Here is a 144,179-nt window from a genome sequence, read left to right on the forward strand (position 1 = left end):
CTCCAGTCTGTCATCTGGACTACTCACAGTGATAACAAGGTGAGCCTCTTTCATTTGGCTCATGTAGACCCTCCCAGGGTTGACCCTGCTTAGGTCTCAAGGATCTGGTGTCTTTAGTATCCTAAAGCATCAAAAGCCAATTGATGTGAAAATCCAGGAAGTTGGCCAACAATGTCCTGAGAAATATACTTATGGGGTCTGAAATATACTGATCAGCAAGGTCCCTTTCCCTCCTTCTTAAAAGGTCATCTGGGGACTGTTAGGAATCAATGGAGAGAGCAGAGAATCTTTTAGGAAAGTCTCCCAGAGGGAAACTGAGGCGTGGTACACACGGAGTTAAAGTCTTCATACAATGTCAGGGTTACAGGGCCACATACTGGCAGCACAATAATGGTGGCACCCCATCTACACGGGCACCACTATTATGATGTAACAGATGCATAGCATCCACATGTTGTGCCTCGCCAGTTACGTCACAAGTGCGCCATTGGCACACTCGTGACATAACTGGCATGGGGCAAAGAACCCTCTTTTCGCAGGTTCTTTTTCCTTCTCAGGGAAGCCACGCGGTTTGGTGGCTGCAGCTTCCCTGCGGAGGAAAAAAAGCCGACACCGCTCTGGACTTACCAAGAGGTATGTACCGGGCCTGAGAGTTCTTGAATAGAAACCTCAGGCAGGAATTGGCCTTAAGACAACAGATCCCAAGAATGGCCATGGCTCTATATAAGTGGCCACTCTAAATGGGAAAGGAGGAAGTAGTTATTCAGAATCATTTTCTGATCAGACACCAAACCTGAAAGCCATCAACATTTTCTAGGAGCCAGATAGATTTTATCTGCTTCTTGTTGCCTGCAGCGATCCAAACACCAGGTATTCAGGCCTTCTTTTTTTAAAAAAAGCAGTAGTAGTTCCTAACATCTAGAGTTTTGAACCCCCTTCTTGTTGCTGACTTGGTTTAGTCAGGGTGAAAGTGGATATCTAAATTGGTAAGTCTTTACATCTGCAAAAGCTCTCAGCACTCTGCATCCAGCTATATCACACAAAATCATCTATTCTCTCCTAGCTATTATAACCTGAGATAAAGAAAGAAGTGGCAAGATAGGTCTGAGACAGCATTTCATATTCATGTAATTTAGCTAGTGATGGTACGGAATACACTGAAATGATTTGAAATGCACTGTGTGTGTAAACCTTCTGAGGAGTGTGCACTAAGAAAATCCCCTGCTTCCCAATTCTGCAAGCAGATAAAAATGTTTAATGGGGTGTAGTTGTCTCATATTTATTTTTATTCCTCAAGAATGCATTCCCATCACTGATGTGGAGAAAATAGAAGATATAAATCACGCCTGGAGATAAATGTAGAAGACTAAGTAGCATTCTCATTTTGGGCTGCAAAGTTTTGCTCTGTATACACATAAGCAATACAAAAAGGCACAAAGCCATGTTGATTCAGTGCTCTGGGGTTTTTTAAAAGAAACTTTATTCAAGCAGATGCAATTTAAAATTATTGATATTCATCTTCTTTGGGTTTTATTTACATGTGAGCCACATGCTAGCCCTCCATTCATGATACATGTGCCTCTCCATTGGAAAAGCCCTTATTGGTCAAACACCAACTCAGTCCAAAATCTTATTTCCCACAGTAGCCAACCAGAAGACTCTTGTGGCATTGTTCAATTCATCAGGGGTGGCTCAAGACATTTTACCTCCTGAGACAAAGAGGAAGATGGTACCCTTCTATTATTCCATGTATGAAAGTTGTCTGGACTGGCAGTTCAATCTTTCTTCAGAGGGATAGACAAGGAGTGAGAGAGAGAGACACTATCCATTTTATGCACAGCCTGCATAATATATACTTCTGTTATATCCTCTCCCCACCCTCACCCTGCACACTTCTTTTTCATAATCTTAAATATCTTCTAACACTTTTCTTCATACAGGATTTCCTCTAACTCCATGATCATTTTAGTTGTCCTTTCCTTTATTTTATTTTGGCTCCACAGTATCCACTCTAACCAGGTCATACTCTCTCCTTGCCCTCCTCTTCTTCCAGTAGCATCAGGATGGATATTGTTGACTCTTCAAGGCAGAGACCTTTATTTGTTAAAATACCATGAGATAAATCAACATGTGTTTTGGTGGAGTGATACTCATAACAGAAGTCCCCAACCCTTTACTTCTCTTGAAGAAGTGGATTACTTGTCAGACAATTTTGGAAGGATGGTCGGGGAAACCTCCTGCTTTAGCAACTGTTCCCATTCCTTACATGCCACAGTCCCCCAGACAGTCTGGTGATACAAAGTGTCATGCTTCACCTGAATCTTTCTTATCAGCTGTACAGGAGGTAATGCCTAAGTATGAGAAATTATCGAGCTTTAAGGTAAATTTATCAAAATGGGAAATTATGCCTATTAGCCTTGCTGGACAGGTACATCATCATCTACGATCCTAATTTCCATACAAATGGGGAATAACATTTGGAAATATTTGGGAGCCCACCTCACATGTAATAGCGGTGAACTGCTCCAATGCAATTATGAAAGGTTTTTACAGTCTGTAAATCAAGATTAACAGGACTGGAGCAAATGAAACCTGCCATGTTTTGCTAAAACTGATGTCATTAGGATGATTATCTTTCAGACTCTGACCATGTGCATGCATATGTATATATGTATTCCTGATAGTTTGTTGTGTGGGTACTGGAAGATGGTTTCCATCTTCTTGGTGCAAAGAATAACAAATTACTGTTTAAAATTCTCAGCACCCTGCTAAGAACCAAGCGTGGCATAGGATCCTGATCTGTGGACAAATTACAAGGCTTTCCAATTTTCAGGGAGTATTTCATCATTATGAAATCCAACAGGTGATCAACTAAAGGAAATTTTTGTTAATATTTCATGTTAGAAGGAGAAGGATGCTGAGCGAGACATCTAGCCCCAGTCAAAACAGGCATAACCCCACGTGGTGTCCACTGTAATGGTTTGGTACCACAACAAGGCATTATTTCTTCCCAGCAGAGAAAGATTCTGAGTGTCAAAATCATGTCTTTAGGTTCTTTGGTCAAACTGAGACTAGGCCATTTGGAGAAGGCTCTTTCATAACCTTCCTCAAATTGCAGCTTGCAAGATTCTCAGCTTTGGATTTCTCACAATGGTCAAGATTTGCAGCCATCACAAGGGAGCCCTGGTGGCGCAGTGGTTAAATGTTGGTATTGCAGCCACAGTGTTGTACCTTTGATCCTAGAGGTGGGATTCAAGGTTCACTCAGCCTGCCATCCTTTTGTAGGTCAGTAAAATGAGTACCAAGTTTGTTGGGGGCAATTGGATTACACATTGTAAACTGCTTAAGGAGTCCTAGTTCACTGATAAGCAATAAATAAATGTACAGTCTGCCCTCCTTATCCACTGATTTTTTTATCCATGGATTCAAGCTCCCACAGCTTGAAAAAAAAGTATAAATTCCAAATAGCAAACTTTGATTTTCTTTTTATATAAGGGACACCATTTCAGTATGCCATTGTATTTAACGCGACTTGAGCATCCACAGATTTTGGTATCCAGTGGAACCAAACCCCAGCAGATACCAAGGACCCACTGGACTTGCTATTTCTATTGCTAAGGTTCTTTTGTTGTTTACTTCTGTGCTGGGGAATGGTCCAGCCTGGCATCCAAGAATGGCAGTATTGCAACTTTCCCTGTTCCACAGGATTGTGGTTGGAATGTCCTTTTCATAAGGTGGGATGTCTTTTCTGTAGAGAAAAATCCTGAGTCATTTGGAGAGGTAGAACTCATGCCATTAGATTCCATGGTATTGTAAACAAAACTGAGATGTTTAAACTAGAACTGGATTAAAAGCTCTTAGCTGTATAGAAGTTGGGCTATTCTTGAGGGAACAATTTGTCATGTCTAACTATGAGGAAGAGATTTACAGACTGATGCAGAACAGTGGTTCCCAATCTATGGTTCACCAGTCTTTTGGACTTCAACTCCCAAAGTCCTTAGCCATTTGTCAAGCTGGCTGGGTACAGTGATGAATTCAAGTCTTTTACTCCAAGTTTCAAGTCAAGTCTCAAGTCTTTACTTTCAAGTCTCAAATTGAGTCCTTGCAAAATACTTTCAGGCTGAGTGTCATCAAGTCTCAAGTCTGGGAGCCAATTTTAACAATTAAAAAAGGAGGCAGAGTGTGTTTCTTCCAGAGGAACAGCAAACACATTAAACACTGGGCTTGAGGTGGGGCTTGAAATCTGCTTGACAGCCTGCCCCCACTATACATCAGAGGAGCCTTGTAAAGCTTTTCAAACATTTTAGAAGGATATGTCCACCTCAAGCCCATTGCTTAATGAATTTGCTGTCTCCTCCAAAAAACATGCCCCATGCTCTGGGGTCAGGTCTTGCATGCTGCTTGTAATGAATGATACCAGCAAGTCAGTGACTAAAAATGTACAAGTCATGAGTCAAGTCGTGTCACTGAAGCAACCTGAGTCCAACTTGAGTATGAGTCAGTCAACTCAAGTCTACATCACTGGCTGGGCATTTTAGGAGCTGGAGGAATAAAGCTTGAGAATTGAAGATGCATGAGGTACAATATTGACTTCAGACCTACATCTTTGAGTATTGTTTGTAAAACAGATATCTAAACCACAAGAGAATTTCATTCATGAACATACAGGTCATGAATTCAAGACATAGCCATGTTAGCCTGGATGCAAGGGAATCTTGTGGCATCTTTGGGACTGACACTTCATTCCATTCATCTGATGAAGTCTACAAAAATTTACACAGTGCGCCCTCCCCTTACATGGGGATCCATTTTGGATCCCTCCATGTAAGGGGAATTCTGTGTGTGCTGGAGCCCCATTGGAAGTAATGGGGCTCGTGCCTATGGTGCATGACAGTGTGGTTGCGCACGCATGCCACAGGTGCATGCCCCATTACTTCTTCCAGAGTGCACAACGGGCTTTTCTGGTGCGGCTTTCAGCAGATTGACTAAGGGGAAAAAATGAGGGTAGTACAGCCCGTGTAAAACGTGTGCATGCTGTACTACCCTCATTTTTTCCCCTCAGTCAATCTCAAAGGTGTTGCAAGATCAACACTTCAGTTAGTCTCAAAGGTGCTGCAATTCAGGAGGCATTGTTTGAAAATATGTGGCAAAGTAAGTTCATATATTCACTTGTTGTGGTGATCATAAGATACAAATAAATTGACCAAAGATAGCTTCTACATAGTAAGCAACTCACAGGTTATATTACCCTTTAATTCTATAACACTTTTGTTGGGTGTTAATGGGCAGGGAAGCAATTTAGAAGGGAGTTGATTGCCCTTCTTTTCGTATTTAGAAGGGAGGTGATCACATTTAGAAGAAAATTGATTACATGAATTTAGAAGGGAGCTGATTGCCCTTTCTTTTAGCAGCAGCAAAATCCCAAATTGCAACACCAAATGGGGGAGAAAGCAAACGTTGTCCAAGTATCTAATAATGGGATATGGGAAATATTAAGTATGGATAAGATCTCTCTTCATTAAAAGCTACTACTAATCCCAAATTTAATGATGCTTTTACAGAAAAATGGTGTCTCGTTCAAAAAGTAATCGACTTTGCTAATTGGAAATAGAAAAGACTCACTCAGGTTCTTTTTAATAATACTTTGCTGATTATAAGAGATTTCCTATGGCCTTGAGTTCTTCTATTCGTGTAGCAATGTTTCTATTCCTGTTTATTCTGACTTCTTTACTTGATGGAGAGCTATTCATTCTGTTGTTCTAAATAGTTTTCTGCATGAGAGAGACTGTGTTTTTCAATTAAAGATTAAAACACAATCAGTTTTTCTTTAAGTCCTACCAAACATGCATGTGTCCTCTCTTTCTTGTTTCGTGCCATAATGGGAGTCATGAGGACAAAGTGTCTACTTGTTAGATAACTGATTGCTTTCCCAGAAAAGAAATATAAGTAAAAGCAAAACCTGGCAAGTTTTGAGACTCAGTCGAAAGAATTAGGTCCATTGAGTTGCAGTGAGTTATTGATTGATTGCACTTTTACTCTCTTTGATAACTACAGTTTTCTGTGCAGAATTCAATATGTTATAGATATAAAATACGAACAATAAAACAATGGCTAGAGACAGCCCGTAATAAAACCAAGATAAAATGAGCAGAAAAGCACAAAACACTACAGCATATAACTACAGCACACAGACACAATGTTTACATCTCACCTACCTTCCATCATGAAATTCAGAGGCATATGAATGTGTGTTGGAAGAGGAAGAGGCTGTAACTTAATTTTCTTTGCTTCCAGAACACCTCATATTAAATCCTTTGCATCTCTAGAAAGGTGTAGAAACGTTCTTGTCTAAACCCTAATCAGCTACTGCCAGCTGGCCTTCAGCTCTTGTGGCCCAGACAGACTACTTCAATATAAAACAGCTTCCTATGCTCATACGTATCAGGGCTCTATGTAGGCCCAGACTTAGAATATCTTATCAACAGCAAGATATGCAATCTTTACCTTCATACTGTAGGTTTATAATAATGCGGTCCAAAAAGTGAGACTAGAACAGGCTAAAGTGTTTGTTCATAGAGAGAAGGGCAATAGGAAACATTTGTGGAGCATATAAGACCTGCTCAGACTTTTTGCTGAGCACAGAACTAAGAAAATATAAGTTGATCTTCAAAACATCATCTTTTCAGGCTAAAACCCTAGTTTGGGGACACACAAAGACCTGATGGGGAGGAGGGAGGCTAACACACATTCCTCCATTGCTCTATCCACTCAAACCTATTGCTCAGAAACATTGCTTTTTGGGGGGCTGTGATTCTCCAAATTTCCCAGCCCAGCAAAATTTAAGAGTCATATTCTGAAAAAATAACTTTCTCAGGCTCTGGAAAAGCCAGAGCCTATACCTCTCATTTCCCAAGTTTCATATATTATGTAACAAGGGGCCCAAACAGACATGCCAAAATAAAGCTGCTTCAGGTCACTTTGGAGGTATGCTATTTAGAAGATGCATATGTCCTAAGAGGCCGGAAGCTGTGCCAAAGCTGTGCTCCAGTCCTTAGGACTGAAGCGTGGCTTTGGCATGGCTTCTGGCCTCTTAGGATGCATTTGTCATTTAAACAGCACTCTTCCAAAGTGTCTCAAAGCAGCTTTATTTTGGCCTGTCTGTTCGGGCTCACGGTCAGGAGACGTGCTCTACTCATGTTGAGGGTTCTCCATGCCAAGGATTCCACTAATATCCTGGTAAATGCTAATAGGCACCCCTGCTCAGTGGGGGAAAGGCAGGGACTGAGAAGACTGGTACAGAGGGCACGTGCCCATCCTTAACCTCATTTACAACCTTCATGAATTCTGGCCACCATCTTAACAGGGCTATAGTCTAATAGAAGGAATGAGGACAAGCTGGCCTTACAAAGGATTATGGACTTCCATTCCTATCAGCACAAGTCAACATGGATGATGGAACCAATTTATTTTCTATCTTCCAGAGACTGGTGGAAGTTGCCTACACTGTATAAATAATTCAGTTTAACATCACTTTAACTGCCATGGCTCCATCCTACAGAATCCTAGGACTATAGTTTTGTGAATCACCAGCACACTTTGGCAGAGAAGACTAACGGCCTTGTAAAACTACAAATCCCAGGATTCCACAGGATGGAGCTACAGCACTTAGACTGGTGTCAAAGTGCATTATTTCTACAATTTAGATGTAGCCTAGAACACAGACTCGTGGATTCAATCACAAGGGAAAAAAATCATCCTAAACAATAGGAAGCATTTTTTTATTGTACAAACTCTTTGACAGTCGAATAGACTGTCAAAGGGTGGTGGACTCTCCTGCTTTGGAAGTCTTTAAACAGATATTGGATGAGCATCTTTCATCAATGCTTTAGTTTGCTTTCCTGCATGAAAGAGCGTTGGATTAGACTTTGGACCCTTCCAGCCTTAGGATTCTATTATGAGAGCTGTTATCCATGACAGATGGAATACTGTTGGCTCCCCACTTCTGGACTAGTATGCTTGCAGAGCCCTGTCCCATAAAATTCATGGACCCAAGGAGGTTTATATAATCCTGATTTTTTAAAAAGCTATAATAAAATGTAACCAATTTAAGGGTTTTCCACCCTGCATAGTTACAAACTTGTTAGTAGTTATCCAGAAATGGTGGCTTCAGTTTCTAACACTTAACTTCAGTGTGGGTTGAATTTGTAATGAAAGAATGCTGAACATCAGTGTTTTCTCAATGTTTATAGGAACCAGAAAAACATAAAGCAGAGGGTGTTTTTTTAAAAGCATGTTACAAGTTCAGCTACATGTATTAATGAGGAAGGGCATTGATTTCCAAATGTAAGGGGCTCAGCAGGAAAACAATGAGAAATTCAAAAGCACTGTGAATTATTAAATGTCAGATTATTGGAATGCATTTTAAAAAGCATGTAGCTATTAAGGACTAGAGTCGGCATTTGTAGGAAGCTGTGTTGCCTTTATCATTGTTTTAAATCTCTCTGTGGACTCCTGTCACTCATTGTCACATTTCTGGTGTAAGATAATGAGACATATGTCAACCAAGTGTCCAAAACTGCTGATGGATTTTTGGTGAGGATTTCTTTGCTCTTTTTAAGGATGCACCTACATATTTCCATATTTTGAAGAGGCTTGTTGCCAGAGGGACAACTTGCTTAGTAGAATTCAATCGCAGAATATTTAGCTATGATGTGATGCATTATACTTTATCACAAAGTTCACAGGTTCAAAAAAGTGATCTAGTAAAGTCTGATTGGATCTTGACGGAGTCCAGAATTAAAATGCATATGAAGCTATCTCCTTCAGAATGCTGTCTTAGTCTACCCAGTTATGGCACTTTGACACTACTTTAACTGCTATGGCTCCATCCTACAGAATTCTGAGATTTGTAGTTTTGAGAGGAACTAGAATGCTTTGGTAGAGAATGCTAAACATCTCTGGAAACTACAAATCCATAAGACTGGGTTCCAAAAGACTGAGCTATGACATTTAAAGTGGTATCAAAGTGCTATAACTATGCAGTGCAAAAGAGATCTACATATGTTCACATCTATGCTGTGAAGCAAGAACTTGCTCCAGAGGTAAAGCACATATCTATTGTTACCACTGCAGTGGAGAGCAAAGTCCTTTGGAAACATGGGCCTGTTACAGACTGCCAGAATAAAGCTGCTTCAGGTCTCTTTGGAGTTATGCTATTTAAATGATGCATGGGTCCTAAGAGTCCGGAGGTCGCGCCAAAGCCACACTCCATTCCTAAGCACCGGAGTGCAGCTTTTGGTGCAGCTTCCGGATTCTTAGGATGCATGCATCATTTAAACAGCATGCCTCCAAAGAGACCCAAAGCAGCTTTATTTTGGCAGTCTGTAACAGGCCATTATTGCACCTTATTATACACTTAATGGGATGAAGTACTGTATTACTGGTGCAAAGTCCTGCTGCTCACAACACAGGTGTGAAGGGATACCAAAGCTGCAATTCTATCCTAAGCTACAGTCTAAACTCAAAGATACACAGATTGTTAGGATTTAGGGCCAGAGAAAAATTGCTTCTGCAAATTGAAATGCCCTCCAGTTGGCAGAGCTTTCTTTGACCTGCTGGTCCCAGAAATCTGCTATAAGAACAATCTGCTGACAGAACTGCTCTGCTGGCTAGAAGAAGATCCAAAAGCGGGGATCCAAAAATGGGGCAGAATGAGGAACGAGCTGAGATACACCATATCCCATTCACTTGCAGCCTACAGACATAGAGACAATGTCAATATAATGTTAAGACTCAGTCCAGGTTGGGATTGAGACAGAGGAAAATAACTTTTAAACTCCATTAGCACCAGTCAAGTCACTCCTCCTGGGATCCAGGATGTCTCTGTTTCTTGTGAAGCCACAGGCTTCTTACTTGGTCAGAAAACACTGTTTGTTGGTTTGTTTTCAAATGTAGAAGTACAGAAACTTCTTGAGAAATATTGTATTCTCTGCCCAAGTATTTCTATGTATGCTTGTGAAATCTGGACAGTAAAGAAAAGCTGATATGAAGAGAATCAACTCATTTGAAATTAGCTGGAGGAGAGTTCTGCAGACACCACCGACTGCCAAAATCAACCTTGACCTCTCTCTAAAAGCCAACAGACTATCATCCTTTGGACATAGCAAGTCAAGACCTGAATCATTAGAAAAGATAATAATTGCTTGTTAAGACAGACGTTAGCTGGAAAAGAGGAAGACAACATTACAGGTGGATAGACTCAATCAGAGCAGCACAGCCATGAGTTTGCAAGACCTGTGCAAGGCGGTTGACAACAGAGTGACTTGGGAAGTCTCTTCTCCGCAGGGGTGATGTAAGTTGAAGTCAACTTTACAACAGTTAGCAACAACAAGGTCACCATGGAGAGCACCAGTGTATTCTCTCTAGGATGGGAGTAAGGGAACAGCACTGGAAGTCCCTCTCCAGTGTTCCCACCAGAAGTACCTGTGAGCATAATAAGAAGGAGGAAAGGATATCTCCTGAAGATTTAAAGACACAGGCAGGATCATATGAGAGAATATGGCTTATATGAGAGAATTCAGACAATCTGGACCCAAGCTGCATATGGCTTTATATATCATAACCAGCACCTTGGGCTCATTTAGCATTTTTGATTTTGGTATTGTAGAAGTGTATGTTGGCATGTTTTCCTAAACCAAAATAGTCAAGTACTGCATCTGCAAAGCCATGCCAATACCTTTTAGCTAGTCATTTATTTTCAGGCAACTGCTTAGACTGGAAAATGTGGACCATTGACTCTTGATTGTTCATGATGTTGCATGCTAGCATTATTCATTTATTTATTTGCAGCTGTTAAGAGCCAGTCACAGAAAGAAAGAAAGAAAGAAACAGTTATTACAAGTTAAAGTAATCAGTTTTGTCTCCATGATTCTTTTTTATGTTGTTCAGGAACCAAAAGCAGTGTCATGGATGGAGATGGGGGTTGGAAAAATTGTATGTCACCTAAGGCACCAAAATATCTTGACTCATAACAGTTCAGAAAGAAGTTCCACTGAGTTTAATGGGTCTCATCCTTAATGGTTAAATGGGTGTAGGATTGCAATGTAAGTGGGATCCAATGGGCTTTTCATCCGCACTAATTTGACTCTATTCTTGAATCGAATTTTAAAATGTGAGTCAACATATAGGTAAGCTCCACTGATTCAGTGAGTATGGTCTAGTTGGAATTAATGGGATACAGTCTGTTATCGCAATAATCTTTACCACAAGCCAATAATGAAAACAACTATGACAATATTAATACTCTAGTTAGAAATAACAGACTGAGGTCTAATCTGAACTGCAAAAATGAATAAACTTTAACACTGTTTAAACTGCAATGGCTCAATGTTATGGAATTCTGGGATTTGTACTTTGCTGTGGCACCAGAGCTCTCTGTCTAAATGTCTCACAAAAGTGCAAATCCCAGGATTCCATAGCACTGAGCCATCATGCCCATTAAAGTAGTTTCAAACAGCATTATTTCTGCAGTGCAGATTAGACCTGAGTCAAGAACTTGGGGAAACTACTTTTTTCGGACAGCTAACATAATCCCTGTAGTACTATGGCCTTCATAGCTGGGGATTCTGGTGGCTGTAGTCCCCAAAAGTAATCTTTCAGACGCCAAGACTTAAAACCACAGGTGTACTTTATGGCTGAAGTAACATTAGAGCTGAAGATTGTACTGCTCACAGTGACAGCTCACATCATTACAGTGCGTCTGATGTGTACATTTTCCTCTCTCAGGAAAAAGTGAATAGTCTGTCATGATAACCCCACCATCACTTCTTATTTCTTGTTAAAACGCAAAGTTTGAAAACACCAACATGTTATAGTTTTCCCTTAGTCATAAGAGCAAATGTCATGTGGAGGTAAGTTAAATAAAGTCTAAGAGGTCCAATAAAACAGAAAGCAGCACCTGGAATATGCAGCCTAATCCTATCTGCAGCTGCAGAAGTAAGCCTTATCAGTGTTTTAATTGGATGGTTAAGGGTTTTTAAAAAATTGTACTATATTGTATATCCTTTTATCTCTTTTGTTTTAACTTATATTGTAACCTGTTTTGGATCCCATATTGAGGGAAAGTTTGGATATAAATTAAATTTTAAAAATAAGTACAAAGGGACTAGGCAGCATGTAGAATACTGCCGCCTCCATCTTATAACATGTCTGCTCACCTACAATTTCTTAAACCTGGTTTTCTTTCTTGGTATCACTGGGATCATAGGAAATTCTTTTCACCATAAGTAGTCCCTAATATCGCATCAGCACAAACTCCAGATCTAATACTTTTGCAAGAGAAGTGAAGAACTTGTGTCTTGGTGAAAGGAGTTAACCTGGCTTTCATTAAAACCCATTGTTTGAAGGAAATTTTGCTTGCTGAATCAAACAATCAGTGCGGTCTAGTGGTGTGGACATTGGACTGTGACTCCGGAAACCAGGGTTCAAATCCCACTCAGCCTTGTAAAGCCATTGGATGACCTTGGGCAAGTCATACTCTCTCAGCCTTCAAGAGAGACAAAGGCAACCCCCATAACAAATCTTGCTAAGAAAATCCTATGCCTTAGAGTGACCATAAATTGGAAACACTTGAAGGCACACAACAACAATCCTAACCTGGAATGCTTCAGGGTTCTTGGACTACAACTCCTGGTTCCCTTAATCTTTCTCTTGCATTCCATCTGCAGCTGCTAGTAGTCATGATGGCTATGTATTAGCTTCAATAACAGAAGCAACTTACTCACTGGTAGCAAATTCAAGCAGGCATAATTTATATTGAAGTAGCCAGCCTGGCATAGTGGTTTGACTGTTGGACTATGACCAGGGTTTGGTTTTTAGCTTAGCCATGAACCACTGGGTGACCTTGGGCAAGTCACATAGCCCCAGAAAACTCCATAACAGGTTTGCATTAGAGTCACCATGAGTCAGAAACAACTTGAAGACATACCATATATACACAATTGTGGGTAGGACTGTAGCCTTAACTGTGAAATGGCATGCACGCACAAATACACACACACATGCACACTTTCCCAACACCATTGTCCCAGAGAATCATTCCTCTTTCTATGCTGCTATATCTGACCCCTTTAAAATATTTTTTTGTGTTGACAGAGAGAGCAAGAGAGATAGAGAAAGGCTATCTACCTGTCATTCCTGACAGATACAGGAAAAGAAATTCCAACTAAACATCAGGAGGAACTTCCTGACAGTAAGGGCTGTTCAACTGTGGAACACACTCCCTTGGAGAGTGGTGGAGTCTCCTTCCTTAGAGGTCTTTAAGCAGAGGCTGGATGGCCATCTGTCGGGGATGCTGTGATTGAGAGTTCCTGCATGGCAGAATGGGGTTGGACTGGATGGTCCTTGTGGTCTCTTCCAACTCTACGATTCTGTGATTCCATGATTCCTTGTGTATGAAAACCAGTCATGGATCTTTCAGCTGGTATATGTTTAGGCCAGCCTTGGCAATCATACCACTCTCCCGATATTTTTGGGACTGCAGAACCCACGTTCCATACCCCTGGCTGATGGGACTTGCAGTCCAACACCATTTGGAGAGCCACTTGGGCAAGGCGCATGCTTTCAGCCTCAGGAAGAAGGTCATGGCAAACCTGCTCCGAACAAGGCTTGCCAAGAAACCCCATGATAGGGTTGCCTTAGAGTTGCCATAAATCAGAAACAACTTGAAGGCACACAACAACAACAACAACAACAACAACAACAACAACATGATTCCCTTTCCTCCTACATACATCTGTCCCTTTACTTTCCAGAGGTAAGGATGATTACTAAAGGGTCAAGCAAACGCAGCTTATGAATGAAATAAATAACATTGTCCTCCCTTCACAAGGACAGCGGCAGCAACAAGATGCACACGTTAAGCCTTTTGAAGCATATGGAAAATGCAAAGCACGGGCATTAAAACGTGTCCGCTAATCCGCGGCCTGACCAGCAGGGGGCGCCGTCGTTCTGCTGAATGGCGTTCCGTTTAAAGAAGGAACTGGCTGAAGGAAGAGAAGTTTTCTCCTTCCTAGAAGCCCCTGTCGTTGGTGGTGTGCCTTCAAGTCGTTTCCGACTCGTGGGGTTTTCCCGGCCAGATTTGTTCAGAGGAGGTTGGCTTTTGCCTTCCCCCAAGGCTGAGAGAGTGTGACTTGCCCCAGGTCAGAATCATGGCTGTGCAAAGTAGAAGGAATCTTCGCCTCTAAAGGGGGGGGGGGGGGGGGAGTTGGACTCAGGGAGGATTTGCTCGCCGTTGCTGTTGTTGTTGTTGTTGTTGTTGTTGTTTCCCTTCAAGTTTTTTCCTGCAATGGCAAAAACCTCCTCTGAACAAATCTTGCCAAGAAAACGCCATGATAGGTCCTATCATGATAGATTTGTTCAGGGGAGGTTGGCCTTTGCTTTCCCCTGAGGCTGAGAGAGTGTGACTTGCCCCTGGTTTCCAGAAGCCTATGAAGACAGTCCCTGGAGGAGGCCGGGGAGGCAGAGTCTTGCCTTCTGACAAGCTTTCCTTGCCCTGGAGAAGGCTACTCTTTGCTGGACAAGGAGATCAAGTCCCCTCGCCCCCCCCCCCCCCCCCGACAATCCTGGAGTCAATCCAAGTTCGTACAGGAGATTAATGCATAGCTCTTGGGGAATGTCAACTGGGGAAAGTTTTAGGACCCCCAGCCTGTCCAAGTAGAAAAGATCAATCTCTCTGAGCATGAGTGCCTCTGAGTCTTCTTCCTCAACCAGGAGACAGCTTAAGTGTGGGTTATTGTCATGGTTGGGTTCCCATCCCCCAAATAAACATGACAGACCTCAACGTGTTGCCCTGCAAACGTAGTCGACTACAGTGCCCATCTTGCCCAACCAACACGGCCTTACAACACATCAGGACCACCAAGTTGGAGAAGACCAGTGGCTGTTATACTGTAATCCCTGTAGGGGCTAAAGTAGTTCTTAAACTGTGGGGCAGGACCCCCAGAGATGTGTGTGAGAGTTACTCATGAGGGGAGGGGATTTGGAGGCCCTGATCCTTCTTCCCAAACTTTTTCTGTCCTGGAGGGGAAGAGAAAGGCAAGATGGAAGAGGAGGGCATAACCTTGATAATGGTCAATTGGAGGTAGCCCAGTCCACTGATATGGATTGCCTTCAGACTGCCCTAGATGTCTTTATTCATATTCGGTACAGTACTATTGAAGGGGGAATGAAGTCGGTAAAGGATTGAGAATCTACTCAGGGTGGCTAAATGTGAAGGGAGCTATCCAAGGTCCTGGATTTCTTGTGGAGAGTTCCATTCAATTCAACAGCAACCATGGAGCTGATTCTTTGCCTCGTTGATATGGAAGTTTGGGGATCTCAGGGACCTGGTCAGCAGTGCAGAACCACAACAAATGCACCTGGGCGAACTTTGGACCAGAGTGTGTTTCTTTCCTGGATGAAGCCCTAATGAAGGCAGAAGGCGTGGAAGAAGAGGCAGCCAGGGATATATCTGAGACACGTCTGTGGTCATGGCTCAGTTGTCAGCAAAAGCTTCTAAGAGAGGGGGGGGGGGGGGGACTGTCGCTTTGATGTCATGGACTCCACCTCTCAGTCCTGAAGGACCAGACGTGATGCATAGTGCCGAGTCGCCAAGATTTCTCATGAAGATGAATGAAAGATGGACTGCCAGGCAAAGGAGGCAGCCACTATGTATGAGTGTCCAGGGGTCGATTGAATATTCCCAGTCATCTCAAAAATGAATGTATGGTCTCTCTCATTGACCAGAACTCAAATGGTTCAATGCCTGTCCTGCAGCCACTCACTCACAAACCATAAGGTTGTGAGTTCAGTACCAGCGATGGGCTAAAGCTTGACTCAGGCTTGCATCCTTCTGAGGTCGCTAAAATGAGTACCCAGATTGTTGGGGGCAACTGGCTTACACTTACGGACTGCTTTGGTGGTATGGAGTGGTATATAAATGAAACTGCTATTGCTGTTACTATCAAATGTGAACTTCTCTCTCTCTCTCTCAATCTCTCTCTCTCTCTGGGTGTGTATGAAGCATGGCGTAGTGGTTTGAGTGCTAGGAATCTGGAGCGGAGGATTTGATGCCCAGCCACTGGGTGGCTTTGGGCAAGACCTATGCTCTCAGCCTCAGAGGAAGACAAAGGCAAACCTCCTCTGAACAACTTTGCCTCGAAAACCAATGCTAGGTTCGCCTTAGGGCAGCCATAAATCAGAAATGACTTGAAGGCACACAACAGCAACAGTTGGCGGTCTCTCTCTTTCATTCCCTTCACCCAGGATGTTTTTGGCCTTAACCTCCAGTCCCTCCCTCCAACCTATTCCTTTGAAAAATGGCTCTCTGGACCAAGTATTTACATGAAGGCTCTTGTGACAACCACTGGTAGTGATGGGGTGTTGGCCTGAAGAGAAGCCCCCCCCCCCGCTTGTTTCCCACTGTCCACAAGCAAAAGGAATAGAGCAAGGTCCTTGGATTTGAGCCCGACTACTGAGCAGGGTCCTGGTTGTTGTTGTTGTTATGTTTTCTTATATCTCACCTTTTCCCCAATATAGGGACTCAAGGCGGAATTGGAGTAGGTCCTGCAGGCTCTATTTCAGAGGAAGGAACTGGCAAAGCCACCTCTGAGTATCCCTTGCCTAAGAAAACCTTATGGGATTCATGGGGTGGCCATAAGGAATCGACAGCTGACTTGAATTCCCAGTGATTGGGTGGCATATAAATAAATCCTATTATTATTATTATTATTATTATTATTATTATTATTATTGAAAGCACATCATGCGCAGACATCAACCCAGAACAACAGGGACCGAGGCAGGCTGAGTATATGATCTTTCCAGCTAAAAACCAAATTCAAATGATTTGTCCCACTAAAGCAATGGGAACTTGATAGACCAACGCTCCTGCAAGTCGAATTCAAAGCTATAGCCGTGTCAGTCTATAGAATCAGTAAGTAAAAAGCTCTTGTACTAGCTTTGAGACTCACTGCAAGAAAGAAATTGGCAGCAGGAGCTTTCGTGGACTTCAGTCTACTTCCTCAGATGCATTTGGTAGTGGAAAGCTAGGCACAGATATCTGTATGCCATTGGTCTCGATGTCTACCCTTCCTGAGTCTAACAGCTGGGTCTTTTCCTACTCCTTAACAATTGAATAGGTTTGATCCTCCCTGTCCTCCAACCCCTTTTTGGTTTCATCCCCGGAGAAATGAAAGCAGATGGCTGTCCCTCGAATCATCCCAGGACTCTTTGAGGTTCCCAGGAAAGCCCCGTCCCTTGGGAAGGTCTGCTGCTGCATCTCTTTCCCTTCGCTGTGGCTGGCTTCCCAAAGAGCTTGGGAACATTTCCTAGGAGGGCATCCGGCATTTCTTTGGAAGGACAGGCCACCTGCTTTCTCTTGCTGTCCTCCCAAGGCTTTCAACAAAAATCCCTAGTGGTTCTCTCCAGCCAAGATCTAAATGGACTCAGATTTGCATTGCATGATATGTCACCCAACCAACCAACAACTCGGTAGATCCCTAGAACTTATTCCTTCCAAGAACAAAGAATCTCGTTTGTTGCAAATCTTTCACCCTGATTTTTTTTTCAAGGCTATGAGTAGGGGGCGAGTTAGGTCATGGAAGCATCAACTCCCACCCCAAACTCCTTGGTGGGAAGAGGCCCTGAAATAACACCTTAAAACCCGACACATAGACACAAACACACACTACACAACCTGTTACTTTGGGCTGGGCGAGTCACCCAGAGCAAAGTCAAGCGACGTCACTGGGTTGGGATTGTCTCTCTCTCATATATATATATATATATATATATATATATATATATGGCCACATGGTGATCGTCTTCCCCAGGGAGTGGTAAGGATCCTGGACCTCTTGGTTACCATAGGATAAAGGGACTGGCTCCTTTTCCCCACTGGCATCCCTTTCCCTCTGCCCTTTAAGGGAGCTTTGATTCCCAAGCTATTCACACAAAACATCAAGGCCAAAAACTAAAGAGGTGTGTGTGTGTGTGTGTGTGTGTGTGTGTGTGTGTTGAGGCTTCTTAGGAATACCCCTCTGGTTTTTTTTTCTCCCCCTGCAATGTTTTTTTTAAAAAAAAACAGGACAAATCAAACGCTCTTCAATTACCTTTAAGCGAGAGATTAATAATTAGTCTGCCTTGGTATCTCCTAATAGGGCGTTTTGCATATTATTGATTGACTCTTCGCCGGCGCTGTATGAAGTGCGGCCAACGATCACTGCGGGAATCATACCTGACAGAGAATCAAAAGTTGCCGTCCTCCCGACAGAACTATAAAACGATCTTGATCAAGAGGCAATTAACGTTGGGGGGGGGGGGGTTGGGCTTCTCCCTCGCCCCGCTCCTTTGGGCTGGCCCTCTTCTCAACGAACCCAATCTACAAACACACACACATATGTACACACACACACACACACACACACGTCAGCCCATAGTTGTTCCTGCGGAATAATTAATCCAGAATAATAGCCACCACTATCCCTTCCTCCCAGCCAGCAGGGAGAACCCCTACATACAATCCCGAACATCCATTATTATTCTACCCTTCAGCCATTTAGGTCTCATACACACACAGAGGGGGTGGGGGGAGGACATGCATTAAGAAGTGTGTAAGTATATGTACCCTAAGTATATAGTGCTGAACAATCTCTCCCAGGAAGCCTAGAGAATAAAAATCTAATTGCAATCCGTTTTCTGGCTGTTTCTTTTTTCCCCTCTCCTCCCTCGGACTGTCAGTGGACTCTTTTTATTTTGATGCAGCTGGTCCACTGAACGGCCTCCCCCCCCCCGCCTCTTGTACCTATGAAAAAATTCAGGCTAATTTTTGTTGTTGTTGCTCCTGAGGCTTCCAGCTTTGAGTCCAGAGGTTTGGGACTAAAGAGGACGCCTGGCTCAGTGTTAAAGGAGGGAGGGAGGGAGGGAGGGAGGGAAGGGCTGGGAGGAAAAAGTGGAGGACTAACGGTGCAGAACACGCGTGGCACGTAAATCCCCCACCACCCCCAAAAGAAACCTAAGGTGAACCCACAGAAATAAAAGAGCTTCAAACAGAAGGTGAGGCGGGGGAAGGATGATGTGCTTTGGTGCTCACATGCAACACACACACACAAGGGGTATACACACACACACACACACACACACACACACACTAAATACTGAGGACCAGCCAGGACTGCTGGCAAAGCCTCTCGCCTGCCTCTTAACCCTGCCACCAACGTCTCGCCTGCCGTACCTTTCGCAACAACAGCCTTGGCCAAGGAGGAGCACTGGAAGGAAAGCTGACCTGCAGAGGGCAATCGTTGGACACGAATGATCACAAAGGCAGCTGGGGAGAGAGTACTAGGCTCAGACACGTGGCTCTGACCCAGGACTGCTGCGTTCATGGAGACTGAAACAAAAGATGGGAGCTCGGGGGAAAGGATTGGGTTGGGCTGGGTTGGGCTGGGCTGGGGAACTGTGGGTCTAGACGCTTCCTTTACCAAGGCTCTTCTCATTCAGAACCCTCTAAAAAAAGAAGACGAAAGATGAACCCAAACTTTCAGGAGACACGTCTAGGTCTCTCTTAGAAGGATCCGACAGACTTTTCATTCTTTGCAGGAAGATTTAAAGCCTGGCTTTTTGAAACTCCTTCCCAGCCCCTTTAAAAAAAATCATCATCATCATCTGCTATTCAAATAGGGATGGGTAGAAAACTGACAAGAATCTTAATGGCTTCAGCCACTGACAAGAGAAATGGGTCCCCGATATAAAGGAGGGAGACCCCCTTCACCTCAAGGAGGGGGAGGATAATGAAACCACGAGCCACAGTTCTTAATACAAGATTTTCGGTTTATGGTGCTATTATGTGCGCCTTCAGACCAGTTCCTTTCCCTCCCTTTCAGCACCAAGGAGGTGGACAGCGACCAGTTTCTCTCCAACGCCTCCGTCTTCTAGGCTCCGAAGCAAGGGGTCCATACGAAAAACGTACATTTCTGCCATGTGTTTTATCAAAAGGCTCTCCGGATTAATTTGGGGTGTGGAGACGGAACCTGTTTCCCTATTTCATGGTGTGTTTGCTAGTGGAGAGGAAAGGAAGCAGCATTGGAGTGCACACACACCTTCTCATTTTTCTTGCATCTTTTATACTTTATACCAATTGTGTGTGTGTGTGGATTGTGGTGGCAGACAGAGTAAGGTCAGCCCTGAACAATCCTGTGCACAGAAACAGAAACAGAGAGAGAGAGAGAGAGAGAGAGAGAACCAACCCCTCCCTTTTCAAGAAGAGAGGGGTGGGGAAACCCACATTTAATCAGTCTGTGTCCAAATTTCACTGACAGGGAATGTCTTTCTGGACATTAATTCCTAGGTGGCATTATGCTGGTGTTGTGTCCATCTGGATGAAACGAGCAGCGGTTGAGATTTTCGAGGTCCCATCATCATCTGGACCTCCAGATGCTTTGCTCACAACAGAGATGGTGCAGATTAAAAAAACAAAACAAAACACCCATTAGAAGAGAAAGGAGGAAGATCCTGAAGCACGCCTGTGCCCGAGGCTTCTGGTTGCGAAGATGCATAGATAGAGTAGCGTGGGTGTGGGTGTGAAAGAGAGAAAGAGAGAGAGAGTACACACTGTTTTGTGGGGTGTAAAAGCAAGCTAGAGGGAATTGGTCCGTTGGTCAAGAGTGTCTCTCTCTTACACACACACACACACAGAGAGAGAGAGAGAGAGAGAGAGAGAGAGAGAGAGAGAGAGATATTGGTGGAGGACAAGGAGAGAAAGAGACACAATTTTGACAAACGGCTCTGCTCATGTGTTTGTAATCAGAGGGGAAGGCAGAGCTCTTTCTTGTCTTCACCCCCCCCCTTTCCTCAAGGTTTTATTTGGACTGCCTGTTTCCCATCCTGCCACCCATCCCCGACCCTCCTTTCCCATTGGGAAGGCAGGAATAAGAGCCTGTGGCAAAGCAGCCTGCCCAGCCTCAGATCTCCCTCAACGAATCCACCGTGAGCAGGATGCCTCCAGAGCAAGCCTCAGCCTGGGTCGCACTGTCTGCCTTGCTGGCCATCCCCAATTTAAGCTCTGCTCGCAACGAACCCGGCAATGCCACGCTTCTCCGGAGCTGTCAGTGACTCTCGTTTTTCCCCTTATTTTAACGTTTGTGTGTAGTGGCAGGCGACAGATGGTAGAGATCAGATCGATTTGATTGCATTAGGCGATTCCACCCCCCCCCCCTTTCTCTCCCTCTCTCTCTCACTCTCTCTGTCTTTCCGTCTCCCTCCTCTTTTCCCCTCTCTCCCTCTCCTTCCCTCCCTCCCACCCACCCCCACCAGCCCTTCTTTTCTGGAAGCCCGCAGCCTCTGAGAGGCGATCGCCGGGGACTTAGAGAGCATCACCAGCATCACCAGCATCACCAGCAGCATCCGAAGTGAGAAGCCAGCGGAGCACACAATGCCAGCCAGAGGCGCCCAGGTCCCTTTCCCAGGGCTTGTTAACACTCTAATCCGGCACCAAGGGGGAAAGAGGAGGAGGAGGAGAAAAGCCGCTTTCCGCTTCCCCGGAGCCTATTTCCCAAACTCCTCAGGCGCCTTCCTGGGTTTTTACACACAGTTGGAGTCCGGCTTGAGACCAGGATTTAAAGGGTAAGCGCCTCAATGGTCTCAATAGGCTTTCTGGGAAGGGGAGGGGGCGACCCTGGGAAAAGGAAGCAGCACTTTAATGGAGAGGCAAATATTTCTTGGGTGGACCCCCCCTACAACCCTCTCCCGCCTGGTCTCGAGTTCCTTTCAGCTTGTACTGGGGAGCCTTTTTCTTCTTCTTAGTGGCAACTGCCAAGATTTATTCTTCTTCCCTGGGAACGGTGGGCTTTCCCCCCTCCCTTTCCCACCCCTACCCCACCCCAATCTCCAATCAATCCAGATAAATATTTGACTTTTTTATTATTATTATTATCATTAAAGTGAAGCCTTCCTTGTCTGCTGTGGCAACGGGGAGGTTTGTGAGGGCTCCCTCCCTCCAGTTATTACGGTAGGCTGGGAGGAAGAGCCTCCTCAACATGGCTTTCCATGAACAAAGGTAGTTAATGCTGCTGCGGAGCGTCGCTTCGGGCACCGCAAGCTGTCAAAGGGGTCCAAGGAGCAACAAAGCACATGGGGTAGCACTGGGCTTGGTCCTTGGGGTGGGGTGGGGTCTGTGTGCATTGTGTTTGTGTGTGTGTGTGTGAGAGAGAGAGAGAGAGAGAGAGGGAAAGAGGGAGGGAGGGAGAGAGAGGAGAGAGGGAGAAAGCATTGAGGGGTGGGGTGGGGTGGGGTGGAGATAGAGTCCATGGTTGAAGGAGGTTTGGATTGACTCAGTGGCAAGCGGTTGGGTCGGATCTCTCCTCTGTTCTCCTAAGTCATCTTAGCCTGATGGATGGTATCCTGTCTCTGGGTTTGGCTTGGCCAGTCGTGTGTGTGTGTGTGTGTGTGTGTGTGTGTGTGATGTTGGATTGACTGCCTCAGCACAACCGGGTTGTCTCTGGTGCGGCAGAGAAGCGAGTCTCGCTGGAAGGAGCTGTCCAACCCTCTTGGTGCTGAACTGCCTCCGACCATTTTGGTAGGTGCTCTCTAGCAGTCGATCCCCCGCAGGGAGGCGGGATAAGTTTGGACAGGGGAGAGCCGGATGAGTCCAATGCAAAGGGATCTGGTGGACTGACTCAGGTTTTGTAGGTCTTTCAGACTCATTGAAAGGAAGGAAGGAAGGAAGGAAGGAAGGAAGGAAGGAAGGAAGGAGCAGGTAGCTTGAGCTTTCCTAGACTTGAGCCTACTTCCTCAGATGCATCGGGATGAGCAGAGGGGAGAGATGGGGCTCATTTTGTAGCCCAGCGTACAAGCTTGTAGGTGAGCTTCTCCTCCTTTCTCTCTCTCCTTTTTTTAAAGTCCTAAGAATAAGAAGAAACTCGAGAATAATGATACCATTGGAAAAGTTTGGAGGTGTCAACGCTCAGAGCCTAGGGACAGAAGGAGGTCTGACGTTGAGTTCAGGATTAAAGCTGGAGAGATCAGGCATGTCCTCCTTCACAAAACTGGCCGCGTGTTGACTTTACTCTAGCCACTTTTTGCAGGATAAGGGTTCAAAAGGAGGACAGACAACACCCGCTGTCGTCTTAACACACACACACACACTGCATACACCACCAGAGAGTGTGTCAGTCTTCAACTGTAGACCGGGGTAAAAAGAAAGGGAAAAGGCGAAGGAAGGAGAAAGCAAAGGAAAAGGGGTGCTGTGTGGATTGCATTTCTTTTATAGCTGTTACTCTCTTCTCTCTCTCTCTCTCTCTTTCTCCCTCTTTCCCCCTCTTTCTGCGTATGTGTCTGTATGGCCATACAATAAAGCCACAGTCCTATGAAGGGTGAGAAACGTGGCTGGAAACTGGGGGGGGGGGGGGGGGGGGACGAAGAAGTTGCATGCATTGTCGTTGCCATTATTGAATTGGTCAAATACTGTCCGTGCAGTGTGAGCGGTTTTGCATGTTTGTGTACGAGTCTCTTTAATTATTGTTCAGATAAGGAAAGGTGTCTGTGTACATTTGTAGGGGTTTTTCTTCTTCGCTTTTTTGGTATGGAGATGCCTTCCTTGTCATGATTTGCTGTTAGGACGGAAACAGGAATCTGGGAAAAATAGAAGCGAGTTTCTTGGGTGGATGTCACTCGTGATCTGATTGGCAAAGCTGGTCAGTTACAAAGCCGGCTACCCAGGCAGATGCGATGGGAGGAAGGGAGCCGTCCCCACTCCTTTTTGTATTTTTCATCCACGATGGAGTAGGATCAGCCCAAACTTAGCCTTCCCTGGGACGTACTCGTTTGTTTTTGACAGGGAAGGGGAAAGCAGAAGAGGGAACCAAAAGAAGGGCTCGGTCAACGGGCAAAGGTTCTGCAAACAAAGACCTCCAGGTTCTGGTTGTGGGGCGTATTCACATGTGTTTGACCATAGCTGCCTGGCAAGGAAATGACACTTTGAGTTGTTGTTTAATTTGAAATGTGGGGAAATGTGCCTAGTTTGCGGATGGTGGCAGGAAAATGGGTTGGGGAGTTGAAGGGTGGGATTCCTTTTTGGATGCACCCCTGAGCAGACAGTAAAGCAGAGTCGCCTTAGGATGTGATTTGGCACGTTTATCAGGCGATATGGAGAAAAAAAAAACGTAAACCTTTAAGCTGAAGCGTTGAGAGCTCCTGGCACCTCTTTGCGGGGCATGTGGGAAAGGCCAACGAGGGCTCCCTTTCCCTTTGCCCCCGCCTGCCCCTTTTGGAAACATTTTTTTCCTCCCTCCCTTGAGTGAGAGCATCCGAGGCAAAGACCTGGAGCAAGGACGCTCTTCCTCGACAGATCCTAGGAGAAGGTGGCAGGCGCGCCCTTGGAGGAGAGTGTTTCTTTTTCTAGGGAGCTGGCACTACCATCCTGGCATGGGCGCTTGGAATTGTTCCTCTTTCAAATCGCCTCCTCCTTCCGAAACCCTTCCCCACATTTTTCTTCCCTCAGTAAACCCCTGGGTACCATTGATGTGTCTTAAACTGTGCCTCTCCTCTCCAGAGACCACATTCCGGCTGCCGGGGACACAAACCCAGGGAGAAGGACTCGAGGACTAGGAGGGCGAGCAAATGAAGGAGCAGTCGGCAAGTGGCTCCAGGTACGAAGGAAAGGAGAGCTAGAAAGGGTGGAGTGGGGGGAGGGCAAGAAGTTCTCGTTTGCCAGCATGGGGTTTGCATGCAGACCTCCTGAGCTGAGGGGCACCCATGGTCCTTACAACAACAGCGCCTTCAGGGCCAGGTTGGAATGAATGGGTTCAGCGCTTCAGTTTAGAGGTAGAGGCGCTGTCCATGGTGCTGGATATAGGTTCATGGTGCTGGATATAGGTTTGCTCTCGCCTTCAGCACCATGGACAGTTCCCGTGGCATTCAGCACCTCAATCGCTTTTGGTGGGAGACTTCGCTGAGCCAGAAAACGCTGTGGGAAGGAAGCAGGGGGAGGACACGGTTGTGTGTGTGTTTGTGTTTGAATGTGTGTGTTTGTGCCTCTTCCAGGGGGAAACCTTATTGTGGACAACTCGTGTTTGTGTGGGTGTGTATGCATGCGTGCAAGGCATGGTGCCCCAAAGTGTTGGCTCTTGGGCTTTACTGGTTTTTTGTGGGGAGAGAGGTTGGGTGTGTGTGTTGCTTTGCCTTGCCCCATCTTCACACCAACCTGGGGAGAGGGTTAGCACCTAGAAGGGAAAGGCGAGGGAGCTGCCACCCTTGGTGCCCATTCCTTTCCTCTTTCCTGACGCCGGCTCTTCTCCTTTCCTTTTCAAGGGGTTCCTGGAGTCTCTCCGCAGCCTGGATTGGGAGACCAAGCGGAGACGTCGTCGGTGCCTCTCTCTTGGATGCCTCTCTCTTCTCCTTCCTCCTCGTCCTCCTCGTCCTCCTTTTCCTGCGGACCATACCGTTGTGGATTTATTCTCGCGGTGCGGGCAAGCGCCAGGCTCCTCTGTCAACACCAGCACCACCAGCACCAGCAGCATCGCCTCCGGCATCGGCTTCCCGACTCTCTTCGGTGACGGGTATTCTTGGGTGGATAATACGGATTACGTTGTTATTGCTTAAGAATACGCGTAGTCGAGGAGAGTACTCGCGGCAGGGCCAAGGGGGGGCGACGGCTGGACCCTCCTCGGCCCGATCCCCGGGGCTCCTCTCCACCGCTCCCGTTGCCAAGGTAGCGCAACCCGCTTCTCCTTCGCTCCCCCTTTTTGTCTTTCTCCCTTTCTAAACATTTTCATTTCTCCCTCTTGCTCTCCTTGGGTTGTGTGTTGCTGCACCTCGCAATCGCCGCCTCCGACAACCGGGGAAGGGGGCTGTCAAGGCAGCTGCCCTCGCTAGGACTGCGGAGGAGGGAGGAAATACACACACACACACACAATACACACACACGGAGGAACATGCAGACACACACACACACACACACAGATAAACATGCACACACACAACCATACACACACAACCATGCATAAATACACACGAACACACACACACACAAATATGCAGACACACACACTCGCACAAACACACAGACACACACACACTAACATACAGTGAGACAAACATGCAGACACACACACTCACACAAACATACACACAGATCGAAACACACACACACACACACAAACGTGAGGTCCTGTCCTGTGTCCGCGCTTGGCCTCCCAAGGCTGCCCTGCTTCTACCTTAATTCGGATTCCCCATCCCCTTCCTTTTCCTTACTCCTGATCACATCAGTCGGCTCACTTCTTGAGGATGGGGGGGGGGGGGGGAGTCCAAGGGGTGGCCGAGGTTGTTGGCAGCGGCCGTTGGTGAACAGCAAGGAGTATAGAATAGCAGCTTCATTTATTTCATTTACGTGCCGCTTCAAATCACCGAAGCAGTCTCTAGGCGGTTTACAACTGTAAAAGCTCAGAGGAAGGGAAGGGTGTGTTTTGGGGGATCTGTGGCCCAAAGGTGGAGACTGGAAGCGATGATGGCAGTGAGGACTAGTGGGATGGAGGTTGGAGGGGAAGGAGGAGACACCTCGTTGGCTTCCCGCGTTTGTCTGACTCCGCTTTGTTTGAATCTGGAAAAAAGACAGGGGCTGAAAAGGAGTGGGATGAGTACGGCTGCGTTCTCACTGGAGAGTTAACCCGGTTTAATACCGCTTTAGTAACTGTGGCTCAAGGCTATGGAATTCTGGGAGTTGGAGTTTGTTCTGGGCCCCACAACAAACTCCAACTCCCAGAATTCCATAGCCTTGAGCCACGGTTACTAAAGCGGTGCCAAACTGGGTTATTTCTCCAGTCTGGATGCAGCCTCCAGCGACTTCATAGGCTTTTCTTAAGCAAGGAAAACTCAAAGGGGTATTTTGACAGGTCTCTCTCTTCTGAAATATAACCGACAGCAATTGGTATTTATTGGCCGCCTGCCATCCAAGTCCTAACCAGGGCTGACCCTGCTTACCTGCCAGGATCAAAAGCGATCTGCTGCCTTTAGAGTTTACTGCCTGTCCAGTAAACCTGAATACAGTTGGGGGGGGGGGAGAATTTTCTGGTGGAGCACCAGCAGCTTTCTTCAAGTCGAGGGCTTGGAGTTGTTCCTAGGAGCAGCCAAGAACGAACCTGGAAGTACAATCTTTATTAATTTCAAGATTTGCCTTATTTTCAAGATTTGCCCCAGAGATGGAGCAATTTGGGCTGCTTCGGCACTGCATCCATAATCCGGTTCGACACCATTTGAAGGCTGTGGGATTCTGGCAGCGAGCTCTATTGCCGCCGCAGAGGACCATTTCCAGAATTCCGTTGCCTTGATCCGTGGCAGCCCAAAGTAGTGTCAAACCGGATTGTTCATGCCGTACGACAGAGGTTCCAAGAGAGGCTGGGCTATCCCTACCCCAGAGCAGAGGAGTCTGGGGTTTCTCCATCCCAGTCATTCCGAACAGGGGCTTCTTGAAGAGGGAGGTCCGAAACACACTGCAGAAATAATCCAGTTTGAGACCCGCTTTAACTGCCTTGGCTCAAGGCTAGGGAATCCTAGGAACTGTACTGAGACATTGAGCCTTCTCTGTCGGATATCTCTGGGGCCACAGTCAACTACAATCCCAGGAATGGATTGCCTAGTCCTGAGCCAGGGCAGTTCAAGCGGTCTCAAAGTGGAATATTTCGGTGTTAAGGACCTTAGGTCCCCAGGACCTTTTGCAGTCGCTCCCAGCAATGAAAGACGGCCCCGACCGCCTCCCGTCGAAGCAAAAGCCTTCATTTGTTTCCAGAGATTGGTTCAGAGGAGGTTTGTCCTGAGGCTGAGAGAGTGTGACCTGCAGGGAATGGAAGAGGACAGTCGAGAGATATCAGGAAATCTCCCCCAAGAAAGACTTTGCCAGCCCAACTCCTCAGTCAAAGGCATTCCCTTCCCGCATGATGTCTGTTTGTCTACCTACGAACTCTTCCTTTAGGGATGAAAGTCTGTCCCAAAGGGATCCTCCTTGCCACTCCATATACACCTAAGTATGTGTGTGTTGGGGGACATTATTATCCCTTTCCCTGAATGAGGATTTAGGGGAGCACAGAAAGCAGGAATCCGAGAGCGGAGGGAGAGATCCCGATCGGAGACAGAGAAAGGCGAGTCACACTTTCTCAGGAGAAGGCAATGGCAAGCGTCCTTTGAACCAGTCTGATTGTTTCCAGAGACTGGTTCAGAGCAGTTTTGCCATTGCCTTTCCTTGAGGCTGAGAGAGTGTCCCCCAGTGGGTTTCTCTGGCCCAGCAGGGGGAATCAGACCCTGGGGGCCAGAGTCAAACCACCTCATGCTCTCTCTGACCCTTGTCTGGCCTTCCTCGACCAGGCTTCATCGGACTACAGCTCCCATCATGCATGTCACACTCATCACAACTGGCTGGGAGTGATGGGAGCTGAAGTTCATTGCATCCAAGGGCCTACTGTTGCTCTAAAATCTTCTCGATGACATCTAGGGGTAGCCGTGTTGGCCATATAGCAAACCCAATAACATCCAAACAAGGATACCTTTATTGGACCAACCAAAATGCACAATTACATGTTGCAAGCTTTCGAAGTCACGCTGGCTTCCTTGTTTGGATGTTAATTGGATCTTCCCGACTCTTATTCATTTATTCATTCATTTAATTTTTAGGCCGCCTTTCTCCCCAAAAGGGAGTCAAGGCGGCTCACAAGATTTTTTTAAAAAACAAACCAATCCATCAATACAGATTCAGGGCACTGTATGGATGAGATATAGATGAGGTTCTCTGTCTGAGTCTTTCCTGAATGGTTCTGCAGAGACACACAAAGACACACAGCAAATCCGATTGGGATTTTCAGTCCCAAAGAGCTCCAGCGTCCCCTCCTCATCCGCTGAAACCATTGAGCTCTACTGCCTACCCACCCTAATGCGTTGCAGCAAACGCCACAGTCCCTGAATTTGAGTGGATTGGCATTACAGATGAAGGATGTAATCACACACACACACATATATATATATCGTCCTTTCCAAGGAGAAAGGCCTGTCTCAATAGCCAGGGATTTACTTCCGAGGAAACATGCACAGATTTGCTTCACATTCACATTACATTTATTGGGGGCTACCAAGTTTTCAGGCTGTTTCATAGATATAGTTCCCTGACTTGGGTGGATTGATTTTCCCCCCCAGCATAACAACAACAGCAACAACAACCAGAATAACCGTGGTGTTAGTTCTGGGCTTGAGTAGACCCCTTGAATCTGTGGGATTTACCTCTGTGTTGACTTTCCCCCTTCAGCAATGAATTGAATAGATCTCCTCTAGTTGGGCCTAACCAACACAGAGGCCAACCGTAGCCTTTGGCAACCTATGGCTAAAAGTTAAGTAGGGTAAGAGACAACAAGAGTTGATGCCTGGAGAGGGATACCTAAATCCAGACACAAGAGAGGCCATTATGACTATTATTCTTATGGCATTTTGGGGGAACAGGGCTGTCTTTCAGTTGTAGATGCTAAGGTTCCCTTTGCCTCCTTCCTTCCCTTTAATGCATAAAAGATACATCTGTTGAGTGTGGCTGCTTCGTTCATCCTTGTTTCCATCATTGATCTCCCAGACTGCTGTGGCTTTAAAATAGACATGCTTTAGAAAGCAAATCATAGAATCATAGAGTTGGAAGAGACCACAAGAGCCATGCAGGAACTTTGTAAATCCCCTTTGCAAAAAGAGAGCAAGATGGAGAAGTGATGGGTGGATTTTTTTTTTATTGGACTGGTGGCCAACGTGTTAAACTTCTTCAGCCTTTCTGATCGTCTCTAGGATTGCGTTGAGGTGAGGTGCCTTCTACTACTCTGTTGATTCACAGGGTTTTTCTTAGGCAAGGGATACTCAAGAGGAGGTTTTCCCAGTTCCTTTCTCTCAAATGTAGACTACAGCCCCTGGCTGACATTCTCCCCTCCTAGCATTAGCCTTAGGCTGAACCTGTTTAGCTTCCAGGATCATCTGCTACCTCTTCTATTCATCCCTATACCATGAATTTAGAGTAGGTCCTTGGTATCCACTGGGGTTTGGTTCCAGGATCCCAGTGGATGCCAAAAATCCGTGGATGGTCAAGTCCCATCAAGTACAAGAGATTGTGAAATGGTGTTCCTTGTAAAAAAAATGGCAAAACCAAGGTTTGCTTTTTGGGATGTATATATATAAATACACACACACACATATGCATATATATATATATATATATATAGAGAGAGAGAGAGAGAGAGAGAGATACACACACACACACATATATATATACACACACACACTGTAATATTGCTATGTAAATATTTTTATAATGAATATAAATATTTTATATTGAAAATTATAATATAATTATCATACAATATATAAATTATATAATTATAAAATTTAAATGTAAAATATTTTCAAGCCATTGATGCTTGAATGTGGAGGGCTTACTCTACTTGCTCCCTTGCAAGCATGAGCAAACATAATAGGCCTTTGCTCCATTTCCTCCAGCCAAAGTGTTGTAGAGATGCATAGGAAGGAGCTCCAATGGTAATTTGTATGCCTGGGCTTTGTAAGTGTTGTTGTTGTTGTTGTTGTTGTTGTGTGCCTTCAAGTCACCTCCTGGCAAACCATAACACCGGTTTTTATTGGCAAGTGTCTTCAAAGGGGGTGGGGGGGTTGCCATTGCCTTCCTCTGAGGCTGAGAGGGTGTGCCTTGCCCAAGGTCACCCAAGGTTTTTCCATGGCTGAGTCAGGATTTGATTTGAACCCTAGTCTCCAGAGTCATAGTCCAACGCTCAAGCCACTACACCACATAGTAAGTGAAGGAAAACAATTGACTCCAAAATGCTAGTGGCACTTTCAGGCGCTTCCAAATTTCCTTTTTTGGTAGAGTTTAAAAATATAGCCATGTTAGTCTGCAGAATCAGTATGCAGAGAGATCTTGTGGCACCTTTGAGACTCACTGAAAGAAAGAAGTTGTCAGCAGGAGCTTCCCTAGACTTCAGCCTGCTTCCTCAGATGCATTTGGTGGAGTGGAAGCCTGGCACAGACCTACATATGCCATTACTGTGAGAGATAATGTCAATTCAAATTGCAGCTTCACTTCCATACACAAAATATTTGCAATTTGAATTGACATCCTCACATACCAATGGCATATGTATATCTGTCCCTGGCTTCCCACTCCACCAAATGCATCTGATGAAGTAGACGAGTCTAGGAAAGCTCCTGCTGCCAGCCTCTTTCTTTTAGGGAGTCTCAAAGGTGCTACAAGATCTTTCTACATACAAATTTCCTTTTGGCATTATTAGTATTGGGTTTTCTTTTTACTATTTAAGGTTGCGTGATGCAGGGCCAGTGGTGGAAGGGCAGGAGAGGGTAGCAAGATCTGGAAGATCTGACACAGCCTTTTTTGCCATTAAAAAAAAAATGAATCTGAGCAAAATAAGATTCTTGAGTCAGAAGCGTTTCAGAAAGAATTGAGGGAGTAGTTTGATCAAATCCAGAGAACATTCAAACTGAAAGAAAAGGAAAAAAGTGGAGGAAAAAGCAGAAGACTGGGGAGTAGTTGTCTCTTCTCCAGTACCAGCATTACAGCATCTGCACTGCAGAATTAATGCAGTTTAGCCCCGCTTTAACTGCCATAGCTCAACGCTATAGAATTCTAGGATTTGTAGTTTTTGTGGGAATATTTTGCCTTCTCTGTCAGAGAGGTCTGGTGCCACAAGAAAGTGGAAATCCCAGGATTCAATTGAATCAAACTGCATTAGTTTTGCAGTGCGGCATCAGCCAAGAAGATTCATCCTTTGACACACACACATATATGGTCCAAGGGGATAAGGGGCAGTGTCTAAATATTGTGAGTGCTCATCCTCTCCTTCTTCCATATTGATTTTATATCTTGAGTGAATAATAACCTGCTCTTATACCCTCAGGTCCGTAACGTGGCAACCATATCCGCTAGACATTTTTTAAATCGAACACCAGTCAAACCCAGTGACATCAAAGAAACTGGACAGATTTCACTTAGAACTGAAAGGTGAAGATAGTTTTCCAAAAAGAGATCCATAGCCATTGATTACAAAAGCTCCCATAGTCATTCTTGTTTTTCCTTCCATTTACAAAATAACAACAACAACCAAGAAGCTTAAAGAGTTCTCCATATTAGAAGATGGAGGTGGTGTGGAAAAGAGCAGAAATGGAGTTCAGGGTCTCCAGGCTGCACTCCTGTGACTTTCAATTTCAGATTTCCTTTAGTAACTTTGTATTTTCATAATAGTCTCTCCGTAGTGGACATTGTCTGTGTGGCTGAAGAACAAATGTAGTGTGATGGAACTGCCCCTCATTCTTCACCAAGGGGTGTCTTTTGGGATGATCATTAGGCAGACAACCAATAAAATGTAGTGACCCTTTAATCTATCCTCCTCCTTGTTGTATCCCCAAAGATTTCATTACTTTCTCAAGCGTAGATTGCAATGCTCTCCACACTTACCAAGGAGTAAGCCCCTTTGATCTCAATGGGGCTTCTCAGGAGACACACCTAGAATTTCAGTGTTTGCAAGGATTGCTGGAAGTGACTCAATAAGCCATCAAATAAAGGTCACTTTACAGTGGTGTTATTCCTGAATAAATATATATGTAGCATGTGTATGGCAGGGAGGAACAAAGTATATGCTATGGCATGCACAGCATTGTGCTGGTTCTTATTTTATTGTTATGGCACAACTTGGGGAGTCAGGGTAATCATACGCAAACAGTACACTAAGGATGGAAGCTCCTAGATAACTGAGGGCCCAAACAAGCAGGCCAAAATAAAGCTGCTTCGGGTCACTTTGGAGGTATGCTGTTTAAATGCTGCATGCATCCTAAGAGGCTGGAAGCCATGCCAAAGCCACGCTCCAGTCCTAAGGACCAGAGCTCAGCTTCTGGCCTCTTAAGACATGTTTGTCATTTAAAAAGCATATCTCCAAAGTGACTGGAAGCAGCTTTATTTTGGCCTGTCTGTTCAGGCCCAGAGAGTCAGTGGTCCAGTTTGGTAATTTTACACTGTGGATTGAGGGAGGAATAGATGAGGACTGTTCAATGACAATGCATCTTTGTGTGCCCTCAGCAACATATCTTACTTCAAAATGTGTCATGATACCCCTCCTTCATTTGGATGCAAATCAAATCATTATTGACAAATCACATCCTTCCTCAGCCTGCTGTCATCTGGATATGTTGGACAGCCACTTCCAACATCCTCTGACAGAACACATTAATTAAATAATTAACCAATTGCCCACTTTTCTTTCATATGCAGCCACTGTGCATGAGAACAAAATAGCTAAAATAGTCTGCAATAAATTTTTCAAAAAAATATTAAACAACAATTCACTTGGAAACATGATTAAAACACACATTAAAAACTACAGTTGGCCCTTCTTATCCATGGATTTCTTATCCACAGATTCAAGCATCCATGATTTGAAAACATTCAGAAAAAAAGTATAAATTCCAAATAGCAAACCTTGATTTTCTATTTTATATAAGGAACATCATTTTGCTATGCCATTATATTTAATGGGACTTGAGCATCCACGGATTTTGTTATCCTGTGTATAACACAGACCCACTGTATTACATATTAAGAGCCAGCACCCCTTTTGCACTATCCCATCTGGTTCAAAACTGAAGGCAGGTTTAAATAAGCAGGCCTTTGCCTACTGGTGGAAAAAGAGCAGAGAGGGGGGCAATGAAGACTCCCTGGGATCAGCCACTGAGAAGACTCTCTCCCCAAATTCTCACTGGACATAGTTTATATATATATATATTAAAAAAACGTCTTTGTTAATATTTTATGTATTAAAAACAAATTTCAATAAAAAAAGAAAGAAAACAAAAACAACACACAAACAACACGCAACCACAAATACAAAACTAACATAAGGCACAATCATAACTATTAAAAGTGACTTCTCATTTCCTCCTACCCTTTGACCTAAGTATGAATTAAGTATTTTTTCATTTATCTTAGGCCCGGGACAGACTGCCCCAAAAGGGTGGGCTGGCAGCGGCCTGTTTCCCTCCAGAGGGATGCCACAGCCACCAAACCGCGTGGCATCCCTCTGGAATAAAAAGAACCCAGAAAAAACTGGTTCTTTTTCAGTTGCCGGGTGGACATCACGAATGCTCCAATGGCGCACTCATGACGTAATGGATGAGCAGCGATGTGCGGACTCTGCATGTCCCTTACTTCAAGATGGGGTGCCCATGTGGATGGGATGCCGCCATCAGGCCGCTGCCATTACATACTAGGGTTCCAGACCGTGAGGTTGCTGCATGGTTCAGAACCTGAGTATCACCGCCACCACACTCCTTTCTGCCCGTCTGTCTCAGGCCTTAAACAAATATTATGTACTTCTATTTGTGACTAAGGGCCTGAACAGACAGGCCAAAATAAAGCTGCTTCAGGTCACTTTGGAGGTATGCAGTTTAAATGATACACACATCTTAGGAGGCCAGAAGCTGCGTCAAAGCTGCGCTCCAGTCCTTAGGATTGGAGCATGGCTTTGGCATAGCTTCTGGCCTCTTAGGACACATGCATCATTTAAACAGCATACCTCCAAAGTGACCTGAAGCAGCTTTATTTTGGCCTGACTGTTCGGCCCCTAAATTAATTAATTAAACTCTCAAATCCAGACAAAGTCTCACCAGACATAGTCAAAATGGTGGAGGGACCAAAAGGAAACCCTCCTCCAAGATACTAAAATTTGGGCAGACCCCTATATTAGAAAGTTATCATCCAAGACATCTGGAAGGTACCAGGCTGCAAAAGGGTGATGCCGTAACACTAATAAAAGTTTTCTAAATCTAAATAGTAATAGTTTTCTAAATACTCTTAGCAACTTAAAAAAGGTAAGGCAGAGACAGAAAAAAACTAGGGACAGATGTGAGCAAGTGCAGATAGATGTAGTTAAGCTTGGTTATGGTTGGGATGTGCTTAAATCATTCAGTGGTACAGTAACACAATATATAATAATGCAGTAGGAGTCTCTGCTGTGTGGAATAGAAGCAGTGAACACCAAAGCAATCCAAAATAACATTTGATGTTCTAATTTGTTTGCCCCTCAGCTGGAGATCCAGAAATATGAGGCGAAGGCAAATTATATCTGGGAGGACATTCAGAGAGAGAATGGGCCACATAACACTGGGAGGAGGAGAGAGTGATAGCTGAAAGGTGGGAGGATTTCATGTTGCCAGACACATTAGCAATCTCTTATAGAGGAACCCGCCTTCCTCCTCTCCCTCCTGTCTCTGGCACACATAGCTCTCTTTTGTTACCTCCCTTGTAGTTACACACAAAAAATGGAACATCATTGTCCAACCCCACACCCTTTACAAAGTGGTTCTCCTTCTCTTTTGTGCTAGGAATCTGTCAGTGAGAAAAGGGAGGGAATTATTCACCATATAAAAATACATAGAGAAGGAAATGCCAATATTGGCATAAGGAACGTGGCCCAGAAGAGGCCCAGTTCATTCCCACTGTGGCAGCAATGGAAATCTCCACAGATGAGGATTACGTTAAATAATACATGCAGCAGTGGCAGCTGTGTTGGCCATAAAGAGAAATCCAAAATCTATATGAGGTCCAATACTCTTATTAGAAAAACTGCAAATTGTGAACTCCCTCCCCACCCCCCCTAAAAGGATGGCCCATTGCACCTTATAATTTCAATGAGATCCTTTATTCCAGCTGCCTTTCATTATTTCCCAGATTTATGTAGCCAGATCGAAGTCTTTTCTTTCCTAAAATGTATTGTTAAAAGCCTAATGATGCTTCTTCCCTCTCACCCATTAGAAAGGGTAAGCTTGGGAAAAAAATGGTGCTTAAAGACAAACCTTTCCATCCCTTATTACACCCTATAATGTCTACAGTATGCAATATATTTTGCCATTTCTCCTTCGTTTCTTTGAATATGCTTCTTGTAATGAACATTATTGCATTTATGTAAAATGATAATATTTTTAGATGATGTCTGGTAGTGTTAAACCCAAGTACAAACCTATGCATTGGTGCTCAGAAATAATATATATCTGGGTGTCGGCCATGCAGCAAAATATATATATTGGCAATACCTTTTTAGCACAACCGAAAGGCACAAAATTCAGTACACACGCTTTTGAAACTCACAGACTTCCTCATCAAGGATGGATGTTAAAAGTCATTTTAGGGTCCTTCATCACATTTTCCCTCCTAAAATGATTTGTTAATTATCATGCTTGATAAAGAAGCTTGTGAACATCACAAATTTGTATAATATATGTTGTGCCTTTTGGTGAGTTTGCTATATTTTACTCAGAAGTAAGTTTCATGATGTTTAGTGGGGCTCGCTCTCAGGTAAGTGTGTCTAGGATCGCTAGCTAAATCGGTTTGTCAATAATAGTAAAATAGGCATGCACATAATTTGAAAGTGAACCCAGATTCGAAAGGAATGGTTAGCATTGTATTAGTCAGAGCCTCCCTCTGGCCAAGACTGTAGCAGAGAATCTCTTGCACACCAGGGGCCTGATGCTGAGCTTCCATTTCCTCAAGAAGCCATAGCAAATGGATATGGCTTGTCTGATTTATTATGTGACTATCATAGATCCCATAGGGGCTAAAGAGTCTTTGGTTCTCAATATATGTAAGTTTAGGCAAATGCATCCTTTAAATTTGTGTTTCTTTCTGTGGTATCCTTGTTTAATTTGGTTAGCTGGTGGTTTTTTGTTCTTTGTTTTTTAATGGCTGAACAATACCGTAATGATAGAGGCTGACACATTTTAATGCCTATTCTCATTGTACTCTTCATCATTGTCCATATTAACATTTTGATGACCGTGGGTTTCTTTTCCACATCTTAGTGTTATTTGGGAGATTGCTGCATTGTGGGGCTAATAATAGCAGATATATATGGCCTTCTCAGAAATATATAATGTCAAGAAATGCTAGCTGGTGCAAAGGCAGCTAGAATTACACTCCCCATGGTCTTGTATAACATATACCCTGAGCAAATTACTTAGCCACTCCTGGGATCTACCAGCTAGGCACAATGCTAAGGAAGAGGGAACAGGCTTTGAGAACTGTAGCACTGCAAGGCACATAAATACTCCCTGGAATGATGATTTTTGTACTTTTCCCCTCAAGCACACAAGATACTTATGGACTTATATTTCATTTTCTCATCACAACGGCCCTGTGAGGCAGGTTAGAAAGTCACATAACAACTTACTCAAGGCCCTTTTGCTCTGTACTTGGAGCCCAATATTGCATTTATGATGCTCCCAACCCCACAATGTGATGTGTGTGTTTATGTGTGCTAATGGCAAGGATAATTGGAGCTTTCACATTGGGAAACATGTAACAACAAAAGCCTAAACTTGAATGGATTCCTAGTGGGTTCAATTAAAAAACATTATGTAAGTTTAATTTTTTTTAAAAAAAAAAACACAACTCTAGATGTTTAGCAAGCATTTTTTAAAATTTATTATTACTTTGGACAAGTCATAGTCTCTCAGCCTTGGTGAAGGCAAAGGCAAACCTCCTCTAAACAAATCTTGTCAAGAAAACCCTGTGACAAGGTCACCTTAGGGTCACCAATAATAATAATAATAATAATAATAATAATAACAACTCTTTTCCCAAAACGTGGACTCAGAGCAGCTTACAATATTAAAAAAAAAACCAGTACAGTTAAAAACATACAAAATTGTTACACTGAAATCAAATCAATTTATTACAATATTAAATGATTGCATGTTAAGAGAATAAAATACAGGTTAAAAAGATAAAAGTGTTTTAAACACATTAAGAGAATGCAACACCCAGCTCCTTCTTTAAAAACGTTATATTTTAAATGCCGGTCTGAACAGAAAGGTCTTAGCCTGCTGCAGAAGGACAACAAGGAAGGGAGTTCCACAGAGGGAAGCCACCAAGAAGGCCCTCTCTTACATCCCCACCCATCAGGCTTGTGATAGTGATAGGATTAAGAGAAGGGCCTCTCCTGATGATTTTAGAGCCCAGGACGGCTCACAGAAACATATAGTCCAGGATCTGAGCCACACAGGGCTTTGTAGGTCATAACCAGCACTTTGAATTGTGCCTGGAAACAAATTGCCAAATCGGAAATGACTTGAAGGCCCAGAATAACAACCAATTAGGCAGAACACTAAGAGCTGGGATGACATGAAACCAGGGTTGGACTATGAGCTGCTGAGTTCCTTAATGATAAATTTGAGATGCCCCAGATTATATGTGTATATTCTAAATTTGTATTTTTCTAACAGTTATGTAAGATTTGTAACATAATAATTTTGTTACATTTAGAGGTTGCTTCTTCCCCCACTCATTTTTGATCCTAAAATGTTCTTTCCTTGTCATATGTAGAAATTTGGCAAAACCCAACTGAAATATCTTTTCCTATGAATTCCATAAGTAAAACAGCTAGAGATTTATTTTATTGTCTTAATAAATGGAAACAAGACCTTCTAAGAAGGGATCTGATATTCCACCAGGAGACAAAGGCCTCTAAACTGCCCTGTCCCCCTCTTCCACTGGGTATCTACCACTGTATTCAAGCTTCTCCGTGTTCATAAACAGCATCTTCATTAGACTGAGACAGGATCTTCCATAGCTAAAGAGAAGCACACGTATTTATTATATATATGGGCGCATCTCTTGTCTGTCTCCTTATCCATCTCTAAAGATTAACCTGGATCTGAGAGTTATTTTAATCATATCAGATGCTTAAGATTTCCCCTCTAAATTGTTTTAAACCTGTTTTAATTTATTGCACCTCACCCTTTGAATGCAGAGTGGGATTGTTGTTAATTGCTGCCAAGTTGGTTTCAACCTATGGTCACCCTGTAAATGAGAGATTTCCATGACACCCTCTTATTATCATCCTTAGTAAATACTTGTAGACTCAGGGCCATGGCTTCCTTGATTTAGTCTATCCACTTGTAGCATGGTCTTTTCCTCCTTTCCCTTTCCTTCCATTTTACAAAGCATCATCATCTTTTCTAATATGTCTGTTGTCTCATGATGTGCCCAGTGTTAGGCTCAGTTGTCATTTTGGCTGCTAGGGAGAATAGGATACATGCATTTTAATAAACAGAAATAAATAACTCACCTGTTATTATCCAAGAAATGTTGGAGTGCAAAGCAAAGGTGACACAGAGTGAAACTTAGATGGCTTCAGTACTACCTGATAGACTGAACTATCCTATTGTCCCAAGACAAAAGTGTGATATGTATGGGGGCCATTTTCATTCCCGTGATTTTTACGGGAACTGCTTGGTCTACTAAAAGTTATGAACCATGTGGGTTCCCTTCTGGTTTTGAAAAAATAACTATTTGTTATGTTAACCATTGTCTGGAGGGGCAGGCTGAAAACTATTGAAAAGGTGAATTACCCGTCCTAGACATTTATAGGAACAAGAATTCACTTTCTTTTATGGTTAGAAGAAAAGGCAGTCAGGGGGTTGAGTGAGGTCAAGGGAAGAACATTAGGAAGAACTTCCTGACAGTAAGGGCTATTTGACAGTGGAACAAACTCCCCCGGAGTGTAGTGGAGTCTCCTTCCTTGGAGGTCTTTAAGCAGAGGCTAGATGGCCATCTGTTGGGGATGCTTTGATTTGGATTTCCTGCATGGCAGAATGGGGTTGGACTGGATGGACCTTGTGGTCTCTTCCAACTCTATGATTCTATGATTCTATGCAAAAACAGCCATAGGATCTGCAGTTTGTCTATCCCTGTACTAGGCATACTGGATACACTCAGCAGACACAAATTCTTTCCCATGCCCAACTAAAGCAAAATGTATAAATGTACGAAATATTTTTACCCTTTTTCATTTATATCCCCCTCCCTTCCAGCAGCTCAGAATGGTTTGTGTGGAATAATTTCCACATTTTATCTTCAAAGTAACCCTGCAAAGTAGATCTGGGCATGAGATAATGAGTATCCTAACCATTCCATGTCTTCAATGGGGATTGAAATCCATGTCTCACCAGCTAACTCTGTTCACTGTTTCTGGAGCTTTTGCCACTAAAGAAAATCCTCTGGATACACAATGAAAAGAAGCTGAAATTGAGTTTTACTGAGCTAATCCTGTAGAGGTCAATAAGATTACCCTAGAGTAAATAAGCTATGAATCCTCCCTTGAAACATGTGATTATTGAGAGCACCCTAATTTGGTAACTTCAGGTTAGTAAGAAAAGAAAGGGTTGGTTCCAAGTGCAGTATTTTGGGGGGAGATGTGTGTGTCTGTGTGTGCACACAGTATATGTACATGCACACATATATGTGCCATACAGAAAAGCAAAACTGGACCATTCCTACAGCCTTAGTCTGTATAGTCTGAAGATCACATATTAGTCTGTATAGGGTGAAGATCCTAATGAATGTATAATCCCGGTTGTTATACTAAAATATAACACAATTTTAATGAGCACCACCATTGTGTATAATAAAAAGAAGACAATGTCTTAAAGAGTTATTTAGAAAGACTGGTTTAAAAAAAAACACGTGCCCAACAAAACCCAACATTTCAGGGAAAGAATAGATATATATATCTGAAACTGAACAGTCATGTTTGTAACGTTTATCATGGCTTGTGCCTCCTGGTTTATTATTCTGTTATTTTGATGCTTTGGTAAGCATATCTATAGCTAATGCTGCATCCTGTGCATTTTGACCCAGACACAAGCCCCAGTTGAACACAATGGGGCTTAATTCTGAGTAACACAAATATGGCATGGCCTTACACATTCGAATATATATATTCTAATGTACCGGTTTAAAAGGTGACATGACTTATTTCTTGAAAGAGATCCCAAAAGGACCACATTATTTGAATGGAACTTTCTGGTGCCTTCCCCAAAATATATAGTTTCTACATACTTGAATAGCTTTATGCACAGAAATAATTTTAGTTATTATGTTCATTTGCATGATTACTCCTAACAGGTTCATATAGAATTATGGCCTTTATCATATGATACAGAGAAATAAGGTGTGGGCTGTACTACGTTGTTTAAGCATTAGATTCTGCCAGCACCATGCAACATTTTTAAAATGATTTTTCTATTTCTTAATAAGAAAAAGTCTTTGTATGTGCTCCCCCCACATTATTCTGCCTTCAAGAAAGCTAAAGATTTGTATTCCTATTCAGTTTCAAGTGTTTAAAATCTTGGTAGTGTTGATTAAATAGCAGATTCATAAAATTAAACCATCCTGTGCAAATAATTTCATCAAGAAATTATGGCTCAGTATGGAAAGTACTAGAAGTACCAGCACAGGCATAAAAGTACCAGTATAATCTAAAAGTAATTTCTGCATAGATGTCATGGTAGCAAGGGCTAATTCTTTTGCAAATGTTTCCAGAATTTGTCCAGGTTTTTGCGCAGTTCTTCAAAATATCTACACCTCAGTGCAACTTGCTTTTATGGTGAGCTGGTCCTATGAACCTCAGTGGGATTAAACTCTTCTAAGCCAAACTGATTGAACTGGGCAATTGCTTTATCCTCTCTCTCTCATTTCATAAGGGCATATTGCTCTCAGCTTTTGATACTGAAACTCTATTTTTTTCAATCTTGATTTAGTCACTATTCTCCCTGACCTCAGCAAAGGCTGCAAGATCTGACCATAATCACTAGTCAATAGCCTAAACGCGTTCCAAGTGCAAATTTGTCATAAGAACAGCTTGTATATGCAGCTCAGCAATAAAGCTTGGCGGAAAGGCAAGCTTTTCCTTGGAGGCCAATCCAGCTTCCCTTGCACCTCCAATAGCCCTTCCCACTGATTTCACCAAATGTTCAGATTTGATGCTGAAACTGCTCCTGTAATTAACATTTCACATTCCTGGTTCTGACAGAGATTCAAAAAATTTTAAGCGGGTGGGGAGTGGAAGATCAACCATCTCCTTGCACATCTGAACTGTTTGCTACATGGAACAAGAAATACAAATAAAAAATACAGATAAATCTGCCTGTCCTATGATCATAAAATGAACATGAGTCCATGCACATGTTTCCATTGTTAAAGGATGCAGTTCTGTACTCAGTTATAACATATTGTCTACAATTTCTGTCCCTCTTCTTTGAGAATAAAGCCCACTAAATAAAGCACAATTTAAAAACCAAGCAAAATAACCCTTGTCTATCTACCAAACTAAATTAAATTAGATCATTTAAATGTAGAAATACCAACAAGAAGCTTCCTATTGCAAAGGCATGCACACACCTCTCATAATGTTGGTTCTGATATACCCATCCTTCTACAATATTGCCAACAATAAATACAAATAAGAATTGTTCAAAGGAGCCATAAAAAAGGGAAAATTGAATGCATAACATCCCAAACAGCCATAAGTTGAGAACTAGTTTCTAACTACAGGAATATTTGTAAAGCCAAAATATGATAAGAACAATATTAATTTATCTAATATTCCTGAATCCAGTATGTGTTCTGCGTGTTTCTTAGCACAAAGAGCCTTATCACATATTTTATCCAAAGCCTTGAGTAGCTGAATGCTTTAAAAATGAAAACACTTTCATTTTTAAGATGTTCACTTCAGACATACATTTTAAAGGTGACTACAACAGATAGCTGTAATAAAATATGTTTCACACAAATATATTTGTTAGAGGGTGAACATGACTGCGGCTCCTTGATTGCGACCTCTAGTTTGCTTGTTTGTTAGTGTGTGAAATAGCTCTGCAATTGTATCATGTTCAAAATTCATCAGCCATGTTGATGCAGTAAAAGGGAAGAGCTTTCTAGATGCTAGGGATCATTCCTGAGGACAGATATGTATAAAAATGCTACAGGAAAGGGTGCAGTGAGAATATACACAGTTTAGTTTAGCATGAGACAATGTTTTAAGTGGATTGGTTTCCCATGGTCTGCTGGGGTTGTTACTCACTGGAGTCACAGCCCTGGAGGAACACTAAAGGTGTTCTTTTATTGTACAAGTGGATAATCCTTTGTCTTTGCATTTTGAGCAAACATCCCCGAGAGAGAAATGAAATACATCTTCAGATCTTTTAACATGAATCTGAACTTTCCCTTTAATTAAAATATATATGAGCCATTCAATTTCTTCTCACGCACATTGTCCCCATTTATTAGAAGATCACATCCTAGCAGAGATGTCATCTCAGTCTGTCTCTTCCCAGTGTTAAGCACTCTCCTTTGTAGGTACATTTCATCTATCAATAAGACATGCTTCCAAGAAAATGTGTTTTATTATTACAATGGCATTGTACACTTTTCCTGAGCACATTATGTGAGGTAAGCCACATCAGTTTCAAAGGGATACGTGTCAAGTACAAACCAAGTTTGAGAAAGGTTTAGGAAATTCTCATTGGAATACATTACTAAGGAAGTTAGACAAGCGCTTATTATCTCTCTTTGAAGAAAAGGATAGAAAAGTCCTTTGTCCACCTGTGTGTGTGTTTGTGCCTTCAAGTCGGCTGTTGATTCATGGGAACCCCACAAATTTTTCATGTTTTTCTTAGACAAGGAATATTCAGAAGTGGTTTTGCCAGTTCCTTCCTCTGAAATGTAGCCTATACCACCTGATATTCATTGGTGGTCTCCCATGTTCAGTTTTCATGATCAGACAGGATGTGCTTCCTTTAGAGAACATATAACTAAGTCAGTGCCACCTAATGATTTAAATATAAACTATAAACACTATCCACATACTATCGCACTCTGCCTTTGCTAAGGGAAAGAATTAAATTAAACAGTATTGTTTAACATGATCATTCAGGTTTAGAATCTCTCATCTCTAAGGCTTCTGAATAAGTCATCCAGAACAAGCGAATAGTAATATTCTTGTCATTTTTACAGATGAGTCAAGCAGTAGGTGAACTTGGACATTTTGGTACTCTTTGGGTATTTGCTAATTATACCTTCACAGGAATAGGAACAATATGTCATTAATTTCTGTTAAGTATTTCATGGTGTGATCTGAACAGAATGTCTTCTGGATTCATTGTTTTCCTTGTATAGTGGCAGGAGTCCATTATGCCTTTTCTCTATTCAGGTGGGATATAAATCCATCTCTAAATGTGGTAGTTCTCATACAGAGTTGTATTGGTTATAAAAATGTGCATAGCCTTTTTAAAGCTTTGTAATCCGAAGCCAGAAATTTCCCCAGCTCATTCCTCATCTGAAATGAGATTCTTCTATAGGGCTGGAATGTGTTTTTGATTTGTCTTGTCATTAGCAATTCTATTGGGTTACATCCAGCAGCTATCAGTGATACTGACCTGCAACTTAAAAGGGCATGAGTCATTCTGTCTGTTCTCTTTCCGTTATTTTTGCTAGAGGATAATAAGGCCAATGATAACGTGGCAAAGGTCAAAACTTGTCCAGAATTACTGGAATCCTCCTGCCCTAAATTGGATTGCATTGTCAGACATTTTGTCTGAGATGCTAAAGCAAACAAAATTATTCTCTAGGTTTTTGTGGGTTTTTTTGGGTTATGTGGCCATGTTCTAGAAGAGAAAGTCTTCTAGAACATGGCCACATAGCCCGAAAAACCCACAAAAAACTATGGATGCCGGCCATGAAAGCCTTCGACTTCACAAAATTATTCTTTAATTGTTCCGCAACATTGCAAAGCAGGGAAATATCTGAAAGTAGTTAGACTAGTAGCTCATGATAACCAAATAGTGTTGATCTTCAGAGTTACACAGATCTGACTACCCAACATTTTCCAAGCTGCGTTGAGTAGAAACATGTGAGGGCAAGAAGTCCTTCCATTGGGTATATCTATTTGTCCTGCAGTAAAAGTAGGATATGGTGTTCTGTGTTGTATCCTATAAGATTTTATTTATGTCTGCTTGGGGTCAATGGGGAATTTGGCTAGACTTGATACCTTTTGTAGATAATAAATCAATGACTGCATTTCCTTGTAGATTGTTGTACAACAGTATGGTTTCTCTATATTATTAGATATTCTAGTTAACCCAGTTCTCCATGATAAGCAACATATTTTCTAGTTATCTTTGAGTAATTGCTAAGATATTTAGACAATCTTGATCTAATTCAGTGTAAGACTTTCTGAATTTCTGGATATCCATGGGGTAGCATCTTTAACTAGAAACAATTTTTTTCTGAATCATTAGCTATTGAACTGAATCTCATTTCTATTATTAGAAAACACTGGCATTATAATGGTACTTGGTCCCGGTCATTCTTTGCATCAAGACCACTAAGAGCTTCATCTTTTATGAGGAGTTGCAAAGAAGACAGATCACATGGTTAACCATTAAAAAGGCTGCACTTCCAAATACTAGCAACACCCTCTTTTTCTGCATAGTATTTTTTTCTACTTCAGTTTGAGTTATGGAAAAAAAATATATAACTGGCATCCATTCTGGAATGGACTGTTATAAAACTCCACTCCCTACACAACTCATTGCATTGTACCAACCAATGTTGGCTTACGGACATCATAAAGCATTTCATGACCTTTATCATAGTAAAGGCAGTCACTTTTGAGAGGTTTTGTATATATTTAGTTAGATAGTTGAGACAGTTACCTTGATAGATTCTGATGACATTTGTGTCCTCTAAGTATGTCTTTGCCTTTGTTATGTGAATACTTGTGCAAAGAACTCTGTTTCATCTTGGTGAAAAAAATATTTTTCCTAGTTAGTGTATGCACGGATTCATAGCTCCCATTTAAGATGGTGGCCAATGTTTTGTCATGGTCTGCTGTCAATGTGTCAGGTATCGGGATGTCATGGTTCTAAAAACCCAGTCATTCCTCTCATGTCTCTGAGGAGATCTATCATCTTCCTTTGAAATATCCAAGGAGCATTTGTGATTCCAAATGGGAAAGGCTGTGTTAAATCCAATCCATTCAGTAGTATTTAGTAAAGACCACTCGAAGTATCCAATTTGTAAAATACTTTGGATACCTTTGGTTACCCTCTAGAGAAGGTCTAGTGCCAGAAGCCCACAGTTATTTGTTTGTTTGTTTGTTTGTTTGTTTGTTTGTTTTTAATTTGACTAGCTTTACTGAGCTTATCATCCACAGAGGTATATTTTGGACACTACTATCCAGTGCAAGGTAAACTCACTGATAGCCATAGTTATGGTCTGTAGCTTCATTCTTTCTACTTCCATTGAGCCATAATGAAATATGGATTCTGCATGATGTTTTTGCACTGTATGTTTTGCTGTCATGTCTTAAAACAATGCCCACATCTTACAGACCAGTACCTTCAAACATTTATTGCTCTCGCTATTTTCAGGAGTCCCATTCTTTCAGTCCACAACTGGAAAAAAATTATCCAGGCTATGCCTTCATATCCCATACGCCACTAATACAAACCCCTTCTCTGTGTAGCTTGTTTGTGCAATAAAGCATCCAAGAGAGTGTAGGATATCCCTTGGGCTACATTAAAGAGATTTTATGTTGGTCCTCTCTAAAATTATTATGACATCAGATCCTAAATATCTTTTGAAATTAACAAATATCTCCCAAAAAGTTATATTTTTTTCCCTAAAGGAGGTCAGTATCTTTACATAAAGATGGAACATTATAAAATACAGAATTTGGTTATCTATCACTGTGTTCAATTTATTCCACAGCTTGGAGAGATTATTTCTTTGAATTACAACTCAACGAATTCTCCAATTAGCATGCTGCCTTTTCTCCAAGCTTTTTGCACCATTGTTATATACAACACATGCAAGACATGATAGCAAAATTGTGTATTTTTAAACCCTTCCCACACTGTGTTCTTGTAACTGGACTCTCCTTTTACATGATAGTAGCCTTTCTACGTCTTGTGCATGCAGACTGAAAGCATGGCAATTTTAAATGGACGGTCTGTCTTTCCTGGGATTTCTTTTTGTGGTACTTCTGCAGAAGCACAAAAGAATGAATCCCTGCTTCCCATTCAAACTGGCTGCTGGAACCACTTCTAGTGTTTTATGGAGAGGTTCCTTCTTCTAAGTCATTCCCACATTGGCTGCACCCTTGTTCTGAAAAGGATTAATATGTTTAGTTATTCATTATTCAGCAAAAATATCCAGTTAACTTACACTCCTTACCCTCACCATTTCTTTAGCTTATTGGTTCCCATATGGATCCTTGCAAAAGTCCCAGGGTTAAGAGTTTCAAAATCCAGCTTTCTGCAACAGATGAGGAGCCTCTATGAGTCATCTGATATAGAGGACATCCTCTTCCAAAGTCTCCATGCTACTTAGTGACTTAAAATCTTTTAACCTTAGAATTAACTAAAGAATCATATGAACAAAAACATTCTAATTCTGAAATCTTGAGGGCTTAAAAAAAAAGCAAAATGCTTTGCAATAATTCAGGAGAAATGGGCTTTGGGAAAAGAACCAAATGGGAGTTGTAAAATCAGTTGGCTTTTGGTACTTTCTGTCATTTAATTAATAGCTTCATTAATACCTTAATTCTGGAACCAAGTTATGCTGAAATTCCATCTTAAGTCAATCACTTTTGATAAAAAAATAAATGTAATTAAGTTGCTCCTTTCGTTAGAAAAATTCCAGTTTAATTGATATCTTACTTGATTTTAACTAGCTAGACCCTGTCTCTGCTGCCCTTCCATTTCCATTGTATTAGGAAAAGTTAATTTCTCTGCTCACTGCATTCTTTGTCTAGAATTCTAAGTATCTGTTCTGAAGGCATTCCTCTTTTTTAATGGGTAAGCTAACCATATTCAGCCTTGTCATGTAAGATCATTTGACTCAATAGTTTCTTTGGATTTTTTTTTTTATACCAGCAGTTCTACTCATAAACTATATTTCTCTGGTGGATGAAATAAGCAGCAATGGTGGACAGTCTCATAGGCTGCTGGCACACTACAGAATTAAAGTAGCTTGACACTGCTTTAACTGACATGGCTCAATGCTATTTAATTCTGGGATTTGTAAGTTTGTTGTGGCACTAGAACTCTCTGACAAAGAAGGCTATCTCACAAAATTACAAATCCCAGAACTCCACTGTATTGAACCATGGCTGTTAAAGTAGTGTTAAACTGCATTAGTTCTATGGTGTAGATGCAGCTGTAGTTGGGTTTACAACCACTTTCGGAAGAGTTAAAGGCTTTATAGACAATGCTGCCTTCTTTCCCTGTACCAAAAAGGGATAGACTTGCTCTTACTATTTCTTTCCTTTGATAGAGATTTGAAAACAAGAAAATCATTCCACTGAGGCCACACTGCTGGTCTAGAATAAGCTGGAGGCTTTTGTTATGAGGAACTGTGTCATTTTCTTCAGAAAATGGTTTCAATCTTGATTTTCAATGCCAAATTGTAGACAGTTTAGAAAACATGCAAGTCAGGATGGTATGTGAGCACCCATTTATTGTATCTCTGAAACAAGGATGTAAAAATGTGTTAGTTTCACTTTCTCCAACATTCTCATTCATATATATATATATATATATATATATATATTTCCTTTCTAACTATTAAGAAATTTGTGTATCTGCACTGATCGCATTCAATAGAACAGTCACTGGGAGCATGGAGACTGCCATATTGTGCCTCTCTGCCATAAAGCTATGAAGGCTGGAACCTAGAAGTGGCAGACAGCTGGCAACTCAGGGATTCCTGCCCACACATCTGAGACTTAAGTACTCAAAATGATGGTGTTATTTTATTCAGATTCACATCTCAATACAGCTTTACATAGCAAATATGAAATTTAAAATTTTGGGAATTTTAGTAAAAAAACAAAAAGCAAATGCAATGTTCACCCATCCTTACCCTGATAAAAAGAATATCATTGAATCATAGAATCATAGAGTTGGAAGACACCACAAGGGCCATCCAGTCCAACCTCCTGCCATGCAGGAATTCACAATCAAAGCATTCCTGACAGATGGCCATCCCCTCTGTTTAAAAATCTCCACTCTCAGGAAACTCCTGTCCCCAGTGGCTAAACTCTGCCACATAATAATTATCACCAAATATAGACGGGAACTATGGCAGGGGTGTTTGGGGGTTACAATTTCCATCACCCCAATCACTCATCATCCAACAATATCTGGAAGACCTTGGATTCACTCTCACTGCTTTATCACACTAGCAGGCAAACAGGATTTAAACGAGAGTTAAACTAGAGAAAACCAGGAAATGCCTGAAGTTTATCACATGACGTTTCCTGGTTTTCTCTGGTTTAACTCTCATTTAAATCCCATTTGCCCACTAGTGTGATAAAGCAGTCAGTGCTCAGAGGGTCCCAGTGAAAGGTTTCTTTGGAGACGAGAGATTTGAGGGGGTGTCTGAATGGGGAAACGGGTGTTGAAGGACACCTCTCTTTGTGGGTGTATTTGGAAAATTTGATTCAGGGCAATCCCAGAGAGAGAGAGAAGCATCAGTTCAAGGAGAAGGAGGTTTTTTGTCTGTCTAACAGTGAAAGCAAAGGTCAAGGAAAGGTATATATTGGGATATGAAAGGAGATAAAATGGGGGAAAGGTCATGGTAGCTGAGAGCTGAGCAAGGAAATTGCTTTGAGCATCAGGAATTGAGTTGTTAGAAAAACCAATTAAAGGAGACTATGTGGGTGGGCATGGAATTACACAGAGAGAGAAAAAGAGCAAGAGAGAGAGAAATGAATGTAGATACTGGGTTAAAGAAACTCACGCAGTAAAACCCTGATTAGATCCCCATGTTCCAATAAAATGAAAACATTTTATATGTGCTAATCATAAATTTCACTGCTAATTTAAGTACAGCTTTCCCTTTCCACTGCAGTCCTGGAATGAGGGTGGGGAGAGGTGGCCCGGTTCCGCACAACAGAGAAGTCAAATTTCAAAAGGGAACAATGGAGCTGACTACCAGTAAGTGGGCACAATCCAGTAGTCAAATTTTCTCCACAAGAAAACTTATTTTTCCCACATTTTAAAAGTGGAGAACAAGGCTAGTCAAACTGCTAGAAAATGTACAGCAGGGAACAAACCTATATGGGAAGAGAGATCTAATTCTGGAGGCCTTTCCCATTGCGATCTTGTATAATGTCTTCCCGTGAGATCAAAATGACTCTCCGCTATTTGAGATATTTTGTGCCATTAGAGGAGGAGGGAGAGAGAGTCCATACGAGGCTTTCAAAAGGAAAAAAATAAATCAGAAGGAATATGTTTCTGCACACTGTGAAAAACCATTGCTACCTTTGTCTTCTATGTCTGTTCCGAAACTGTCAGCAAATGTTTGTTTATTTCCCTCCATATTAATTTATTTCTCAGTATTTCACTAGATCTAAAAAGCATATAATGTATATTCTGGAAGTGGTGATCTAATATGAGCATTGAAATATTTTAGATGCATTTCCTTTGGTATTTAAAAAAAAGATGCTGAATCATGTCATCTGTTGGTAATTTTAGCTATCCTTTTACTGAGATGGGGAAAAAAAAAAGATTACAGAATGTTTTGTTTCACCCTGAAGGCTAAATCAACCCTATGAAAGTCAGTAAAAAAAATAAGTTAGAAAATTACTATTTGACGAGGGAATGGAAATTTCTGCTTGGAAAGAGGATAGTATATAGAACAGAATGTATGACCCATTCTTAAAATCCACAGAGAGGGAAACACAGCATGCATATCTTGTATGAATATTTGCACTGAAAATATAGAATTTCAGTTATCCATGTGATACTACCAGTAAATTGTGATTTGCAAAGGTCCATTTAAAAAAAAATATCAAGAAAATTCCTTCATGGAAAATACATATATCAAAAGTGTATTACTGATATTACATGAATAGGAATGGGAGAGGTTTTTTTTTTTTATGGCAGTAGATAAGCACACTGTAACTTGCTCACATTCCTCTAATACAGTGATTCTCAACTTCCCTAATATCATGACCCTTTAATACAGTTCCTTTTGTTGTGGTGACCTCCAACCATAATAATTGCGGTGTCTCAGTTCTTAAGACCATAGGAAATATGTGTTTTCCGATGGTCTTAGGCGACCCCTGTGAAAAAGTCATTTGACCCCCAAAGGGGTCGCTACCCACAGGTTGAGAGCCGCTGCTTTAGTACATCATATTTTGGGGCCTAAAATGGTGAAACAATTTAATTGTACTTTAAAAAGAAAATGAATGATTATGAAATTATAGTGAGAACATGTAACAGGAGTGTGATCTCCCCAGTTGCTGTCTGCAACAGGCCTCCTATAAATCTAAAATTATACAGTTTAACACCTGCTGTGTTATTCAGGTGTTGGCTGTTACCTACTGTTGTGTCCATGGTAAATGTAGTAAATGAGGGCCAAAAAAGAAGTGGAGATGCTGGCAGTGTCTGTCTGTCTATCGATTGATAGATCAATCAATCAATCTCGGCCCTCATATATATGAGTAAGATAGACTTGCTCCATTCTCTTAGCTGTTAACCTCAGAATAGAAAACAAAATGTTACTGTTCTCTTCGGAAGTATTCTGCAGCATTTTCCTCTTCTTTGGCAGTTGCAGTGTGACTTTCATGGAATTTTAGAAAAATAATTTTTCCAGTATTTGAATTAGATACATGTAGAGAAAGGAAGAAAAACAAAAGAGTACAAAAATTGTTTGTCTGACCTACATGACCTTCACTTCAAGCCTCCCACCATTTGAAGATTCTTAAAATCATAACCATTTTTTAAATTTAAAAATATGTAAATAGAATAGTCAAAACATTGCTTAGAGTGCACCAATCATATTTATATGGAAGTGTACCAATACATTTTGGGGCAGATAACTCAATAAAAGCAAAGAGTCTTTGGAAGGCCTCTCTGCATATAGTCAATTGGTGATAATGACCTGAATGGAATGCTGAAAGAAGTTGCTTTCTTGATTCAAACAGGTTTTAATAGCAGGTATGAGAGGTACAAGTTTTGTTTACAAAGGTATACATACTGAGGAACTGAAGAATGTCTAACCTTCTCCATGAAATAACATGAGATTCAGTATAGATGTGGGCACTGAGCTCATCATTTATTTATTTAAAGTATTTATATATAGCCTCCTAGACCTATGAGGCCCAACGAGGGAACACACAACAACTCAAAACATTTAAAACAATATAGAAATTAAAAACTATTTGAAACAAGTTAAAATATTATTTAAGAACTTTTAAAAGCAAAACAACATAGTCCTTTAAAACAAACTATTAAGACAGACAGATTTGTTTCACCTATCTGTCTTGTCTGGATTTCCTCCTAAATTATTTTTTTTTGTACCTCCTGGGATTGGATCAAAACGTATTCGTTCTTACCATTGTGTCTGTTCAAAGCATGACCAAGGGCTTGTCTGTGTGATTACAATACTCCTCATTCAAATCAAATAGACTATTATCTGACCACATGTGAATTGGAGAAATTTGGGCTTTTTGTGTGTGAGAAGGGAGAACTCTATAAAGAATTTCGTAGTTTTAACCAGAGTATCCGTGAGGATGCACATTATCGAACATGTGGCCATCCGTCCGCTTCACACAGATAGGCATGGATTTGCATGGCTGCACATTTTCTGCAGAAGAAGGACAAATAGATGCAAATTTGCATGGGAAAGTGAAAGCAAGCATCAAAGGGAATGTGCAACAATCCACAACAATTTGCATGATACACTAACATGTAGACTATACCAAAATCTGGATCCAACTCATTAAGTTGAAATGGCATGGTGAAATTGACATTTGCTACAATTAGAATAGAAATGTACATTCATCATTTTTGGAGATAATACTTGTTAACATTATAGAGTGCAGAATGACCAATTCCCTGCTCCACTGGATTACTCTATGCTCTCAAAATGCCTTCCAGGATTGGAAATTTCAAATGTGTCCACTTTCAGCTTTGTAATTAATTTGGTATTGCCTCACACTGTAAGGGCTTCACAATATAATCACAACTTGCATGGCATTACTTGAGAGGTAAACTAAAAAACAAATTCACCCCCCCCCACCCAAATAGATCTCCTTCAGAAGCAGTGATATGTTTTTGATGTAGAATGAAAGTGAGATAGGAAGGTAAAAATATTTATATGAAATGCAGAATGTTTTTTTTAAAACAAATAAACCTTTCAAGTGAATGTTTGAACATGTCTTCTTATCAAATAATGATTCAATTTATTAGAGCCTCTGAGGTCAAGAGCAAATTTATCTGAAACCCAGAAACGGTCAGTAGCTTACCAGAAGACCATCCTTGTTCTAAATAATAATACCTAGTAAATTGGAAACGTAGCTACAGTATTTAATTTAAAAAGCAAAAATAGATTGGGAATAACCAAAATCAATTGGCATTGATTTTTGTAAATTGTATTTTGAGATTCTTTAATTTATATTTAGAACTTTTTTATACCATTTTGTGACAAAAGATAAATATTAACTCTCCACCTTGAGTCAGAAAATGAACTGTGTTGTCCTACTAATAGATTATGCACTTCAGACTAATCCTGGTATGTGCTTTGGCTTGAGAGTTCTGTTTGGTACAAGTTTAGGGGCTTCCATGGAGAAGCAGTTCCTATCTTGATGGTTTTGTATCTGTCTTGTGAGGAGCTTAGCTTGCTGAAAAGAATGACTTGAGAGCATGACTTGAACTTCAGACTTGAGGGAACACTTTGTAGCCTCTACATACAGTGATAAAAACTGAGATGACCCCAAGGAATGAAGAGTGGTCTGAAAGAGCTAGAGAGAAGTAATCTGATTCTAGATTCCTGTATTTTAGGGGTACATGGACCACAGGCCTAAATACCCTGAAGGCATCCGGTCCCATCTGATCTTTCAAGTTAGTTAGTGTCAGGCTTGGTTAGCACTTGGATGGGGGATAGCCAAAGAATACCAGCTATTGGTGGCTATCTTTTAGAGGATGGGGGTATTCCTTGCTAAGAAAACCTTATGAAATCCTTGAAGTCACCATGAGTTGACAGGTTATTGGAATGCATGTCTGTGCACACAAAGAGAGAAAGAGATCATCCCCAGCGCATTGCCTTATATATAATAATACTGATATTTAAAAGGTTGTTGTAAGCCTTCAAGCCACTTACAACTTATTGAACCCTGGGATGCTTTCCCATGGAGGAGGCAAGCATCATTAAAGTGTGATTAAAATGTGGCAATAGTGTGATTGGGGAGAAGATTATCACACAGCTCTGCACTTCTTTGTGTCCTATGTGTAAACTGTAACAGACACATCATTGGGTAATAATGGGAGTTTCCGTTATTAACCAATGACATGTCAATTCCAGTTTACGTATGGGACACAAATGGGAGAAGCATGCAAGGATGTGATAATCTTCCCCACAATCGTGTTATTAACACGTTTTAATCACATTTTAAAGATACTTAGGCCTGTTACAGACTGCCAAAATAAAGCTGCTTTGGGTCTCTTTGGAGGTATGCTGTTTAAATGATGCATTCATCCTAAGAATCCGGAAGCTTCACCAAAGCTGCACTCCAGTGCTTAGGAATGGAGTGTGCTTTTGGTGCGACCTCTGGACTCTTAGGACTCATGCATCATTTAAATAGCATACCTCCAAAGAGACCTGAAGCAACTTTATTTTGGCAGTCTGTAACAGGCCATACTTCCCGTGAGAAAGCATTACTGGTCTCCAAAGTTGTAGTGCAGCACTCAAACCACTACACCACAGTGGCTCTCATTTAAAAGGTACATCATGCCAAAGGTGCATTTTTAACATGACTTTCTATTTTTAAATTAAGTTGAAACTAAAGGTAGCACAACATCTTACAATAAAATACAAAGATCATTAAATAAGTAACAAATCTGTAATTAATGTTTTAGTTTTATCTTTTTAAATTATTGTAAGCCATCTTGAATCCCATTTTGAGAGAAAGGGTGGGATATAAATTCAGTAAGTAAGTAAATAAAAAATAACATGAATTGAGTTGGAAACTCAACAACGAACAAAGAACAAGGAAACACCCTGTTTACCATGCTTAACATGAAAGAGTAATGAAGGTATAGAATATATTATTCTAACTCGCTGGGAGAGTCAGAGTAACATAGCACAAGGAAAAGGTCACTGATTTTTGAGAAAATTTATATGTGCATCTATATTTGACTGAAATGCAGTCAGAAACCTGATGCATTTCTACATATCAGATAGATGGAAGCCAATGTGGTGTAGTGGTTTGAGTGTTGAACGAAAACTCTGGAGACCAGAGTTTGAATCCCTGCTCAGCCTTGGTAACCTTGGGAGGGTGGCACTTCCTCAGCCTCAGCAAAGGCATACCTCCTCAGAACAAATCTTGCCAGGAAAACCCTGTGACAAGTTTGCCATAAGTCTGAAAGATCTTGAAGGCACACAACAACAATAACAATAAAACAAATAGTGACTTTGTAAATAATCATGGTACTTCAAATTATATCCGTCTAAGTGTGTCAATGGGCTGGTTCGTACATGTATGTAGCAACTTTATAGATTTTATCACTCCATTACCCAATTTGCAATGTCTCCCAACTGAATGTATGAATTTATAATGTTGAAATAGGTTGTGCTTGAGGTAACAGATGTACCTGTGGTGTTTCAATCTCCAATAAAGGCATATGAATATTATCACAAAAATCATAGAATCATAGAATCGTAAAGTTGGAAGAGCAGGTATGGAGAGGGGGATTCAGAATCAGAATACTCTGGACATACTCAACTTGATATTATGTCTGTGTGTGGTTTATATCCGCAGAATGCCTGTTGAGAGGGTCTATGACATCAGTACCATAAAGGCTGGGAGTTGGTAACTGTAAGTGAGTTCTGCTATGCTGGACATCATAGTCTGTATGGGGTAATCCTGTCTGTCACTGTTTTCTCTGATGTTCAATTCAGGCCTGAGATGAACACTTGCCAGGACATAGTTGATGCCTTATTCTAACAAAAATACAGTTGTAGAAGTAGTTGTCAAAGCCAGCATGGTGACTTGAGCATTGTATTATAGCTCTGGAGACCACGGTTTGATTCCCCACTTGGCCATGGAAGCCCACTGAATTTATATCCCACCCTTTCTCTCAAAGCATGTCACATATTCTCAGCCATCAGAAAACTCCGTGACAGGTTCGCCTTAGGGTTGCCATGAGTCAGAAACAACTTGAAGGCACACAATGACAACAGAGTAATTGCACTTTGGGGGACAGCAGGCAGGAACAGTGTCCAAACCAGGGTTGTGCAAGCAGTGCTATGCCTCCTTAATCATTGCACATGTTGTTTAACTTTTTAGGATGTTGTGTGAATCCATAGCACAGACAAGCAACCCACAAATACACACAGCTGTGGAGTACTTGTGAAATATTTATCCATTGGTACAAAACCAGTGGAACACTAGCAAGGGCTTGCTGGTGTAATCTTATGCTACATGATGCTATAGAGCAGAGGTAGAGAATGTATGACCTTTCATATGTTTTACTTGACTCCCATCAACCCTAGCCAACAGTGAAGGGTGAGGGATTATGGGAGTTGCAGTTAAATAGCATCTAGAGAGAGGCATGTCCCTCATCCCTGCTGCAACATAAATTGTTTTCACTAGCAAAAGATTAGACACTATTATTAGACCAATATGGGAACACACGCTGGTAGTTTAATTCAATGCAGCATTATTTATTTTTTAGAAATGAACAATGCTGATAGGATCCTTCCTTTTCTGCCTTTATTTATAATAAAAACAAAGAGGTACATGACTCATCACTAACCAGAGAGAAGTACAGGGATGCTTTTCCCCATCTGAACCTATAGCAAGTCATTCATATTTCCTTAACACACCAAGAAGAGTTAGAAGTGAAACAAACAATCAGAAACCTCTCAAAATTTGTATCAGTTGCTGGTCTTCCAGATTTTCAGAGTGCACATAGGAGACTGATTTTAGAATGCTGCCCTATATTCAAAATCCACACCTTTAGTACATACACAGTCAATACACCAGAGAAAATGCTTGGCTTGTACCCATGCCCTGGCATGGTACAGTCCAGCAGCAGATCCATTGTTAGCCCTTTACTGGTGATGTATTTCCTAAGTGATTGCCTGATACGTTTTGCTCCTTGAGGGAAAATCCTCCCCACACCTAGGGTTGCCATAGTGCCGGACCTCGAAACCGGGAAAAATGTAGGACAAAATTTTCAAATGTAGGACACACAAAAAGTGTGTCCTACATTTGAAAATTCTGTCCTACATTTTACCGCGATCGCAGCGGAGGCCAAGCGGCAAGGGAAAGCCTCCACTTAAGGAGGCTTTCCCTCCCCGCCTGGGCCCCGCCACGATCGGAGGCCAGGACCATGAAGGCCCGGCTGGGACCATGAAGGAGGGGAGGAGGCCGGCGGCGATCGCCGCGGCCTCTCCTCCTTCCTGGCCCCGGCTGGGACCATGAAGGAGGGGAGGAGGCCGGCGGCGATCGCCGCGGCCTCTCCTCCTTCCTGGCCCCGGCTGGGACCATGAAGGAGGGGAGGAGGCCGGCGGCGATCGCCCCGGCCTCTCCTCCTTCCTGGCCCCGGCTGGGACCATGAAGGAGGGGAGGAGGCCGGCGGCGATCGCCCCGGCCTCGCCCCAGGCCTCAGAAAGGCCTTGGAGCCGCCGTGGCAGCAGAGGTAGCCGCGGTGGGCGGGGCCGTCCCGGTTTGGGCGCCAAACCGGACCGGGACCGGGATGGCACCGCCCAAACCGGGATTGTCCCGCCGGGGGGCGGGATATGGCAACCCTACCCACACCATGCACACTTCAGCCATGTTGCCGCTGGCCAAATCACATAGGACAGAATCCTGTGAGTGCACCATATTGGTGTGAATACACTGGCATAGGTGGCAACCTCCAGAGAGAAAGGACCACAGGTACAGCAGCCATGAAGGAAGAAAGGTGTTGGAGAAAAAATCTGGTCAGAACCAGCCGATGTTGTCTGGCTTCAAATGCTGTTGCTCCATGACTTTGGGGGGAAATGCAACTACTAGCATAGTGTAACAATAAAATTATGCCTATAGTATTCAAGACACTTTCAAATTACTCTGACAAAGCAGGCAGTCCACAAGCATCTTGTCTCTTTCCTGACACTAGAAATACAATAAATTAAATAAGTAATAAGTCATTGCCTTTTCATGCCTCCCTATTCACCCAATCAGTTCCTTGTAGAGTGGGTCACCTCGCTCTTCCTAGCCTGTCAAGGGTCCACTGTTCATTTACCTTTGAATCATGGCCACTTGTATACAAGGATATTAAGGAGATTAAACAACATTAGCATTTGAAAATATTAGGAAAATTTAAGGCATTTCAAAATTAGAGTAACGTTTTACACTTTCCAAAAGCATAACAATGAATTATTGTGTTTGAACGGAGTAAATCTGTGCTCACACAGTTGCGTAGCAGTTGTGTACAGAACCTATCATGAATCTATTTTTTTTAAGAATGACTGTAAAAACAGGAAAGCAAAACAATGAATTACTGTGTTTGCACTGAGTAAAGCTATGTTCGCACAGTTGCATAGGAATCAGACTATACCACCCTTCTGCTGAATACTGAGTCTGTGCAGTTGATTATGCATCTCCCAGTGTTCCTGCTCATTGTCCCATTGTGCAAAGGGGAATGCTTGGTGGCTACTTCTGCAGTCCCAGTGAATAAATGAGTATACTGAAGACAACAACAAATACTTATGTAACATCTGAGAACACACTACAGTGCGATTGGAGTCCATACAGTAGTATGAGTTTCCTGATCTTCAGGAACTCTTTCAAAGAAAAATGCTTCCCTCCCGCCCGCCCCCCAGATGTTCTTCTTTTTCTGAATGTCAGGGTCTATCTACAAGAGAGAAGGGCAAAATGAGGGTGCCCCCACCCCCTCAAAAATCTGCACCAATGACATTTTCTTTCAGCATCTAAATTTCTAGCATGAAAGTGATTTGAAACTTCAGCCTAGCATTTAGATATACAGTTTAGGCACCCAAAGAAAAAGGTTGGGCAAAATTAACCAAGAGAATGTGACCTTTGTCACATGCAATGAGACAAACAGCAAATGCAAGGGTTCTAGGTGTGAATCATTTTCAGGGTCACAGTCTCTGCAATTTGGGATTGAAGGAAAAAATCATTGGGGACAGAAGACTTTTGGGAGGAGCAATACTCGTATTGTATGCAATGTGCAATGCAATGATATCTTATCTAATATTCTTCAAATAGCTTTGCTCAGTTTCCTTAACATTCTTGCATACAGCTGGCCAGGCCACAGTCACTCCAGTTTAATTAACCATTGTTAAGATGTAGATTTCCAAGGCCTTGCAAAAATATTTTTTGTCAATATTCAATTTAGGCAAGGGCTATAGCTCATTGGTTGCATGTATGCTTTGAATGCAAAAATGCTGCTGATTCAGTCCTAGGTAGAGCTGGCTAAGATCGTTGTTTGATATCTGAGCCACTTGTAATCCATGCAGGCAAGAGAGAAACCAATAGCCTAACTTGAGAAAAGGCAGCTTCTTACTTTACTAGTATGCCCAAGCTTGGTAGCTAAGAGTATAATAGTGAGCAGACAAATAAAGGGACCCAATGGTAGATTGTAGCTACATAGTTATTTTCTCTACAGTGATTACAATTTTTAAAATATAAATATTTGCTTGAGGGTTGCCCCATTAAATCACTATCACATCTTTTGTTGTTCTGGTATTAGGATGGAAGGAATATTCAAAATGTTCAGATAATGGTTGAAAAACATTTTTTTAGTGTTTTTAGTGTGAAGAATCCTAGATTAATAAGAATATTTGCAGCACAGAAGTTATTCTAGACAAAATTCACATAGGAAACAGCTTTTGCCGAACCAAAAATATTGTTATTATTTTCTGCACAGAAAATGCTGCTTCCTGTGTAGAAAACATTGTTTTCTGTGCCAACCAATTGACTGTAAATTTTGCACAGAATAAAACCTGAATAGTGAATAGGCTTTGAAAGCTGCACGGGTCTGAAACACTTTCTGTAGGAAGAAAATTGCTAAATTTATCTGTTGCATCCTTCAAGGCGCCACAATTCAGAAAGGACATTGAGAAACTGGAGCGTGTCCAGAGGAGGGCGACTAAAATGGTGAAGGATCTGGAAACCATGTCCTATGAGGAATGACTTAGGGAGCTGGGGATGTTTAGCCTGGAGAAAAGAAGGTTAAGAGGTGATATGATAGCCCTGTTTAAATATTTTAAGGGCTGTCATATTGAGGAGGGAGCAAGCTTATTTTCTGCTGCTCCAGAGAACAGGACCCGGAGCAATGGATGCAAGCTCCAGGAAAAGAGATTCCACCTCAACATTAGGAGGAAATTCCTGACAGTAAGGGCTGTTCGGCAGTGGAATGCACTTCCTCGGAAGGTGATAGAGTCTCCTTCCTTGGAGGTCTTTAAACAGAGGCTGGATGGCCATCTGTCAGGGATGCTTTGATTTGGATTTCCTGCATGGCAGGGAGTTGGACTGGATGGCCCTAGTGGTCTCTTCCAACTCTACGATTCTATGATTCTATAAGAAAAAAATTAGTAAAGAATTACATTCCAGTTCCAGCAATGATGGTTCTGCCATGATTGTGCCAGCAATGTTTGGCAGGTTTTTTTTTTTGTTGTTGTTTTTGCAGATATGCTACATAATTTTTCTTTTTCTGTTTGCTCACCACCTGCTCCCCCAACTTTAGGTTCAAGCATGCCATGAATTTAGAGCCACCAGCCAAACGAAATTGTAGGGCATTTTATAAATACTTTAAAAACATCTGGTATATAAGTATATAATATCAGTTTATTAGGAATAATATCACCCTATGTCCCTTTTTCTCTCCTACCCATTTCCCCATTATGCGATCACACTCTTTCAGGCAATTCTCATTTAAAACCAATAGCTGATATCATGCAATTTGGTTAAACATAACATTGTTTCTGATGTTTTCAAAATGTGTGTGTTCTTAGCTGTTCAACCATGAAAATGCAAGCATAGAGGGACAGGGGGAAGACTAAACTTTAATGCACCAAGAGAAGGAAAAATCGATTGCAGTGTTCAAAGAGATTTCTACTAGTGAAGAATATTAAAGACCTTTGGTCAGTTTTGCAATGATTTTTTATGATGTAGAGGCTGGGGATGGAGGAACCAAGTAACCTATGAATTTTCTGCAGGGAAAGGGAGAGGAAGAAAAAAGAATATGGTGGAAAATATAGAGCAAAACCAAAGATAGCAACATTTGCCTTAAATCTAAATTAAATCTTGTGATTTGCTTGTCCCAACTTCTAAAACTTTAATTTGGGGAGTCGATCTCTGAGGGAAGGGAGGGAGGGAGGGAGGAGAATATAATTTAAACTTATACTCACTATAAAATCAAAACAGCTGATTTGGCTTTAGTGAGTACATTAACAATTTCTTCATCATCTAGTCTTAATGTTGTCACTTAAAGTTCAACCATAGTTTCAGTTAGTGCATGAGGGAATGGAAATTTTGATGCTCTGAATATTTTTGCTAGGTTGTGCAACTGCTTATGATAAATCCTGGTTTCCATAAATTGAATTAGACTGATTTGGATTGATTTAGACCAAGATTAGGAATGGAAAGGGCAACTATGAAATAACTATACAAAATCGTAAAGTGTAAAGATATACAGATGAATGCTAAAGTTAGAACCACTCAAGCCACTACATTCCCTTTTACTATGTATGGATGTGAGAGCTGGACAATGAAGAAAGCAAATAGGAAGATAATTAATTAATTCAACATTTGGTGCTTGAGAAGAGTGCTGAAGATACCATGGACAGCTAAAAAGACACACAAATGGATTGTAGAACAGATCAGGCCTGAACTCTCCCTGGAAGCCATGATGACAACATTGAGGTTGTCATACTTTGGTCACATAATGGGAAGGCATGACTCATTAGAAAAGACAATAATGCTAGGAATGTGGAGGGAAGTAGAAAGAAAGACCACATGCCAGATGGATAGACTCAGTCAGGAAGACTATGGCCCTGAGCCCACAGGACCTAAGCAGGGAGCTATAGAAGACTCTCATTCACAGGGTCACCATAAGTTGAGATCGACAACCAAACAAAAGACCATGTCCAAAGTAAATCAGATCATTTCAATTCCGACTTGGTGTGAATTTGCCCAGGCTGAAGTGACTGCAATCGATCAACCCAGTCTGGACGAGATGGAGACAGACTGTATGTCTCCAACTGCACATATAAGGAAAATGCCATGACAGGGTGATGTGTATGTAGGGGAGGTGGGGGCAGCTGGTCTTTACAGAGTGAGAGCTCTAGCTTCCAATCTGGAGCAAGAATCACACCAAAAACCCTCTAGTGACAATGGCTGGCAGGTAGAGATGGCATGATGTTATTGAATTGAGTTATTAAGTTGAGTCTCCCTCTTCTGAAATGCTTAGGACCAGAAGTGTTTTGGATTTTGGAATATTTGCATATACATAATTAGATATCTTAATTATTTATTATTAGAGATGGTACCCAAGTCTAAACATGAAATTAATTCATGCACCATATATACTTTATACACATAGCCTGAAGATCGTTTTATATGCAATGTTTTCAATAACTTTGTGCATGAAACAGTTTGTGTACACTTCACCACCAAAAGCAAAGGTGTCACTATCTCAGACACCCATGTGGACAATTTGGGATTTTGAAAGATTTCAGATTTTGGAATTCTAGATTCTGTAAATCCACATTGCCATGCAGGCTTGTGCTGTTTTTCTAGATTTCGCTGGCAGCAAATCTTTGCCTTTACCCAACCCAGTGCCCTCCTCACTGCTTCTCAATGTATTACTTGATTAGTTCTGGTCATTAACTGTACTTTTCAGTGCAGCTGTATTTGAACACTGATGCTTTGGAATTCTCTTAGTTACTCTTAGAATGGTGACTCCAATAGCAGGGCACTTACGCCTTCTGGAACATATGCGTTTTTTCTTGTTCTTTTTCTTGTGTCTTTGTATTGTGTGTGTGTATGTCAGCTACACACATACTGTTTAGCTACACAGAAATACATCACTAGGTACATTAGACAGCAGCAAGCATCAGCCAATAGGACTGAACATTCTGCTGACTGCAAACGCTTTTAAAATGATTTCATTACGGCTGGTGGGGGGATGTAAAGATGGCTATCATATAAATTCTTGAAAAGACATATTTGCAATTCAGTAGGGAATCCTGAAAGGAATACCACACCCAGTGGTGTCACTAGGCGGTGCAGGGGTTGCGGACCGCACCAGGTGACAGTGTAAGGGTGTGTGTGACACCACTGCTCCTCAAACATCTACCTTTTGGCAGAAATGGGCTTTAGCATTCAACTGCCTCCCTTTAAAATGCTTTAAGAGATAGTGGGAGTGGGGTGAGGCTCAGTGGGAGGAGAAAGGACAAGCCCCAGAATATGTTTGAATTAAAATATCAAATTTTGACATTTTAAATTGTTAAAAAATTGTTTTAAATGATTTTTAGAAGAAAAAATAGTCTTTTTAATTTTTCTGTAAAAATAACAGATTTTGACCATGTATATGTAAATATATTTAGGTTGTGCATATGATTTTGTAATTTGAAGGTATAATTTTAATTTTGCTAGTTGTTTATGTCACAACTATTAGCATTATATTCAGTGATATATGGAAATTATGATTTACAAGTATCATTAGTGCAAAAAAAATGCATTAATAAGGATTATATAAGGTGTGAAATGGGAGGAGGTCAATGGGGAGGTGACACCATGAGTTACTGCACTGGGTGACATCAACCATAGTGACACCACTGACCACACCTTCAACTTTCTTGCAGTTGCGGGGATGGGGCATGAAAAATAATTGCTGTTTTGGTTTCCTAGCACAAGTGAAAGGGAGATCCAAAGATACAGATTTCTCAATCTCAAACCAGATTCAGGATCTGAAGTGGATTGGATTGAGTCTGAAATCAAAACTGGAGTGTAATGGATAGGTAAATCAGGTTCTAAATCATCTGTAGTTTTAGCCTACATCTACAATAAACTCCCCACACATTCTGTGGTGTATTTTAATCCCAATCCGATTTTAATCCCGAGGACTTTTTTTTTACCATTATGGACTCAGTGGGTGACTATTGTCTTCTGGGTATACTGTTAACATCTCTGATTCCAGGTTGGGAATGTGCCAGTTCCATGATTCTGCATGAACACAGTAAAATTTCAGCATATGGTTTTAGGTACAGAACATAACTGCTTGATAATATCTACCTGTGCACCCTACTTAAGCGATAGCATTTCTAGAAAATGTATTTATTATTTTTCTGGAACAAAGATAGAAATTTGGGGAAGGGGACTTGAAATACACACAATACTTATTTTCATATCCAACCAAAAGCTGTTTTAATGCTGTAGCAGCATAAAATACATGATTCTTCATTTACTAAGCATATAAAATTATGCTAGTGAGTATAATTATGCAATTTAAAAATATGAAAGCCTCAATTTCATACAAGCAAAACTGTGAAAATATCCTGTACTAATGAGAAATGCAATTGGCTGCACCATACAATATCTAAGTGGATATTTCTTAGGTTTTTGTCATCTGAAGAAAAAGGGGGGGGGGGGGAAATCCAGAAACTGTGTTTTTTGTTAAACAAAGTGAAACGAAACGAAATGAAATGTATTATTTTTACAGACATAGTCATGGTCTTAAGGACTGAACCAGCAGCAATTTTAGATATAAAATTTAACAAAGATTTATTGAAATCTTTGATAATGTATTTGTATAACCAAAGCAGGCTCATCTCCAGAATGCTGTTATGAAGGTTCGAAAATGCATCTTACCTTTCAGTGTTGCATAAATTTAATGTATGTACAGGATTTATTTTTTTCTAATTCTGTAGATAATCTTACATACAAATCTTCATACCTTGTCTCTGCAACCTTGACTTTGAAAGCATTTTACTAATTACAAAATAAAATTTTCCCCAGAGCCTATATATATATATATATATATATATTCTGAAATATCCAATTTTTCTATAGGAAAACAATGAGAAAAAAAAACCAATGGGATGCTTTTCCCCTTCTAAATATTTTCATAGCTCTATACCCTACATTGTTCCTTCACTATTCCTTTACAAACAAACAAGATGCAACCTATTTTAATAGTAAAGGGGGAAACAGAAATAATTAGAGAAATTATGCAAATGTATTTGTTATGCAGCATCCATATTTATTTGCTTGAAATATTAATTGCCACCATTGACCCCAAGTTCTCAAGGTGGCTTGCAAAATATCTAAAAGAAAATGGAACTGAGAATCAGGATATTAAAGTCCCTTATTGGATGGGCTGTTTTCTATGCTGGGTTTTAGGTGAATCCTTATGACAGATGCAAGAGGCTGCAGGGATACGTGGCAGCTGTAAAACCCTCATTTCAGATTTCAGGTCTTCAGAATTCTAGCCTACTGCTCAATAGAGATGAAAATCTCTCAGTTTTGCTTTTTCCTGCATTTGGATTTTTCAAACCTCTCTCCAGCCCGAATATGAAAGAAATTGTGAATGTTGGCACAATCCTCCAAAAGATATTGAAATGAAAACCTCAGACACCCACACTAGTCAAATTGAATCAGCCCAGCTATTCCCTGCATGGAGAAGAACATGTTGTACGTGCCTGCCATGTACCTGTTAAAGATGAGAAATTTCTCGGGGCGAGGGGGTAGAGATGGGAACCCTAATAGTTAAATGCACAGGGATTAAAACACAACATTTTCAGAGTTCATCACTCGGAGATCTGGCCCTGGATGGTGGAATTTTTTATTTCTTTCCCATTTAGAATTTGAACATTTTAATGTCTTTCCATGCCAAATTTTGCGGATTTTATCAACTTCTCACCGTAACAAACTGAAACAGAAATTCTCACCCGAGTCTACCAATGAATCTCGGGGTCATATCTGGAAATGCCTAAAGCAGCCAGATGTTGAAACAAGGTCTGATTAAGTATTTAACAGGGATGGACGAAGCCCCATCAGAAGATCAAGGGATACTTTCTCTCCTCACATAATGTCTGCAATCCTTTGGTCTCTTATCATTCTCCCTTTGTGCCATCTGAAGTTCTGTTCTGGTGGATTTCTCATCATTCCACAGCAAATACTGAAGATGGGGGGGGGGATAAGGATTGCATCTAGTTTGCATGCTGGATGAATGATGTGTTCTGTAATCTACTTTCCCTCGCCATTTAATGAACCCTAGCTTTAGTTTCTTTTTTCTGAGGGATGCTACTGATTTTTCTAGCAGCTTTTAGCACCCAGCATTACATGAGGCACCAGGTAGGAAAGAATGCTTGAGTAACTATAATATCTGTTGGACAGTTATTTGCAGAGGAGACAACCTATTCACTGCAATTAAGCGAATGGGTTATTTGGCTTGTTGAAACATGTTGCAGGATTTGGATTACTTTGGCATATACATTTATTTATTGCACTATTCATATACAGTGGACCCTTGTTAAATGCTGGGGTTTGGTTCCAAGATCCCTTGTGGATAACAAAATCCATGGATGCTCAAGTCCCATTAAATATAATGACATAGCAAAATGGTGTCCCTTATAAAAAATGGAAAATCAAGGCTTGATATTTGAAATTTATACTGTTTTTGAACATTTTCAAACCGTGGATGCTTGAATCAGTGTATAAGAAATCCGTGTATAAGAAGGGCTGACTGTATACCATTCTGGGTTCACCCTGTGCATTCTTGTGTGCTCATAGGAATTGCTTTCCCCATACAGATCATAAAAGCTGCTTGATGATTTGGCTAGGGAGGGGGGACTCAAAATCTCTACTAGAGTTACACCCTTTTTAGGCCAATTGAAATATCACAAAATGTTGTGCCAATTATTTTTTGAGTTCTTTAGAACTCTTCTTCTGGCAAGATGGTTTCACAAGTCAAGAAGGTGTGTTGGTAGGGGATGAGTGTGGGTCACTGATGCTGAAGCCAAGCAGACTGTAAAATAAGATTCAAGTAATAGGTTCTAAACTGGATAAAATTTAGTGCTGTCCTTTTCAAATAAAACCATGTGAGTTACCAAATGTGAGAAATGAAACTTAACACATTTCAACATGGACATGTGACGGAGGGAGGAGTGTCACCAGAGTAATTGGAGCCATATGGCTTCCACCCACCTTCCCACTTAGCTGCAGTTATGTAGTCTTTCATTCTTCAACAGTGTCTTTCCTATGCAAATAAATTCCAACAGATCTGATAGTCTCTGGGGCTTTCTTTGCTACTTGATTTCATGTCACTCACTCCTAAATTAGGCTTTGCATAAATGAACTACTCTTAAATGCATGGATGGTTGTGGCTATTAATATCAAAATATTATCTTGCATTAAGGTAAATCTTTAGTAGCTGGAAAGGTATCTCACCATGCAGTGAGGTAGTGTAGTCAAGTGGTCATATGAACTAGGACAACCCACATTTAAATCCTCACTCAGGTGTGAAGCTCATTGAGTCATTTTGAGTCAGTTGCACTGTCCCTTAGCCTAGCTTACCTCTGATGGTGGTTGTGGGGATAAAATGGCAGAGGATAGATAAATGAAATATAAGTATAAATGTTTTTGCTTAAAAAGAGAGAATCAACAATTAAAGTGGTGGGGTAAAAAGAGACACGGGCTAAACTTGTAAGAATTCACTTGATTCTTCTCAGTGGCTCCCATTAAGTTCTATGGACAAAGCATATGTTTCAGCAAGGCCGGTCCTACCATTAAGCAGAAGGGGCAATTGCTTTTAAACTTCACACTGCATATTCTGTGAATACACTGATAACATTCTCACAGGGTTGTAGAGGGCAATAAGAGATGCTTCACGCTTTTCAGAGGGCCTTATGGAATACATACCCTTCTGCTACACATACTACAGCTTGGGAAATTGACTTCTGGGGACTACAGCTTCTAGAATTACAAGAAAATGTATATCTCACCAAGATCCTCCCAAGAAGTTAGTAACAGCAAGCTGTAGAAGAAGAATATAATATGCAAACAGTGAAAATGGCAGATCAGCTCAGACAAGGCCCTAAATAATTACAAAATGCCTGAGAGAAAATATTTCTTTTAAAGGCACATGCTACGTTATTGTAGTTGTGTGCCTTGAAGTGATTTCCAGCTTATGGTGATCCTGAGATGACAATATCATGTGATAAAATCATGGAATTTTCTCAGCAGGTTTTGTTCAGAGGGAGTTGAAATCACCTTCCTCTGAATGTGTGTGATTGCAGGGATTTTAACCTTGGTCTCCAGATTTCTATTCCAAAACCCAACCTTAATCTTCATGTACATTCTACTTTAAACCAAAGCCTAGTGTACATTTGACGGTTACCTTGCCTGTTCCATTCATTCTTGGTTTTCTGTTAGAAACAGATTCCAATCCTTTCTCTTAGAAATGCATGCTATGATTAGTACATTTGGCCCCGGGACAATGAAACCATCCATAGACAAACAGATGTGACTTGGCTCTTGTCATCCACCTCCTCAGTTCTTACTCCCTGCTTTTATGTTATTAAATGTTTATGCATGGCTTAGGAAAAAAATCTTTCTTGAGAACTCCCAGAATCTCACACTTCTATGATCTTGTAGGATTACCACTGATCATGATGACTGAGGGACTCTGTGAGTTGCAATCCAAAGCGGTGACTTTTCTAGCTCTGTATTTATCACACATTTCAGTATCTAGTCATTCAATAAGGGTGATTTTTTAAAAGAAATAAATAATGGGGAGCAAATGTGGTAGTACAGTATGAACAACATGTGGTAGGCTCAACATCTTGTTGAGCCGTTTGGTACTTTTACCACTCCTGAGATCTGCTCCACCAAAATCCCCATAGGTCTTAAAACCTTCCTATTTAATCAGGCATTCCCCGACTAAATATCCTACGGGCCTCCCTCCTCTCTCGTGGCCGAGAGGTTGGGCTAAGGGGCTTTTTATTGTTTTTAAGGATTGTTATTATGTTTATGGTCTTGGCTGTTTTTAACCTTGTATGATGTTTGCACTTGGTGCTCTTGTAAGCCGCCCTGATCGTTTGGAAGGGCGGGGTATAAATAAAAAATTTATTATTATTATTTATTAAATAAATCAAAATTACCTTTCCCCCATCACTTCTTTACTAATAGAAGAGATGAAGACATTTTGAATTGTGGTCTGTCAGGTCTCTATGGTGTGAGAAGACACTCTGTCATCTTTCTGGACCATAAAGTTCTACCGTTGCAGCAAGATTTCACTATAAATAGCAGTAGCAATGAGTTATTGTTGCAGCTCTCACAGAGTTGCAGAAGTGAGCAAGACCACAAAGGGAGGAAACTACAGATACCATACAAAGAAATACATATAAAACAACAAAAACAATACATCATAATATAAGCAAAATAACTCTTATAATGTCACCCCATTGTTGTACCCCTGTAGTACATTTGAAGAAAACATACTTCTCTCATACACATTCCAAAACTAAATCTGGAAATTGAAATTAGGCTCCTAATAATTAGTTATTTGTGGCATTTAAATCAATTGGACTTAGGTTCAAAGAGAGTTAATATGGAATTGTTGCTTTGTTTTCCAGTGTTCAGGCCATGTCCATGCTTAAGTAGTCAAAATATCTTGTTCCATGTGCAAGGGGGGCGATATCAGCAAATTTGGGAAACCTCAAGGTATTGCTGGTATTTTACTCACTAAGAGAAAAACAAAACAGTCCGAACAGTCTCTGGTAAGGTTCAGAGCTCCCTCGAAAACCTGGTGGGAGAGGGAATGTAATGGAGTGTGCTTGAGGAAGGCTTGGTTGTCTGACTGGAACACTTATCAGGGCCATCCACACTTCAGCATTTTGTTACAAGTCGTCCCACTTGTATAGTGCTATTTCCCTTGAGAAATATAAAATATTTGGGCAACCCCTAACCTTGAATGAAATGCACTTTTCTCCTTTGCCCTGTTTCATGGTGCTGCTGCCAGCCAACAAAGGGATTGAAGAAATTTGTCAATAGGAAGTGAAATCAAAGGAAGGGATGCAGCCATAACAGCTCCGAATGAGGAGGAAGAGGATGAAAAAGCTTTAATGTACAGAGTATATAAGATGTCGATGTGCATGGTGCATTGCAGAGCAACCTGAATTTTGATACTAGAAGCGATGCTGAAAGCTTATCTATTAATTTGATGAAAAATCCCACCCCTTTCTAAAAATATATATTTAATAACAGATGTGTTGATAGAGGTTGTAGTATGTATGCTACTTGTAAACAAGTATCATCCCTTTCTTCATGTTGCTTCCCATAATGAAAACTAACAGAACAGAGCTGCAGCACTTTCATCATTATATTTATAGTCATCGTAGCCGGGCACTTATAAGTATCACTGTTGCTATTGTTGCAATAACTACAGGTATCTCTTTTTGAATTTGAGGCAGTGAACAAGAGAGGCCATAAGGACAAAATAGGCATTGCTTGAAGCTATACAAACACACAGTATTTCCAGATCTCAGGTGACCAAGGAATCACACATGGAACTTCTGGGTACAAATACAATCTTATTCATTTCAATAAAAAATAATAGAAAGGAGAGCCTAGAATGTGGATATGAATAAAAATCTATTCTCTCCACTGAAATAAGTGGAGGCCCCCTGCGAGACGTTTTAAATGTTACATCAGAAATCCTGTAAAAATTCAAAATGGCTGAACCATTTGGGATTTTTGTTTGCGTTAATCTGAATACAAAACTGCTCTCTTCATGGACATAAATGGGGGTATTTTGCTAGAGGCTTCAAAAGCTACATCAGAAATCCAGTAAAAATTCTGAACCAGATGGGAATTTTGTTTGGGTTATTTCATAGTAAGAATTTACCAAAATGTGGATATTTCTTCTTGGGGAAAATGATGTATTAAATAACAATTACAGTGTGAAGTATGAGAAACTGAAACTGGCAGATCCATCCATTTAGGCTGAGAGTTTTGAGTGCTTAAATGGTTCCTCCTTTTTAACATCGATATGTCAAGCAGATATAAGATGTTATAGGCTGTGAATATTTATGCCTGCTGAACTGGGCCAGAGAAGGTATGAGAGGATGGGTTTGTGTGTTTTTTGAAAAAGAAATACCAAAATTTGAACATTTCTTCATATTTGGGACAGAAAGAATGTGAGGTTTGAGGTTTCAAAAACTGCATATGGCATTATGCAGAAGTGGCAGATTAAGCCACTGATTGACAGGGTTTCCATTTTTGTTGTTGTTGATGTTTTTAGTAGACTGGCATGGGCTAAGGTACCTTTATAGTTATGTCAAAAACAACCTGTATCCGATTTCCTCTTTTCAGTTGTTCTGTTAAATGTGGATGGAGACTGGTACAAATGGATGACTGAAATCAGAGCTGATTCATGCCTAAGAGCTTTGGAAAACAAGTCCTGTTATAGCCCAGGATCAAGCCGTTAGCTCTAGGAAAGTCAGTGGGTGGATTTAGAGCTAGAGACCTTCCTGCATCTATATTTTACCTATTGTAGCAAAGCCATGAATTGCTTAAAGGTGTTTAGCATTTGCAGTACCAGCGTTGCCGAAAAAGGAGAGGCACAAAAAAACACAGTCTGTGCAAAGGCTCCAGTTTCAAACAGATGTCCCCTCCTCCACTGTCCATCTCTCAGCCTTAATTTATTGGATCCTTAATTCAATTCATGGCAACATTAGCAGTGGAACAAATCAGGCCTGATCGTAATCTCAGACACAAAGGCCTCCCTGTGGAATATATAAGCTTTGGCAAAGCCACCCTCCTAAGTGTTACGCAAGTGGATGTGAAAAATAAGCAGATGTCTGCCAACACATGGCCATTATTATTATTATTATTATTATTATTATTATTATCAGCAGCAATAGCAATAGGAAAAAGATGAGGAGGAGGAGGAGGAGGAGGAGGAAGAGGAGGGGAAGAAGAAGGAGAAGGAGGGACAATTTAAGAAAAAAAAATATGAAAAGCAAATTCTTTCCAATCTGACAAGTACAATAGTGAGTTTCGTCATTCCATCTTGGAACATCCGCTGCTTTCACTGCACATTACCTGAAGCCAAATGACAAGGCTTCAGGCTGCAAATGATATTCTGGCAAAACTGTCATTATCAGTCAATGTTTGGCCTGCGTTTAAATTCCTGTTTAGCCATGAAGCTCACTAGTGTCCTTGGGCAAAGCCAAACTAATCCAACTCACAGACTTCTGACAACAAAATGAAAGCAACCCAATGTATACTGTCTGGCATTCTGTGGGAGAAAGATGAAGTATAAATGGGATCAAGAAAGAAATGCAATTTCTCCTTTGAGTAGGAACTGCTGATAAAGAAAGACAGAGAGACAAGTAAGTGCCAGGGGCAAATGCCAGGATATAGTTAGCACAGCGGTATAAGGAAGAAAGCAAAAGGGCAAAGTGAGCAGGTGGATAACAAGAGAATCAAAGCAGAACCAGAGATACGACAGCAATGAACACAGTTGCAGAGCTCAAAGTGTTGACCATCAGGGCCATCCCAAACACTGGTCAGAGTGAGGCAACCACTTGTAGTAGAAGATACAGAGGATGGCAATTGAACCTCCCTTACCAATGCCTCTTGAGTCCCTTGGTTTTTAATAATAATAATAATAAGTATTTGTATCCCGCCTCTCCCATTTGAGGATTGTTGCTCTGTTGGAAAGTGGAACGACCTGTTCTGAACCTCCTGAACTGCCTCCAGGTTGCCCAGCTTCTGTTTGCTACTGATGCAGTAAGGTTCAACTTGTACAGGTCCTTCTGTACAAAAACAATGGATAAAAGTACCATCTTGTCCTTTATCAATCTGATAATATCCACTCCTTTCCTTTTTAAAAATAAATAAATGTGTGTTCCTGGATTCTGTGTGCCAGATATGGCAAGTGGCCCCATGTGAAGCTACATTCCCAGGCAAAGACAGGGTGGCTGTGGAACAGTGATTTCTGATAGGCAAAAGGCATGAAAGAAGACAGATGCCATGGTTCTGTTCTCTGTTTATTACAGTGATTTTGATTCATCCACTTCCTCTGGGATAGGAGACCAAGAGCAATCAGCAAATGTGATACAGTGCAGATATATATTCAGTACCCAGTTCCTTCTGCACCTCTGCCAATAATCCACCATCATACTTGAGTTTTGGCAAGAACCCAAACAGTCTCTTCTCATTTACTGTAAACACTGCTTAAATCCAATTTCATCTATCAACAGATATTTCTTGTCAACTGTAATTTGGCACCACTGGGTTTAATCTACAAAGGAGCTCCTCTGGAAATATGGGAAAGTATGTGATTTTCCAAAATTCACATCTGTTTCAATGGGCATTGAATTTCATAAAATTCAATGGGCCTAGAATTCCTGGTTTGTTTTGTCCTTTCCTAGGAATTTCTGATAGTCTAGGTCCTTAGGCTGTAGATCAGGAGCAGAGAAATTTCCAAATTTCCTTGGGCTGCAGCTCCCATCACCTCAGTTTGTATAACTCATGGTGTGAGATACTGGAAGCTGCAGTCTAACAACACCTGGAATATCTCACTTTGCCAACCCCAGTGTAGATTGATCGAAGTTAGAAACAAAGGGGAAATGGGAAAGGGAAACAATGTTCATTTAGTGGATAGCTTTTGTAAGAAGCAGAAAATGCAAATATTTAATGTGTTTTAAATGGGTTTGAATCAAGATGACAAATCTGGGAGTCTAACAGAGAGGACATCTACAGAAGGAAAAACTACAGTTTCTCAACCTTGGATCCTCCTTGGATTAAAAAGCCCATCACCCCCACAAACAAGACCACTGGTGATGCTGGCTGAGGTTGCTTGGAGTTGTAGTCAAATACACTAGAAGTTTCATAGGCTGATATTTATTTATTTATTTATTTATTTATTTATTTGTTTGAGTACTTATGCCCCACCCTTCAGCCCTAAAGTATATCAGAGTGGCTTACAAATATTATTATTATAGTGAGGTGGGTGTAAAATTTGCAGCCAGAGATCTGTAATGCCATACTCCAGGTTTCTACAGGATGCAGCCATGACTGTAATAATAATAATAATAATAATAATAACAACAACAACAACAACAACAACAACAACAACAACTTTATTACGGCCATGACTGTTATAGTAAAATCATAGTGCTATAGATGAGCAGAGTGAAAGGGCCCTTCATGTTTTAGGGAATGGGTGACAGTGAACTGCAAGATTTCTCTTGTTTGTGGATCTTGTTCTATAGTGACAGATTCTCAAAACAACAAATATGGTCATCATTGTGGCTATACTTCAGAAAGTGAAACTCTTTGATTTTAATGATCTGATTGACATAATAGGTTTGTGAAAGGCCTTCCTACAGAATAATCCTGTACATGTAGGGAAATAATGCAGTTTGACACCGCTTTAATTGCAAAGGCTCAAAGCTATAGATTTCTGGGATTTGTAGTTATGTGAAACATCTAGTCTTTTCTGTCACAGAGCTCTGGTGCCACAACAAACTATAAATCCCAAGAATCCATAGAATGGAGCCATGACAGTTGAAGTGGTGTCGAATTCCATTATTCCTGCAGTGTGGCAGCAGCCTTCCAACCATGTGAGAGAAGCAAAAAATATTAGTTACAAATAAACCTGTGCCACCCATGTAGGTGACAGCTAGCATTTTGTGTAGTAGTTTGAGTGTTACACAAGGACTCTGGAGATAAGGGTTCAAATCCCTGCTTGGCCATGGAAGCTCACTGGGTGATTTTGGGCAAGTCACTCTCTGTGAGCCTCAGAGGAAAGTAAAGGCAAAAATCCCCTCTGAAAAGTCTTGCCAAGAAAACCCAGTGATAGGTTCACCTAAGGCTCACTGTAAGCCGGAAATGACTTGAAGACACACAACAACAACCATACAGAACTATTAAAATTTTCACAAAAATATCTGTGTGCTTAGGAAAACTGCTTGATTTCTATTGTTTTTCAATAGAATCTGTGTGTATGTGTGAGTGTGGACATTCTGCATTGCATACACTGAGTGATGAATACTTTTATGACTAGGAGCTTAGTTTACTGTGAGGCCCCTTATATGGCCACTTTCATATTTCAATTAAAGCAAAATGTCAAGGAAGGAAGAAAAAGAAAGTTTCTCATAGCATTTCATGTTAATATTTTAATAGTGCTATCTGATACATTTTCTGGGATGACAAAGAGCCATTGGCAATCTGTTTTGGTTTTTTATTTTTTTAAAAAAAGAAGATATTTTATTATATGAATTATTTCTTCATTTGTTCAGTTTAGCTGATGGCTGCTGGTGTCAGAAAAACCCAGCTTGTGACAGTGAGGATAAACAGTGATATATCACAATGCACTTTATGTGGAAGGGAGAAGGGCTGGGACAATGAGGAATCTCTCATAGATATTATTTATTCATTATTAATATTTAAATCCCATGCTTTATCATGAGATTTCAGGGCAGTCTACAGATAAAACAATAAACAATGTGAAACATTATTTTAAACTGGACTTTACTTAATTCCAGGTTCAAACAATAATACAGCTTATACAGGACTAAAAAATAATAAGCACTGCAACAACTTAACACAACATAAAAGGCTATAACATGTACTTTTAGAGTAAATTAAGCTCTAAAGGCTTTAATAAAGAGCCATGTCTTGACTTGGCAGTAGCAAGAGATCAAGATTGCTGGCAATCACAGTTTGAGAGAAAAGTCTACCCTAAACTTGGTTCTCATGCTTTTCTTCACTTTCCTGTATTGTATCTCCCTAAGTTAGATCATTCTCTGTTGGGGTGGTTGTGTTTCCAATTTTACGTTTACTATTTGAAGTCCTGTTGGAGGACAGTGATCTGTCTGAAGGTGTCTCTTTAAAGAGCTGAGATGTTCAGTCCAATTCTGGCTTAAAGATAAGGAGCCTTTAAAGGAGGGAGAAGGAGCTTTCAAGTCACCTGTCAAGAGTTAGCACCAGAAGAGAAGATTGAACAGAGACTTAGGTCACTTGGGGTGTATCCATACTACAGAATTAAAGCATTCATATCTAATTATTTAATAACTTTTAGTACTATTTAGTAACTTAGAGCTGGTGTGTTGTAGTGGTTTGAGCATTGAACTATGGCGGGTTACACACCGCCAAAAAATACATATTCCATACGTATTAGGGTTAGGAAGGGGCGGTGCTTCCGCACCCCCCTAACCCTAGTACGTATGGAATACGTACAATATGGCAGCGCCCCTTCCACATGGGGGCCACCATATTGACATAACGGACGCTCTGCGTCCGCACATGGCACACCGGAAGTGACGCCGCGAGTGCGCCCTTTGGCACTTGCGGCGCCTCTTCCGGGGCCCGATTTCCACGCTCCTTCTCTGAAGCGTCCAGGAGTTGCGCCGTTTAAAGGCTGCATCTCCCGGACGCTGCAAGCAGTGGCGGAGCCAGACCACTGCTTTTCGGCGGTCTATAACCCGCCTATGACTCTGAACATCAGATTTCAATGGAAACCCACTAGGTGTCCTTGGGTGAATCACTCTCAGGCCCAGAAAACCCTGCAATAGGTCCACCTTTGGGTTACTGTAGGTCAAAAATGACTTGAAGGCACACAACAACAACAACAAATAATATTTTTTGGAGAAATGGCTAATGGCAATTACTTGGGGGCTTGGGGCCATAACTATAACAGTATTTTAAATGCAACCAGATCTTTCCCAAAGGGGAGAGAAGAATTCAGAAAGCAATGCTGGAAAGACTAGGCTTCAGTGTCCTGGTATGGAAAGCCATATTGTTCTCCTGCATTTTCCAGAGGCTTGGGAAACTGCTAAGATAAAGTGTGCATGTGTATTGGCTTGGCATGTACAGGATATTTTGTTGCCTAAAACAGGGCAGAAAATGAAGCTTCTCATAAATCCAAGACACATAGCATCCTAGTCTAGTGTCTAGGCAGAAAGTGTTAGAAACATCACTCCAAGACATTCAGCATAATCATAATAAATTTATAATTAGCCATTCACATTCCTTAGGAAACCCAAAATCTGCTGCCCAAGGTAGACACCTCATTTCCGTAATGGTAGAGCTGTTTCTTGCTCTGTCCCTCGTGGGTATGTGCCATGCCTGTAAAGCTCTAACTCAGGGGTGCGGTTCTCCTAAACTTCTTTAGGAGAACCGCTCTCCAAAACATCCCCAAAGCTCTCCCATTTATTAAAAATCACCTCAGTATTGCCCATACTATCACCAAAAATGCATCCAAATACATCATTTGTGCTTTATTTGCCTTCCACAACTCCTCCCAAGTCCTCCCAAAGTGGAAAAAATCAGCTAAGAATAGTAAGATCTGCTCAGTTTATGAACAAGCCTAACCATTCATGAAGGCATTAGACTGCACACCAAAATACACTTTCAGACCTTAAAATTAGCATCTTGAAAAAAACGTAGCTAGTTCCTAAAATTACAGGGGATGGCTATCCCTGAGTAACCCATAGGTGTTTAATTTCACTCAGGGATCGATGCACTTGTAGTTATTTTATTTTACAATACCTTGCAAAATCTTTTGTTTGCTTTGTAAAGTTTCCTTTGTGGTGCATAAACCACCCAGGTGGGCATTAGTTTCAGAACAAAGCATCTTGTTACAATTTGTACTTCCATTTCATAAGGCAGAAAAAAAACGTTTTAACATTCTTGGTGATATTTTAATAAAATTCACCACCACTGCCCTGGATGTTATTTTGGGTGGTGGTCTGTTGAAGACTTACAACCAACATTAATTTTAGACAACACTATCACACAGATTGTCCAACAAGGGACATTGCGTCTTCAGCATTTACAAATGGCTGGTTTTAATCCTCTCAAACAGCCAGTTAAAAGCTTCTGCCTGATGCATAAAAATTAAGTTAACAGTAATTAATGTAACCAGTCTGGAACCTTCGCAAACTCCTGCCAGCAAGTGTCTTTTGGTGTACTCAAGAGGCCAGGGTTGGCTTGACAGTGCCAGCAAGCAGGTTGTGGATTGTAAACACTGTAATTACTTGCTAAGTTTCTAAAGCTCCACTTGCCAGGCTAGCAGCCTGAACTGCTGCAACAGTCAACCCCACGAGAGGCGAGAAAAACAAAGGAAGGGAATTCGTTCAGCTCTGCTTTGCCTTGCCAGCATATGCTGTTGGACCACTGGTTTACCTGGCAAAGTTTCTGTGATAAGCTGAAGCTACAAACTTGCTTCAGACAAAGGACAACTGCTACGGTTATTACTCACTCACAAGAAGCTAGCTGCTCAAGTCTAGTATATAAAATATAAATGCAGGTGTACTCACACTGCACAACTATAGTACTTTGATACCACTACAGTCAGCCCTCCATATTCATGGAGTCTTTATCCATGGAGTCAACCATCCACAGCTTGAATATTCCAAAAAGTAAAGCTTGATTTTGCTATTTTATATAAAGGATACCATTTTACTATGTCATTATTCATGGATTTTGGTATCCATGGACTGTCCTGGAACCCAATCCCAGTGGATACCAAGGTCCCACTGTATAACTGCCAGTACTCAGTTCATTGAATCCTGGTATTTGCAGTTTCTTGCAGTGTTTAGAATTCACAGCCAGAGACTGCTAAAGTTGTAGCTTAGTGAAGTGCACTAAAGAGTTATCCCAACACACACACACACACACACACACACACACACAATATACAGCATCCCAGTGCATAAGGAAAGTTTCATGCCTAATACTGGCAGAATAAAAAAGAAACTACAATAAAAAGAACTTCAAAGAAAACAATAGTGAGAAACATATAGCTTCCAAATTAAACATCTTCCCAAAAACTCACACAGCAGGGTGAAAAGAACAAATAGAATAAACAAATAAATGCATAGATATGTGTTTGATTATATTCATGGGACACAGTTTATGGTAACACCTTTCAGAACAGAAAAGAGAAACTCCAGCTTTGCAGTAAATCTAACGTACACCTTTCCAAAACCATGAAAGATGAAGGGTAGAGCCACCTTACTCATTCTGGCTGTAATGTAAAAACCAAATAATTATTAGCATTATTTAAGCACAAAATGATTGGCTGATTGATTGTGTGTGCCATCAATGTTCATGGATCTCTACCCTGAAAAGATTAAATCTAAAATTCAACACAGGGTGGTCAGAGATTTTGAAAGTTACTTTTTGTTTGGAATGGAAATTCCAGAATCCCGCTATCACGGCAAAAGGAGTAAGGTCAGAGCTGAACTATGGGTACCTATGTCTGCTCCAGATGAGTTCCAATTTCTTATTAATTTATTTACTTACACTATAGTTTATTGCACACACATTTAACCCAACTGCCCCCTAATAGAATGCAGCCAGGAATTATCACATGTACTTCACCACCATTTCCACTGGCCGAGTACACCGGCTCCTGGGCACATTTTGGAGGCCGCTTATCTAAGCTGGGAGCTTTCCAACTTGGAAAAACAGTCTCCAAAGTGCACCTGGGAGCTGGGATGCAGCCAGGCTGTACTCGGCCAATGAAATCGTTGGTGAATTACATGTGATAATTCCTGCCAGCATCCCCCATCCTGGCTTCATTCTGTTAGGGTGCAGTCAGGTTAAATGTGCATGCGATAAGCTCCTCTTTTTTAATTGTTCCCCTATGTGCAATTAGCTGTTGGGGCAATGCACAAGTAAAAACAGTTCAAAGAATAAAATAGTTAAAGCACAAAATGCTAAACAATGTCTCATACAGTAAAAACAGGGGCTAACAACAAGTTCAGAGGCTGGCACTCACTCTTGAAAGCTCAGTGGAAGAGTGCCTTCAGCAGCCACCTACAAGACAATAACATGGTTTGGGTAAAAGCTCCACAAGACAGGGGTACTTACTTAAAAGGTCCTAATTAGTGAACCTATGAAACTCCACTCCCCAGAAGGCAGTTGTGGCTGTGGGTTTCCAGATCTGTGAAGTGGTAAATCTCCTCCAGGTTTGAGCTCTACTTTAAAGAAGTCATCCAGGTTTCTGAGCTTTATCCCCAAAAGAACTTCAGCACCTTGAACAGCACCTTTAAAATTCAGACTATTAACTCAAAGTGCATTCAACAGTTGCTGGTCTGGAAGCTATCAGCTGCCACTGCAAGAAGGAAGGACATGTAACAAGACCTCAGATGATAAATACACATTTCAGGCATTTTGAGTTCAGATCTAGCTTATGAAAGATCTGTAGATATTGAGTTAGAAGTTTGGGAGATGGATGCAGAAAAATAAAAACCAAAAGGGGGCGTACTTAGCATTTCATGGCTCCTTCCTAGATTAAAAATCATTGAGGCTGCTTATTATGAGGAATGGAACCATTAAAATATACATGAGAAGCTAATTGACATGCTGAGGGTGGTGGTGGTGGTGGTTTACAATTACAAATGCATCTGTGGAGAGAACATTTCAAATTTTCCTTCCCATGTGTTGCAGAGCAACCACAGTCACGTATTCTTCGTGCATCAGGTATTTAATTTATTCCTCTTCTCATTACTACTACTACAGTTGCTGCTGCTGCCATGGCATGATTTCTCACTACACCAGTCTGTGGCTGCACAGAAAAATTGATCTAATCATTCCGAGAAAATTGTTTAGACCTTAGCTAGGAATCTGTAATACCACATCTACTCTGCACAACATTGGTCTGGCTGATTGGTTAGGTTGAAGAAATGTCAACAAGTCGGAACAGCATGTTCTGATGTGCAAATCTCAAAAGCTGTGAGCTTTCCTGTCCACCTTGTACTATGATGTTAAATTGTCCCACAATAACTACAGTTGTTCTAGGTTATCTACGGTCAGCACTCTCATATCTAATGGAACATTAGTTGGCATGTTGCAGCCAACAGAAAGAGATTTTTCATGGTTTCATATGGATTACCTTTCAAGATGATGTCTGGATGGCTACCCCCTCTCAAAGAATAAAATAAGTAACTATCCCAGAACCAGTACTGCCTATTGAAATTTGATATGGCTTACCATGATTTACCAAAAAGAAACAAATATAATGCCTTCTCCTTACAATAGATCTCTAAATAGATGATGCTGAAAGATGGTGACTTGCCCATCTATAAACTTCCCCATGGCTAAGCAGAGACTCTGATCTGAATTCAAATGCAAATCCTACTCTGTGTCCACTACATTATATTCCCAGTGTGAATTAGGGTCTTTGGTGTGTGTTTTTTAAGTGATTTGAATTAATTCAACATATAAACAACAGTCTTCAACCAGCAAGAAACAGAACTTTGCCCAGTGCCATCACCCATTCTGGTTACTTGCATGTCTCAAGCTGGCAATCAGAATGTAATAATCAAGGGAGGAGGGTTCCACTTCTCATTTCTCCCTAAACATGGTTTGATTTCATTTCCCCCTTTCTGTTTCAGCAGTATAGCCATGGGGTTTAATTTCCATGAGCAAGCAGACCAGTTAGACTCCAGATACTGACCATTCATCACCTGGCCTACTGAGAAATCATCGGCTCACCTCTATATCCAGACTGGCCCTGATGTCAATTCACCATTGCCATCAGATGTATTCATTTAGTATTGTCAGCCCTTTCTTTGGATGTGTGATGTGCCCTTTTTTATTATATTGTGTGTGCATGGGTGTTGCATGCACCCACACATAAATACAACTTTCATTCCATAGATATGGGTAAGCAACTGCCAGTGGTTAGGAAAGTACTGTATATACTCATGTATAAGTCTAGAAATTTTAGTCAAAAAATTAACCCAAAAATCTGAGTCGACTTATCCACAGGTCAATGTAAGTACTGTACTTTAACTCTTATTTTAAAAAGGAACCATCCCCTCATGAAAGGCAACAGTGTAATCTGTCCTTGAAGCACCGACCCACCTCTGCTCTTTCATTCATCCAGCCCTTTAGGGTGAGCACAAACAATTATGGCTGCTGGGATTTTTTAAGTTCTTCAGCACCATTTTCCTTCCTTCATCCTTTAGATCCTTTGTTACATGCCTCTAAGTTTTACCCTTGAGATATCCACATATCAAAATCAATAATTTTGGCCCCAAAACCTGCCCTCGATTTATACATGAGGCTGACTTATAGTCAAGTATATATGGTCCATGACCCCATTCAGGACACCGAAGGCCACATCCCCATTTCCTAGCCTTTAGAGAGTCTAAAACTAATGCCCTCAAGGGGTCTGCAGTGCCCCCAGAAGCCTCCAGATGCAATATACCATTGCATGACAGTTTCAGGAGGGGGTTTCCCTTGTGGCCTTTTTACCCCCAGCTAGGAAATGACTTCCTATTTTATTATTGTACATCCTAAAAGTACAATAATAACTAATTAAATAATTATTTGCTGCTCCTTTATGAAAACCCATACCAGGTGCCTGAGGCATCTGCTTCATTCTGCTTATGGGTGTGACCCTTTCCTTCAGTTCCATTACACTCCCCTGGTTACTTTCAGTAGTTTCAATTCTTTACCCTTTGCTTCCCATATACTTGAAACAATCTCTCAGATCACCTGCTTTGGACCCCTTCATCAACATCCTTCCTCCATCAGGGCTGGGGAATTTGTGGTCCTCCAGATGTAACTCAACTGTTAATCAATTCATCCCTACCTACCAGTCATTGGTCCAATACCATCTGAAGGGTCACAATTTCCAGAGCCTATTTTATACATAGCCTTTGGCTCAGCACTATAGTCCCCACACCCTATTTCAGAAGGCTATGGAAGTGATTTTGTCCTGGGCCTGGATTTTTCTCATTAAAGCTGGTGGGATCTATGCTGAGGTGGGGTCCATTTGAGGAACTGTATGCCAAAAAAGTAACTTTGGCAAGCTACCACTCTCAATTAAGTATCTCTTATGATTAAGAATGGCCTACCTTCAAATGGTCTTATCATAGGGCACCGGTTTATCTCCCTGCACAATCAAACCAGTATTGATAAGAAAAGATGTTTTCTTTCTGATCCCAGGGCTGTTAGAGCTGGTTATGGTGGGAAATTTTAGTGACAATTTAATTTTTCATGAGGCAGAGCCAAAGACCTTAGTTACAAGTGGAACATGAAGGAGACTACTTCAGCTGCCCTTTGACTTGAACCACTGGAGTGACAGTAGCCCTTTAAGATCAGGTGCCTATAAGGATCTATCTATCTATCTATCTATCTATCTATCTATCTATCTATCTATCTATGTTGTTGTTGTTGTTATCCACCCTCGAGTCGATCTCAACCAATGGCAACCTTGTAGATGAGACATCTCTAAGATTCCCTGTGCTCCACTGCTCTACTCAGGTCCTGCAAATTCATACTCATGACTTCCTTAATAGAGCCCATCCATCTAGCATGTGGCCTTCCTCTCTTTCTGCTTCCCTCCACCTTTCCTAGCATTCTGGTTAGTTCTGCCTCCTCATGATCTGGCCAAAGTACAACATCCTCAGTCTTATCATCTTGGTTTCCAGAGAGATTTCTGGTTTGATCTGCTCTAGGACCCATTTGTTTGACTTCTTGGCTGTCCATGGTAATCTCAGCACTCTTCTCCAGCACCACATCTCAAATGAATTAATTCCCTTCCTATCCGCTTTCTTAACTGTCCAGATCTCACATCCATACATGGTAACAGGGAATACCATGGCTTGTATGATTCTAACTTTTGTGCTCAGTTGTATGTCTTTACATTTTAGGATATTTTCTAGTTCTCTCATAGCTGCCCTCCCCATTCATAGTCTTCTTATGATTTCTTGACTGCAGTCCCCACTCTGATCAATATTTGATCCCAGGTATGAAAATTCTTTTACTATTTCTATTTCCTCATTGTCTAACTTGAATCTGTCTAAATTTTCTGTGGTCATTATTTTTGTTTTCTTAATGTTCAACAATAAGCGTGCCTTTGCACTTTCCTCCTTGATCTTCCTTAGTAATTGTTCCAAATCTGTGATGTTTTCAGCTAGTACTATGGTGCCGTCTGTGTATGTCCGATTGCTGATATTCCTTCCTCCTGTTTTCACTCCTCCTTCTTCTGTGTCCAATCCTGCTTTTCATATAATATGTTCTGTATACAAGTTGAACAGATAGAGTGAGAGGATGCAGCCTTCTCTGACCCCTTTGCCAATTGGGAACCATTCTATTTCTCTGTGTTCTGTCCTGACAGTGGCCTCCTTCCTGAGTAAAGATTCCTCATTAGGACTGTCAGATGTGTTGGCACTCCATGGATCAGGTAACTATGAATATAATATAATAATATAAATGTAATATAAATAATATAAGGATCAGGTAGCTATATGGATAAATACCCTAAAGGCACCAGATCCCATCTGATCTTGGAAGCTAAGCAGGGTCAGCCCTGGTTAGTACTTGGATGGGAGACAGGTAATAAATATTGGGTGCTGTAGAGTATATTTCAGAAGAAGGAACTGTCAAAACCACCCGTGAGTATTCCTTTTTTAAGGAAACCCTAAGGAATTCATGAGGTCACCATAAGTCAACAGGCAACTTGTAGGCACATACACACACAACTATAAAGACTAGGAAGAGCTTTTCCTTTCATTTGTCTAGATGAGATCACAAAACATTCATTTCTGATATGCAGAGCAGAGCATAATTCTATTTTCAGTGTGTATATATTATCCCAGCTCTGGAATTGTCTCAGTTTCCCTTTCTGAGCTCTGAATTGAATCATAGAACTGCCATAGCAATTACCACCCAAAAGAAAGAAGGGGGGGGGGAACCCCTCACAATGGCAGCAAAATTCTTTAGTCCTTGGCATGGCTCTGCTGGCGCTGACATTGACAGTGGGCCCCTGGGGTCCTTTGGGATCTCACTGCCTTCCAATATTGATATAAATGTGCCTCTCCAGCTGGTATCCCTTGGCTGGATTGTTTCCCAGTTAAATAGTAAATTGCAGCCGCAACGGTATATCTGACATTACAGAACATGCCAAGCACAGACACTAAGAAGCTCAAGAGAGACAGTTCCCCTCCACCATTTCAGATTGTCCTGTCCTGTAATAGCAAATTGGGTCACGGGCCAAGAGAGCTTTCAAACCATCTTCTCATCTCTTTCATTTTGGCCCAGACGTGCCACCCCTTTGTGGCACTCTCAGCTTGGCTCCAGCTGTACCCCTTCTGCAGCCTATTATGATGGCAGAAGAGTCATCCAAGGAAAGCTCAGCCTATTCTACCTCTCTTTATACAAAGCAAGTCTCCATCAATATCCCCTATTCAGGCAAAAAGGAAGACTGGCTCAGAAACGATGCAGGGTGGGGGAGGTGACTGGACAAGAAGGGAAATTTTGCTTGCAGGAATATTTATTGCTCCACATGGAATACAATCTCATCTGAATCAGTGCAGGCAGGCAGACCCCACAATTACATAAAGAATAGGATTTTGACAGTTTGCTGCTGCACTGTCGCTAAGGGCAGCATTTATGAGACGTTCCATATTCCCAGGTTCAAATACCTGAGTGTGGAACACATGTTTATCACATCACTTATGACGGGCTTGCCTGTGGATAAATCACAGCCTTTTTGTTTAAATTCATCAAGAAGCAGCCGTGTATTTCTTTATTTAAAGCTAAGGACCCCTCCCCATTCAATATGAATTTCCAAGGTGGCAGACAAGGCAATTAAAATTCATTTAACAAAAAAGCACCCATCTTTTTAGGATGAATAAACCAACAATAAACCAACAAGAGAAATGGAAAGAGTGGCAAAAATTATTTATGTATGTATTTATTTTGTTTCATTTGTATTCTGCTTTTCGCTCAGAGTGGACTCAAAACAACTCCTAGAGAGAGTCAATTAAAAAAAATCAACTCTTTAACAATAAAAATATAAAACAATTACAATCACTACATAATATAGTATTAAATCATTTAAAAGACAGAGAAAAGTTTAAAAATATAAACATCCCAACAAGAAGCTCTCTTGCTTACACATTAAAAGCCTGCTTGAACAAAATATGTATTTGCTTATTGGCAAAATGAGAAAAGGTAGGGGGCCAGCCTAGCCTCCCATGGCAGGGGTTCCATAGCAGTCTAAAATACACATTCTAAAAGCATTCAAGTTAAAATAGCAGTTAAATTTAAATTAAAAGGACCTGTACATCTTGCCTTAGAAACCCATAGATTTCCAAAGTTTCTGATCCACTTGGACCAAAACATGGGGAAAGGGACACAAAACTATGGTCCATAACACATTGCACAACTAAACTGGTTTGAGACCTCTTTAACTGCCCTGGCTCAATTCTAGGGAATCTTGGGAATTGTAGTGTATTGTGGCTAAATGTCTCACAAATCTACAGTTCCCAGAATTTCCTAGCATTGAGCCAGGGCAGTTGAAGTGGTCTCAAACTAGATTATTTCTGCAGTGTGTTTAGGACCTGTGCATACATTTGAGGAAAAATGTGCATGCATATTTGGAAGAAAAAAAAGGGCACAAACACACAGTGAATGAGAGAAATCCATTTATATACAAAAAGATAAAAGGGGAATGGATATCAAACTATGTAAATATCACTGTGAAAAAGGAGGGAGAACTCTCAGAATCCAGTATGAAAAAGAGACAGAATAAGAATGCCAGCAGGATTCTGTGAAATGCAACGAAAATGAAACGGATCAATTTTTATATCCATACTGTCAGGTCACAGTGTGGAAGCAACAGTGGTATGCACACACATGTATACGCACACGCATATGCACACCCCTAACCAAAGATAGCAGCTTTACTGCTTTTTCTTTAATGATGACTCATTCCGATGCTGATTACTCATTCTGAAATGAACAAACAATGAGTCAGGAGCTCTTGATCCTACAGCTCCCTTTGATTCACCCCTTGATTGTGTAAACAAATCAAATGCTGATGTGGATTCACCACCTGAGTTTTGCAAATACAAGGCGGTGCAGTTACAGTGCTGGGACCCAAACAAGAAATAGTTAGGAAGGGTGGGCAAAAGGGTGGATGCCACCCAACTCCCCGGACAGCACCTCAGACCATCCTGTATTGCCCTTTTTCTGGATAAGGCAGGGGGGTGGATTATCCTTCTTGGAGTTCTTCAGGAGCCTTTTCACACTACACAGCTGTAGCACTATGATTCTACTTTAACTGCCATGTCAGCATTCTACAAAATCCTGGGATTTATAATTTATGTAGTTATCCAGAGAGCTCTAGTCCAAAGAACAAATCCCAGGATTTCATAGAGTGCCATCGTGGCATTTAAAATGGAATCACAGTGCTATAATTTTGTAGTCTGTAAGGGCCTCTTGGAATGGCAATTCCCCTTCTAAACAGGTCGTAGGCCTCCCTGCACTGATTAACCATTTTAAAATGTGTTTCTTTCAAATCAAAGGTGGACTTCTGGTCGCTTTCATTTTTGCTTCTACTTTTCAGTAGCCTTTTTTGCCAGCCCACGTAATACCAAAAGGTCCCAAGGCAGAAAGTTGTCTGTTGGGCCTACCAGTTGCCCAGCCCTGCATTAGTATTGGTGTTCTGTACAGTCAAGTTGTTTCCAATTTATGGCAAATCCAGGGTGAACTTATCACATGGTTTTCTTGGCAAGATTTGTTCAGAGCAGGTTTATCTTCACCTTCCTGTGAGACTAGAGAACGTGATCTGCCCAGTGGGTTTCCAAGGCCAAATGGGGATTCAAGCTCTGGAATGCACAGGCCAAAAGAAGGTGCTTCCAGCCATTTTGGGGCTGGAAGCAGTGCCAAGGTTACACTTGACTCCAAAGGACCAGAACAAAAAGAAGTCAGTTTAAACTGTCTCCTGACCAATGTGGTTTGGGACCTCCAGCAGCAGACTGCTTTGGATGCGCCACAAGGTTGCTGAAGTCCCAGCCCAGTTGTGACTGGAGCAGCTGGAGACCATTCCTTCCTGGTCATCTACTTTACCCCCTGGTCACCAGAGTAATAGTCCCATGCTCAAACCACTATACAACACTGGCTTTCTCATTGGTAGCTATAGCAATAGCAGTTTCATTTATATACCACACTAAGCAGTCTCTAAGCGGTTTACAACTGCACGCTATATAATAATAATAATAATAATAATAATAATAATAATAATAATAGTTTATTTATATCTTACCACCTCTCCCAAGTGGATCAAGGTGGGATTACAACCAGTTAAAACAAATACATCAGAATAAAATACATTTAAAATACATCAATAAAATGGTACAATTAATATAAAACTACGTAAGTCCATTGCGTGGTAATGCAACAGTTTGTCCAGTGATATAATGGTGATGTTACAACAGGTCAGGTGGATAAGCTCGCCAGAAGAGATCCGTCTTAAGTGCCCTTTTGAAAGAGTCCAAGGAGGTAATAAGACGGATCTCTTCTGGGAGATCATTCCATAGTTTGGAGCAGCCGCTGTAAAAGCTCTTTGTGAAGTCAATATGAGCTTAGCTGGAACATGTTCTAATACGTTCTTCCCAGTTATTCTAAGAGTGCGGGGCGGATTGTGTAGGGAGAGGCATTCCCGCAAGTAACCAAGGCCCAAGCCATGTAGGGCTTTAAAGGTAATAACCAACACCTTGTATTGCGCCCGGAAGCTGATTGGGAGCCAGTGAAGAGATTTTAAAACAGGTGTTATATGGTCGAACCTGGATGAACCGGTGACCAATCTGGCAGCCACATTTTGGACCAATTGAAGCTTCCGAACTTGGTACAAGGGTAGCCCCATGTAGAGTGCATTACAGAAATCATGACGAGAGATTACCAGTGCAAGTGCCACTGCTTCAAGGTCCTTTCGGTCCAGGTAAGGATGCAGTTGGCGTATCAACCGAAGTTGGTACCAAGCACTCCTGGCTGTTGCATCTATTTGAGATGACAATTGTAACGATGAATCCAGGAGTACTCCCAAACTGAGAACTTCGTCCTTTAGGGGGAGTGTGACCCCGTCCAGGACCGGTTGATAAATCTCTATCCCTGGACTTGGGGAACCTATCACAAGTACCTCCGTTTTTTCTAGATTCACCTTGAGTTTGTTTTCCCTCATCCAGTCCATTACTGACTCAAGGCAAGCATCCAGGGGAGAGATGCCATTTTTAGTCACTGCAGCAGTTAGAGACATAGAGAAATATATTTGGGTGTCATCAGCGTACTGATAACACTGCACCTCATGTCTCTGGATGATCTCTCCCAGTGGCTTCAGGTAAATGTTGAAAAGCATAGGGGACAGAATATCAGCTCTCTCTTACGGGAGCAGCTGTCCCCCAGCAAGCTGGGTACTCATTTTAGTGACCTCAGAAGGATGCAAGGCTGAGTCGACCCAGAGCCTCTGACTGGAACTGAACTCACAACCTTGTGGTTTGTGAGTGAGTGGCTGCAGTACTGACATTTAACCATGCACCACCAGGGCTACAGTACTACAGGTTGTTGTTTTTTAAAAAAAACAGCTCTTTTCTTCCTGATTTCTCAAAAGTAACTATTTTATAAATTATCTCAGTGTTAGAAGTTGCTGGATTGTGGTACCAAACACACTCACCATCCCTCTAATTCATTGTTGTCTCAACATGCACTACATGAAGCAACAGTATGAGGCACAACACAAGTCATTCTGTGAAGCATATAATATTCCTCCTTCTTCATTGATAAGTCCACTACTCCATAACCATTTAAAAAAAAAGTTACCTTTATTCTCTGAAAGGACCAAAATTAACCCCTGTCAGGTTATAGTTGTACTGTAACTCTCATCCATGTTATTGGGAAAAGGGAACTCAGTACTAGTAATTATCTGTAGATAACTAGTTCACTTCATACATTATGAATTTCAAATGATATATTCCTGGAATAATAAAGACAGTGAAAACTGGCATCTAAAATTGTTTAATGGACACAAAATGAATCTTTGGAATATGTCACAATTCTGCTGTCAGCAGGATCTTTGGTTAGAGCAACAGAACAAATGTATTGAAGTGATGAAGGATGGAAACAGTAAAGCTGGAAGACTCTGTTTCAAATATATTTCTGCCCTCTCAGTGGTTATGACTCCCTTACCATAGAAATGACTAAGGCTGAGATATCACTGGCTTGTCTAAGACTAAGCAGTTATCTCAGGGTTGAGATGCCATTTGATCCAGAAAATGACCATCCAATCACATCCATCCACCTTCCTAGCCATCCAGTTCTGCCCAAGGTCGTCTTACCAGTGTCCTACTGTGTACCCCTGTGAGTTCTACAATGGAAGAAAGGTGAGATTTAAATTTGCTTAATAAATGAAATAGATTTATTCTACATAGTTATCTAATCTCAGTGAAATCAATGGAGTACATCAGTCATGCATTCAGTCCCATTTATTTTAATGGGAATTATGTGTAAATTACTTAATCTGGATCTGGCTCAATCAATCATGTGCAGTAGGGCTTCTTCCTTTATTACACCATTACTCTAAGCATACACAATGCTGCAAAGTAACAGAAGCAAACATTTACTTCCTTCCCTTCCCTATTAAGTCACTGCATCCAAGTCTTTCATTACCTTAAGCTTTCTCTTAATCAGCCAAAACAATTTTATCATGATTGGTGAAAATACACGCGTAACACACACACACACACACACACACACACACACACAGTGAAAGAGAAATTGTGTTGGTGTATCAGCATAACAAAGAAATCCAAGAATCTATACAGAACCAAGGATTCCTGATTCTAAGCCTCCGTAATTTACAATGGCTGAGAATCTGGCAATATTAAATAGTGATGGAAGGCATGTTTCCATTTAAACATGTTTTTGAAAGGCCTGCATCAGCTTTGCCAGGGCTCCATTCCAGAACTGGATGCAACAATCTGTCCTTCACACTCTTATAAAAACTGCAACACAAAGAAGCATGTGTGAAATAGTCTCACCAGATCCTAAGGCACATAGGCAAGATCTCAGGTCACAAGGTCTTCCTTGAAAACATGCTTCCTTCGTTATCAAGGGCAGAGCACTGACCTTTGCTAGAAAAAAATGCTCTTCTTAGGTGTTGACAGTTTACATGGAGAGTGCATACTTTATGGAGGGTGGGGGACTTAATCTGAAAAATACAAGACAGCAGGATCGATTGGATAGGGCTAACGTATTCTGTCTGTCAACACCTAGCTACAATCCTCTGCCTGATGAAAAACTTGACATCCATGCTGTCATGCCTGGCTACAACCCATTATTTTCTCTCTCTCACACACACACACACACACCAATAGATATAACATCTTTCATGTATAGTACTAGATGTTCTGACCCTAAGACAAGAATCTGTCACAAGGGACTAACTTTCCATTAACCCGGCTAGTTGCTTCATGTTCCTTTCCCTCCTCATTTTTAGGATTGGAACTATGGATAGATGCTATCTTCATATTAGTTCATTATTGACATCAAAATCACATGAATTCACAGATTTCTTCATAATCAGGAAGAAAGAATGTGAAATGTTTAAAATCTGCATGTGGGAGACAGCAAGACCAGCATCTTCACTCACCCAGGCAGAATGAATCCCTATGTATTCTCAGCCATGTTTGTGATGATGAATTAGTGTTGCCACTTTTTTTTCTGTGAGGCTCCTCATCTTTAAGCAGCTACTTGAAACATGGGGTCTGTCCATACTGCAGAAATAAAGCAGGTTAACATCACTTTAATTGCCATAGCTCTATCTTGTAGAACCCCGGGATTTGAAGTATTCAACCTGGTCTATCAGAGAGCTCTAGTGGCTCGCCAAAGTACAAATCCCGGGGTTCTGTAGGATACAGTCTTGGCAGTTAAAGTGGTGTCAAAGGAATAATAATATGATTTATTTATAGCTCGACTTTTCTCAAGGAATCAAGGCGGGTTACAACACCTTAAAAACCATGCAATACAATAAAATATCAATTATCATTAAAACAAGTTCCCCCCAACCCAATTAAAAATTACAATTTAAAAAAGAACCTACAATAAAAAACCCACAAATATAATAAAGGACAAAGCGGGGAGGGATAGTCTATGTTTGCAGGGCAAAGAGGTGACTGCTTCATTTCTGCAGTGTGGATACATCCACAGTCCTCTTCATGCTGAGAATAGTGGTGCCTATAGAGCCTGGTTACTGAAAATAAAGGATGATTTTGTTCTTTTTGTTTTGGAAGGATTGGCCAAAATTCACAAGTTTTGTTTTGTTTTGTTTTCATTTCTTAAGTGGAAAACAAGTGAGTTTTTTTTTTTTTTTAAATGACGTGGTTAGGAGAAGAGAAGCAAAACTGACGGATATCCCTATTTTTTATCCACACTAATTTGGTGAAACAAGCTGCAGCGTAACAAACCTGGCCAAGCATGCTTCACAATATGCCTCCTCTCCCTCCTTGCTCACTCATCTGCTTGTACCTGCTAGTAAATAACTGCATCAAACTGCCTTCATGCCACCGTAAGCCAAGCCCATGTTTTCCACCCAGGAATGCCCCAGGAAAATGCTCATTCATCCAGTTCCAGAGCTGCCTTCACACTGTCCTGTAGCTATTCATCTTCCATCCTGGAATGCCCCTGTAAATGCTTCTCTTACAGTTCGGCTCAGGAATATTTCTGGTCATTGTTCTCAAACATTTTGGCTTGACTAAAACTCAACATGCCTGCATGCTCTTACCCAACTAATGTTTTACACAGTGATCTTTTTGCTTTCCTTCCATTGCTTGCAATCTGTCAGCAGTTGGGTATTATAACTTCCCCCATCCTGTGTCCCATATTATCACACCATTCCATATGTATTGCTTGAATAATGTTGGCATCTTGCAGTTCCTTATCTTCTCCTATACTTGTTTAGTACTGGCATTGATCCATGGATAAGCAGACCTAGGTTTTGGGGGGTTGATTTTTTGACTAAAATTTCTAGACGTATGCATAAGTATATACAGTATGTTATGCAGCACAGATGAACCAAATCTCATTTTTTTATTGTTGCTGTGTTGCTGTTGTGATTGTTCTATGGTTTGGAACATATGATACTCATACTGGCTGGGGGGTTCTGGGAGCTGCAGTCCAAACACGTAACTCTTTCAACCTTCACCTTAATTCATGGCAGATGAAGCAAATAACAAGAGATACTGAGAGACATTAGAATTTTTCTTGTTTTGCAATATACTTTCAAATCATTTCTTTTTTTAAATGAATAGGGCAACACATTGCACAAGAGGACAGGGCTCTTCCAATATCTGTAAGGAAGAAACATCCCAGAGGTATCACCAGCAAGCACTATTTATTGGAATAATCTCTTTTTCAGGATCCTATCCTGGTTTATCTGGCAAACCAATTCAAGAATCCCAGTTGGTCTCTAGGGCTATAACAAAACTTAGCAGGATATTCCACTAAGATCAATGGGTTTTACTTCCAAGTAAGTATGCACAAGATTACCTTGTGAGCATTATCATTCTTAGCATGATTACTTGAAAGTAAACCCTACTGAATTCATTGGGACTTTGGTCCGATGCTCAGGAATTCAGCCTTAATTTTATTTTATTTTTATATCCCAAGTATTTCTGTAGATTTTAATATATCTAAACAGTTGGATATATGTTGATAGTTTATTTATGGATTTAGCCAGTGGCAATTTCAGTAGTATAATGTTCTTATTAGGGAAAGGGCTGGATGCACACATGGTGATGCAGTTGAGAAAAGGGAATTTCAGTTTAGTTTTTCAGATTGTGGCTTCTGTCCAAGCAGTTCCTGAAATAGTAATGATTCAGGACAGGGAAATAATGATACAAATGCAGCTCTAAATCGTACTAAATTGCATCTCCTCTAGTGTTTTAAATTAAAATTACTGCTGGAAAAAAGAGAGAAATGATTAGTACGGTGTTTTCCCCCTCTCATATTGATAGCTGAATTGTCTGTAACTCCATCTTCTGCAGCAACTGTTTCTCCAGAAGAACTACACAGAACAAAATTTGCAGAGAATATGACTCTTCTGTTACTTCAGATGAGAAGGAAGCATGTTGGTGAAGTGGCAAAGTGGGAGATACTGGGCATCAGAAAGCAAATTAAAATACAGTTTCATTTTTCCGCTGGTGAACATTGAGCTTTTCAAATGGTCTCTAGTTCCTCTGACATCTGTTCTGATGCAAGATGAGCAGAAGACATTAGAAGTACATCCAGGGAAATAATGAATCCCCATCTCTCCCTCCCCCTCCTGCTGTCATCTTCCAGCATTGGAGATGTAGTCCCACACACCAGGAGGGCACACGGTTGGGGAAGAATTACAAAATGTCTTGATGTTACTGCAGGACAGGCAGCAACTAAAGCAGTGTAACTGGCAGCATCACAATGTGGCCTCTCATGTTCTGTCATTGTAGACCTCACTACAGAGAGGTGGAAGGAGAGGAGGGGGCATGGCATGGCTGTTCTCAGGCATTAAATTGGAAAGCTACAAAACAGGAGAAGGCCCCTGGCACCTTCACAATCAAAGAGTAGAAATAAATATACCTGTTAATATTCCTTCTACACAGCTATTAAAGGTGCAGGGTCACATCTGACACATCTGAACTATACTTTTTTTTTACTATTCCTCTTCCTGACACTGATTTCTGAAAGTGTTCTGCCAGAAAAAGTTGCTGGATCAAATTGGATATGATCATGAACATGATCTTATTTTTTGAACAACTTTCTGAATGGGGAGGAAAGGTTGATGTAAGAACTGGGGGGCAAAGGAGGGAGATTTAACTACCTCAAATAGCCCCTTTAACATTTAGACTAAAACCTAGAACATTTTCACTACCTCACTGACATGGGAGTCACCTGGATCCCTTGGATGCAACTTGATAGCTTTTACGCAGCTGTGTAAATTTACAGCACTGTACACATAAAGCTTAATAATAATAATAGCTAGAAGAAGTCCTGAAAGGATTTTAAGAATTCATGAGGTTTCAGAAGTGTCTAAACCCAAGAGCATAAATGTGGTTGGATTTTCTATCAAATGCTCTAAGAAAATGTGAGGCTATACACCAGTCGCTCCCAAACTCTGGCCTTTCAGGTGTTTTATATTTCAGCTCCTAGAACCCCACACTATTGGCCAAGATGGCAGAGGCTTCTGGGAGCTGAAACCCAAAACACCTAGAAGGCTAGAATTTGGGTATCACTGCAATAGGCTATAGCTGAATGTATGATCAGTCCTAGGTTGGGTGTTTCCATGTTTCTTCCTTCTCCTTGGCCAAGCTTCCTATCTGTTTTCATAGATAGAAGACCCTTACTGTGCAAAGGGCCCAATGCTATGTAAAGAACCTATAGGGAGGAAAGGAGAAATTTTGCCTGTCCACTGGGTCTCCATATTGAATGAGTTACTCAACCCAGCATAAGGTTAATATGAAGTGTTTGTCGCCATAGGAGAATGCATGAAGTGAGAATGTGAGGAGTGGAGAAAGGGTTAAGCACCTCTTTCCTTGCCTTCCCCAAGCTTCTTTTTTTAAAAAAAGTTCTATTACATGCTTTTGTGGCTAGTAAGCACCAAAGCATGCTCCCTTCCCATCTCTGAGATTAATCTTCTCCATGTCATCAAACGCAATGCGCGAAGTAGCTCTCCAACTCATGTTGTGAAAATCATTCATGCTTCCATAGCTTCTGCTATTACAGCCAGCAACTGATGTGAAATAAGTGAAGTGTTGTTGTTTTTCCTGAAGCAGAAAAGATTTGTCATTAATATGACATGTTAACTTTTGAAGACGAAGGGCTCCTGTTTCAAAAGAGGTGAGAATTAAAACTGAAGTTGGGGAAAGAGTAGTCACTTTTTAAAATTACTGTACCAGGTTAACACCCCAATGAGACTAATTATTTCATTAAATTGAAGCTACACTAGTCTGGTGCAGAACAGAGCGTCCATGCGACATACAAAAACAATGATGTTTATCACACTATGCTCTTAAAGAGGTACTATTCCAGTGTGACTCCTCTAGCTGCCTCCTGTTGCATGCTGGGATTGGCAGTTTTAAGGAGGGGTATTTAGAATTCTCAGGCAGAGAAGTTCAGCTTCCCAGCATGCAACAGGAGGCTGCTAGAGGAGTCACACTGGAATAGTACCTCTTTAAGAGCATAGTGTGATAAACATCAATGACATGCTAAAATAATCACTCCTTCCATTTCAGTATTGACTTCAAAACCAAATGTGTTTTCTGATATTTTCAACATGGATGAGACATCTAGTTGTTAATGCTTCTTGGAAAGCTACTTTTAAACACTAGATAGTAAACCTCTGAAAGTTATTGAATGAATATAAGGATGAGCAGAAGTGATAGTAGGATGATGCTCTAGAACCCAGAACATGGCTTCAACATGTCGTTATATTTATTCTTTAAAGTAACTTTCTAAACACACTGTACATTCAAGTTACTATTCCAATTTATATATTTTGTTCTGTGAATACCTGCATTATAATTACAGTTTTAAAGTTGTAAATACTTCTACTTACTTTAAAAATCAAAATGCTAGCACGTAGTACAAACACATATATTGTGACCACACAACAAAATTATAAAAATAAACAAAGCAGACGTAGTATTTTGTGGGTTTTTCGGGCTTTGTGGCCATGTTCTAGAAGAGTTTATTCCTAGAACACAGCCTAAAAAAAACCCACAAAAAAACTATGGATGCCGGCCATGAAAGCCTTCGTCTTCACAAAACAGACATAGTTCCTCTGAAAAATGAATGATGGATTTTTACACAATATACATTACAAGGACAATATGCATTATTTCTAAGTTAAAACAAAAAAATTACTAATAACTCATTCTATGAAAATAATTACTTCACAGATCTATTAATAATCACTGGTCCAAAACACACTGCAGAAATAATCCAGTTTGAGACCGCTTTAACTACCCTGGCTCAATGCTAGGGCTTTCTGGGAAATGTAGTCTTGTGAGGCTTTTAGCCATCTCTGTTAGAGAGCTCTGGTGCCACAATAAACTACACTTCCCAGAATTCCCTAGCAATGAGCCAGGGCAGTTGAAGTGGTCTCAAACTGGATTATTTCTGCAGTGTGTTTTAGACCACTGTCAACATTTTCAGTTGTAAACAGTAACAGTATTGAATGTGTAATGAACAAGGGCTTAGTTTTATATATTTTTTGGCGTTTGGATGAATTCCTATAAGACAACAGTGGAATTCCAGTGGTACAAATGGCTTGTGGATAATAGCAAGCTGGAGATCATTTTAGATTGAGGAGGAGATGATGATGATGATGATGATGATGATGATGATGATGAGTGTATAAAAGCCTCAATCCAATTATTGGCCCCAACTAGAATACACCCATTGAATCAAAGACATTTACATAAGTCATATCAAGTTCCCATTGATTCCATGGGTTTACTCTCATTGGGACTGTCAGTTGGATTTTGGCTAGTGAAATTAATGTGTTTGACAAACAAATCATAACATCTGTGCCAGCATGAATGAAAGGATTAGTCCCAGTCCTGGATATTTATGAGGAGCAAAGCTGGATGAGTTTCTAATCTATACCCTTAAGAGAGGCTGGCTTGGTCATGAAGGAAAGTGAACAATCTGCTTTAGCCAGCAAAATGAAAGGAAAGAGGCGGGATAAATGAAGGCAGGGTTAAGTTATAATGGCAAGACTAAATAGTTTAAATCATTGGCCACTGAGAAGTACCATTTGGACTCCCTTTCAGGCAGAAAAAACAAGATACATATGTTGTATCAGGCATGGTTTTCCCTGGCACTGTGAAGGGAAAAACTAGCTCTGTTGTTAAAAAGGATGCAAAAAGAGGTGGCTGGTAACTCTTACATCAGTTGGGTGGTGAATCCAATCTGGGTTTTAGTTTGAACTTAGAAGAATCTGTCCAGTGTGCATCTTTGATTGTATCTTTTAAAGCAGATATAGCTTCCTATATCTATGGTCAAATTCCATTTCTGCACAACCATTACAAATCCAGGAGGACCTCTGTCCTCTTTGGCTACCCTAGAGCTTGGAAGCAGTTTGTCACAAACAGTGATTTACTTATAATTCATTATTTTCCCAACAATTATACAACCCTCATGCAGAATAGCAACATTGTGCCACATTATCATTGGCTGGGTTCTACTGTGAAATGGACAATGATAATACTTAATGCACAACTACAATGTGCAATGCACAATGCATAAACCCAATCCGTGTTACTTTACTTCCACTGTTGACAGCAGAATACATCTGTTGCACTGTGACAAATAATTTGCCCTATGCATACCCATGCACACCCATGTTATTAGCAGAATCTCAGCCATGACTGCAATTTAACTGGAGATTTAAAAGAAACTATACTCGTCTCTCCACATTCGCTGAGGTTAGGGGCACAGGATTCCCGTGAATGTGGAAAAACTGCAAATAGGTCCTTCAGTGTGGCCTTTGGTTAGAGTTGACCATAGAGTTGTGCTGGAGGACCTAGATATTCCTAGAGAGAACATATTAATAAAATCTGTGAATAATCAAATCCGCAAAAGTCAAAGCTGAAAATGTGGAGGGATAAGTGTAATTTCTTTTGGAGCAGCTTTCTAAGCTCTACTGTGAGAAAACTTTGACCTGCCACGTTTTCTGGGCTTCATCTTCCAGAATGTTCAGCCATCAGGGAGAATAGGAAAAGATTATGACCATGAGAGTCCAAAAACAACTGGAAGAATAAAAGTGCTGCTCTGCATTGAAATCCAATTATGCTTGCTGGTCTTCGTATGGGAATACCTAGATGGGTTTTTTGGATGTCCAGTCTACAACATATTTGCACACCTTTCTGACATACAACAGTAAAAGTGTATATGTACTGAGTTTTCAGATGTTCTGAACCCTTGCCTGTATTTATTGTGTAGATATTAACATATTGCTCTATTTAAATGTTCATTATGATATGCACATTGAATTAGCATATTTAAAAATTGCTTGCTATACAGTTCAATCTGCCCTAAAGCATTTCTGCTTATAAAGGCAGTACCACAAAAGTAGTCCTATGTTCTGCAGCCCTGCTACACAGTTAGTTCCATTATACCCAGGGACATACAGCTAAATCTAAATCAAAGCATTTAGAAGTTTAGACCTTGTATCACAAGTGTATTTTAAGCAAATATTTTCTGGACTGATTTTTCACTAACAGTAGCATGATAAGTATTTGGTTAGGAGATACATAGATATCCTGCCTTTCTTTCAGTTTGCTAAATGCAATGAGCATGACTGTCTTCATACTACCACGCCACACTGAACACACACTTGATCTGGTTTGATCTTGGAAGATGAGCAGAACTGGGCCTTGTTAGTACTTGGATGGGAGACTACCAAGAAGTAGTAGATGCTATATTGGAGAGGGGGTCACATATAGTAGAGCATTTGTTTTACATGCAGAAGACCAGATAGCCAAGCAGAATGAACCCTGCCTAAAACCCCAGAAACCTGCTCCCTGTCAGAGTTGATGGTCTAATGCTCCATCCTAGCTAGGCCAATAATCCAACACAATATTAAGCAGCTTCCTATATTCCTTTATCTCCGCAATAGTCCAGTACGTTTCATGGCTCTACAAATTTCATTCCTGAACTCCCAAGTCTTTAACCTTTGTGTCACACTTGCTCTCAGATATGTTACTCCATGTTCTGCATCAGCAACAATATTCATGTTATGAGGGTTCTTTTCAAATGTATTGTCCAACCATAGTATGGGGCTTTGAGCAAGTGACTGAAAGGAGCATCAGCCTCATGTATCTTGCAATCCTGGTTTGTAGAACAAAGGCAATCATTAGTTTGCTGGTTTTGATAAAACAGTAAACAATGGTTTCCCACAAACTTGGAAGCAACTGATCTGTCTGAATGCGTAAAGGAGAGGAGAAAGTCCAAGGCTCTTTCATGGGTCACTTTTGTATTGCAAAATCATGATTTGTGCAAGCTGTTTCAACCAAACTGTTGTCATTGTTGCTGAGTCACTTGCTAGTTGCAGTGTTTTCCCCTGTGTTATTGATTCTTTCTGTATGCTTAATCAGTACGTTTTTAAAACTTCATTACTTTGAGATAGATACAGTTAAGTATTTACAATGCAGTAATGGTTCCAGTTGAGGACAGGAGGAGAATTAGACATATTTCCCAGGGTACCTCCCAACGGACAGTTCCAACCACCAATAATCAAAAGGTACTGTGCAACAATTCCACTCATTCCTTACTTTATAGGATTTCTTTAAAGGAGGAGGAGGAGGTGCAAAACATGTTTGGAAGAACAGAGGAAGTTATGGGACATGATGTCTATCAGATTCTGTTAGTGATGGAGTGTGATTGCACAATAAAAATTGTTGGTTGGAAGTGGGAATATAATTCTTTGCTAAAACTGCACAGTTTTTGAAGGCTATTCCATTTCAGTACTTCCTCTGAACAAAAATTGCAAGTGACGCTTTTGTGCAGAAGACATTTTCTGAGCAGGAAAGACCATATTCTTCACAGTGCATTCTTCTTCTGTACATAAATATTATTTTCCATGCAGTAAATTCTATAATTGGAAATCCATTCTGTGAAAAAATTGCACATGGTGCTTTTATGCGGAAAATAGTATTTCTGCAGGAAACAAGTATTCCAGTACAAAAACATGCAGGAATATTATTGTTTGTGCAGAAAATGCTGCTCAAAAACACCATGTCATGTATGAATCTAGGGCACAGTAAGCCCTAAGCAGCAAACATTCTCATCACTCCAGGATTTGCCTCACTGGTGTTTCCCAACACTTGGAAAAATATGTTTTTCATACATTTTTCTTGGAATATTTTTAAATATTATTTTCCTTCCTACTTGAAAGTGTTCCCCCACCAGCAGATAGTATTGCACTTTTAATATTCAGAAAATATCCCATCACTCCAGATAAGAGAGCTGCTTCAAAGAACGATGTGGCATATTCAGCTCCCCGTCACTACTACTAAAGGGAATTTATACTGAAATTCTTCACCCTATCTGACCCATGCATGAGAGGGTTTCATCAAATATAACAAATGTATGGGTACCTAGCATGGTACGGAGAGGAGCCTGCCCATCTTTTTATTATTCCTCCTTTACTTTTATTTGCTTTTCCTGATACTGCTCTTAATGAATGGCAGACTCATTTCTCAGAAGCAGAGAAGCCATAAGGGTGAACAGGTCCTTATTGACCACATAAAGTGGTCCACATGCTGCCTCCCTCCTCCCTCAAATGAATGCTGTAGCATTGGAAATCCATATTGTGAGACTGTGGTCATTACAGTACAGCTCACAGGCAAATGTAATTGCTGCAAGCAAATGAATTTTTTATCTGTTTCCTTAAGTATAACAAAGTTTGTTATAAGGGTGTGCAAGACATCAGCTGAAGGCTGACTTAATGTCTTAGCACCTCTGAAAGAGAAAGCAACAAGCTTGACTTGTAAATGGGGGAAGATGAATGCTGCATATGTCTGGGCTATGTGGCTCAAGAAGGTGGTGGTGGGAGAAATAAAGAAATAGAGTTGGTCCAAAACACATTGCAGAAATAATCAGTTTGAGACCACTTTAACTGCCCTGGCTCAGTGCTAGGGAATTCTGGAAAGTGTAGTTTATTGTGCCACCAGAGCTCTCTGACAGAGCAGGCTAAATGTCTCACAAAACTACAGTCCCCATGGTTCCGTAGCAGTGAGCCAGGGCAGTTAAAGTGTCTCAAACTGGATCATTTCTGCAGTGCGTTTTGGACCAGTGACTTTGACAGAGCTTTGAGAATTTTTTTTTTATGATAACTCCCAGAATTTTACAAGGCGTGGAAAAAATAGCAGTCAAAATTGCATTTACTCAATTCTCATAAATCGTTTTTCAAGAGATGACTCCTTACTTCACCCCTTTTTGCTCATTCTGCCTGGTTCCCTTTGGCAATAATCTGGGAATGCAGATTGATGAGGGGGTGGAAGGAAAGAAGTGCCACTTGCTTAGTGAGCCAAAAAAATACATATTTGTTCTTTCTCTGTTCCTCTTGGACAGGTCACATGACCCCTTCCAAATTATGGCAAGTGAATGGAACAGATTTGAGCACCATCAAAAATGAAACTACACTTTCTAAAAATCAGAAATGGTACTATACACTACATAAAGAAGGAGAGGAGAGCAAGAGAAACTAAAACATTTTGCCATGGATACATAGCCCTTCTAATATAAGATTTCTTCACTTTTAAAATTAACTTAATCTTATTTTTTTATTCCCAAGCAGCTCTGGTACCAACAAAATTGATGTAAGGCAATATAGTGAAATCGTCATGACCTTCTTTTTTAGCGATATGGCAGCCAAAGAAAGAAATAAAGAAAAAACACTGTATTAGAAAACATGATGTTGTAGATTATTTGAAGATTTCCAGTCCAGGGATTTTCTAGAAGCGCATTTTATACAGACAAGCCAGTGTGGCATGGAGGTTTGAGCACTCGACTATGACTCTGGAGAGCAGGGTTTGAATCTCCACTCAGCTGTAAAAAAAAAAACAACAAAAAAAACCACTGTGTGACCTTGGGCAAGTCACAGTGTCTCAGCCTCAGAGAATGGCAATGATAACCCTTTTCTGAAGAAACTTGCTAAGAAACCCCTGTGACAGGGTCACCTTAGGGATGCCATTAAGTTGGAAATGACTTGAAGGCAAATAATGCACATTTTATATAGGGAAATCCTGTCTGAGGATGTTATCTCCCTAAAGAACTGTCCAGTCCAATCTCAGTTTCAGATGAAAGCTGAGATGTTATTTGACATTGGTGAAGAACACTTATGCTAGAAGGTTGGTAGGGCAAAGGCTTCAGCTTTGTCCCCAGTGTACAACCAGACAGCACCCACCACATCCCCATAGCCAATGAGTGGCTGTTTGTCTCAGCAAGTTGAGCTACAACCTGGTGGCACCTACCTACAGCCAGGAAAAAGCACTGTGCAAGTAAGTAGTGGATGCCTCCTTGCGAAAAATACAAAAGTACAAAAAAAGAAACTTACACTGACATAAGTCACCAAGGGGATTCCAGCCAAAGAACCCTATGAAGGGAGATCAAGAAGGTGTCAAAATTGTCCTTCATCCGCAACCACTTGAGGAACAGACTGAGCAGGCAAGCAGGTGATATGGTCTCTCTGCCACTTCCCCAGCAACACACCATTGTGAAATGTGTTGGGATCCTATTTAAATTAGAGCAGTTCTTTCTAAATTTGCATCTGTACGTATGTCAGCATATGCAAATGTTGTGGAAATCTGTTTTGATGGTGCATAAAATGGCCAGCCCATAGAGGTTTGCTTGTATACCTTCTCTTGTACAGGTCTTTTTCTTAATTAACTGAAGCAACAATCACCAATGTAACTAGAACATGCACACATGCACACACAGATAAATCAGAATAAAACTGCTCTAAACTCAAATAGCATCTCACAGGAGGACAAAATAAATGCGAATGCAGTGGTAGTTCTCTATTCCAGTCATGTATAGAAACAATTATGAAATAGAAGGGTATTGTAAATTTCATCCCTGTTTCACAGCATTTGATATGAGTCTTGAAAACAAATTTTTGATTTATTAGTGCCATCCATGTCACTTCCGAGACAAAGGAATTGGACAGAAGAAAGACTTCAATACGCTGCTCCAAGCAATGCTCAGAAAGCTTTGGGGAGTTTTTTAATATCATGCTTCTCAATGTTATTCTCTAGCGATCACTGAACTTGCATTAAATCTAAAGATAAATAATATTACATGGTATTAAGGAGGTGATAAAATGTGGAAGGCTGCCATGACCTTGCAGAAAGGATCTTGCTTAGGAAAGAAAAACTTCCCAACATCAGTTTTACTGGACTACTGTATGGAAGGGAAACAAATCTGATTACATTACGGATATTTTAAAGGCATTTACAGCAGCCTTCTCTTACATCAGGGGTGAGCAATTTCTGGCCCTCCATTTGTGGTTGGATTGCAACTCCCATCAGCCCTAGTCAGTATTGCCAATGGAGAGAGATAAAGAAAATTACTTCCAATAACACTGGTAATGCCCCTCTCTTATGTGGTATAGGGCTTACTTCAAGTGTGTGTCCTCCATGACTTGCCAAGCCAAAAACAATCTAGCAGGAATACACTGTGATCTACCTAAGATTTAACAATTAATTGCTTTTTTTCTGTTGTAGACAGGCAGCAAAATAAGGTTTACAAATCCATCAGGGACCATTCTATAATGTCTAGGGGTAGGCAGAAACCTCAATCCTATTGTGAATTCCAGCTAAAGTAAACCTGCTGATTAGATAAATATTGAGTCAACATTCAGCAGTTCATTCAATGGCTCTACTTTTCATGAGACTATAAGATTTGGGCCAGAGGTGGCTGATGTCTCCCACCTGATGGACTGATAAAATCAACCTGACAAGTAATTCCCACCACATCTTCCCCATCTACTGCTCCTCCTTCCTGCTCCACTCCAGTTGCACCTACTGATACTTAAGCTATCTGGTGTCACAGTCATTGCAACCTTCATTTTAAGTCATGTGATACTTCTGAATGCTCAGTGATATGGACAAACAACAAGGAACATGGTTGCCTTTGAGCTCTGCTTACACACATCTCAGGAGCAGCAGGGTGGTACCTTTATCAAACTCTTGATGTCATACAGTTCTTTCCTTCCCCTTTCCTGACAATTTTAATGGATGTCTGCAGTATAGCAGGGGTCTTGGACCTGCCCATCAGCAGTTAGCATCAGTATATAGAAGACTGCTATGGTCACCTTTAGGACATAGGCCACTCTACCCACAGACCTCCTCACTCTTATGAAATCCATAGCATTCCTATTTAACCATGATCAAGTATTAATATTTGTACCCATGAATCAATAAATGCAACGTTTGTGGAAACCCTCCCCCTTTTGGGTGATGCATTTCTTGTTCCAGAATAGGACAACTTGTCTGCCTTGAATTGAGATGATATAATTCAAGGAGGGCTGCTAACATTTCTGAACACCCCTGTGCTGTGAATAATCATCCAGTCCACAACATAGTGGAGAACTCTTGTATCCCCAGATCTGCTTCGAAGTGAAAGAACAAAGGAACAGTGTTTATAATGGGCAGCTGCCATTTTTAGTATGGGCCTAAAAGGAGCTCTCCAAAGATCTGCATCCTATATCCCAAACAGTTCCTTTAAAATTTGGACAAGACCCCAGGATGGATTCATCAACTCTTTGAATGTGGGAGCAACCAATGATCACCAACAAACATTCCTCCATTCTGTACCATGCTACAACGCAAGTGTCAGGGTCAGTCATACAGTAAACCTTGCTAATTTCTTTTTATTTTTTATTAAATACATAAATGTTACTGAAAGGCATTGCTATCCTGTGTGCAGACTGACTACCGGACTATGTTTGTCTTCATATAGACATTCACCACTGGAAAAGACAAGGATCTATGCAGTAGAACATTTTTACCCTTCCTTGGTCCCCACTCCCCACCCCTTGGATGGCAATGTGACTTCTTTGCTGCCCCAGAAAGCATGGTCTCATGGTTTGAGGTTACAGAAGATTTCAGTTAAACATTAAAAGGAACATTTTGACAGCAAGAGCAGTTTGACAATGAAACTAATTGCCTAGAGGGGTAGTAGGATCTTTGAAAAGAGGCTGAATATGGATAGGTAACTGCTAGGGATGCTTTAGCTGAGGATCTTGCAGTGAATAGGGAGTTTGACTCAATGACCCATGAGGCCCTTTCCAACTCTATGTTTTTATGACTATATGACTCCATGGATTTATTTAAAATGGCGTAAGCCAGTCCTGCTGTGTTCGCAAGCCCCTCTTTTTTATTCTGATGAAAAGGATCTGGACTTCTGCCCTCAAAGTCCAGTCTTCATGGCACCCCCAAACCTAAGCTTTAGTAGAAAAGTACAAACATGTTGTTCATGTTCTAGTTAGCTTCACAGCAGTCCATCAACATGAAATCAAATGAATAACTGTCTAATTTTAACTGATCTTTTTATTTTCAGCTGTTTTTAAACCTAGTTGATGCTAGATGTTCTTGTGATATTTCTGGAAATAAAATGTTGAACCATTCTGGGGTTCTTTATTTCTTTCTTTTTTGGCCAAATGGATTGCCATGTCACATGACTGATGACTTAAAGTTTGTCCAGCCAATGGAGGATGGAGATGGGAGCATGAGGAGACAAGAACGGTAAAGATATATAGGATTGGGCTACATTTTACATTACTTAAGTGTCCTCTTGAAAGCATTAAAAAGGTGTCAGAAGCTTTATTAGCAAAACTGCCATATGCTGTCAAAAGGAAAATACACTCCTAACATTTCTTATTTCATTCAAATAACTCAACAGAACTTAAACATTCCATAGGTTAAAAAGTATGTCTTTAAGACATAGATTCACCAGCTGATCTTTACAGTCCTGTATTGTGACTCACAGAAGCATTCACAAAAAAATTCAGTTGATTGATTTCACGAATTAAAGCTTGCTTCCCTAGTATCTGAAGACGGTTTGCATGGAAATTCACTTGACAATCCCCAATATTCTTTAAGTGCAAAAGCATCCTGGTTCAGACGGCCACCTGTTTAGTCAATCAGGTTTGAAACCAACCCATGGGAGCTTATGTATTCATAGGTTCATGTTGCCTTCCCTTCACTCATGCATGAAAGGAAGAAAGTAAATAAAAGAAAGTTCCAAGTTATGCATACACCTGGGGAACTGTGATGTGTGTCTTTTAACCAAAGACAGTTAGGATCAAACCATGGTTCAGTTTAACTAGCCTTACTTAGAACAAATTACGGTTTGATAGATGTGGATGTAATTTGCAAATATTGTATATTCTAAAGAGAAATTGGAAGCTTCCCTTCTTTTCCTTTGGCATGCAAATAAGGGCATTTTAAAATTATTTTAGAGAAAAGGGATTAAAGTATTCTTAAAAAACAAACTGTAACTGTAACTTTAATGGACTATATCTCTAACAGTTTTGCAAAATTGCTTTTTAAAAGCAGAGTTCCAAGCTCTAGCCTTTTTGACCTCACAGAAGAGAACCTAAATCCATCTTCTAGTATATCCATTGAACTAATTGCTGAAAGGTAAGTCAACAGACCCATTGCTTCCACAGGTCTACTCTGATGGGACATAGCAATTTGATTTAGGCCCATGTGTTTTAAGGATACTTATCACACTATCAGCATCTGGGGATATGGAACTATTTGAGGAAGATATTTATTTATTGGTTATTTATTTCCTTCCCTATTAAGAAAATGACATTCTGAATGTAGTATTTGAATACTAAATAAAGTGAGATGAAATCTGTACATCCCTGAAAAAGCTGGTTGGTTCTGGATTCTGTTCATAGATCATTTTGAGATATTTTTTTTCTGTTCTGTTTTCCCCTCTGAGTTTGGCTTGGTTTGTTTGTTGCCCCCCCCCCCCCCAATATATATGAAGAAACTGAAAAATTACAAATCCATTTGTCGCTATTTGGCTGAGGTCTAAGCAAGGTACACTTAGGACCTTATCGCACACATTTTTCCCCATTATGGGCACAGGAAGGGGACACTTGGGACCGTGCGAGGCCGAGAAAAAACACATTTTACCGCACACCAAAGTGTCTTCAAAATGGCCCCATTCCATCGCCTGGTGCCAAGCTGTCCCCATTCAGTGTTGAGGCGTGTCCTTTGGCTTGAACAGAAGTCTTCCATCCTAGCAAAATGGCACGTCTCAGCACTAAATGGGAACGGCTTGGTGCCAGGCAATGGAATGGGGCCATTTTGAAGACACTTTGGTGTGCGGTAAAATGCGGTTTTTCTCAGCCTTGTCTTGCCCTGAGAGTCTCCTTCCCATGCCCATAATGAGGGGAAAAATGTGTGCGATAAAGTTCTTAGTATAGAATGAACGAATGAAATTTCCTTTTGAAAAAGAAAGAGGAAAGCCCTTATGAAGAACACCAACACCCCTCTCTCTCCCTAAAACACATACTACAAAAAGACAGGATGGGAATGGAAGAAAGGCAAGATCAACATGGAAAGGGTTTAAGATAATATCTGATTGACTTATTGACTGAGAATTTCTAAACCTGAATGTATGATCTGGGAATGAACAAAGAAATAGAACACATGCATGCCTTGCATGACACTTTAGCCACCATTTTCTTGCAGCCAAGAAAATGACTCCCTGATGTTCCAAAGCATCAGCACCATGTGCCACAATGGGAGATATCTCTGATAAACACACATTGATCCAAATCAGCATGCCACCATTTCTAGTGCCATCAAAGCAATGCTCAAATCAATTCCGAATGTTCATCCAAGAGGTGGTGGTGTCATTTTGATCTGGACTGAAGTTTAGCAAGTTTTGCTTGTTACCTAACTGCATAACAATACCTGCTGAAATTCCATCTTCTACACAACCATGAACTGTCTTCACTCAGGCTGTATTAGTTACTATTTAGGTCCAGAAAGCTCAGCAGTATACTAACATTTCTTCATTAGTAGTGCAGAGAAAGGCTTCATTTCCCCGACTCTGTAGTGAAGACCTCTGCCAAACTCTGGCTTGTAAATTGTCAGTGGGCACTCTTCATCTGTTCTGAACTTTTCTCTGTGCACATAAGGGCTAGAAATGTACTTTACAAATTTATAGGCTTCTTAGACTGCCTATTGTGTAACAGATCCAAAGTTTGTCATATGTTCAGAATTGAACATGCAGGCCTGGATTTTAGAAGAGCTATAATTTTTTCCTTCCCTAGTGTTAATGGTAAACTCTTAACCTGGTCCAATGCAGTGGCATCACTAGGGTTGGCATCATCCAGTGCGGTAACTCATGTACAGTGAGCCCGCAATATACACAGGCTCCTTATAGGCAGGTTTCAGCATATGTTGAAGCTGCCTGTGAAATGTGGGCACATCCCTTGCACACACATTGCCATGTGGTGAGCACGAGCCCCATTATATCCAATGGGGCTCGTGAATCACGCACGTGGCTGTGGGGCGCACGTGTGGCCACACAATGAGCATGAACCCTTTTGGTTATAATGGGGCTCAAGCTTACACATTATTTGCTTTACATGGGGGGTCCGGAATGGATCCCCCACGTAAAGCAAGGGCCCACTGTATTCACTTTATGTGAATTGATCTACTGCCATACCACACCATACAAGATCCTCAGTAATGTTTGCTATACTAAGGTTACTCACAAATCATAATTCCTCTATATCTCTGAATGTAATGGTGATAGTTGTGACATAAACAATTAGCAAAATTAATAGTATACCTTCAAATTACAATACAATATTTCTACCCTAAATATATTTACATGCATATAGTTTCATGTAGTTAAAGTGAAAATTTGATAAGATATGTTGGTTTTAAAGCAAATTTAAAAGAATAATTTTAAAAAATATATTTTTTAATTTTCTAAAATTTATTTTTTAAAAACATGGGGCCTCTCCTTTCTCCTCCCCCGGAGCCTCCCCCTAGTCACACTATCTCTTGATCATTTTAAAGGGACGCAGAAAAACACCACAGCCTGTTTCTGCCCAAAGGCAGATGTTTGGTGAGCAGTAGTGTCACCACCCTTACCTGCTTTGACCCATATCCCCCACACCTTCCTTGTGATGCCCCTGGTGCAATGGTGTAATGTAAAGTAAGTTTGTTCTGGTATTTTGTGGAACGGATCCTTCTTTGACTTTGCACTTCCAGGTTGTAAGAGAAGCTACACAGCTGGTATGGCAAATCAATGTTAGGTAAGGTCCTTTCTGTCCTTTAGATGGTGACATCTGCCTCACAGATGATAGAGTTGCCAGACAGAATGATCTTCTAAATTTGTTTCTTCTGTTTCTAGGACACAGATAATGAAAAGTTGTCCAGACAGCCCATACATAAAAGAAGGTTCAGAGCAACAAATAAAAAATAAAAAATAGTTTTTAAAGCCTTTTTCAATAACAGTAAACATTACGTCTGGGAGAAATGTGTTTTACCAACCAAAACAGAGTAGCAATAGTAGCAGTAGTAACAGCAGCAACAGCAGGAGCAGAAACAACAACACAAGGACAAGTGTGAGACCAGGCAAGCCTCCTCAGGAGTCCTGTAATTCTACCAAGCAGACTTGCTTTCTGATAGCCATCAACTCCTTTAGTTTACTTCTGGCCTTCTTTCAGCATTTCCCCCTTCCCTTGTAGTCTGGGAGAACATGCACACCACTACATTTTAAAGTTTACTTTTTTGTTGTTTAAAAAAATGAATAACGTAACCCACATGTTCTAAGAGACATGGGAGCAATTTTAAAAGCCGAAGTCTTTCTAAGATGACAAACAAGCCCCAAGACTTCAGTTTTACTTCTTGGTTTTTAAAAAGCCTCTGCTTGGCCTAAAATACCTCATGTTGCACAACTGGTCTCCCACTCATGCACTAAGATGTCCCATTCCTCTTCTCCTCCTGAACCTCAGGACCACCATCCCAGAGGATCCCATTGTCTTCAGGAAGTCTTCCCAAGTCTTCAGACTTGGGATCTGATAGCTGCAGGGGGAAGGGGAATCCCATTTTTGTTGGGCGTCAAAAATAGGATGAAAACATGGATAGCAAATTAGGGTGTTAGCAGCCTGTGCTTGCCAATTCAGTATTGCCTCAGGCTTTGAGGTTTCTGGGCCAAAACCTGAGGGTTAGGGACAGCACCAGGTGATGTCATTCAGCACTATGTCCCATCCATAGTTATTCACAACTTGATAGTCAAACACACACAAATAGAAAGATGGGGAGCATATTTTCATATTTAGAAATTAAGATGGAAATCTAATCTAAGGGGACTGTTCCCAGATCAAGGTGAAATGAGATTATTCTATCACACCTACTTTGAGAGATGAGATAAGGAATATTTAGTCTAGCCTGTTTGCTTCTATCTAGAAGTTAGATGCAGAACCCAATGGAGAATGAGCCCCGGTACCACAATAATTAGAATGGAAAGAAAAAACTGATTGTACATACAGAGACAGTCTGGAGAGTCTTTGCAAGCTGCAGCAACAAATCAATTAAACCTTGCAAACGGTAGCAAACTGCTGGTGTACTAGCTAAGCTGGAGATCTGCACAATACTTTCCTCTTGCCTGAACCAACAAAACTGAAGAATTTGCACCTTCATTCCCATCTTGGAGATGACTCATGAAAACTGGAGACTCGGGACCAGTTCCTGACATCTGGCAACCCTATCTACCCCTCCTTCTATCATTCCCACCTCCCACATCTCTGGGTTGGGGGCTCCTCTGGAGCTGATCAAGAGGAGCAGTGAAAGGCATAGGGAAGAGTGAAATCGGAAGTCCCATTGCACAAGCAAAAGTTTAGTCAGGCAACTGTAACTGCCGACTCTAATGGGAGCCCCTCAAGTTACCCTCTGGTGGGGAGTAGCCCTAGCAGCACTCCTATAGCCATGCCTATGATGATGCTCAAATATCAGTGGTTATCATCTGAATTGCAGCAGCCCCTTAGGTGCAGACTGCAAGGCTTAACTGTGCTTAGCACTCTGCTAGCAAAGGTTGTAGCTTGTACAGAGAACATTGCCATGCTAAGTCATTCTCTACTGTGAGTCATCTTTAGAAGGAGGGGCTAGATGATCAGGCTGTAGGATCAAGCCATCGGTTTTTAAAGGATTTGGACCAGTCCCAAAATAGCCTTCATTTGTTAGGATGGCACCACCAAGTCTGCTTCCAAATGAGCCGGAGAGAGACAGAAATAAAATGGAGTGAGCATCATGGGCAATGGTGATTGTTTTTAACACAAATTGATTTAAGACAGGAAGAATAGGAAGCCAGGGAAACTATGATGAAAAATTATGGAGCTGGGTGCAGAGAGGCAGTGAAGGCAATGGACAAGACAAAAAGCAAAGGAGTTGGAATCAGCACATGCAAAGAATGGAGAGGATGCGGGAGAGACAAGCCATTGCTCTTATCCTGTTGCAATAACTGTAATAAATTGCAAACACTGTCTTGTAAGATCACGCAGTTCATTGAAAAATGCCCGAACAGCAGATAGCAATACATGTTGACCTGGGATGGGAGATTTCAAACTAGATCCAAGCATCCCTGAATCATTGCCTCCCTACCCTGCAGGGTTGTTTTGAAGTTAAACACACACACTGTCTTGAGCAATTGTTAGAGTAAGTGAGCTATGTAATAAGTACTGGAATACCATATAATAAATATTAAATGTAATTACTGAAAAGTGTTTGTGTTTGGTTTTCGTGACTTTTAGCAGTAGGTAACTGCATTTCAGTCTCTAAATGGTTGTACCACATAAAGGTCTATGCAAATTAAAACATTTTCCCCTTTCTTTTTGCTTCAATACTATGAATGTGAAAATATTAATATCCCTGCTGGCAATTAAAAAAAACACACAAAAAACTTGTGAGTTCTAAAAATGTACATCAGGCTAACACACTGTTTCATGTGATATTTCATAAGGGTGTAATTTTAATTTATGTAGGAGAGGTTATATGGAAACTGTTCCTGTTTTTAATTGTATCTGACTATAGGCTTTTAGTAGTTTGGGCTGCTTTTTGCTATAATAATTACCAGCTCTTAAAATTACTAATGTAGAAATGTAACTATTAATGTTTTATAGGTCTATTTATAGAAAGATGAAACATTTTAATCTTTAATGACATCTATATATATAATTTCAAACACATTTGCTCACTGTACTCCCTACAGTATTGACATATTTCAAATGAGGCAGTAAAATTAGGCATTGCTAATACATGTTGTCTGCTGATTCTCCTAATCTTTTTGCTAGGGAAAATCAGTTTATCTCCATTGATATAAAAAAATTCACAAGCAAATCTTGAAAGTCTAAATTCTAAGCAAGATTCCTCTCCAACATTGAAGTGCCTTTTATTTTGTTTACATATTTGTTCCAATTTGTAAGGATAGCAGCCTTAGTGATGTGGGAAAATTCATTCACTTTGTATTTTAGTCAGTTTTCAGCTCAGTAACACATACAGAAATAATACTTCCGCATATCTAATTCATCTAATGATGAATGTGCACATAAAAATGTCTCAAGACCAAAAAAAAAATGTTTAAATGTATTTTATTAGGAAAATTATCTGGGAAAATGTAAGCATAACTGTGAACAAAATACATGTTCTTGGAGGAATGGACATAAAAATGCACACACATTTTGATATGAACTTAAAAGCCTGCAGAGTACTGGACCAACCAGATTTAAGAGTGGAAAAATGTTGTTCACCTTCATTTCTGCTAGGTGAAGTTGTTCACCGACAATTCTACTAACAATATTTTTTAAAGGTTCAAAAAGGAATACATATACCAGATCAAAACTGATCAAATTCACCAAATGGAATGCTTAAATATGCCTACCATCATATTTTTTTATCCTATGTTTGTGTTCAGTTAGTCATGGAAATGCTTGAGGAGCAACCCTTGTAACCCTAGAAATGGTACAATCTGCAAGGTTCAGTAACTACTACTAAGCAATACCCAAGATGGATGAAGATATAGGATATCAGACATTTATGTTATGATGCCATGCAGATATGTTTCATGGTCTGCACTAGTTGGACCGTTCATCTTCTTTCAACTGTCTCTTCATGACTTGCAAACATACAGCACAATTATAAGAAGCTATGCAGAATGCCAGGGTTTTAGTCTTCTGACTCTTTTCACATTGCCTTCCAAGTTCATCTCCATAGGCATGAGTATTGGAAAGGCCTTTCCTTTTTCTTTTTCTTTTTATAAAAGAAAGATTAAATGTATGTGTATGTAAGTTTTGGAGTATCAGAGTTTGGCAAAAATATCTTTGCACTACAGTTCACAGAATCCCAACTGGTTATGATGGCTAGGGGATTCTGGAGTTGTCTAAGAAGTGACTTTCCCAAAGTGCGCAAAGTATGCTTATTGCTCCTTCATGCACTAACAGAGGAAGTAATGTACAGAGGTGATTACCTAAGAAGCTGTACAAAAAGACTACTTTTCAAGTAGCATCTTGCATCTTCAAGCCTAAGAAAAGTAGCAGATGTGGAATACTGCCACTTTTCCTCCCCAGCTCTATCCATTTGGACATTTAGAGCCAATAGCACTCCTCTCATTCCATATACATAAGCCACCTGTACTACTAGTTTCTTATTTCTTCTGCATTGAAAATGCAACAGTATCCATTATATCTGAAGGTGGCAGACTAGGGGATACTGGGCAGTTTGCATTGCCCACAGCTCCCTCCTCTAACACCTTCCTGCTGCCTCCCATTGACAACTTTACTCTGTCTAATGGCTGGGCCAGTCATAATGGCTGGGCCAGCTGTTGTATTTTAATTGTGGGTTAGAAATTGTTTTATTATTTTACTATGTTTTATTCTTGATTGTAACCCACCTGATCCTCCAGTCTATAAATAATAATAATCATTATTATTATTATTACTGACATAACTGCCCTGGTGCTTCTGTTCTGGAGACTCAGCTTGGCATAATGGTTTGAGTGTTGGATTATGACTCTGGAGACCAGGGTTTGATTCCTAGCTCAACCATGAAACCTTGGGCGACTTTGGGCATGTCACCTGCTCTCAGAGGAAAGCAATGGAAAACCTCCTCTGAACAAAATCATGCTAAGAAAACCTCAAGACAGGTTCATCTTATGGATGGCATTAAGTCAGAAATGACTTGAATGCACACAACAACAACACAGTTTCTGTTCTGAGCAAATGTTATATCACAACAGCCAGGGTGATGATGTAATCTGCCTTTATCTCTACCTTTGAAAATGGAAAGTCTCCATGACATTGTGAGATCCAGTTGATATGTAAGCCTCACCAGTATCCTCCTACATAGCTCACATTTGGTGAAAAGTTTAAATACTCATCCACCCCTGTAACACAGCAGGGAACATACAAGGCCTTTCATTTGTAATATATAGCATTTCCAGGGAGAGTGTGGGGCATGAGGAGAAAACATTTCACTGGAACTGGCATTCAGTCTACTGAGGTTCCAAAAGAAAATCTCTGACAGGGAGTATAAACTGATGACCCAGTGCCTCCAAGGGAGATATTTAGGACTCAGGCATCATTAGGGTATCATGTCGAGCAACACTGCCCAAGGAGAGAATTCGTTTACCTTAATCTTATTCCAGAGTGTGACATTTCAGAGCAACTGGGCACAGAAACGGTAGATGGGGAGAGATCCCCTTAACAAGGAGCAGTGGAGCACTTCAAAGCTCTTGAGGACAGACTGATAGCTTTCTGACTATGAAGTGGAAAGCATGGACCAAGGCACCAATAATCTCATCCATGGCTGCTCTACACTGATGGAAGATGTCAAGTCTAAAGACCTGCACTTTCTCGAGGGAGCCTGAGCCCCAAAGGCTAGACAGTTTGCCAGAGCTTGGAAAGTTACTTTTGCAAAGTAGTGAGCTACAGTTAAAAGTTCCAAGGAATGAAAAATAGTTCTATAAGCATTGCGGTCATCATTATTTAAAAAAAAGTAAATATTTACTTTCCTGTTTTTAAAATGCAATTAAAATAGATAAAGTTTTATTTAAAAAGATTTTTTTAAAAATCTAGATGGAGAGTAGATTTTTCATACAATCACAGCAGAAGCAAGGAAAATCAAGTGTACACAGAACACTATATTTAGTACAAACGTTTGTGGACTGGAGGATACTGAGGAAACTTCTGCCATCTAAAACATGTTAGTCTTTAAGGTGCCAATAGACACTCTTTTTAAAAAATGAGAATTTGTCTTTTAACAGCTCAAGCCACAATTTGAACCATGTGATAGTCCTCCTCCATTATTTATTGAGGCCACACACCCAGAACTATAAAAGGAATAATAAAGTTGCAGGTACACCAAAAGAGAACTAAAATTATCCTTTGATCCTCACTGCAGTACATGTCTGTGTAGCCAATGTTGTCTCCATTATATTATATGGTCCTCAAATATGTACTTTTAATAGTTTTAATATACCTGAGGTCATTCAAACTAAATTTATAAGAAGTTATTATTATTATTATTATTATTATTATTATTATTATTATTATTATTGCTGTTCCATGCTGTGTTCTTAATACAGCTTTTCAACTAAGGTAGGCCTAATCTCTATTGAGACTCAGGCCTGGATTGTAATGAGTAACTATTGCCTGAAAGTTTTCTATTTCTACCATGTGGACTGGCCCTACTGACCTTATTACTCCTCTTGGAAACAAATGCTAAACAAAAAATTATCCTTATGTGCAAACTCACAGGCTGATTTAATACAAATGGGAATTGAGACGGCCAAATCAGTTCCTCAGTAGCATATATGGGATCTAGAACTACTAAATTACTGATGCCAGGTTAGAAAAATTCCAGCAGTGGCTAATAAGACAACCTCTTTTGTTTGTTTTAAATATCTCACTGTTTTAACACTTAATAAATTCATACACGCCTTCACTGTGACACATCTTAATGTGCTTCCATCAGCTGTATTGGAAGGCATTTAAAAAAAATACTCCATATGATAAATGTACTTCTTACACAAATGTAGACATCAAGACTCTAGCGTCTAGCCCATGTCTTATTATACTGATCATTTTATCAAGGCATCAGCTTTCATTTAATCATTCCAGTTCTACAAAATTTTCCTGGTAGATATGTGAGATTTTGCCTATCACTTCTGCTCAATGATTTGGATACACAAATTACAGAAATGGTCGCTAGGTTCTATGACTCTGCCAATATTATCTTTAGACAAATACATGATGAAATTCATGTTTTTATACTTGGATTTTTTAGGATTTTTAGACTTGGAGTGCGTAAATCCTTTACAGTCAGCCATCCATATCCATGAATTTTTCAATCCATGGATTCAAGCATCCCCACCTTAAAAATATCTTTAAAATATATAAATTCCAAAAAGCAAACCTTGATTTTGCCATCATACTGTTTGTAAAAAGGGAGATCATCTTACTATACCACTGTATTTAGTGGGACTTGAGTATCCATAGATTTAGGCCCACTGTATTTCTTTAATTTTAATTATTCTTAGGGTTAATCTCTGGGAATTAATTTTAAATTTATCGGTAATTATGTGTGTGCGTGTGCGTGTGTGTATGTTTTATTTATGCTTTATGAATTTTAGCTGTAACTCTCTCTCTGTGTGTGTGTGTGTGTGTGTGTGTGTTTTATATCCTGGTTTATATTATAGTCTATAACCATAAATAAATGAAATGAAATGAAGTTATCTTTCATTTTTTATAACTATAACACATGTATAAGGTTGCATATTTTCCCCATTAAAAATAATCAATTAATTATAAGTTACCAGTTACTTTCAAGCTTGCCAGCTCACAATCCACGATCACAACCTAAGTTGCAACTTAGATTGTCCCACTCAGTTCACACTGTTTTCTAATAGTTGTTGTGTGACGTTTCTTTCTTTTAAAGAATGACTCCAAACCTAATTAAAATGGGATTTTTTTCAACATATTTATTAAATCCAATTTGGTTAGGAACACCCTTTAATTATTAGGAAGATACTGAAGCTTTTTAGATCTCTTGCAGAACAAATGATATTGCTGACTTTTTGAAACAATGATCAGACTGTCATTGTTAGAGATGAGCAGTGAGGTGGCCAGATTTGCTGATGACATCAAATTACTCTGAATGGGAAAACAGGGAGGTCCACAAAGTTCTTTCTGAGATGGATAGATAAGTAATAAAATGACAACAGTCATTCATTGTAAGGAAATGTAAAGTGATACACACTGAGGTGAAAAATTCTAATTTCATTGATACACTGATGGGTTTAATGGGATGACTGTTGACCAGGAAATAGATCTTGGAGCCATGGTGGGAACAGTTTGATGATAATGGCCCATTTATGCAGCTGATGTGGAGGAGGGGGGGGGAGGCAAAACCTATGGGATCATTAAGACAGAAAGTAAAACTGCTGTTACCATGATGCCTTAATACAAATCTATCATCCGAGCGCTGACTATAAGTATAAAAGTGAACAATTCTGTGTACAGTTGAAGCTCATCAAAAAGTATATTGTAGGACTGGGGTGGGAGGGAGACAGAATAAGGCAACCAAAACAGCTGGGGTAAATCCCCTATGAGAAAGGCTTGCACTCTTTGGGGCCTTTTAGTTTAGAAAAATGGTGAATGATGCTCCCCATAATAGAGGATATAAAATTATTCATGGTGTGAAGAAAGTGGATCAGGAGAGGTTTTTTCCTCTCTCCAGTAATACTGGAACCTGGGGATTTCCAATGAATGTGAATTGTGGAAGATTTCAGGACAGATAAAAGGAAGTTTTTCACACAGTGCTTCATCGATCTAGACCTGGTGTCCTTCTTCTTGACAGAAAAGCTCTCTTTCCCTTATTCTTGCTTTTGGGTAATGTTTATAACACTGCATGGAAAAGCATCCAGCAACATCTCCCGCAGGAAGAAGACATCATATTGAATATTAAGTTGCTATGGAAACCTTATAAACCAACTAGACTTCCCTGACAATAGAAGTCCGGACATGACCAAGAGCAGATGTAGCAGCAAGATACTTCCCTCTCTGGGCACCCATCTTCAATCTGTCAGTGAGCTCCTCTATTAGAGGTACATGAATCACCAACCCGAGTCCCCTTATGGCTTGAAGAAATAAGGCAGCTCTGCATGATTTATTGATAGACTAACACCAATTTGGAAGAGAGGTTTTTCTTTTCAAAAACCAAACAGATCAGATCAAGAACCTTGCATTGCAAGCCTGTGGAACTTTTGTTTTTCCATTGAGGGTTACATTCCTTTGTGGGTAATTTTTCAAGGCAGTGGTAGACATGACCAAAGCAACTCTTTCTCTTTGTCCCCTTCCTTTGTCTCATCTTCTTTCTTCAGCTTGCACACATCACTACTCCAAACTAGAGTAGCCCTATTGACTCAACTACTGAATTGTAAATCAATGTAATGGGTTTATGCCATACCGTCTTAACATTTCACAGAGGAAAACTGAGACATGTATGGCCAAGCAACATCACAGTGTGGTGAAGATGGCAGAAGTTATTCATGATGAAGTACAGAGAAGCTAGGAGAGCCTGCAGCAATTTGCTTTTGTTTGAGCCTACTGGGAAGGGCAAAATTCCACCCACCACCTGTCATTCTCTCCCCCGACCCCCAAGCTCAGGGCAAACTAGTTCTATGCTTTGAACTCAGTTTGCAGCAACTGAAGTAAACTGAGGAGGTCCAATACAGACAGGCACTTTGTGCCGGTCAGTAGGCAGAGCCACAGCACAGAGTCCGTACGCTGGATGCCATGACTCTGCCCCATCAAGTCATGATGCCATGTGCCCTTCTAGATGGTGCACGGCATCATGGCGTAACATTGCCCAAACAGTGCAGTGTCGAACGGGGGTCATCATGCCCCCCCCCCCCAATATGGCTATGGCGCCCTGTAGAGGCTGCAAAAAGGAGCCGCTTTTTCTGGCTCCTTTTTGCACTTTCTAGAGGCTGGATTGGTGCTGCGGCATGCGGTTGCCATGGCACCGATCCGGCCAGTAATAGGATGGCTGGAGACCGCTCCTTTGGGGTGGTTTGTATAGCCCCAAAGGGGGAAAGTGGATGGAGGAAAGAGAAACTGGGACATTTTAAAAGCAGCTGAAAAAGAGGGACAATAGTAGGATTAATTGTCCCTGCCAAATCCCTTCCAATTGGAAGGAATGTTATTCTAGTTGGAATGAGCCATTGATGGTAGACCTTACTGCTGAATGAGATTAGATCAGTCTTGTTAGAGGTGGAAACTGATGGTTGGAGAGAACTTTTGAAAATTTGGCTGAGTGCCATATGTATCCCCATGTTTTATGCTTAGCTGTCTTATCAGCTTTGATCATGTTTGATCATGCGCTCTTGTATTGGCAGCCAAGAATCACTTGTAAGAATCCCCATACATCCAAAGTACATCTTAAATCTACAGTCTCTCCATTTATTTTCATTTTTGCTGACCTCTTAGCATAGGTCTCATTATTCCATTTCATATATGGGACAGAGTGCAATACCAGGACTGGGAGCTACAGATGTTTGCCTAGTTCAAAGCCCACAGGGGTAAAATGCAGGACAAATCCTAAAAGAGCCTGGTGTGTGTCTGTGTGTGGAAATAACAAGCACTCAGCTCTGACTCACCCACCCATCTGCCACTCAACCCTACCCCAGATTACCTCCCATTGCTTACTGCCATTGCAAGCACTGGTAGATTTATGTGTGGAGGTTTTGAAACCCAGAATTTCTGTTGTCAGAGGAGACAATTTGGGCTAATTTGATTAATAAAGCTATTCCATAAATACAGAGTATAGAATAATCCAAAATCCACAAAACAGTGATACCTTTATTATACCAACCAAAATGCACATTATATATGTTGCAAGCTTTCAAAGCTCCACTAGCTTCTTCATCAGGCAAAGATGTTTAAAAAATCATACAGGAGAAAGAAAAAAATGACAACATTAGTCATATCCCTACATTTGGTCAAGATGTTGTGGTTGTTGTCCTCAGTTCAGATGGCATGGAAAGGTATTCATGCAGAGTATGGGGAATGGCACATTTTGGGGATGTAGGCGCGTTACAGACAGGCCCATGAGGGGCCGTCGTTACGCGTGAGGGGTGGCGCTTCCTGACGCGCCTTGCCCCTCGCGCGTAACGAGTGCATCAAAATGGCGGTGCCCTATACAGATGGGCGCCACCATTTTAATGTCACGGACGCATAGCATCCGGACACCGCAAGTGTGCACCTTGCGCCTTGCGGCGCCACATCTGGGCCACAGGAAGAAGCACCATTTTGGCGCTTCTTTCTTGCTGTTCCCGGGAACCGCGATGTTTGGCTGCTGAGGTTCCCGGATGCAGCAACCGGCAGTGGCATGAGACCGCCCATTTTGGGTGGTCTGTAACGCACCACAGGCGCGTTACAGATGTGCCGAAGGGGCGTGCTAGGGTTCGAAAGGGGCATGTTAGGTTGAGAAGGGGCGTCACTTCCTGATACCCCTCAACCCTAGTACGGACCGAGTCCATACAAAATGGTGGCACCCGTCCACACGGGGGGCGCCATTTTGAAGTTGCAGATGCGTAGCACCACTTCTGGGGCCCAGAAAGAAGCACCATTTCAGGACTTCTTTCTGGCTGCGCCCAGGAACCGCACGGTTTGGCCGCTGCGGTTCCCAGATGTAGAAACTGGTGACGGCGACAGACTGCCCATTTTGGGCGGTCTGTAACTCGCCTATGGGTCTGAACAGAAAGGCCAAAATAAAGCTGCTTCGGGCCACTTTAGACGTATGCTGTTTAAATGATGCATCCATCCTAAGAGGCCAGAAGCTGCACCAAAGCCATGCTCCAGTCCTAAGGACTGGAGTGCAGCTATGGTGCAGCTACTGGCCTTTTAAGATGTGTATATCATTTAAACAGCATACCTCCAAAGTGGCCCGAAGCAGCTTTATTTTGGTGTCTGTTCAGGCCCTATGGCTCCCAGAGTCTCCCAGCAACTATGATGACTGGGAGATTCCAGGTGCCATACTCCAGAAAAGTACTGTACTGTATTTCATTGGTTTATTTATACCATGTGTAATACAAGTAAGAACACATGCAGATAGAAACATACAAAAAGTAATGTCTAAATACCATTACACTGTCTAAAGAGTTAAAACCATTTAAAACATATCCATTTAAAAGCAACAGATAAAAATAGAGCAGCACACTATGACAAGAAATAACTTTTCTAAACTCTGACTAAAGCCCACAGCTGGAACAGCCCATAGGATGATGATAATCCTGAAATTACACAGCTGTGCTAAAAAAAAAATTAAAAATAACACAATCCCTGCTGCTTATAGGCTTAGAGGTGAAAAATAACACACATTCAGGAGAAAGGGGAAAGGGACACTTTGATAGTGAAAAAGAGACAAAAGAACCAGCAGTCAGGTAGAAGTATGCTCCTTTGACAGGGAGCAACAAGGGGAAATGTGATACAAGTAGATATACAAAAGATAATTGTAATTAGAAGAAATTCTGTTTAATTGTCCTTCTTCCTTCTTACATGTATGGAAAATGACTTAGAGTGGACTATCCTGGCCAGTTTACAGGGGCCTGGATGCTTTCTCTGGCACAAACCACCCTGGCTACCATTCTGCCCTCCAACAGAGGTGAACAGTTGGAAAGTTCATGAGAACAGCTGGGATGTTGCCACTGTAGTCCCCCACCATCTGTTCCCTAAACCTGTGGTCTTATTTTGCCAAATGCTGAAGCCTACTCTGGCTAGAATAATATACACAGAGTGAAGATGCTGAGATGGTCCCAACAAAGCTGCCTTCCATCATTCCCCATGCCCTTTCTGAGTAGGTCCAAGGACACTGGCTAGATGGTGAGTCTCAGTCCAAGGTGTGGATGGAAAGTTCCCTGTCACTGGTCTAGACTCACAGTGGTTGCCAAACTTGGGTCCTCCAAGTGTTTTGGACTTCAGCTTCCAGGCGCCCCAGCCAACTTGACCAACAGGCAGGAATTCTGGGAGCTGGAGTCCAAAAACATCTGGAGAACCAAAGTTTGGGAACCACTGGAGGATTAAGGCCACAGAGCCATTTGAAAAGTAGAAAGAGAACGTTTACTGGGAAGACAGGAAGAAAGAGGGAAACAGAGAAGAGAATGATAGAAAAGTAAGACATTACCACCTATCAGCAGATTGTTCTGGTACACATGCCACAGCCATTCTCTGCAGGCAGCCAAGAGAGCAAGCTATTGGAAGCAAAGCTGGGCTAGTGTAAATAATGGATTGAATGGAGAAACTGCAGTCTGGAAATATTAAGAACATCAAAGATCTGTGTCTTCTAACAGAAATGGCTGAAATGGACAAGATTACTACCTTGATTAGAGATAAGTCTATACATTTTTTTTAAAAAAAAAGAATGAAAATGCATGCTACCCATTTGGGAAAAGAAATGGGGGAAGATAGCAGTACTTAGCTTTAGGGATTAGAAAAGTCCCATAGGAGATGTGTGGGAATCAGAATAGTTAATCCTATACTGTAGTAAGAATAAATAAATAAATAAATTTTAAAATCCCAAAAAATAGACTAGAAGGGGAAAGAAGGGGAAGATTTAGAATGTAAAACTATTATTAACCAACATTAATCGAAATAGCCATATTTCTGGTTCAGAATAATTTAAAGTGTAGTAAAAATAAAAAGTAGAAAAGATGAACAAGAATTAGTAAGTAATGGTAAATAGTTATCAGATGAAAGAATGAAACAAAGCATTGTGTAAAGAGAACTTCAAAAATATAGTTACAACTAACACCGGAGGGAGTAGGAAGTAATTTTACAGTGTTATGTTAGTTTCAATTTGTTTAAACTTATTGTATACATTGATATACCAATAGGAGTAAGGTAAATTTACACCGTTACACATTGATTCATTCTAACCCTTTCCCTCCTTAGGATAAAAAGGAAGTGTCACACAAAGTAATAATTACCTATCCACTGAAGGGAAAGTTCCAGATGACTTCTTCATGTGCAAGGATGTATAATGAGGGATAAGGGAGAATTTGCCTTGTGTATTACTTTTAATAGCAGGAATTATCAAGGAAGGGATTAGAAAAAAAATTGGTCACTGTCAAGCATATTATGTAATTTACCTATGTTTAAATGTTGTTGTTGCAGGTATGAATTTTGCTGTTTTAAGTTTGTCGTATGTATGTTGTTACTTGTATTTTAGATGTTTATTTTCAATAAAATTATTTATTTTTTTAAAAAAAGATCTGTGTCTTCCACTAGTATGTTCCATGTGTTGAGTCTGATGGTATTGCTGCATAGTGCAGGAAGAAAAATGCCACATCGTTCAAACAAATCTTAGCCAATCCATCAACTACCCTTCACAAAAACCCCTAATTCTTGCTCTGGCCTGGTCTGATTGCACATTTCCAGTAGTGGGGTAACCAGCAGTAGGCAAGACTTGCTAGAGATGAGAGAGGCTTCATACATCTCAGTCTACATTTCTAGACCTCCTGCAGAGTATGTCCCCAGTATACAATTGTATGGGTTTGATACCACTTTAATTTCTATGGCTTCATGATATGGAGTACCAGGATTTACCTGTTGGCAAGGTACTTAAAATTCTCTGCTAAACAGCTTTAAACCACTTCCCTAAACTACAGCACTAATTGCTTTCAAGCAGGAAATTCTAATTAACTTACAGAACCATAAATCCCAGGATTCTATGGAATGAAGCCATGGTAGTTTAAGTGGTATCAGACTGATATAACTATGAAGTGTGTACAAACACACTGAAGGAGAGTTAGATCAAAGATTCACCCTAAGTTCAAGCCCTCTTCTCTCTCTTAACATGTTTTATTGTTGTGGGCTTTGAAGTCATTTCCAACTAAGACAAACCTAATTTTTTTTGTTTTATTTATATACCGCTATTCCAAAGATCATAGCGGTGAACAGCAAGTAAGCTAATTAGCAAGTAAGCTAATTTGCCCCCAACAGTCTGGGTACTCATTTTAGCGACCTCGGAAGGATGCAAGCCTGAGTCGAGCTTGGGCCCTTTTGCTGGTCTTGAACTCGCAACCTTGTGGTTTCGAGTGAATGGCTGCAGTACAGGCATTTACCCACTGCGCCACCAGGGCTCCTTGCCGAGAAAACCTATCATGGGGTTTTCTCGGCAAGTTTCTTCAGAGTGAGTTTACCATTGCCATCCTCTGAGGCTGAGAAAGTGTGACTTGCCCAAGGTCACCCAGTGGATTTACATGGCCAAGCTGGAATTTGAACTCTGGTCTCCAGAGTCATAGACCAACGCTCAAACCACTACTCCATGCTGCTCTAACATGCTACTCAGCAAACTACAAATCCCAGGATTTTATAGGTTGGCATCAAACTACTATAACAGTATAATGTGGATACAATCTGAGGCAAAAGTTCTTCCATAGCAACTCCTCCATGGTTCCTCCCTGAGCCATGCACAAGGCGAACGTGAAGCTTTGGGGTGCATAGTCCAGTATCATTTACATCTCTAGTAGCTTCTGCTTGTATGTACTTGTTTTTAGGAGTCACCATTTGAAGCATGAGTACAATTGGGACAGAATGGTACCCCTTCCCTACCATCTAACAACAACAACAACAACAACAACAACATATTTATTTTATTATTTTTTTATTACCTGCCTCTCTCCATAGATCGAGGTGGGGAAAAAACAATTTCCAAACAACAACATCAGTTAAAACACATTGGTTAAAATACACATCAGTTTAAAAGGACAAATAATATATGCCCATATTAAAACAATCCACATCTAAAAAATTTCATTTCAAATTTACAATTTCAAAGGAATCTGGATAAGCCTGCTGGGAAAAAAAACCTAGTCTTCAATGCTCTTTTAAAATTCAGACAGTTGGTGAGTCTCTTCCAGCAGGTCATCCCACTGTTATAGTGCAGCTAGTTTGGCGTATCACCAGTGTGCAGATGAATTGACATTTCTTGGTATGACCAGTCCTATCATTAGACAGAGTGCTGCCTGGCACAGAGTAGACAGTGCTGCGTGGGCACATCTTTCACAATGCCAGCCTGAAGTAACAAAATCCCCCCCCCCCCCCCCATTCACACAAGTCAAGGTGCATTGTGTCCAAAATCAGTCATTTTGGTATATGGGTAGAAAATATTATATGCACCTCTCCCTATCCATGGCTATGAAAATATAAGAAGAAACAAAGTAGCTAATAATTTGCTGCCCTTTCATGATATCCCAAATCTGCTGCCTAAAACAGCTGTCTCACCCCTACTTAATTCATAACCCATCCTCCTCAAATCTAGATTGCTGTTGTTAATTGTAGTAAAGGGTGTTGTCCCATTACCAGTTCTGAACTGTGGGTGCTGCCACATTGCAGAATTAAAGCAGTTTGACACCGCTTTAATTGCCATGGCTCTGTCCTATGCAATCCTTGTGGCACCAAAGCTCTCTGACAGAGAAGGTCAAATATCTCACAAAACTACAAATTCCAGCATTACAAACCATTGAGCCATGGCAGGTAAAGTGGTATTAAACTGTATTAATGCTGCAGTGTAGATTCATTCTAAGATCAACTGCCAGTCCTATTGCCATTAGCAAATCTTCTCCTTTGCCTCAAGCAGCAAAAAAAAATCTTGGACCAGCCCTGATTCCTAGCATGACAAATAGACAACAATTGCATTTTTGGCATTTCTACACTGACACTATTGCTCAGGGCCAGGATATTTTTCTTCTGACAGTCAAGCACAAATAGCTTATTTAAAGCAATAAATAAGTAAACAACCCATAAGCACATAAACATGAATTCTCACATTTCAGCACACCAAGTCCTCAGCTGGTACCATCAGTCACAATCGCTCTGCTGGAGTCAGTGGTCCCATGCTAGTTACTCCAGCTGAGGGCCTGGTCATATAAATCTATGAAATATGTTATGATGCTTTATGAGTGTTCCAGAATGAAACAGTACATCACATTAAAAAAAGAAAGAAAAGAAAAGAACTGCATTTCACAGAAGTAAATGTTAACTGCAACATATTGCAGTTGACAATACCTGAAATAGTTGTAGGTTATTTCAAGAGAAGACATATGAATATGTGTCTCATAAAAATGGTCACCTCTCCAAGATGTTTCTATCATCCCTTTCCAGCTTACATTGTCTTTTTTCCTGGGGAATGAAGTTAACAGTGGTTAGGTGAGATGGCTATAAATATGACCGAAAGCTAAGAAATAATAAATTAAGAACAACTTGGTTGGAGGTTTTCAATAAGATAGGGAAATAATTCTACATTTTGCTTTGAACATAATAAGATCAATATCTGTAGATTTTTTGGCATGCTAAATTATTTTATTTTATTACTCTTTGCCATTATCTCAAATAAGTAATCAGGACTGGAAACAAGGAGTGCCAATATCAGGTAATAAAATGAGTTTCAAACCGCATCCCTGCAGCCTTTTCACAATCACAGCACTACGATTCAATTGTGATTGCATCCTATGGGATCCTGGGGTTGGTGAGATGCTAGAACTTTGGGTGAGAATCCTAAACAGTGCTTCCTAAACTACAAATCACAAGAACGCACAGGATGGAAACCTGGCAATCAAAATGAATACACAGTGCTATAGCTGTCTAGTGGGAAAGGGCCCCTGGACAGTTGTGCACAGAACAGTTGTGGTGTGCAGATTGGCAAGAATTTTGAGTGCAACCTGAACTCTGATTGAGGACTGCAGGGGGGTTGCATGTATGTGGAATAGGGGCTCTGGTTTGTAGATTGTATTTTTTAAAAAAGAAAGAAAGAATGGCGGGATACAGACCGCCGCTTTGCAGCGGTCTCCCGCCGGCGCCATTTGCTCCGCGAGGGAGCCGCAGCAGCCAAACCGCGCGGCTCCCGCGCGGAGCAAAAAAGAAGCTCCATTTCGGAGCTTCTTTTTGCGGCGCCTTTATGACGTCGCGAGGCGCCTGGCGCGGACTCGCGACGTCATAGGCGCCGCGACACGTACGGACGCTCAGCGTCCGATACGTAAACATGGCGGCGCCCATGTGGAAGGGGCGCCGCCATGTTGTACGTATTCTATACGTACTAGGGTTAGGGGGGTGCGGAAGCACCGCCCCTTCCTAACCCTAGTACGTATAGAAGACGTACTTTATGGCGGTCTGTATCCCGCCAAAGTAACACATTAGTATCTTATAAAGGTAAAGGTATTCCCCATTGACATTGTTGTCAAGTCATGTCCGACCACAGGGGGTGGTGCTCATTTCGGTTACTAAGCCAAAGAGCCAGCACTGTCAGAGACTACTCTGTGATCATGAGGCCAGCAGGATTGCACAGAATGCTGTTTACCTTTCCACTAAAGTGGTACCTATTTATCTACTTGCATTTGCATGCTTTCCAACTGCTAGGTTGGCAGAAGCTGGGACTAGTGATGGGAGGTCACTCCATCATGCGTCACCCAGGCCTCGAACTGCCAGCCTGCCAGTCTTGCAATCAATAGAATCAGTGTCTTAACCACTTGAGTACTAACTTATACTTAGGTTAATAAAATGAATTAATTTTGGAGCTCACTAATGATTAATTGTGTGGTGTTTTTTTTTACAAAAACACCTGTCATTCTAAGCTCTGATATTAACTCAAGGAAAGGAAAGACTGCAAGTGTACATTTTACAATTTACATCAGGACTACTAAATGTGACATGCGTCTGCTAGCATGGGCACACACATATCACAAAAAAGAGGACAACAGCAGACAGCCAGATTTGCATATTCACTTTCTTTGATTCAGAGACACACATTTAGAAACAATTGCTATAAAAGAAATGCACTACATCTCACCATACTGTGCAAGACCATGAACAGGACTGGAATCCTGTTGGTTAGTTCCAGGTAGAATGCACCCAGTGAGTCAATGATTTAATGGATGCAATGGGACTACTCTAGTTGGAGCGAAGAGATTAACCATAGGTGACATATGTGTCTCTTCTGTCTAAATGCTAGATGGTGATGAACATCAGTGTTCCTCTGTGCTCTTTGTCCTGGTCGTTCTTCATCACTCACCTGGGTTAGGGCTAGACAACTGTTTAAAGTGAAAATGCTCTTAAAAAAGGACTGTCCTCTGTACAGTAAGTCACATGGTCTCTCTGTACTGCCTTCATTCCCCCCCCCCCCTTCATGTTTTTCTGCTTATAATCAGTGTGGGAATGCACATTCTGACCCACCTTTGATCCAGCTGTTAATCTCCCTGGGAACTGGATGAGCATTTAAATATACTTTATATTCAAATAGGTTTGTAGATCTCCCTTGCTTGATCTAGACATGAAGACATGTTAGAAGCACAACCCTACATTAGGAAATGACACTCGCTGCTGTGTGTGTGTGTTTGTGCCTTCAGTTTTTTAAGGCAATGGATACTCAGAGGTGCTTTGCCAGTTCCTTTCTCTGAAATACAGCCTTCAGCACTTGGTAATTCAGCACTTGATCTCTTATGCAAGTGCTAGGCCTGACCGTGCTTAGCTTCCATGATCAGATGGGATCTGGTGCTTTTAGGGTATTTAGGCAATACACACAGGTAAAAACCTAGTTCAAGGAGGAAGAAGAGGTGCAGGGGACATATCATCGGGAGAAATGGGGAGTGTAAATCAAAGGAGGAAGACAATTGGTTGAAGCAAAAAAATTAATTCCTACAGAGCAAGGGCTGTGCTTGCAAACCTTCCCCAGAGCATAGTGCTTGGAAAAGCTTAAATACAAACTCCCAATGGATGTTCCCTCATTGATTTTGTAGTTGTCTTTGGATGCAGCCTTTAAGCATTATGTGGGTTAAAAATGCATTCAGGCCAGGGCTCTTAAGCACTAATTAGTGGTATCATTTTAATGCTTTCAGATTCATACATTAAAAGTGCAGTCCCTGTGCTCTTACTGTCTCTTGGCAAAGGGATCCAAATAAGAATAAACCGTTTTTTCATTTCCTAGACTCATAAAAGGATACATCCGTTTCTTATGCTTTTTACTGTTATTAGAAGGGGGGGAGGGTTCTGGGTTTTCCATTTTTTTAAAAACCCTCAAATGCCGTGTGTGTGTGTGTAGGAGAGAGTGAGTGAGAGAGAAGTACATGGTTATCACAAGAATTAATCAACACTGTTACTGTTTTGGGACCAATCCACCAGTCCTCCTCCATTCATTTCAACGTGACTGTCGAAAAATAAATGAACATTGCCCTGCGGTGCTGCTTATCGGATTACGCATTCAGTCTTTCGTCCCTCCTCTTGGTGTATCACTTATTAATAACTTTCCTTTGGGCAACATGTTTGTTAATAATGCGTAGCCTGTTTTCATTTTGGCATAATGTACTTTGCATCTATAATACCACGTCAATCTCAGAACTGAGGCACCAGTTTTATTTCACATACAGTGGCAAAAGCGTATCCTGGACACCACCAACATTATTATTATTATTATTATTATTATTATTACTATTATTATTTTGCCAGCTCTTGCTAGCATTGCTAAAGAGTCAAGAAATGGCAGCCGCAATCATTTGAGGCTTTGATATTGTTTTTGGAAATTAGCACATCTTTGCATTACTGAGCAGGCAAACACTGAACACTGCTTGATCAATAGCTAGCATTGCCAGAGGTCCTGTATAGTCTCCAGCAACAGCTAAAAATAAAGCGTTGCCATAGGCTATGGAACTAGAAATATAAAATGGTGAATGACAGTAATAATTCATGCATCTTGGGATGTATAAAACCAACAGTATGTCAATAGCTAAGGCATGCTCTGCAGAAAATATGCAGGGTTCAGATGCACTAGAAACCTCTATTTTTCATTGCAAATATTTCATTGTGAAATACATCCTTTCCTTATTTGTTACAGTTTATACACTCCCTCACTCCCTCACACACACCAACACACACTTTTTCAGCTGCACAAATGAGACTTTGCCATTCTAATATGCAACCAAAAACAAAACGACGTGGACAGAGAAGGAAACTGATTCAGTGCTTCAAGGAGGAAAAGCGCATTCACTTATTGAACAAAAGCACATCAAACATTTATACAATAGAAGGCAGCAGTGGCAAGACTGGTCAACAAGGCACATATAAAATATTTGGAATTCATGGTGCATTCTGGAACAAAAATATAGCCACTTATCATTCCACTGTTGTCCTCCTCTTCAGCGCTGTGGGAGCGAAACCATTTTGCCTGATTATTTGGGGAAATGGTGTAAATAAAACACAACAGATACTTTTTTATTATTTTGTTTAGAAAATGTTCGTTGAGTACTCAAGCCAACCTCTCCTCCCCTTTCCCATGGTTAGAGGTTTCAGCATAATGAATGACATGTTCATATTTGGACATATGAATTTACCTTACGGAGGTGCATAGCTCTGATTTATCTGTTTTGGCATCTCTCTCTGGAATAATAGGACCTGGCAAAGTCATTAGTTTTTATGACAATGGCCAGAATCCCCTGATCAGCATGGCTCTGCTCTGGAGGCTAATCTTAATTGTTCCTCATTTTAATTGTTTCCATCTTAGCAAGGTCATCTCTGTGGTTAAGAAAACCTGTTGAATTTGGCCAGGGCAAATGATATTTTCCCTTTTTAAAAAGATTTTACCAAAAATTGTGAATTTCACCATGTTTAAGATGTAATCAATTAAGATTGAAAGTCATCAAATTAGGGTTCCTAACTGAACATGTCACTTCCCACATGCAGGATGCAACCTACTACAGAGGTACATGGACTCAACCTTCAGCCAATGTGGGGAAGGAGGAGTCTGCAGAGGTTCAAATGAGGCTCTAGCAGGCATTATGACTATTTTAGGTTTTACCTGAAGTGACACAGATGATGAAACATTAAACCATGTCATAACCTGACATGAATAGAATATTTTTTGTGTTATTATTTGGTGTTAAGAAAACTTTGACTTATGGCAGCCCTACGACTAAGGGGTCAAGCAGACTAGCAGCTTGGAGCGGTCTCTGGCCGCTCCAGCCCCAGTTGCTCCTCATTCAGCATAGGACCACAGGAACTAGAAGTCACAATTCTGAGGCTAGCCACCACAGCAGTACCAAATGGGCTGCCGGCAAAGAGCACTTAGGTGGCCATAGCGTAGCTTCAGCCTGATCCGGGAGCGTACATCATCTGTACATCAGTCCCCGGATCAGCCTGAAGCCAGCGCTTTTGGCCCAAGTGTTTCAGGCTCAGATCTTGCAGACTCAAGGCTATGGCTTCCTTGGTTAAATCAATCCATTTATTGTGTGGTCTTCCTCTTTTCCTAGTACCTTTTACTTTCTTTTACAATGATTTTCCAGTGATTTATGTCTTATGTCCAAAGTACAAAAGCCTCAGTTTAGTCATTTAGGCTTCAAATAAATATTCAGACTTTCTCTATGATCCATTCATTTGTCTTTTTAGCAGTCTATACCTTCCATAGAACTCTCCTATTGGATAAAATATCAAATCAGTCAGTTGTCATCTTGTCACTTTTTCCCCCTGTCCACCTTTTATAATCACAACAATATTTGAGGTGGCCTATCATTCAAAATGGGTGGGGGTGGGATTCTTGTTAACTGTCATCAAGTTGCCTTAGATTTATGATGACCTTATGAATGAAAGACCACGAAGTCCCCTATCATCACCTGCCCTGCTCTGGTCTTGCAGACTATGGGCTGTGACCTTTTTAATTAAATCTATTGATCTGAAGTGTGGCCCATCTGTTTTTCTACTACCTTTTACCTTACCAAGTATTATTATACTATCTCATGAGTCACATCTCCTCATTTTATGTCCAATGTTATTCCATTTCATCTGCATATCTTAATTTGATGATGTTCATTCATCCAGTTTTCATGCCTCCTTCCTCCAAATCTAATTCTGCTTTACATATGATAGGTTCAACACACAAGTTAAACCAATAAGGTGCATGGCCACTTTGCCAACTGGAAACCAGTCCATTTATTTGTATCCTATCCTGACAGGTGCCTCTTCTCTTGAGTGCAGGTTACACAGCAGAACAATCAAATGTTGTGGCAGACTAATTTCTTTAAAAGTGATGCATAGTTTTTCATGTTCGACACAAAGACTTAAAGCACAAGCAAATTTCCTTCAGAAATTCTTTGGTTCCCTCCATTATCCACATATATTTGCAATGTGAACACTAGTGCCTCTTTCTTTCCTGAAACCAGTTTGGATAGCTGACATTTATTGCTCCATATATGGTAAAAAAGTCTTGTTTTTGAATTTGGAGCATCACTTTGGTTGCATGGAAGATTAGTGCAATGGTCCTGTGGTTACATTAATTCTATATATCACCTTTCTTGGGGACTGGACTGTATATGGAACATTTCCAGTTGGTGGGCCATTGTTTTGTTTTCCACATTTGTTGTCAAATTTTAGCTAGAACTAGAATAAATTCTGTCTCTGCAGCCTGAAGCAGCTCCATTGTATGCCGCCTGTACCTGGTGATTTATTTCTCCAAAGTAGACTGAGTGCAGCTTCACTTCATTTTCTAAAACTGTAGTTTTTATCTTCAAATGATTTTTCATCAGTTAATTTGTCATCCTTTCATCTCTTCTATATAGATCTTCAGTGTTTTTGTTTTTTTTTTTTTGTGATTTTTTGGGCTATGTGGTCATGTTCTAGAAGAGTTAGCCACATAGCCCGAAAAACTCACAAAAAACTGTGGATGCCAGCCATGAAACCCTTCGACTTCACATCTTCAGTGTATTGTTCCCCTTGTCTTTTTATTTGTTTTTGGTTATGTAATGTGTTCCCATGAGGATTGTATAGCATCACCACTCTTGGTTTAATTTTATTTATTTATTTATTTATTTCTCAAATATTGTGGAAGATCTCCCTTGATCTTTTTTTCCTCTTGCTGTCTTCTATTTCTCTCCATAGATCATTACAGTAGTTCTCTTTGTCCCTGCATACAAGTCACTCAACATTTATATTCAGGTTTCAGACCCTATGTTTGTCACCTTTAACCTTTGCTTCTGATCTGTTCTTAACTGCTTGAAGAGTTTCATCTGACATCCACTGAGACTTCTCTTTCTTTTTGGCTGTAGATAGTGACTCTTTTTGCATTCCTCTCTGACAATGTCCTTGGTTTCAGTCCAGAGTTGTTTTGGCTCCTGGTCAATTAGGCTGAATTGTTCAAATCTATTTTTACATTGGTGGGATACAGACCGCCGCTTTGCGGCGGTCTCCCGCCGGCGCCATTTGCTCCGCGAGGGAGCCGCAGCAGCCAAACCACGCAGCTCCCGCGCGGAGCAAAAAAGAAGCTCCATTTCGGAGCTTCTTTTTGCGGCACCTTTATGACGTCGCGAGGCGCCTGGTGCGGACTCGCGACGTCATAGGCGCCGCGACACGTACGGACGCTCAGCGTCCGATACGTAAACATGGCGGCCCCCATGTGGAAGGGGCGCCGCCATGTTGTACGTATTCTATACGTACTAGGGTTAGGGGGGTGCGGAAGCACCGCCCCTTCCTAACCCTAGTACGTATAGAAGACGTACTATATGGCGGTCTGTATCCCGTCATTGTCTTTAAATTATACAGGGATATTCTTCAGGCTGTATTTTGGCACAGTGGTTTATTTCATGTTCTTCTTTAGCTTTACTCTAATTTTTAATATTAGCAACTCATGATCTGTGCCACTATCTGTTCCTGATCTTGCTTTTGCAGAGAAATTGAGCTTCTTAATAATAATAATAATAATAATAATAATAATAATATTTATTTGTATCCCGCCTCTCCCTTTATTGGATCGAGGTGTGTAACAACAATTTTGCTTCCAATTATGTAGTCTATTTGACTTCTATATTGCCTATCAGGTGATATCTATGTCACCTCTTTAGTTTTTTGAAGAGTATATTTGCAATGAACAAATTATTGGCCTTATAGAATTCAGACAGCCCCTCTCTTGTTTTATTTCTTGATCCCAGGCCTAATTTTTCTACAGTCATTGATTCTGCACTGTTACCTATATTCACAATTCAGTTTCTTCTTCTGCCTCTTTGGTTGCAGAATAAATTTGGATTATTGTTATATTGATGGCTTTCCATCGGGCCTAGCCCAAGGTAGGTTGGAGAGCTCTCCCACCAGCCCATCCACCACCATCGAGCTTCAGAGAGAGAGGGGCAGGCCAGCTCCATTGGGCCTACTCCAAAGTAAGATGAACAGCCGTCCATGCAGCCCAACTGCCATGGCCATGGTCCCAGAGGGAGAGATGAACCAATGAACTTGATCCCTTCCCCACCACCATTCCCTTATCCTTTTGTGTCATGTGTTTTTAGATTGTAAGCCTGATGGCAGGAGACTGTCTAATTAAAAAAAATTGTAAGCTGCTCTGAGAGCCTTTGTGGCTGAAGAGCGGGGTATAAATACTCAAAATAAATAAATAAACAAATAAATATTGATAGGTTTTCCCAGAATATTATTATTATTATTATTATTATTATTATTATTATGTTTTATTTATATAGCGCTGTAGATTAACACAGGGACTGATATGATTCAGTCAAACTTTGCTACATCTCTTCTCCATATTAATGTCACCATATTTTTTTCTTAGATTTCAATTTCCTAAGTAAAAAAACCTGTGTAATTATCTGGCTCAGAATGCCCCATTCCTCTCTGCTTTAGCTCACTTACCCCAAGCATTGCAATGTTTATACATTCTATGTCATGTTTTACTATATCAGGCTTCCCCAGATTTATTTCACTTATGTTCCATGTTTCTATAAAATATGTAGTGCAGCTTCATGATTCCTTATGATTCCTGCACAGAACTAACAATTATAGGCTTTGGTGCCACTACGATTGTCTCTGAAATGGCACCCTACCCAGCTCCATTACTACTGCTGCCCAGTAGCTGTTTGGCACATTTAGTCTGGCTCCTCAGCAAAAGCCCATCTAGCATGAGAGACCCTACTAGAAGTACTGCTACCAGCAGCATAGCCAATTGCCTCATAGAAGCACACAGTGTCATTACTGTGGAAAGGTAGTGCCATGGTGAGAATGGGGACGATGTCTCATACCAAAATTAAGTGTGAGCTAACTCCCACATAGACCACAAGCATCTGGTGCTTCAGTTTTTATCAACCTTTCCTCCCCATTTCAACTCAGTTGAAACCATGCTAGTCCCATAAGTTGATTTCATATCTCTTTCCCTCTCTTATTCCTTTCCCTTTCTCTTTCCTGTCCAATTTCTATTTTCCATCACAACATTTTCTATTATAACATTTTGACTGATGAGCTGATCTGGAAAATTCCCACTTTCCCACACTTATTCTTGCCTTGCCATTTGACCCAATAAAGGTATTACATTAGTATGGATTTTTTTCATATTTTTTCATAAGGTCAACATTTGTGGGGCTAAATATCCATTGTATTTTTAAACTGGCAGCCATTTCTCCATTTATTTCTCTTCCCCTGTCCCCTGTATGAAACAACCAGTCAGAAAAGATCTGGCAGACAATCTTCAAATTAACTGGGGAAGAGATGATGGAAAGAATCAGCAATTAAGTCAGCTCCCTGAGACATGGCTTCATTTCAAAATGGAACCACTTCACTCATTTGTTCTGTTGGTGGGTGATTACAAGGCGCATTATAGATATATCATCAGTATAAAATATCTCACTGTAGAAGAGCCTATATATCATGAATGTTTTTTTAAAGTAAATGTTTCCAGTATTTATGCTTCTGAAAGTGTATTTGTTTCAGTGTCTCTCTCTGTGTAATATGCATATTCAAATGTGTGTGCATGCACAAATATGACTGTATCATTTACTGTCTGAAAAGCAATCAACATACATAGCTGATAAACTATTTCCTTCTGTGTTTCATGTTTACTTTGATGCCATGATAAACAGTCCAGCCCAGTGGTGGCTCCCAATTCCCCTTCTAATTGGGACTGGCATATGGGGGGTGGGTATCAATAAAGCTTTATGTACCTTTCTTCAAAAACCACTATCTCTTGCACCCCTGAATAGCTACAGCTGGATGGATGCTGCAACACAGTGCTTGCAAACATTTGTCTGAATTCCAAATTGCTCTCCAGCTCAGTGGTGCTCTTGCTTCTTTTCATTTCCTAGTCACAAAAATTTCACACAAATGCATTCATGTTTATGCTCACTGGTTTGCTGAGTTTCTGCTGTATGAAAGAATATCTGTATTCTCATGAGGGGCGGGGGGATGAAAACATTCAGAAGCCATCCTATGCAGTCACTGGGAAGTGTGTATGTTTGCAATCTTCTAAAGAAAAATAAAATAAAAGTTATGTGCTCAATTGCTGAAGGGGGGAGGGAAGAAAACACTGCACCATGTTCTTCCTCAGTGTAGTGCCATTCCAATGTTTTGAATTTAATATTTTTTAAAAAGGTACGTGTCCATTCACTAAACATGAAGAAGTAGGTGGAGAGAGAGAGAGAGAGAGAGAGATGTGGTGCCTTTAAGATATTTTAAACTATAATTTGTATCATCTTTGACAGCTGGCAGTGTTGGCTGGGATTTTTTCAATCCCAGCCAACACTACCAACAGTCATAGATAATGGAAGTTACAATCCAAAGCATCTGAAGAGCACCACTTTAAGAAAGGCTACTATAAGGCCTCATAGAATCATAGAATCAAGGGCCATCCAGTCAAACCCCCTGCCATGCAGGAAATCTAAATCAAAGCATCCCCCACAGATGGCCATCCAGCCTCTGTTTAAAGACCACAGAGATGATTATCCAATTAAAGATGTGTCCTTTTAATCCAGATATATTCCCAAATATGCACTTTTCAGTACATACTCCTGCAGTGATCCAGAGCTTAGAAAAGCTATTCTCACCACAGGATTCTGGGACTTGTAGATCAAAAAGTACATTTTTAGATTCCTCAGTATTCTGTAAATATTGGGAACCTTAATAGTTAATACTTGCCATCTTGAAAGACTTTTGAGATTAAAGACTTTAAGTTGTTTAACCAAGGAACAATTTATTTCCAAGAACTGAAGTGTACATTTGAAAGGTCAGGCCAAGGCTTTAAAATACACATAAGTAAATTATAATGATATATTAAGATGGAGAAAATTAAAAGATAGCAAGCTTTTAAAAATTCATGGGATGGGTTCGTTCACATGGCACATCAATACAAACATGAGTTGTGCAAGCCTGTGGTTCTCAGAAGCTCCCATTCTTTTTGTGGGGCTTTTGCATGAGAGGAGGTGTTCAACAGAGTCCTTCTCACAGTGATCTGAGAACTTATCCAGAAATCTTGGTGCAGGGCTCACCCTACCATTGGGCATTGCAAGCAGCTGCCTTAGATGCTGAGGAAAGTGGTGGTGAGACATTATAAATAGGATAGACATGTATGGGCCATATGGCCCCCCCTTTGTGCCCTAACCTAGTTTACTACGCTGGGGAAGTAGTTCCACTATGGGGATCCTCAAAATCAGGGTTTGGAAAAATGACTTTTATTGGATTACAACTCCCATAATCCAGTTGCTGCTTTGAATGCAGAGTTCTGTGAACTGTAGTCCACAAAAATAAATGTTTCCCAACTCTGGATAAGATTCCACTGTCATCCTAATCAGCTGTTGTACCTGAAATGGAAAGGTCAAAATTTTCTCTTTTGTCTCTGGCAACTTGGACTGATCCCAGGTGCTGCAATGACTGAAAATTTCACATGTAAACATTGACATGTGTGGACTTGCAGTAATCTTTTGGGAACATAAAGAGATTTCAGCCTCTTAGACTTCAGACATTCACTAGTAGCTTTGTACTGCTAAGGTTTCTTGTAAATTTGCCCCAACCCATCCTTCAGAAGAGACAGGCCATGGTCTTCAAAAGGAGTGCTTCCATTAAAAGAAAACTCTTCTTCCATTATTTCCCTCAGCTTATTGTTAAGAGCAGCAAAGGAAGATGAAATGTATTATTCATTGCTTCTACTCATAAAAATCAATACCTATCAAAATACAAATACAATTCAGAGAAAATGGCACTTGTTGAGCACAAATCCTAATAATGGGCATGGTTTCCCAAACAATTTCTTAAATTATTTATCCAGGAGATGGGTACTTACATATCCCAGAGTGTATATTACATGCCTCCCATCACTGTGAGGCCCAATGTAAAATGCTAAGCAATTCACTCTGGTGTGGAACATCAAGGAGCTTATGAGCTATCAATACACATCAATCATCACCCAAATTCCATTGTATTGTTAACATCTACCAAGAGATGTAGAAAGCCACCATGCAAAAATGCATGCATTTGAGTGAAGGATTTGGGCTGAACTGCTAGAAATCAATTAAAAATATAATAGCAAGTCTGATGGAAGCAGGGTGGCTACCATTGCCAGAAAAATACAGGGAACATCATGCATTATTAATCTGTTATGAGGCACTTTTGATATGAGGAGTGTCTTTCAAACTTTTTGGCTTTTCATCATCTCAGGGATGGCTTTTGGTACACCATTCTTGCCTCCATTTTACAAAGAAAAGGTTGAAATGGAGCAATACAGGGTTGCTCAAGGTTACTCAGTGACTGTACAGTTCTCAAACAATGCAGGCTTATTCACAGGAGTCCAGTAGGGCTTGATTTAGTTCTGTTTTCTCCATACACTGCTCTTCCTTGATTTCCTGCCTGTCAAAAACTAAGAAGCATGACTAGCATATGTGGCACCCAGAGGGAGGACTGGATGGTCACTAAGAAGCACAGAGAGATTCCACATTCCCTACAAGAGGTCCAGGCATTGCCCAAATGTGAAGAGTTTGAAAGGATTGCTTTTCTGGATTCCATCTCCCTCACCAAATCCCTCAGCCACCATAACCAAATGTAGTCCCCCCCATTTCTCTCTCTCAATCATTATGGGAATCCTCTTCATAGAAACACTGTGTTCATTCGGGTTTAGAAAAGTTGGATACTGTTATTAATTTGTTTTTATCATCTTGCTATTTGACATCTAATTAGTGTGGATGTAGGTAGAGGGCATCCCTCTCTCTTTTTATGTATATATGTTTATTCAAAGCTGTTTTAGTTCTTCCGTGTTATTGTAAAAGGAGGTGGTGCGGAGAATTGAAAACATGGCCTTCCCACCACCAACACTGAATGATTTTGTTTCATTGTGAAGTTCAGTTTTTAAGCATTTGCACAGCCTTCCTCCAATCAGGTGTCCTCTACATGTGTGGGACAGATATATCCACCATCCCAAACAAGCAATTTCCACATGGGCAGGAGTAATGGGAACTGTAATTCAAACACATCAGGGAGATATTGGATGAAAGAAAGTTAGAACTGTGATGCAAATAGATAGATTCCTGCTTTAGATAGCCTGCAGGACTTGACTGACAAGAACAAATATTAATCTGGAATACTGTGTTGTTTCTTGATAGGCTTTTCCTTACCTCCCACGATAGGTGAGGGTGAGTCACATCCCTCTAGCGACTCCTAAGCTAGCTGACATGGCCCTATTTCATCCTATTTCTTGATGTTAAAAGGGAGATAGCCATATACAGTAACAGCTGAGATACCATGCCATGAAGTGCATGCTACTCTACAAAAGCATGTGTTATAATAAAATTACTAATTGTTAAGGTGACACAATAATCTGTGTTGTTTTTTATGTAGCAAACCAACAGTTACACAGTTCTAATGAATTTGCAAAATCATCAAAGTGAGTAGCCATTCCCATAGTATTCTATTTCTCAAAAATAAGGCATGGTGTGGTAAATGTCCCTTGAATTATGAGCTAACTTGGTGTCTGTGTGACATAGAAGTTAAGAGTGTTGGACAAGAACTTGGGAGATCCAGTCTCAAGTCCCCAGTAACCCATGATACTCATTTGGGAACCTTGAGTCAATCACTCATTCTCAGCTTGACCTATCTCACAGGGCTAACCTATGTCACAAAGAATAGGAGGAGAAGGAGGATAGCCATATACATAACCTTGAACACATAGGAGGAAGAGTGGGATAGAAATGTGACTAACACACAAATCATTGGGCAAAGATATTGTTTTTGGAGCTGCATGGATCGTGGTAACTGACCATAATCAAATCATCTGTGAAGATTTCCTGCATCTGCAAAGCTAAAATGCCATGGCACTCATGCTGTCTCCCTTCACTCTCATTCCACTCTGTCTCCAAGTTTGTTCTGTTTTACAGGAAATGTTCAAGCCCAATTGCCCAAATTAACCATGCGAAGGCCAGACTTCATCTGCATGTCATCAGTCTTCAAAGTTCAAGGCAGAATATTCATGCTATTTTAACCTTTTCAATTAGTATGTTAGGGGGACTCACACCCAATGGCTCACTGGGAAGGTCTTCCATAGCTGTGAAATGGAACCTTTGAGAATGTTCGAGAGAAAAGGGAAATAAGATAAAGTGTTGGATAAACCCCAGGAGAAACAATTAGCAAGTTGATCTGTCTGAATGCATGTGGAGTGAGGTGGAAGAGCTTGGTGGGAAATGAGTACAAAAATGAACAACAGCCTGGCTCATTGGGGACAGAAGCTTACAGCACAGAAAATCAGCTTGGAATGGATTACACGTATTAGTGTTTCATTATTAACAATTAATTATTCATAAGAATTTATTGGTACAATATGATCTCTGCCCTGCTAAGATGCATTTGGTGGGTTCAGGAAGGAAGATGGGCTAATAATTGTGTGTTAACAATCTAACCCATAGTGGGGAAACTTTTCAGACTAAAGCCAGTTGCCTACAGTGGGCAGGCCCACAACCCAGAGTGGGTAGGCTCATTCCCTCAATGGCATGCAGACCCCCTATGTGCCTTGACACCACAACACAAAGAAACACCCCATTCCCAACAGGACATATACATGAGCACATCAGCTTTTATAAGGTGCTATAGTAAGGTAGCAAATTACATAATTAATTACAGGTTGAGTTTGCCTTATCCAAAATATTTGGGATCAGAGGTATTTTGGAATATATATATATATATATATATATATATATATATATATAATTTTAATATTTATATGTTTACTTATTTATTTTAGAATATTTGCATAAGTATAATGAGGTATATTGGAGATGGTACTCAAGTCTAAACATGAAATTAATTTATGTTTTGTATATATCATACATAGCCTGAAGGTAATTTTATACATAATACAAGGTGTCCTTCCCTTACGAGGGGGGGGGGGAGTCCAGAACGGATCCCCCCGTAAGGGAAATTCCATGGATGCTCAAGTCCCATTTAAAACAATGGGGCTTGTGCACGTGGCGCAATGGGCACGTGCACCATTACCTTTTATGGCGAGCAGCTTTCAGCATATGCTGAAAGCCGCATAAAGCACACCCGCGTATGACGCAGGCGCACTGTATTTTAAATAATTCTGTGTATGAAACAAAGTTTGTGTACACTCAACTATCATTCCACTCAAGCAATCACATCTTTGCCACCAACTATGAAAATTCCTCTCAGGTAATCCCACCACTGTGTCCAAATGTGGAGGTTTCTACACTTAAATCACCCAGTGTGAAGCCTTCCAGTGTTTAGTGTAAACATTCAATGTGACTTTCTCTGATCCCCACTATTGCCACATCTTCTTCCTTCTGTCCAAGCATGCAATCTCTGTGGGATCTTACAGGCACAACGTTTTAAAAACAGACAAGTAGCCAAAGTACCAAAGTTGATTTTGCAGCAAAAACAATTATTTCTTTATTTAAAAGACAGGAAAAGATAGCAGCAGAAACAAACAGCAAGCTGCTTCTCAAAAGTGGGGAAAAACATCTTGGAAGCTAAAACCCCTTCTCCTTACCAATCTAATGGGGCTAGAGCTAAGCTTAAGGGTCTATAAGCTAAAACATACACATGGATTTTCTCACCCTCCTATGTGAAGAAGATGGCTGGAAGTGGAGCAGGTAAGGAGACCTCAGAGAGAGGGAGAAGGTCAAAGACAGAGGGAACCAGGCCAAAGGGAAGAGTAGATCAAAGAGAGAGATTCTCTTTGTGTATCTGTCTTTTAACTTCTTCCTAACTCCTGCGAGTGAAGAGAACACCTCTGAGTGGGGCAAAACATGACCTTAGGCACGTGGTTGCAAAAGGGCGAAGGTGAACTGCCTTTCAGATTCTGATAATGGCTCTTAAGTAGTGTACACTGATCAGATTGTGTATACCAGACAAAATGCCAATTGGTATAGATTTTTAACCTAGACAATGAGAAAATAGAAACATTAAAAGAATTCTCATAGCTGGGATCAAACATTAATAGAAACAGGGACTGCCGCCAGGAAATCAGAAGAAGATTAAGAATGGGGAGGGGAGCTATGAAAGAACTAGAAAAGACTATAAAATGCAAAGATATACCACTGAGCACAAAAGTTAGAATCATACAAGCCATTGTATTCCCTATTACTATGTATGGATGTGAGAGTTGGACAATTAAGAAACAAGATAAGAAGAAAATCAATGCATTTCAGATGTGGTGCTGGAGAAGAGCACTGAGGATCCTGTGGACAGCCAAAAGGACCTAGAACAGATAAAACCGGAAGTCTCCCTGGAAGCAGAAATGACAAAACTGAGGCTGTCGTACTTTGGACACATCATGAGAAGGGAGGACTCATTGGAAAGAACAATAATGCTAGGAAAGATCGAGTGAAACAGAAAGAGACAGGGGCGGGTTACACACCGCCATTTAGTATGTATTCTATACGTACTAGGGTTAGGAAGGGGCGGTGCTTCCGCACCCCCCTAACCCTAGTACGTATAGAATACGTACAAGATGGCGGCGCCCTGTTCATATGGGTGCCGCCATCTTTACGTATCGGACGCTGTGCGTCCGGACGTCGCGCGGCGTCTATGACATCGCGAGTCCGCCCCAGGCGCCTTGTGACGTCATAGAGGCACCGCAAAAAGAAGCTCCAAAATGGAGCTTCTTTTTTGCTCTGCGTGGGAACTGCGCGGTGTGGCTGCTGCGGCTCCCTCACGGAGCAAATGGCGCCGGCGGGAGACCGCCGCAAAGCGGCAGTCTATAACCCGCCTAAGACCGCATGCTAGATGGCTGGACTCTATTAAAGAGGACACATATATGGGCTTGCAGAAACTAAATAGAACAGTGGAGGATAGGGGATCTTAGAGATGCCTCATCCATAGTGTCACCATGGGTCGAGATCACAGGACACCCCCTTCCACCCTCAATGCTGCCACCACAGACACCTTGTATGATTCCCTACTCTCAGAATGGTAGTGATTCTGGATGCCAAAAGTGTACAACAGCACAGAAGTTAAACCATAAAACAGCAGATTGTTTATATATAACATCTGAAACACCACATTCTCTCTTCTCAAGCTCAGTCAGACCATTACCAAGCATTCATCTCAAACTCCTCTTTCTCAATTCAACCATAGTCTAGATCAAAACCGAAACACTTTCAAGGTGCATTTACACTGTAGAAATAATGCAGTTTCATGCCACTTTAAGTGCTGTAACTCCATCCTATGAGATTCAGGATTTGTAGTTTTACAAAGTTGTTAGCCTTCTTTGCCAATGAGTGCTGGTGTCTCAGAAAACTACAAATCCCAGGAATCTGTAGGATGGAGCCATGGCAGATAAAGGGGTGCATTATTTCTACAGCACAGATGAACTCAGACACATTTTCCCCTGCACTCTTCTCAAACCTGAGGCTCAATTGCTTCAAGATTGGAGTTCATTTCCATGTTGGGGCATAGAAACCCACTGAGTGGCCTTGGGCAAGTGACACCGTCTCAGCCCCAGAAAACCCTGTGATAGGTTTGCCATAAATTCAAATGACTTGAAGGCATACAACAACAACAAATTCAAATTCTAAGTGCCATTTGATGCCTGTCCCATGCAAGTTTACTCAAACATTTCATCAGTCAGTATCCACATT

At 40.9% G+C, this 144,179-nt stretch overlaps 1 long non-coding RNA gene across 1 annotated transcript; it reads left to right on the plus strand.

Annotated features, from left to right (window-relative positions):
* The first annotated feature begins 25,571 nt into the window (after positions 1–25,571).
* LOC149316492 (uncharacterized) lies at positions 25,572–95,809 on the plus strand. Its single transcript, XR_016280497.1, has 3 exons — positions 25,572–25,741; positions 84,067–84,132; positions 93,770–95,809. It is a non-coding gene; the product is annotated as an uncharacterized LOC149316492 (long non-coding RNA).
* Positions 95,810–144,179: the final 48,370 nt, after the last annotated feature.

Source organism: Sceloporus occidentalis, unplaced genomic scaffold (assembly GCF_023333645.1).
Source record: "Sceloporus occidentalis isolate IW3139 unplaced genomic scaffold, rSceOcc1.0.p SCAF_3, whole genome shotgun sequence".
Taxonomy (NCBI): domain Eukaryota; kingdom Metazoa; phylum Chordata; class Lepidosauria; order Squamata; family Phrynosomatidae; genus Sceloporus; species Sceloporus occidentalis.